Below are 144,179 nucleotides of genomic sequence, written 5' to 3' on the forward strand. Positions count from 1 at the left end.
AATTTTCTTTGTTAAGAAGTACTACAAAGTTTGCTCTGCTCTGCGTCTTTCATTTTCGTCCTCCATGATTATTGAGGTTGAGAGATGTTGTGGTTTTCACTGTGCATTAAGGTTAAACATGCACGTGTTGCTGGGGACTACTGGGCACCTTGACCCTCAGTTGCCCAAAAGCTGCCCACGAAGGCCTCTGAAGAAGATGGGAGAATCCATTGAAACGCGTCAGTCCAAAGGACACTAATACGGGAGGGGAAGCTGCCTGTTTTAGTTAATAAAGATGTCTCTTACCTCCAATGGAGTGCGGCCTAAATTGCTGGAGTGATTTTTGGAAGAAATATGTATATATATATATATATATATATATATATTACCTACTGGCGGTCGCCAGTAGGTAGTTATAGTTAGGACCCTGTTTCCATAGGAAATCCGCAACATTCTATTTTGAATAACTTTGGCGCCGGTCAACGAATCCTCGCGAATTTCTCAAAATAGGTGGGGCGCTACGCTCCGCTCCTACCCTGAAAGTCTCGGGGGGATTCGTCAAGCGGGGGCTGAGATAAAAGGGGGGTCCCAAAACGCGTTTTTCCCATGCATTTTTCCATAGGACCTTTAGACAGGGCTACAGCCCAAACGGCTGAACAGAATTACTAGAAATTTGGCAGAGAGGTAGTCCTCAGGTCAAGGAAGTGCCTTTTGTAGGTTTGGTGTAAATCTGTTCAGTAGATTCTGAGAAAATAGCCTTTAAATCAATATATATATCTGAGCCAGCTTACGGTACGCTTACCGTAAGCTTACCGTACGTGTACGGTGGCGTGCGCGAGCGCGATTCTGATTGGCTGTTACATCTAAGTAAACATTCGAATCGGTCGAAACCAGGAAGCGGCGGCCGCCATTTTCTCTCTCGCACTCTGAGGGGGGGGGCTGTAAACAAAGGCAAAAAACATATAAAGGGGCTGTTTAGACAGCGCCCATGCACATAGCCATGTTAGTTGAGTCCTCAAAGATCCCCCAAGGCCAAAAACGGTAAATTTTTATTTTTTGAAAATTTCGCCGATTACGCTTACCGTACGCGTACGGTGCGCTTACGCTAAAAATTTTAATAAAAAAAAAAAACACTCTCTGTGCATGGCATATTATTGTCATGACTTACAAATTAAATTTAACAGATTACCTATCACAAGGAAGCGCATAATATGTCCTCCATGTGCGCACGGTGCGTAACGTGGGAACGCGGTGCACGTAGCGCACTGCGTGCCCACCTTGCGTGTACGGCACTAACTGCGTAAAGTGGGCGCGCGGTGCGCACCCACGGAACGAACTGCGTTAAGTGGGCGTGCACGCCACGAATGGCGTAAAGTAACTTAGCATTTAAAAAACCGTACAAATTCACTGAAAAAACCATAGGTTTCACACACGTTATAGTTAGGAATTAGCATTTAAAAAACCTTGCAAATTCACTGAAAAAACCATAGGTTTCAGACATGTTATAGTTAGCGGAAATTTTACTGATAAAAAACCAATGAAATTCCCCCGTTATAGTTAGTGCAGGCAACTATAACTCACGCGACCGCAATCTTCTGCTGATGACATATGTGTCTTTATGAAAAAAAAATATTTGTAATATATGTATAGCTAAAAATTTATGGAAGAAGACATGGGCAAATAAGTGTCTAAATACAGTATTAGCATCAGCAGAGGATTGCGGTCGCGTGAGTTATAGTTGCCTGCACTAACTATAACGGGGGAATTTCATTGGTTTTTTATCAGTAAAATTTCTGCTAACTATAACATGTCTGAAACCTATGGTTTTTTCAGTGAATATATATATATATATATTCACTGAAAAAAACATAGGTTTCAGGGACATTATAGTTAGAAATTAGCATTTAAAAAACCTTAGAAATTCACTGAAAAAAAACATAGGTTTCAGAGACGTTATAGTTAGTTGGACATTTGACTCATATAAAACCAGAGAAATTCGCCTGTTGTAGTTAGTTGAGCTAACTATAACTCGCGAGCTTGCATTGCACTGCTGATGACGTCACATATTACGTCACTCAAGACATGGTCAGTGACATCACTCATGACATCACTGATGACATCTCAAATGACATCACTCATGACATCACTCATGACATCATCCATGTGCTAGTCTGACACACCTCTTCACACTCTAATATTACCTTTAATACACCCACTCTGGTTTTATATGAGTCAAATGTCCAACTAACTATAACGTCTCTCAAACCTATGGTTTTTTCAGTGAATTTCTAAGGTTTTTTTAAATGCTAATTTCTAACTATAACGTCCCTGAAACCTCTGTTTTTTTCAGCGAATTTCTAAGGTTTTTTTAAATGCAAATTGCTAACTATAACGTCTGTAAAACCTATGTTTTTTTCAGTGAATTTCAAAGGTTTTTTTATATATTGAACTACTATTGTGCTACATGTCATTACTACAGTATTTTCTAACTTTTCAACTACATAAAATAAACTGCAAAACTACTATGTAATGTAATATATTTCACAAACTAAAGTGAGTTTTTAAAATAATTTAACATTCAGAAAACAATTTTTCTCCCTTTTTTTGCTGTCATCAGCTACTACTTAACTTCACTATTCACAGTGATGCCACAGTAGTTTCATCATAAACAGCAGGGGAGAAAAACAATCAAATAGATTGTTAAAAAAAAAACAAATCCCTAATTCTCACAAATAAAATACAAAATCAACACAATTAACACATCCAATACTATTTCCATTCTTCAAATCTTACCTTTACTTCGTAGTTTTTGTGAACATTTTCCCAATACACCAAATAATGTATCAAAAATTTTGCTTTGAAAGCATCCAGTATGAATTCCTTAAAGTATCTTTACACCTTTACACCTTCCAACAAAGCTGAATGGTGTATCTAAAATCTTTGTTTCCGAAATATCAAGTATGAGTTGGGTAATTCATAAGGCAATCTCGATTTCATTTCCAAGTGTGTATCATTGAAGTGACTCCAACCATTATTACACTTTAAATAAACTGTATAATGTCCACATGTGGTACAAAATGGCGGCGGCCAACACTTCCTCCTTCCATGACACTCTAGAGAATACCTCACATATTTTCCATACCAAGGACTTTCACACCACTACGGGTCAGTAGTTCATCCTAGTAGGTATAAACACATGCTGACACTACTTCCACAACCGTACTGCAGCGGCCAGGGCACATGACTTCACAGCATACGACACACAGTGTGGGCTTACGCTTTAATCCTCGAGTCGCACACAAGCTCACCTTAGAAACATCACACACTAGCCAATACCTCACTTAATTTTCGTAGCCTAGAACTTTCACACTGGTAGGTATGATTAGTTCACTTCCCACCCCCTCTATAGCACACCCTAAACACCCCACAAAGGTTACAGTGCTCCTACCCTCCTCTTTCCCACATTTGTCACCCTTTTTCCCCCTTACTCGCTTCAACGGAATCACAAAATCGTGGCAAACACTCACAGCACTCACAGCGCTCGCAGCCAATCAGCAGCAAGCTTGTGCTCGTAACGCCTCAGCCAATCAGATGACAGAATTCCCAAATATCGATATCTGTAAATATCGATATTTCTCAAAAACTAATGAAAGGATTTCCACCAAATAAACAAAAGCCAAATTTGGGGTAATTCCGTTCACCCGTTCGACCTATAGCCTTGTCTAAAGTTTCCCATGGAAATTAACATTGAAAAAACATGTTTTGGGACCCCCCTTTTTTTCAGCCCTCCCTTGATGAATCACCCCCAAACTTTCAACATAAGAGCTGATCTCAACGAAGAATTAGTTTTGAAATTTTCACAAAGATTCATCATTCAGCGCCAAATTTATTGCAAATAGAATGTTGCCATTTTCCTGTAGTAACTAGGTCCTAACTATAACTACCTACTGGCACTGATTCAGATGTTTATACATTTCCCCCCATTGTGTTAGAATGAAAGGTTTAATCATAAAGTACCACACTGTAAAAAATAATAGAGATGTTTACATATATATTTTGCGTTACTCATTTGAGTGTTTTTTGGAAATAAAAGGCCTAATTTCATTATTAGATGTGCCTTGCTTTTTAGAGGCAAAGCTCTACTGATGCCTCCTGCGGTTGTCACATTCCTTTGTTCCTGATATTTCACCCAACAAAACTAGATATACCTGACATACAATATCAGAAGCAAAACTACTAGCCTCAAAAGCAGCATCAGCACCAAGAAGACACAATCTCCTTTGTCTCCACCAGCTCGGCAACAACATAATCCTTGGATAGTCAATCGCCTCTATCATAATTTTACAAAGACTTTGAACTAGGGGTGGGCGGAATTTGCAAAATCAACTTTTGCAAACTATCGCGAAAATGCTAAAAATCTCGGCGAACACGGCGGAAATATCACGAAGACGCGGACGTTTTTTTCCCGCCTGTTCGCGGTATTTTTTGCGTGATCGCGGGTCACCAACTTACCCATGCGGTTGCTCACGGTCGCGGCCATCTTGTTTTCACTTGTCCCGCCCTCTCGCGATGCTTATTTCCTGTTCCGGGTCGCGCAATGCATGTTCGCGCCCGTTCGCGGTAGATATTTCCTGTTCGCGACCGCTTTTACTTGATCGCGTTGCTTTTTGCATGCTCGGGGAGAAAATATCGCGCGAACTTGCACACGTGGTCGCAATGGGCGTGGCCATCTTGTTTTTCAGTCTATTGCATGGTTCGGGGGCCTGATTTTGAATCCTCCCTACATCTTTTCAATCCTTTGTTTAAAGCTACTTTTTTTTTTATCTTTCTTATTTAATATTTCTCTAACTATTTTCCTGCCTCTATATTTTTGGTTTTTGTCTACTTTTTTTTTGTCTTTTAGCTACTTTTTCTCTCTTTCTATTGCCTGCTATTTATTTCCTTAACTTCTTTAATTTTATTACCTTTTCTTTCCCGCCCCGTCCCAGAACCATGTCTAAGGGTAGGGCTGGTCGTCGCTGCAGAAGGCGGCGCCCACAAGGGGTGCAGGCACAGGCCTTGTTTGGCGAGGTGGAGTTGGCCGCACTCATTTTCTTTGTGCAGCGCCACCTCCCCTCAACCCTGGCAGCAGGTGGCAGGCCTGGGTCCGGGTACGGCCTCTGGGAGCATTGGCAGTGGTGGGGGAAGGTGCGCCGGGCAGTGTCGCGCTTCTCTGTGGTCCGGCGCACCCAGGCACAGCTGACGCACCGGTGGTCCGACATCCTGGACCGTGAGCAGGACCTGCTGGACCTGCTAGGAGTGGAGGTCCCGGGGCTTGGTGAGTAACTATTTAATTATTACTACTTTTTGTCTGTTCTTCTGCTCTGTTTATATATTGCGAATATCTTTTTTTCTTCCAACCAGCTAGAATGTTGCTGCTTACATTCCAAGTTAATTACGTTTAAAAGTCTTCTGTGATTATGACACAGGTGCTCTTCTGCGCTACTACTAATCTTACTTGTTTGCAACTTTGCACTTGCGCTCGCTTAGCGTTATTCTGTAAGAGTTTATTTTAGAGAAATTAAGTTACATAATGCTACAGTGACTCTAGTCCACTCCTTACTTTGTCCTGTCACTAATAGATAGGGGGGGATTGATACTTAGGTTTAGGTACTTTGTATGAGTTTCTAATTTGTTAGTAGTATGTGTGATGCGCCCTCAGTTACGTGACGTGCTGCTAGTATGGCAGTCTTTATTAGAACCTTTTCTAGTTTGTTCAATGAGTGGTGGTAATTGGCTTAGCACTAGCATCAGCATCAGCATCAATCAATCAACCCAAAATTTGGTGTATACAAAAAATGTAGTCATGTGTCCTCCATTTGACCATATGCATTGTTGAGGAATAAAAGAAGTGGAAATGCATACTTAATGTACAATTGGCATGCCTGGAATAGGTGGGCTAGGTCGGGTGGAACGTCGTACTTAGGCTTAGTTGTAACTTAGTATTCTGGAATCAGAATGGAAGACTGGATTACTATTGATAAATAGTAACTTAAGTAGTCGATCCACAAATCCCCTGATACTACTTGTTGACCAGATGAGATCGATCAATTTAGTTATTGCAATTGTTGTTTACATAAGTGTTTTATGACAGTTATTGAAAAATATTGTATTTGTTTGACACCATCCATCAATGTTTGTCTCTTTTTTATTTCTTTCCTGTTCATCAGCACCCAGGGGCAGAGAGACAGGGAGTGGGCAGTCGGCGGGAGAACAGTCAGAACACCACCACCAGGAGGACACCAATGAGGGCTCCTCTGCTGGCCCCAGTAAGTCTTCTTGTTTTTAATAATATTTCTTATTCCATAACTTTTACTGCACCATATTTTTCACGAACTATTGTTTCAGTTTCAAAATGATATTTTTTTACCAACAATTATCCTTCGATCTGTACGGTTGCAAAAATCTTGTTATCCCTGCCTCTGCTATGATGACTCTCAGTACTACTATTGCTATCAGTCTGTCTGTACTGTAGTAGCTAAGCTTGCCCAGTTGGCCAGTGCCACTCTTTATGTGAAAGGTTGTAATAAAAACTCAGATTCACCAGTAGCTCTAGCCATTGAGTCCAATCCTTTGGGTCGTCCTCTTGTACTACTTCTAGTCTTATTGATCTTGAGTCTTTGTTAATCTTGAGGCTTTGAAAATTCACAGCAACAAATGCCCAACCAGATTTATTACTATTTTGATAGGATAGCCTATAGGACATACTACTACTGTTGTAGTGATCTTGCACATACAGACCTTTGTACAAGAAAATAGGATGTTGGTGATGGTAGGTTGGACCTTCCTCACACACCTCAATCAGAAATTCAGAACCCACCACAATCCCCTGCTCGGCTATAGTACTGTCTTGTCATAACTATTAGGTCTCCGAACCCTCCCCCCAAGATACCCAACAAGTAGACAACCCAGAACATAACACACCCAACCTCTCAGTCGTGGAGCAATGCACATGCACACCCTTACTTTAATTTGCTCACTCGTGTAAGTTAGTCCACACCAAATAGCACCAAGTCTATGTAAGTTCAAAATGTTTATTTTGAATTGAGAAGCTCTGTACATTGTTCTATTATAAAATGCAGCACCAAACGGAAAATCAATAACATTAAAACAATAAACATTGTTACACTTACTTACAGTTGGGAATTAAATCATGATAACTGAACAGTGGTGGAAGGCAGCAGCACCATCCCCTAGGAATTTAGTTTATATAAATTTATAAATGAAGATGTGAGTGAAGGGACCCCTCACCTTAGAGGAACCTTGTACTGGTAGTTGTTGCATCATTCAGAAGCTCTGCAAAGTTCTGGTTCGTAGAAGGGAATCTTCCGTCTGTAATGCGAAAAATGGAATGGTGCGCGTTAGTATATTGCAACTTGCAAGCATTTCTCATATGTATGTATGCTTTTATGATTTTACTCTGAAAATCGAATAAAGCTTTCATGACTGACTGACTGGCTATATTGGCCCTCAGATATTCGGTCATGAGGGCCCCAAGTAAGGTAATCCTGACCCATTCTCTTTTCATAGATGTGAGGGACTGCCAGTCCTCCGACTGGCTCCCTGTTGCTGCACCTCCTTCTGCTCCCAGGATGGATGGTGCCCTCAGCATCATTGCTGCTACATCATCTCCATAGCTCAAACCTTGTCCTTCCATGATGTAAGGATCAAGCGTGCTGGAGGAATAGTTGGAAGTATGGTTGCTCAGAAAAAACACTGACTCAAGTTTAGCCGTGTAAAGATGGTCTATTGAGGGACAACAAAAGTTTCACCCACCTAAAAAGGTCCCATGGGGGTCGCCTGTGCCAAAATCAGTACTCAAATAGGGGACACAGGGCTTTTGGATAGGTCCAGCATAAAGTCCCAAGGAAAGTATTTAAACAAAAGAATCATGCTGTTCCTCTGAAATGAGAGTCAAAAACAGGGAATATAGACCAACCTGACCCGAGTGGTTCAAAGTTGGGAATCCATTGTATTGGATTGTAATGTCCTCACACACCCTGTCGGGTGTCATGCTTCATCATCGGGCTGCTCCTCGTCGGATCGGCGGTGCGGCCCCTATAGTAGGGGCACTTTAACAGAGATCTTTTTCCAACAGCCGTTAGGTGAAGTGGGGGTGAGGGGGCCTTGTGTATGTAGATGAATGTGTATTTGTGTATTTGGAGTGAATGTAAAATAGGGTTGGGAGTACCTGCGACAACTTTAATCAAGGGGTCTCCTACCCTAAGTAAAAACAAAAGATATAAGGCGCTAGGCGATACATCTGTATCTGAGTCACTGGTGATTATCGTACGTGGTGGATCTTCTTTCGCGGTAGTTGAGGCTGCTTGTTCCTCCTGTGGAGCTTTTTGATTATACAGATGATCATATTTATGGCTATACGTTAACATTTGCCCATTCTCACAGTCAAAACAGTCTCTATGTAGTTTTCATTGTTTACGAAGTTTAATGACCTCCTCGTGTTTTGTTAGTCTTCCTTTTAGATCTTCTTTGAATTTTATAATATTCTCTTGATCGCTACTTTCATTGAGTTCATTTTCAATTTCAGCTATTTCTTTGATGATTCTGTCTCTATCTTCCCAAGCATATTAAATCAGTATGCATAGCGTGTTTTTTGAACTTATGGCCGAATTCTCTGCCCATTCTTTTAACATACACGGATTGGGGGATTCATGTGATGGAGTAATGTATATTCTAAGTCCACGCGGTACCATTTGTTTGTCCACATAAACCTGAAGGGAGATTGCTTCCCACCATTTGGATGTTTACTGTTTTTTCAATTTTTTATATCTCTTCAATTTGGTATTCAGTGAATTTTCTTTGTTAAGAAGTACTACAAAGTTTGCTCTGCTCTGCGTCTTTCATTTTCGTCCTCCATGATTATTGAGGTTGAGAGATGTTGTGGTTTTCACTGTGCATTAAGGTTAAACATGCACGTGTTGCTGGGGACTACTGGGCACCTTGACCCTCAGTTGCCCAAAAGCTGCCCACGAAGGCCTCTGAAGAAGATGGGAGAATCCATTGAAACGCGTCAGTCCAAAGGACACTAATACGGGAGGGGAAGCTGCCTGTTTTAGTTAATAAAGATGTCTCTTACCTCCAATGGAGTGCGGCCTAAATTGCTGGAGTGATTTTTGGAAGAAATATGTATATATATATATATATATATATATATATTACCTACTGGCGGTCGCCAGTAGGTAGTTATAGTTAGGACCCTGTTTCCATAGGAAATCCGCAACATTCTATTTTGAATAACTTTGGCGCCGATCAACGAATCCTCGCGAATTTCTCAAAATAGGTGGGGCGCTACGCTCCGCTCCTACCCTGAAAGTCTCGGGGGGATTCGTCAAGCGGGGGCTGAGATAAAAGGGGGGTCCCAAAACGCGTTTTTCCCATGCATTTTTCCATAGGACCTTTAGACAGGGCTACAGCCCGAACGGCTGAACAGAATTACTAGAAATTTGGCAGAGAGGTAGTCCTCAGGTCAAGGAAGTGCCTTTTGTAGGTTTGGTGTAAATCTGTTCAGTAGATTCTGAGAAAATAGCCTTTAAATCAATATATATATCTGAGCCAGCTTGCGGTACGCTTACCATAAGCTTACCGTACGTGTACGGTGGCGTGCGCGAGCGCGATTCTGATTGGCTGTTACATCTAAGTAAACATTCGAATCGGTCGAAACCAGGAAGCGGCGGCCGCCATTTTCTCTCTCGCACTCTGAGGGGGGGGCTGTAAACAAAGGCAAAAAACATATAAAGGGGCTGTTTAGACAGCGCCCATGCACATAGCCATGTTAGTTGAGTCCTCAAAGATCCCCCAAGGCCAAAAACGGTAAATTTTTATTTTTTGAAAATTTCGCCGATTACGCTTACCGTACGCGTACGGAGCGCTTACGCTAAAAATTTTAATAAAAAAAAAAAACACTCTCTGTGCATGGCATATTATTGTCATGACTTACAAATTAAATTTAACAGATTACCTATCACAAGGAAGCGCATAATATGTCCTCCATGTGCGCACGGTGCGTAACGTGGGAACGCGGTGCGCGTAGCGCACTGCGTGCCCACCTTGCGTGTACGGCACTAACTGCGTAAAGTGGGCGCGCGGTGCGCACCCACGGAACGAACTGCGTTAAGTGGGCGTGCACGCCACGAATGGCGTAAAGTAACTTAGCATTTAAAAAAACGTACAAATTCACTGAAAAAACCATAGGTTTCACACACGTTATAGTTAGGAATTAGCATTTAAAAAACCTTGCAAATTCACTGAAAAAACCATAGGTTTCAGACATGTTATAGTTAGCGGAAATTTTACTGATAAAAAACCAATGAAATTCCCCCGTTATAGTTAGTGCAGGCAACTATAACTCACGCGACCGCAATCTTCTGCTGATGACATATGTGTCTTTATGAAAAAAAAATATTTGTAATATATGTATAGCTAAAAATTTATGGAAGAAGACATGGGCAAATAAGTGTCTAAATACAGTATTAGCATCAGCAGAGGATTGCGGTCGCGTGAGTTATAGTTGCCTGCACTAACTATAACGGGGGAATTTCATTGGTTTTTTATCAGTAAAATTTCTGCTAACTATAACATGTCTGAAACCTATGGTTTTTTCAGTGAATATATATATATATATATTCACTGAAAAAAACATAGGTTTCAGGGACATTATAGTTAGAAATTAGCATTTAAAAAACCTTAGAAATTCACTGAAAAAAAACATAGGTTTCAGAGACGTTATAGTTAGTTGGACATTTGACTCATATAAAACCAGAGAAATTCGCCTGTTGTAGTTAGTTGAGCTAACTATAACTCGCGAGCTTGCATTGCACTGCTGATGACGTCACATATTACGTCACTCAAGACATGGTCAGTGACATCACTCATGACATCACTGATGACATCTCAAATGACATCACTCATGACATCACTCATGACATCATCCATGTGCTAGTCTGACACACCTCTTCACACTCTAATATTACCTTTAATACACCCACTCTGGTTTTATATGAGTCAAATGTCCAACTAACTATAACGTCTCTCAAACCTATGGTTTTTTCAGTGAATTTCTAAGGTTTTTTTAAATGCTAATTTCTAACTATAACGTCCCTGAAACCTCTGTTTTTTTCAGCGAATTTCTAAGGTTTTTTTAAATGCAAATTGCTAACTATAACGTCTGTAAAACCTATGTTTTTTTCAGTGAATTTCAAAGGTTTTTTTATATATTGAACTACTATTGTGCTACTTGTCATTACTACAGTATTTTCTAACTTTTCAACTACATAAAATAAACTGCAAAACTACTATGTAATGTAATATATTTCACAAACTAAAGTGAGTTTTTAAAATAATTTAACATTCAGAAAACAATTTTTCTCCCTTTTTTTGCTGTCATCAGCTACTACTTAACTTCACTATTCACAGTGATGCCACAGTAGTTTCATCATAAACAGCAGGGGAGAAAAACAATCAAATAGATTGTTAAAAAAAAAACAAATCCCTAATTCTCACAAATAAAATACAAAATCAACACAATTAACACATCCAATACTATTTCCATTCTTCAAATCTTACCTTTACTTCGTAGTTTTTGTGAACATTTTCCCAATACACCAAATAATGTATCAAAAATTTTGCTTTGAAAGCATCCAGTATGAATTCCTTAAAGTATCTTTACACCTTTACACCTTCCAACAAAGCTGAAGGGTGTATCTAAAATCTTTGTTTCCGAAATATCAAGTATGAGTTGGGTAATTCATAAGGCAATCTCGATTTCATTTCCAAGTGTGTATCATTGAAGTGACTCCAACCATTATTACACTTTAAATAAACTGTATAATGTCCACATGTGGTACAAAATGGCGGCGGCCAACACTTCCTCCTTCCATGACACTCTAGAGAATACCTCACATATTTTCCATACCAAGGACTTTCACACCACTACGGGTCAGTAGTTCATCCTAGTAGGTATAAACACATGCTGACACTACTTCCACAACCGTACTGCAGCGGCCAGGGCACATGACTTCACAGCATACGACACACAGTGTGGGCTTACGCTTTAATCCTCGAGTCGCACACAAGCTCACCTTAGAAACATCACACACTAGCCAATACCTCACTTAATTTTCGTAGCCTAGAACTTTCACACTGGTAGGTATGATTAGTTCACTTCCCACCCCCTCTATAGCACACCCTAAACACCCCACAAAGGTTACAGTGCTCCTACCCTCCTCTTTCCCACATTTGTCACCCTTTTTCCCCCTTACTCGCTTCAACGGAATCACAAAATCGTGGCAAACACTCACAGCACTCACAGCGCTCGCAGCCAATCAGCAGCAAGCTTGTGCTCGTAACGCCTCAGCCAATCAGATGACAGAATTCCCAAATATCGATATCTGTAAATATCGATATTTCTCAAAAACTAATGAAAGGATTTCCACCAAATAAACAAAAGCCAAATTTGGGGTAATTCCGTTCACCCGTTCGACCTATAGCCTTGTCTAAAGTTTCCCATGGAAATTAACATTGAAAAAACATGTTTTGGGACCCCCCTTTTTTTCAGCCCTCCCTTGATGAATCACCCCCAAACTTTCAACATAAGAGCTGATCTCAACGAAGAATTAGTTTTGAAATTTTCACAAAGATTCATCATTCGGCGCCAAATTTATTGCAAATAGAATGTTGCCATTTTCCTGTAGTAACTAGGTCCTAACTATAACTACCTACTGGCACTGATTCAGATGTTTATACATTTCCCCCCATTGTGTTAGAATGAAAGGTTTAATCATAAAGTACCACACTGTAAAAAATAATAGAGATGTTTACATATATATTTTGCGTTACTCATTTGAGTGTTTTTTGGAAATAAAAGGCCTAATTTCATTATTAGATGTGCCTTGCTTTTTAGAGGCAAAGCTCTACTGATGCCTCCTGCGGTTGTCACATTCCTTTGTTCCTGATATTTCACCCAACAAAACTAGATATACCTGACATACAATATCAGAAGCAAAACTACTAGCCTCAAAAGCAGCATCAGCACCAAGAAGACACAATCTCCTTTGTCTCCACCAGCTCGGCAACAACATAATCCTTGGATAGTCAATCGCCTCTATCATAATTTTACAAAGACTTTGAACTAGGGGTGGGCGGAATTTGCAAAATCAACTTTTGCAAACTATCGCGAAAATGCTAAAAATCTCGGCGAACACGGCGGAAATATCACGAAGACGCGGACGTTTTTTTCCCGCCTGTTCGCGGTATTTTTTGCGTGATCGCGGGTCACCAACTTACCCATGCGGTTGCTCACGGTCGCGGCCATCTTGTTTTCACTTGTCCCGCCCTCTCGCGATGCTTATTTCCTGTTCCGGGTCGCGCAATGCATGTTCGCGCCCGTTCGCGGTAGATATTTCCTGTTCGCGACCGCTTTTACTTGATCGCGTTGCTTTTTGCATGCTCGGGGAGAAAATATCGCGCAAACTTGCACACGTGGTCGCAATGGGCGTGGCCATCTTGTTTTTCAGTCTATTGCATGGTTCGGGGGCCTGATTTTGAATCCTCCCTACATCTTTTCAATCCTTTGTTTAAAGCTACTTTTTTTTTTATCTTTCTTATTTATTATTTCTCTAACTATTTTCCTGCCTCTATATTTTTGGTTTTTGTCTACTTTTTTTTTGTCTTTTAGCTACTTTTTCTCTCTTTCTATTGCCTGCTATTTATTTCCTTAACTTCTTTAATTTTATTACCTTTTCTTTCCCGCCCCGTCCCAGAACCATGTCTAAGGGTAGGGCTGGTCGTCGCTGCAGAAGGCGGCGCCCACAAGGGGTGCAGGCACAGGCCTTGTTTGGCGAGGTGGAGTTGGCCGCACTCATTTTCTTTGTGCAGCGCCACCTCCCCTCAACCCTGGCAGCAGGTGGCAGGCCTGGGTCCGGGTACGGCCTCTGGGAGCATTGGCAGTGGTGGGGGAAGGTGCGCCGGGCAGTGTCGCGCTTCTCTGTGGTCCGGCGCACCCAGGCACAGCTGACGCACCGGTGGTCCGACATCCTGGACCGTGAGCAGGACCTGCTGGACCTGCTAGGAGTGGAGGTCCCGGGGCTTGGTGAGTAACTATTTAATTATTACTACTTTTTGTCTGTTCTTCTGCTCTGTTTATATATTGCGAATATCTTTTTTTCTTCCAACCAGCTAGAATGTTGCTGCTTACATTCCAAGTTAATTACGTTTAAAAGTCTTCTGTGATTATGACACAGGTGCTCTTCTGCGCTACTACTAATCTTACTTGTTTGCAACTTTGCACTTGCGCTCGCTTAGCGTTATTCTGTAAGAGTTTATTTTAGAGAAATTAAGTTACATAATGCTACAGTGACTCTAGTCCACTCCTTACTTTGTCCTGTCACTAATAGATAGGGGGGGATTGATACTTAGGTTTAGGTACTTTGTATGAGTTTCTAATTTGTTAGTAGTATGTGTGATGCGCCCTCAGTTACGTGACGTGCTGCTAGTATGGCAGTCTTTATTAGAACCTTTTCTAGTTTGTTCAATGAGTGGTGGTAATTGGCTTAGCACTAGCATCAGCATCAGCATCAATCAATCAACCCAAAATTTGGTGTATACAAAAAATGTAGTCATGTGTCCTCCATTTGACCATATGCATTGTTGAGGAATAAAAGAAGTGGAAATGCATACTTAATGTACAATTGGCATGCCTGGAATAGGTGGGCTAGGTCGGGTGGAACGTCGTACTTAGGCTTAGTTGTAACTTAGTATTCTGGAATCAGAATGGAAGACTGGATTACTATTGATAAATAGTAACTTAAGTAGTCGATCCACAAATCCCCTGATACTACTTGTTGACCAGATGAGATCGATCAATTTAGTTATTGCAATTGTTGTTTACATAAGTGTTTTATGACAGTTATTGAAAAATATTGTATTTGTTTGACACCATCCATCAATGTTTGTCTCTTTTTTATTTCTTTCCTGTTCATCAGCACCCAGGGGCAGAGAGACAGGGAGTGGGCAGTCGGCGGGAGAACAGTCAGAACACCACCACCAGGAGGACACCAATGAGGGCTCCTCTGCTGGCCCCAGTAAGTCTTCTTGTTTTTAATAATATTTCTTATTCCATAACTTTTACTGCACCATATTTTTCACGAACTATTGTTTCAGTTTCCAAATGATATTTTTTTACCAACAATTATCCTTCGATCTGTACGGTTGCAAAAATCTTGTTATCCCTGCCTCTGCTATGATGACTCTCAGTACTACTATTGCTATCAGTCTGTCTGTACTGTAGTAGCTAAGCTTGCCCAGTTGGCCAGTGCCACTCTTTATGTGAAAGGTTGTAATAAAAACTCAGATTCACCAGTAGCTCTAGCCATTGAGTCCAATCCTTTGGGTCGTCCTCTTGTACTACTTCTAGTCTTATTGATCTTGAGTCTTTGTTAATCTTGAGGCTTTGAAAATTCACAGCAACAAATGCCCAACCAGATTTATTACTATTTTGATAGGATAGCCTATAGGACATACTACTACTGTTGTAGTGATCTTGCACATACAGACCTTTGTACAAGAAAATAGGATGTTGGTGATGGTAGGTTGGACCTTCCTCACACACCTCAATCAGAAATTCAGAACCCACCACAATCCCCTGCTCGGCTATAGTACTGTCTTGTCATAACTATTAGGTCTCCGAACCCTCCCCCCAAGATACCCAACAAGTAGACAACCCAGAACATAACACACCCAACCTCTCAGTCGTGGAGCAATGCACATGCACACCCTTACTTTAATTTGCTCACTCGTGTAAGTTAGTCCACACCAAATAGCACCAAGTCTATGTAAGTTCAAAATGTTTATTTTGAATTGAGAAGCTCTGTACATTGTTCTATTATAAAATGCAGCACCAAACGGAAAATCAATAACATTAAAACAATAAACATTGTTACACTTACTTACAGTTGGGAATTAAATCATGATAACTGAACAGTGGTGGAAGGCAGCAGCACCATCCCCTAGGAATTTAGTTTATATAAATTTATAAATGAAGATGTGAGTGAAGGGACCCCTCACCTTAGAGGAACCTTGTACTGGTAGTTGTTGCATCATTCAGAAGCTCTGCAAAGTTCTGGTTCGTAGAAGGGAATCTTCCGTCTGTAATGCGAAAAATGGAATGGTGCGCGTTAGTATATTGCAACTTGCAAGCATTTCTCAGCCGTGCCAAAAAGTGTAGCATTTATGGATAAGCAATATGGACTAACAGTACACCAGTACTTCCTAAAAAAGTGGCTTGTTAATGTTTTTGTTGACCGCTTGTACGCAGCGCGTAGACAGTAGCAGTGTGAGGCAGGTCATGTGGGTTCAAAGTTGTCTTATACAAAAAGCTGCCAGGTAACGTCACATGTGCAAAAATAAAAGACACAAAGGTAAAATGGTTGCATGGCTCGGGCTAACTAAGCAAAGGCTAGAATGACCATATATAACTATTAGTGTCTACTCTACTACTACCTGATTTGTACTAGTGATGTATGTTAGTATTAACTCATTTTTTTCAACCTTGCTACTGATCAATAGGGGGGAGGTGTATATGGCGCCTAATAAATGTGTAATGTTTTCTAGGCGCACTACCGACCACCATTGCCAGCGAAGGCGACGCGGAGGGAGAGGATGCGGCAGTTGCTGCAGATACTGACGGAGCGGTAGGGGGAGTGGCAGCACCAGTGGCGGGCGGTGGTAAGTTAGATTCATAATCCTTCACTATTGTTGAACTTGACAGTACACTCACTGCAAGGGTGTACTGTATGTATACTGTACTGTTGAGACTTAGGGCCCCATTAGGATGGCGGGCGTATTGCCCCCGCCGAGCCGGCGGTATTCACCACCGACACCGCAGGGGCAAACCTCCCGCCATCCCTGTAGAAAAGAGTCAGACCCCCCACATGTCGACCAGGCGGAAAAGGGTTCAATATGGCGGTGGTGTCTCTCTGATCACACCGCCAGCCATATCATCTGCATTTTGGAATGCCCGCCATCTGATGTCGTAAGTAAGTATGAGTTGTTGTGAACGTTTGAAGAGTGAACTAGAAGACTAGAATCCCTTTAATTGGCATAGGAGCGGGAGTATTGAGTAACCAATGGCCTCATCTATCTGATTTCAACTCCGCTTTGAAAGTTTTATGGAGAAGAGCACCTGGTGCACTGTTCAACTAAAAATTGAAAGACGGGTGGAAGGAAGAAGGACGGGCGAGATTTAAAATGTTATGTACTACTGTGCTTTATAGTGCTACTCTACCATGCCACTATGTGTATAAATAATTAACCCCTTCTGTGCCACGCCCTTTCCCCCTCCTGTGCCGGGCGTTACATTAGTGGGTGGGGTTCATGACGAGATAGTCTCGTCATGGGCACAGCGCGACCGTGCTCCATGACGAGACTATCTCGTCATGGGCACTGAAGAGGTTAACTTGTCTTACTGTTTTTCTATGAGTATATTTTACAATTGTCTTGTTTTTTCTTTTTGATACACAGCTACTCCTAAACTCAATCGAAAGGAGTTGGCCGCTAAGGCACGGCGCCGGAAGCTGGAGCAATCCAGCGTGAATACCGGCAGCTGGCAGAGGAGGAGACTGCAGCAGCAATTGAAGCCTCCTCCAGTGCCCCGGACCCCAGCCACCGCCCTCCAGCGGTACGGCACCACAGTCTGGCGGCTGCCTGCCGCCACCGTAGTGCCATCTCTGGTGCCCCCCCTGCCGCGCCCTCAGACGCCTTGTCGCCCGTTTAGAGGAGCAGATGCGTGTCCTCCTTGAGTCCCGCCCCGCACCTTAGTCCCTGTCATCAAGTTCTGCCCCTTTTTTAATTCTTGTTTGGGTGGGTGGGAACTGGTTTGGGCGTTGGGTTTTAGCTTTACGGACTTTTTCTCCTGGACTTTCCTACAGACATTGGTTGGGGTTAGGGAGGGGGGTGGGTCAGCTTTTGTGGGTTTAGTTTATTTTTGTTACGGTAAATTAAATATATTTTTCTATGTTACATTGTCAGGAATCACGGGAGGTTTCCTCCTTCTACCTCCACCGTGGCTACTATTTTCTCACTATCAACTCATCAAAGAGTAAGTAATCCCTTTAGGTGGAGTGCTAATTGGCACCGCAGAAACTCCAACATGGCTGCCAACATTCTGACACTGCAACAGCACACCGCTGTTTAGCAGTCTAGTCTTCTAGGTACTGATTTCTGAGGAATGTGCTTCAACATTCTACTGCACACTTCACTGAAGAATTTACTGGAAGAACACCTGTTATCAAAGCGTCGTGGAAGTTAGTCAGGGTAGAAGCGGTTTGGTCGGGGTTAGTTTCGCCGGTCAACATACATTCTCAGTACCAGGTTAGCATTGTTAATTAGCTGAAAGATTCGCTTATTCTGAGAGAAATTATTCAGAAGGTTAAATAATAAACTAAAGATTGACATGCGATAAAAAGCTAAGAGCAAACATTATAGTAATTCCTGAATTAACTTAGTGACAGCTATTCGAAGGCTGCCTCAGATTTTAGTCAGGCGCGGGCGTGAACTTTTCCACACACCGCGTCTGTCAGGAGAAATTTCCGGGTACAGTGTTAGTAGACACTACAACAAATGAAAGCAAACTGAATCGCAGGCACTTTAATGACTCGTGCCGCGTTAAAGGAAAAGATTGAAGGCAAGTAACTTCGAGCGCGTCTGTCGGAGTCTTCCGAGGACAGCGTTCGAAGCAATTCGAGCAGCAATTGAGTTAAACGGAAACGCGTGCACTTCGCCTTATGTGCCGCGTTATTTAAGAAGCTAAAATTCATAATCTTACGCGCCGTATGAAGGTTTCCGAGCTCCGCCTTAAGATTAAGTTGAGTGGAAATAAAACACTAGCACTCCTCAAATGCATGCCGAATATAAATAGGATAATTGGGAGAACATTAAACGCGTGCTCAATTCATTCTTTAGCCGTGTCGTAAATAGTTTTCCCCTAGAGTCTCGGGTATGAAGCTAAATGCACCACAACAGGAATAGTGTGCAGCTAAAAAATATTAGTAGAATCATATGCACCCGCATCTACATGCAACGCCTCCTGCAGACCTTAACTAGTCACATCAACAGCTCTTACTAGTTGACTGAAGAGATAACATTGCTGAAGACACAGGGCCTGCAGAATAATCGGAAGATCAGACACATTATCATTCACCAACTTCAGTACAAGGCTTCACTTTAGTTAATTTCTGTGAGTAGGCAAGGAAGAACGGAGAGCAGAACCACGCACACTTAATAGATAAGGAGTAACATTTACTCTCCTTGTTTTTCTTGCCTCACTACAGTGCAGAATCAGGAGCAGAGGAAAATCTGTAAAAAGAAAAGAAAGCAAGAGAACAGAGTGAAGACTTCTCTAAACAGTTAGTAAATAAACACATGAGAAGTAAGAAGAGAAGCAAGCCCAAAACACCTTCCTGGTAAGATAAGTAATCCATTGCTTAAAATAAAGTAAGTTTAAGGTGATAAAACAGTTATTGACTAATGTAAATGTTTTAGCCACAAGACGGAGAGTAAACTCAGATGAAGCAGAACTGGCAGAGTTTTGGAGCTGTCTCTTTCCTGTCCAAACCCCTTTTCCCCCCTTGGGACTTACCTGCGATGGAATCTTGAATGCCTGGCGGGGAGGTCCTGAGAGGGGCATTGGTGCTTAGCATCGTTCTGCTCCTGTGCGGTTTCACACTAGTAGAAGGTACAGACCTGACATACATGCAATGTTGTTAATGTTTTGTAGGTGGGGTAACTGTTTTACATCACACTGTTTCCTTGCTGGTGCAGGGCCGCCCATAGCCTGTGTTTGATTTAAATAATTGGCTGACTGTGTAAGACACAAACAGATAGATGCGACACACCTCACTGATTGACTTCTCCTTCTAGTACTTTCAGTCTGTCCTCTAGTCTATGCATTCTTTATCTGGACTGGTGTGTGAAATTGAAATCATTGAAAACATGTCCATTATTAATTCTGCCTCCCTCAAACTTCTCTCTTACTTGTGCTTGATGTTTATGTTTAACTTAGGCACAGCAATGGCTGCATGGTGAAGATGGTTTCCTTTCTATAACATGCCATGATTGGGGTGGTGGTGGTGCTAGTATAGTAGTAGTAGTAGACACTGGCAGGGCGGCAGCATTTGCAAAAAAAGAAAAGGAGACAGTCAATCGCCTTTGGAGACTGTTAGAGGAGTTGTAGAATGAAGTACAGTACAGAACTTACCGAGCAGCAATATAATGCTAAAATATTTTACAACAAAACATAATGGTGGTTGGGAAGGGATAGCCTACTAGACAGAGTTACAAACTATAGTTGTGTCGAGTCACTTGACTAGGCTTACAGCCTAACAGTTAGTGCTGTGTATGAGGAATGACAACAAACAAATCCAATCAATGCCGGCAATTAATGCTGAGGTATATGTTCTTTGTTAAATAAAAGAACCTCTAAAATATCCTACTCATGGGTGGGCAAGCAGAAGAAGATCATCGCTCTGCCTTGAAATTGAAGAACTGTTGTTTTCGCCACATCCGCCCCAGCAAGTGTGTGATTAAGTATTGGTGTACATTTAATTTAGTCACACCTCGACAATAAGTCACACAGCCCGGGGGAAGAGGGTTAGGGTTTGTTGAATGGATGGGAAGGGGTTTTTTAGGAAAGGTTTGACATTGAAAAACAGTATGCATGGACAAACAAATAACAATCTTTGAAGACTAACATATCCATATTTTGAGGGAGAAAAAGGAAATGCATGCATGGTGATGAGAGACCCGGATTACATACACTTCTTGTTCTGTTGATCTGGCCTTAATACTTTTACAGATAGCAAATAGAAATTTTAAATATTGGTAGGGAAGAATCGTAAACAGAGAGCAAACCTAATGATGATAATATCAACAACAAGAACACACTGTTGTAAAGATTGTATACAAAAAAATTATTCAAATTATTTAAAAGAAGATAAAAGTTGATACTGTTACTGTGTTATTCTGGTAAAAAATGTGGACTGGATTTGCATCTCGGCATTCCTCTTGGTCCTCTCATCCATCAATCTTGGGTGTGTCGCCTCGCCACTCGCCACTGCCCGGCTGTAAAACAAATGTCGATTTATTGGTAAGGTAAGTGTGCATTGTAATGTTTTCCAAAGTATAGGGCAAGGCCGGCCTGTAATTGTAGATGGAAAACCAAAAGGGATATTGAGAAACAAAGTTGAAACAAATGCACAAGTTATGGTGTAGTGCAACAAGAACACTTTCCGAGGTGGCATGTATGCATCATCTCTAGTCTCTACTCTAGTCTGTTTCCAGCATTGACCTTCAACAATAACAGGAGAGAGCAGGCCCACAGTGACAGGCCTGACGGCACGTTGCTTAGCAGTAGCACATCCTACGTTTAGACTTTAGAGCACTTTTTTTTTTGTAAAGAGTTGGACAAAGGCAAAGCATATTATCCATTCCAAACATGGCATTTTACAGTTTAAGTTAGTAAATCAATGCACTGCAGTCAACCCACCGCTACACTCTATTCCACTTCTACACAGACATTTGGGTCTGCTGTGGTTGTTGTTGACGTGTTTACCTTTAAGTTTTATGCCACTCATGAAATGTCCTCCTGACTTCATGATGATCTCCGATACTTTTACTGACTGACTGTGAAGATCGGCCTGCAGTAGAAGTAAAATTGTTATTACACAACAAGAGTAGAAATATTATTGACTTGAGTCAGTCTTTAGTGTGTACAGAAAGATAGATTACTAGTACTTCACTTTGTGCACAACAAACAAACAATGAAAACACAAACACCAATCGCTCAGAGTCAGGTGTCCAATGAATGCCATTAATTGTCATTACCTGTTCCTTCTCATCTTAAGTTAACGGGCCGTCTATTTCGCCATCATCATGGACGGTGCTGTTGTGTCAATGATACTCATTGCGCAGATCGAGTGAGTCCCCTTCCTGTATTGAATTAAAAGCAATGTATCACCAAGCTGCAGGAGAAGTACAAATTTCTTATTTGCAAGAAGGGGAAAATTGAATTCACCTTGAGTTAAGTTTAGTGTGTTCTGTAGAAAGATGATTAGTGGCAGTGCACAATTACATTACTTCATGCACAACAAACACAACAAAATCATTCAGTCTGCGACTCTGCGTCTAATACTTGGCATCAATCATTACCTGTTTCATCTAATTTTCAGTTAATGGGCAGTCTCTCTCAGCTCTGAAAGGAGGATAGCTATAGTAGTCATCTGATTCATGCTCCACTTCTTTTGGCAGGGCTAGGAAAGTTTGAATTTGTTTTTCTAGTATTTTTACCATCATCCAATCATCATTCATGAGGGCAATGGATTTGGGCGGGAGATTCAGTATGATGGAGCGGAGGAGCTGGATTCGGAGGACTGTACTGTCAAATTGCAAACACCTGAAACTTGTATATTAAATAAGAAGAGTAGAAGACCGTGGTAATGGATTTGTTGTGATTCACAAGTTTGTAACCGGAACGACAGACACACAAATAAAGGGGGGAAAAAAGGGAGGAAGACAGTAAGTGCAAGACTAATTGTCAGGGAAGTATAGCTCGTCCTCAAACTCTGGGGGGTCAGCCAGTAGTAGGTAATCATCATGTGACACACTACTTCCGTCACCTGAGCCGCTGTCCTCCATTGCTTCATGTATTGTGTAATTCGGTGGTATGAAGTGCTGATTCATTTTGATCATTGTTAACCTCTCCACGAGAGACTGGTCCTTCTCAATGTTACAATGGAACCAGCAGCACTGAAAACACGTTCAGAAGAGACACTAGCGACAGGGCAAGCCAGATAGCTTATCGCCAGCCTGCTGAGCAGTGGCCATTCTGACCTTTTCCCATATCAATACTGCAATGGGTTTTGATCAATGTACACCTCTGTTGGGTCGTCCAGATAGGTCTGTACCATCCGCTCAATGTTCAGGGGTGCTGCTGGTAAGCTTTCGTGCTCTTTTCTCTGTGCATCAGCACTGTGCTTATTAATGCCTAACAGTATATACCAATCATCTAATGATTGTACTGGGCCTAATGATCCAGTTATTGTTGCTGTTGTCGATAGTGATGGTGAGTGTTGTGATCCAAACGCACTGCCCTCAGCCGACGAAGTTGCACTTGATCCTGCATGGCCTGCTGCAGTACTTCTTGTGGGTTGATCTTGCGGGCTTTTAATTAGCAGCCGTTCGTTTTCCAACTTACTGGCTGCTTCAGCTATGCAAGTTTTGTAGCAGGCAACATCAATCTCGGAAAAAGCAAAGAATGTCTTCAGTCCAAATTTTGCACGCGGATCCAGAATTGTGGCACAAATGTAATGTTCTTGTGACAAAATTTTATTTTGTATCCTTACATTTTCAGCTAAGCGACGGGCTAAGCTCTCCACCAAGTGATAGGCTTCCCTTTTGTCCTCTACACCTTTGTATGATTCAGACACATTCTTCAGCTGATGCTCTAGCATTTGCAATAATGGGATAGCTTGGCCCATTGTACAGTCCTCCTTGCTGACTTCACGTGTGAAGACCTCAAAAGGACAAAGCATCTCAGTCAGGCATTTAATTAAGCTCCATTGCTCCATCTCAAGATTCATGCCTTTAACAGTAGCATCCCCTCTTCTTTTCCAGACATATTCATGGAGTGATCTGTACTGCTCATACAGACGATCAAGCATGTAATACGTTGAGTTCCAACGTGTTGCCACCTCCTGGATGAGTGCCTTGACTGGCATCCTATGTTCACGTTAGAGGATCCTCAGCTGCTTCCAAGCTTTAAAAGAATGGCTGAAATGAGTGCATATTCTTCGGCAGATGGCCAGTAAATTGCTGACTATGGTTTATTTTTTCAGAAAGTCTTGAACTATAATGTTTATGCAGTGCGCCAAACACGGAACCCTGAAATAGGAACCAAGATCCATGGCCTTAAGTACATTACTGCCATTGTCTGTGGCAACAAAACCAATACTAAGCCCTCTTGGTCGCAGCCATTCCAAAACCTTGCTGCGAAACTCGTGTAAAATGTTTTCAGCCGTATGAGATTTCTCCATGGCGAACATGGCTACAGTTGCATGTTTCCGAGTACCTTTAAAAATAGCAGCTGTGTCAACAGCACCTCGTGCAGATAGCTTATCTCTAACCCCCTCAAAAGAGACCCAGTGTGCAGTGATGCACATGTAATCTGTGGCTTGGCAAGTGGTCCACATGTCTGTTGTCAGGTGGATATTGTGAACAGCACTCTGCTGCAAAGCTTGTCCAACCAATTCCAGAACATCAAGATATAGTGCCGGAACAGCAATTCTTGCGAAATAGGACCGGCTGGGAACCTTCCATTTAGGGCAGATGGCTGACACAAATTCAAGGAAACCCACTCCTTCCACAAATGAAAAAGGAAGAAGGTCCAGCGCTAACATTTTAGCCTGCTTCGCATTGTACAATCGTGCCGTTGGGTGGTTGCGTTGGAACTGCCCCTCCAACCTAAACATGTTCTCAATGGTAGGCTAGATTACTTTCCTTTGTGGTGCTGTTTTCATTAACACACTTAGACTCAACGACACAGTTTGTCTCATTGCGGTACTCGGTCGCCTTGGTGTCTCAGCCTGACTCTGAGTATGGCTCTTACTGCGGTGCCACTCAGATGTTACTTAGGAGGATGTGGGCGGTACCACTGCACTACTGGGGACAGGGCTAGAAATGCCACCCTCTTCTTCACCTTCCACCGCAATAATATCGCTCCCTGATTGTTCCTAACCAACTTCAATGGGTTGAGTTTTTCTACTTTCTTTTAACTGAAGTAGGTGATTCTCCCACACGATAGTGTGGTGTATTCTGAGATGACTTTTTTGGCCTCCGGTACCATAGTTTGTACCAAGCTTACCCCGCCGAACACTTTGCCGACAAATTGAGCATATAGCAACGTTCTGCTCCTTGGTGCTAACAGAAAAGAAGTCACAAACTGGGGAGGAGAACTTTCTGGCACTGCTGGATGTGCCACTTTCAATACCAGATGAACTGGAGGGGGTGCTTGAAATGTGACCCTGTGCACCTAGACTGTGACTTTTACTACCACTACCTACTGAGATGGTTGAGCTGGATGTAGGTCCCTGCCGGGCCTTGGAAAATATGGCAGCTGGAGGTAGTGGTGGTGTAACCTGTGTTGGTGATATCCGTGCTACATCCCGCTCAGTAGCAGCCTTTCTGGATAGGGTGAGAATGTTGGTCTCCAATCCCTTTGGGGCGGGAGTAATGTGCGTGATGACTGGCTCGTCTTCATCAACATCAGCATCACCCCCCTCTTCTACATCTACCTCCATAACTCTAAGTTTTTCTGGGACCTTCCTTTTCAGAAGCATTGTCTTGTGGCATATATCACTCTCAGACTGAGCTGGTGGCTGCCAAGTGGCATCACGATCATCAGAAGAGGGGCCTGAAGAAGAGGATGATGGACTAAGCCTCCATTTTCTTGCTGGTGTTCTGGAAGACAATAGATCTTCTGAAACAGTGGTTTGACTTTGCTCCACTTTGTCTGCAGGAAGCTCGATTTCCTGAAATGCCCCTACATCAGGAGCAACAACTACTATGGTGGGCTGTTGCAGCTGCTGCTGTTCTTGTTGCGGCTGCTGCTGTTCTTGTTGCGGCTGCTGCTGTTCTTGTTGCGGCTGCACACTTATCTGCTGAGTTTGCACCTGTGTTGATTGTGTACTACTTTGCGATAATGACATTTCTTCAACATCGCTGCTCGCTAGTAGACTGGCTACCTCTGCGACACTAAAGCCCTTGGGCCTAGTTTGGTGGGGTTGGACCGCTGTGCTGCTCCCAGCTTGGTTCCCGGACAACGCTGCTGCAGGTGTAACTTTTTTGGTGCCAAAAAAAACATTGGCCGGCACACCACCAATTGTGGTTAATGGCACTTCCTTTTTCTGTTCCTTCTTCTCACCGGCAACTTTCTTGGTACTGGACCTGGTACCTTTCTTTGGGGCCATCTTCTTCAGATGTCAGGCAGGATGCAGATGCACAACAAGTTCTGGTCACACGTGGACGTGATGCGCAGCAGGACTTCTGTCTGGCAGGCAGTACAACGGGCAGCCAGGTGATGCTGATGACACCTCCTCCTCTGTCTTTTGTGCACCTAAAAGCAAATAAGCCATGATAAGAACATCAGTTGAAATGTTGCATTTGTTGTTGTGGTTCAGTTACTTAGTACTGTACTAGTGCAAACAAAAGATATAGTTTAGCCATTTATGACTTTTTTTGAACAAGGGCTATGTTATACTACTGTGTACAGTCAGTCACACACTACACTCTCAGGAAGGATAGGAAAGTTAATAATAACCACCAAAATAAAAATGTAATGGAAGTGGGGTGGACCCTATTTGCCATTAAATTATTTGAACATCTCAGCATCCATGGAGCTGCTGCTGACAAAGGGGGTGGATGGATGGAAGCAGTAAGCCAAATAGCCAATAGGAAAACCATGCAGGCCTATGGCAAAAGCAGGACACTAATAACTCCCAGTCCAAACACAAAAAAATGCCACCAGCCACATGGACACTCACAAATCACAAACATGCAGGGGGCCTGGGAAACACCAGAAGCTGACAAAAGACCTATAAATGCCAGGTAAAGGATGCATGCTAAAGCACACTGCTCTGCCTTTTGAATGCAACAAAATGCAAATACGAACATTCACAGGCCCCAAAAAGGTGTGCAGGGTGCATGCATTGCACACCAACACACCAGACACATACAACAAAAGCATGTCTTTAAGAAAACCAACATCAGAAAGCCCACCCAAAAAAACACACTTCCCCAACTCAATCTAATGCCATCCATGCCCTAAATGATGTCTAAATTCAACATACCACACAGAAAACACATGATTAATAAAGCTGTGGCTACCTGCTCTGATCCTAGTGGATGAAAGCAGGCCTGTTGGCAGACAAGGCCAGGCAAGCTTGCAGGTCTAGGCTTCAAAATGGCCACCAGCCACATGGCCAGGCCCAACAACATCAGAAAGCCCACCCCAAAAAAACACACTTCCCCAACTCAATCTAATGCCATCCATGCCCTAAATGATGTCTAAATTCAACAGACCACACAGAAAACCCTTGATTAATAAAGCTGTGGCTACCTGCTCTGATCCTAGTGGATGAAAGCAGGCCTGTTGGCAGACAAGGCCAGGCAAGCGTGCAGGCCTAGGCTTCAAAATGGCCACCAGCCACATGGCCAGGCCCAACAACATCAGAAAGCCCACCCCAAAAAAACACACTTCCCCAACTCAATCCAATGCCATCCATGCCCTAAATTATGCTTCAAAATGAAATACATTCAAAAAACACCAAAGGAACAGTTTCTTCATCATGCACACACCCATGAGGCCATGCCCATGACTAGCTCGGGCCTACTACTGACTACTACTACCCACAACATTTAAAAAAAAAGAATGATGATAGTTACCAAAAATAAATTGTAGTTACAACAACTGCAATGCCCCCAATCAAACAGACACAACAACCACTTACTTGTAAAATATCCAAATCCAAAAATCCTCAAATCCAATTGCAATGATGCAGCACACAAAAAGAGTGATCTTTCCAGCTCAAAGTCCAAAGGCAGAATGAGCAGGAGATGGACAAAGCACTGGGAGGAACCTGCTGGACAGGAACAGGAAGTTGGAGATTCTGTGTCACTTCCTCCCTCTCCCCACCTTTTTAAAAAAGGACTCCTTGCACAAAAAAGGACAGCCAAATGTCAATCTGAGGAGTTGTTTTCATCCAAAATCATCATTTGCAGAAGGTGTCATGCTGCTAGAGCTGATATTCTTCTCTAAATAGAAAATTTTACATGTTCGAGTTCTCGAGCTTCACATTACTTCCGCCGGATGTCGATGGCGTGTCGAAAAATGACTTGATCGCATTCTCTCACTCCCTGTCGCGTTGGATATGATGTGTTCGGGGTCTCTTTCTCCTTTTCGTGTTCAATTAGACGTGCCTGCGTCCTCACTCTCTCCCTTGCGGTGGAGAATGACGTGTTCGAGATCTCAATCTTCTCATACTCGCGTGGTGCATGATCGCGAGAAGAATGACGTGATCGCGCAACAAGTGACGTTAATGCAGGCGCGAATTGTTGCGAGACAGCGCAAAATGGCTACCAACAATCCAATATCTCGTGGAGAACGCGACCGGGTCGGGAAAACTTGTCAGCGAACACGGGGATTCAGGTAAGGCGATCGCGTGCACGCGAGAATGTATTTTTTTACAGCGCGAGCAAGAAACAAATTACCGCTAAGATGCGGATTGCGGAAATTTTGACATTTTCGCGCTTTCTGCAGAACGCGAAAATGTCAAATTTCCGCAAACGGAACGGAATTTTGGCCCATGCTTACTTTGAACATGGTATTTCTGTAATTGCTCACATCAGTCAATAACATGCAGCTCATTATGTAGTCAACTTAAAGAATGTGATTCACCTTTGAACTTGTTTACACTGTGACCAGTGTCCTTGCAAACGTATTTTTTTATTTTACAGAGTTTTATATAGCACAAACTTGACCGGAATCAGGTATCAAAGCGCTTTACATAGCACCAGTTACATTACATGAGGGCACATTCATTTTTGTTAGGCAAGGGGAGATTAAGTGATTTTCCCAGAATCACAGGGTGTTTCACGTCATTGCCGAGACTCAAACCCAGTTACCCAGATTCCAGGTCGACCGCCCTAGCCGTTAGGCCATCTCCTCTCCCTGACTTACAATGTAGCTCAACAGCACTGACACGTGATTTCAACTTCAGCTTGACATCCACTCGCTAATTCATCAAAGCCAACAAAAGAAACCAAAAATAATAAGTAGATCATTCTGGTTTTTCTGCATAAAGACTTTATAACTGCAATACCTGTATCCAGATACTGCTGATTAGGGATTTCCATGGAACTTAACTGCAATCTTCATAAACTAGCACATACCCCTCAATTAGATGAAACTTTATTCCAAGAAAACCATACTTTCTGGACCGTGGCATCCAGAAGTTCATTAACAGCCAGCATTCTTTAATTCACTTCTGTGTTAATTTCAGGAAACTTCCGGTATCAGCATGAAGCTTTTAATGAAATAGCAATGATCATTGGGAGCATCTGATAACGAAGTTCTAAAACGTTCTCTTGAATACAAACATGATTACATTCCTACACACTCTCAAGAGAGTACATTAGATCATTACACAGCCAATAAGCGGCGTTCCTTCTGTAATATTTTGCAACACTTTTGTTACTGTGACATCCACTTTTCATGCACTAATCAATAATCTTTGTATTGCTTGTAATTTGCACACTGAGAATGAGGTGGTTTACATCAGCATTGTAAAACACATCATTCCATGCTTGGGTATTAATTTGATGCTATGAACAAATCATCCTACTGAGAAACATCCAGTAGTGTCTATCTGACCCTGTGTCCTAGATCACAGGCTTGCTTCTTGTACACTTTAGAACAACAAGCCCACTTTTTCCCTATTTCTCACAAGACTGTTGTTCTAACATCAACCTCAACTTCTGCTCAGGCTTGCATAACCCCATCTTACAAGCATATATATATATATATCTTTTTAGATTTTTTTATTGAGCAGAGCATCCAGAATTTTAAAATAACATATGAGCAAACATTAGCGCGAATAAAACTATAACTTCATCTTTAATAATTGAGACCGATGGCCAAGATAGACGTAGGGAAACTGGTTTAAAACTCAGCTATTGAAAGCAAAATGATAAAAGATTATACAACAACAAAGTGCAAAAGTGCAAAAAAGTGCAAGTGTTGGTGCAAAGATGCTAAATTACAAAGTTAAAGTGCTAAAGAACTTAACAGAGCATATTTCTAGTTCCTCCAAACATTTTAAGAATGATAGAACCGCAGCTAGACACTAAATTCCAGGTAGTGCTATCCCTCTATGGGGTTTTCCAAGTTACTTACAATCTTCCAATTCTTGTTAAATTTCCTGGAAGCTCCCACCCGTCTCGCGTTGGCTTCTTTAAAAGCCTGCGTCCTTTTCATTTTGTTTAACCATTTATCATAAGTGGGAACATCCCTAAACCTCCAATTTAGGAAATTAAGGAGCGGGTTACCAAGGAAGTAATAGAGAGAAAAATTGCTTCAGCTTCTCTTAGAATTGTTCTATCTTTACAAATTCCTGACAGGGCAACCTCGGCCTCTGGCACTATCCTCTTTTCAAATGCCCTATTAAGGGCCGAGAAGATTGCATCCCAAAAAGTCTCCAACCTAGGATATGTAAAATAAAGTTTGGAGCCATCCCCCTTCTCCTTCCACCTGGCATCGAAAGCAACTATTTTCTGCTTCTGATACCTTTTATTGAGTGCTTTCGGTGTGAGGTAGGCCAGCCACCAGGATAGGAAAGCCATTCTTTTAAAATTGACTGCTCTCAGAGACTTACTCCCTTGTCAACATATAGCTTCTCATTCATTATTAGAAAAAGTACACTGTGCTTCACGGATCACCCTTTCCAAATGGTTCTCTATCAATGGGAGTTGGCCCTTATTTCATAACAGACGATACCAATTCCCTACTCCACTTAATTTTGCCAGAAAAGGGCTGTCACAAGTTTATTTGGGTGTATCAAAAACACCATTCAAATCTTTTAAGACATGAGCAATTTGTAAATATTAAAAAAAGGCTGGCTTCCTCTGATTCCCATTCCTCAACAACACCTCCTGCCACAAGATTACCCTATTATGAATTAGAAAATATCTTAGCTCTCCTAGCCCACAGCCTTCCCAATTTTTACAAGCATATTTGATATTAATTAGTTAAAATATATAAATTATGTAACGTGTTTAATTGTTTTTCAAATATATATATGAATATATATTATTTTTACATTATTAGTTGTATATGTTTTGTTCAATTAATGCATGTATTAAGATATGTCATGAGTTTGAAGTGGCGTACTGAACCTGCTGCTTCACACACTAAAGTGGGAATATTACTTTTTAGCCCTCCTTAGTTCAACGCTTTCTCTACTGATGCACTGACTGGAGTGGGAATACTAAATTTGACCTCTCCCAGGTCTAATACTTTCCGTACTGTTGAACCTACTGTAGTGGTAATAGTACATTTTACCTCTCCTGAATCTACAATTTCCCTACTGTTGCACCGATTGGAGAGGGAATAGTACATTTTACCCCAACTGAGTCCAACAATTTGTCTGCTGTTGCACAGCCTGGTGTGGGAATAGTATATTTAATATTACTAGAATTTAATATTTTTGTAAACGTTGTCTAAATGTATCTAAATAATTATTATGTGTTTGTGCATTTAATTTGATATTTTATACATATATAAATGTATGTCATTTGCAAGATTTTCTTTAGTACAATGTATTTTAGTCTATTGTTTACCCTTTATGTATAACTGCATTGTCAATGTTTTTAATTTTTTTCCAGTTTGTTCCTTTTTTTATTTTATTGGTGAATGTATATATATATATATATATATATATATATATATATATATATTCACTGAAAAAACCATAGGTTTCACACATGTTATAGTTAGCGGAAATTTTACTGATAAAAAACCAGTGAAATTGCCCCGTTATAGTTAGTGCTGGCAACTATAACTCACGCGACCGCAATCTTCTGCTGATGCTAATACTGTATTTAGACACTTATTTGCCCATGTCTTCTTCCATACATTTTTAGCTATACATATATTACAAATATTTTTTTTTCATAAAGACACATATGTCATCAGCAGAAGATTGCGGTCGCGTGAGTTATAGTTGCCAGCACTAACTATAACGGGGCAATTTCACTGGTTTTTTATCAGTAAAATTTCCGCTAACTATAACATGTGTGAAACCTATGGTTTTTTCAGTGAATTTGCAAGGTTTTTTAAATGCTAATTCCTAACTATAACGTGTGTGAAACCTATGGTTTTTTCAGTGAATTTGTACGGTTTTTTAAATGCTAAGTTACTTTACGCCATTCGAGGCGTGCGCGCCCACTTAACGCAGTTCGTTCCGTGCACGGTTTTTATCAACTTTAATAAGCCCTGTACATTTGGTGGCCTTCGGCCACCAAAAGCACAGGGGGTGGGGTCAATGTGGATAGTGTTTTTTTTATTTCGATTTTATAATTTCATGTTGCAAAAATTTAGTTTTTTTTACCTATTAATAAGCCCTGTACATTTGGTGGCCTACGGCCACCAAAAGCACAGGGGGTGGGGTAAGTGTGGATAGGGTTTTTTTTTTTTTTTTTTTTTTACCGTACGCTTACGGTAAGCGTACGGTAAGCGTACGGTAAGCGTACTCGGCGAAATTGCCGAAAAAAAAATAAAACCGTTTTTGCTCTTGGGGGATGTTTGGGGACTCCCTCAACATGACTATGTGGGAGGGAGTTGTCAAAACAGCCCCGTAACATGTTTTTGGCCATCTTGTTTGATAAACAACACTCAGTGCGAGAGACAAAATGGCGGCCGCCGCTTCCTGGTTTCGGCCGATTCGAATGTTTACTAAGATCTAAGAGCCAATCAGAATCCCGCTCGCGCACGCCACCGTACGCTTACGGTAAGCGTACGGTAAGCGTACCGTAAGCGGGCTCAGATATATATATTGATTTAAAGGCTATTTTCTCAGAATCTACTGAACAGATTTACACCAAACCTACAAAAGGCACTTCCTTGACCTAGGGACTACCTCTCTGCCAAATTTCTAGTAATTCTGTTCAGCCGTTCGGGCTGTAGCTCGTTCTAAAGGTCCTATGGAAAAATGCATGGGAAAAACGCGTTTTGGGACCCCCCTTTTATCTCAGCCCCCGCTTGACGAATCCCCCCGAGACTTTCAGGGTAGGAGCGGAGCGTAGCGCCCCACCTATTTTGAGAAATTCGCGAGGATTCATCGACCGGCGCCAAAGTTATTCAAAATAGAATGTTGAGGTTTTCCTATGGAAAAGGGGTCCTAACTATAACTACCTACTGGCGACAGCCAGTAGGTAATATATATATATATATATATATATTGTTGTGAACTGCATCTGAGGAAGGCACACCCTGCCGAAACGCGTCATGGCGTATCTTCCAATAAAGTGGAATTCCCGAAATTCCCCGCTGTGCCCTCTGATTACTTTCCAATGAAGTGGTCTTTGTGTGGTATATATATATATATATATATTCCTTCACCTGCGAGCTTGTTGCTTGCCACCACACTCCTGAATAAAGGGCGTATCATCTCTTCATTCCAACAAGAAAGGTCTGTGCAATTATTCCAGTAATCCTTTACAACAAAGGGTCACGATGCTCTCTGTGGTAGTTTAAAGATTTATTGATGTCAGTCAACCATCAAATGTGTTTTGGCTGCCACCAGCCTTGTTCACCGATATCGAGGCACCATCACAACTACTCTTTTGTCAGTTTCAATTGTGATGTAGAAAACATAAACAATGTAAACAGACTGGTAGTTCTAGTTTAGTGTCTACAATCGTGCCAATCTTTCATTCCTCAAAAGGGAGCGCAATAGGCACTTGTCAAAATGGAACAGAATGAATCAATGAATTTGAGCATGCATTTTGCAAAAAATCTTTTCCTAACATTGCATGAATGAAGTGTTTCTGATTGCAATATATTTTCTAAATTCAAAAAAAGTCTTTGTGTACACTCTTAAGAAAAGAAAAAATGGCAAGATTGTAGATATTAAACTAGAACTACCAGTCTGTGTAATCTGTTTATGTTTCCAACGTCACAACTGAAACTGACAAACTACCACACAGATTATCATCACCCGTTATGTGAAGAATTACTGGAAAATATATATACCTAAGAGGAGGAATATTTCCAAAGAACAATGGGAAGCTATCATTGAACTACAGAAAGATGATGGCATTGTAATAAAGCCATCAGATAAAGGGGGAAACATAGTCATCATGAGCAGGAAAAACTACATCGAAGAAGCAAACAGACAGCTAAGTAACGCAACTTGTTATGAGTAGGTAGATACATCTTATCTAATCAAACTACAAGAGAGATACCATGACATGCTTGAAAACTGGGCAGAAGAACAACTCATCAATTGAAATGGGAAAAAATTCTTACTGAACAACACACCCACCACTCCAACTTTTTACCTTCTACAGAAGGTTCATAAAAATAACACGAATCCCCCAGGACGCCCGATTGTGTCTTCTAAGAATAGCTTGTTGGAAAACACTTCTATCTATGTAGACCACTTCCTCTTCCCTTACGTCAATGACCTTAACCCTTATGGAAGGGACACAAAAGATTTTTTACTGAAAATCCAGAACTTGTACTGGGGAGAGAAACACTAGACAGCTTATACACCAGCATTCACCACATTGATGGTTTCAAAGCATGCCAAGATTTCCTTAAAACCAGAAACATATACCTGTTGAGCCACACATGCATGATCTTACAGATGATTGAATTTTACCTCACCGAAAATCTTTTTATGTTTAATGGACAATGGTTCAAATACAAGGGACTTCTATGGGCACCTGCTTTGCCCCTAGCTATGCCAATCAAACGGTGGGCTGGTGGGAGCTCTGGAGTGACGACCTGGAACCTTGGACCAAAAATGTTAATATCTGGCTGCGTTACATAGATGACATTTTCTTTGTGTGGGAGGGTGACAAATATGATCTCATGTTGTTTTTGATCAAACTTAACAGTAACAGTATGAATTTGAATTTCACTATGCAACACAGAAAGCAACCCGTTGAATTCCTCTATTTAAAGTTGACAGTAGATGGAGGGAACCTTTCAACTGAGCTCTGTAGGAAAAAGACAGCTGGCAACTCCATACAACACGCTGGGAGCTGCCATCCACCTAACTTTAGATGTGGATCCCCTACGGGGAGTTACTCAGAGAGAAACGTAATTGTAGCTCTGAGGAATCCTACACAAGAACTAAAACAGACATGATGAAAAGATTCAAAGAGAGAGGGTACTCTACAAGAATGCTTTGCAAGGGGGTGAGCAAGGCAGACAAGGTTGAGAGAACTCAGGCCCTTTACAGAGCAGAGAGTAGGAGGAAGGGTAATGACCCCAATCCGGCACCAATAAGGTTCATCAGTACTTTCAATACTCAGGTGGATAAACTGAAACAGATCCTTAAAAAGAGATGGGATATCCTTACACTGGATACACTTCTCAAATCCAAAGTGAGCACCACCGCATCACTCTCTGACAGAAAGAATCTCTCTATCAAAGATCTCCTAGTCAACAGCCATCTTTAACAACGAAGAAGGACCTGGCTAGACAACAGCAAGGGGTTTTTCAGATGCAAAAAGTGCAAAGCATGCAATCATAGCAAAGATACCAAGGAAGTTAGACTAGAGAAAATAGGCAAGACATGGAAAATCCCCAGGATTATCACTTGTAACACTGACTATGTGGTATATGCGATCTCATGTCCATGGCACGTAGGATCCACAACTTTTCCTGTCAAGAAATGCATTCTTGAACATTGGAGAGCAATCACCAATCTAGACCTGAGCTACAGTACAGCTCGACATTTTCGGGAAGCCCATATTAGTGATTGGACACTTGGGAAATTCTTTGCATTAGACACAGTTCCCAAACATCTGAGGGGTGGAAATGGGATACAGACTCTGAGGAGACTAGAATCCCGCTTCATCCTACAAGCAGGCAGTATGTTCCCAACAGGGATGAATAATGATGAGGAAATGGACTCACATTTATAATTGATTGTTTGCCTTTTTTAGCCGGGCCCGGTAGAACTTGAATCCAGTTATATCTGCAGATATACTGTTTTTAATAACACCCCCCCCTTCCTCATTATAGACTGTGTTACTTTATTTATTTACATTTCACAACCTTTTCCTACACATCACAATTTAGATACATTGAGTGCAACAATTATAAGAATAAACTATTGTGGGTGAGAATGATAAGTCAATATGTCCTACCATCTAACATACCAGGGGTAGGGTGCCAACAATGCCGAGGCGATCACCATGAATCTTGCATCATGTGATTATTTTAATGTGTGTTAATTATATCCAATATGAATGCTAATGTCCTGTTCTGTGTTCATGTTTCTATGCAGCTTTACAGAACTTCGAGGACACTACTAAAGTGAAGAATAGACACGAGTATCATTAAGAGTACAACCAACGCAATCCATTGACTTAGTTGAGTCCTTACTCTATGAGCACAGGGCACTAAACCATTATGTTTTAGTCCATGGACAATGGGTACTATACCCTGATCCATTGAACCTCTTCACATCACTATTACCATTAATCCTCGCGTCCTAACCTCATCACTCTATTACAACAAGATCACATCAGGCAACCTACCGGTAGCGTGATGGCAGCAGTCATGGACCAATGCACAGTGGGGACATACACGTAACACACAGGTACTATACCTTTACTGCACTAAGACACAATCGATGCATTACAAGCAAGAACAAATCTACTAAAAGTCTCTCCACTACTCCATATAGACATCTACCTTACTGGAGACCTCTTACCTATACTCAATTTAAACAGGCTCATTTGAAACCAACAATGATGCACACAAATTATTACCTGAATTGTATTTTTATTTTGTATGTATCACCATGTTAATACAATGATTAAATTGTATACAACTATCAAGTTGAATGAATTCATGTTTTATAGAATTTTGTATGTTTGACATGCATGTAATGTCGAGATACACAGTCTGTTTTCTCTTTTCACACAGCACACTTTGACGTGCCAATTCTGAAATGCATATCACTTCCTGGATTCAGGAATAGGTCATGTGAACAAGGCCGCTTGATTTTTGAAATGCGTCTTTTTGTTTCCATCTGACGAATAAACCAACTTACCTGAGCAAATTAGAGTGGTTCGTCTTTCCCCGCCGGAGTGTGAGTTTGGGGGATTTTGGTGCAATATATCTATGCATATATATATACGTACACACACATACAAATATATGTGTGCGTGTTTGTTTAAATAAGTATTTGAATATATTTTAGATATGATTTAATTTACATTATATTAATGTTACATGTTAAAATATTTAACATTCAATTTTTTATATATATATGTATATATAAATATATACTTTTTTTTCCTTTTTGGAACAAAATCCGAGAATTTCCAGGAAAAAATCCAGCGGCACACCAAAGGACAACACAATGAAGATTTTATTGTGTTAAACAAACAGAACTACGCGTTTCGGCGAAGCCTTTGTCAAATTGTAATTGTAATTTCGTAACCACTGCGCAGTGTCGTGCATGCATGCATGAAAATCCTCCAGGGCATTATGTTGGGTTCCATCAAGAGATAGAATGATCTGGGTGTCATCAGCATAATTTACCAATTTCACATTGTGGGCCCGAATGGTATTAATCAATGGGCTCAGATAAATGTTGAATAAAATTAAGCTGATGGCAGATCCTTGTGGAACCCCATGACAGATATTTGTGAAGGCTGACTGGAACGGTGGAAGAGCCACTGCCTGACACCTGCCAGTTAAATAGGACCGAAACCAATCCAGGGCAGTGCCCACTACTACTACCTCCTCTAGACGTGTCAGCAAAATATCGTGGTTGACCGTGTCGAAAGCAGCATACAGGTCAAGCAAAATAAGTATTGCTGATTGTCCCCTGTCTGCCAACTGACGCAGATAGTCCATCACGGTCCCCAAGGCCGACTCAGTTCCGTGTTCTGGACGGAAACCAAATTGTACATCTGCCAGGCAACTAGTGTGTTCTAAAAATGCTGACAGAGATTTGCTGACAAGACGTTCGAGAATTTTCACTGGATAGGGGAGGAGAGAGATGGGCCGATAGTTACTCGGGCAGATCGGATCAAGAGTGGCCTTCTTCAAGAGTGTCGTAACTACGGCCTGCTTCCAGCTAGATGGTACCACTCCACTGGAAAGTGTTAATGCTGTAAATGTTAAGGTTAATGCTGTAATATGCCTACTGGAGTTATGGATACGCTAACAATTTGAATTGATTAAGAGTTTCATACAAATTGGGGCGAATGAATGGAAAAATATGTGTGGTCAAGCATCTGGAGACATGTTAAATATAATATCAACTAGAGTAGTCAAAAATGTCTCTAGGATATAATATATTGCAATTGTAAGTGGTGACTCCCCACAAAGATAGATCTGTACAATATTGCAATAAATTGTGAGTCCGTAGTTATAATCAATGCTAATGGATCCTTATTCAATCACCGTTATAATGATGAACAACTTTCTGAATAGGAGTAAGAACTGCATGTAAGCTTAAGTTTCTTTCCAAACCTCAAGGTGGAAGTATTGGGAGAGTTCAACCTCAGTTTAATTCTGTAGTGGCATGATAGGATGCTGAATGACATTCTAGATTCCTAAGGAAAACCTGTGACCATCTTCCCCAAGGTGGAATTAGCAAACTTGCACGTAAGTCTCGAAATGGCATGGCCAACCTAAATGGGTGCTTTCCCTCTGATAAACCAGCTGTACAAACTTTCATTGTGGTAATCAATCTTCTCCTATATTGTACATGTTTACACAAGCATGGAACTTCAAGAAATTCATTCAATTTAAGGTCCTCTCATTGGAAAACAATGTTCATCATCTGTTAGTTTGTTCAATTTAATTTGTTTGAATGTCATTAAGGACTGTGATATGGTATCATCAATTTAAGTGATCTTCCCAACAGTCCTTACAACTCTTATAAACAAAGAACATCTGCTACAGCATAACATACTTCTCAAAACCATCTTGGAATCTTGGAATATTAACATCTGGTGTAGGGAGTAGGGGTGGGTGGTGAACTCCTCTATGCCGGATGAATTTTACCCACTCAGTGCTCCCCGTAGTGCGTGGAATTCCCCAAAACTCCAGAAAGTGGCACAGTGTTTTTCCTCTCATGCGGCTCACCAACATTAAGGTGGTGAGCGCGAGCAAAGAAAATCATATGCTTGACCACCTGCCAGTGACATTTCTCAACACGGGCGGTTGCCGCTGGTCGCTACCGCTCCTGTTGAGAAACCTGCAGCTCACATTGAGGATGCTCCCACTAGAGTAGAACTTGTGTGCTGTATGTGGTGCAGTTCATGCTGATTTTACAGAGCGGATAAACTCCAGGAGCAAAAAATCAGTGCAAGCAGCGCGCCAAGCTGTTAAATTTTTTTAAAGTTCGATTTAACATCACACTTTACATTTAAACTCAAATTCAAAAACCTTAGGAAATACTGTTCCTTGCTTTGAGACAGCATGCCAGGTAGCAAAAAAAACCGTAGGAAATTGACAACTAAGGTTGAGAAAGAGTCTCAATAAAAAACAAATGCTGATGCTCAAGCATGTAAGGGCAGAATATAAAAGTCTTATAAATAGGAAACAGTAATTCTCCTGCAGTTGGATATTGATGATAAATGTTATTGTCTCAAGTGAGATTAAGGGGTTTTGGAAATTGGTAAAAGATGCCTTTAATGAAAGCACTACCAGATACATTTGTGTAGTCTGTGAGGAGTCCTGCACAAGGTTTTTGGATGTAGGTTATGGTAGTCAAAGTGGTATTTGAAAGCATTTAAATGATCACCTTGACCCCAAATTGCTACAGTTATTCTCTGTGTCAGCAGCACGAACGGTGATCATGTATCTTCTGTGAACTAAAGCTCAGGTCTGCATAATGTTCCCGTAATTATTAAAGTTAGAACTACAAGAAATTAAGTGATTGGTTCAGGGGTGGAAGCCCTACTAAGGCAACAACAACAATCCTTGTCAAGCTGAACCACGAAAGTCACTAAATTCACGAATGCTTAACCCTCCGGGAGTTTGCAATAAAGTAGTTAGGCATAACTTAGAGGCAATGTGTAAAGTATTTATGCAGCACTCAAACAGTAAACAAATGAAAACAGAACATATAAAAAATCCCAAACTAATTTAGAAACATAGAGTAGATTTTAGTAACTAAAGTGACACCTGAACTACCAAAATCCAAACAGTAGAAATGGAAATAGTCAATTTTAAAGTTTAGAGTAGATATAGGGCCATATGTATGACCCTTATATTTTGTGACTCGCAAATTGTGTGACTTTGTGACTCGCAAAATGCAATTTACAACATTGTCTCAGACACTGTTAGCAATTCCTAATGGGGTCACAAATTGCCTGCCTCATTAATATTCATGAGGCAGGTGCTATTTGCTACCCCATAAGGTATGGCCAGCACTCTCAGGGGTGTGACTGCTTTTTTAAGAAAGCATTTTTTTTTTTAAATGCAGCCTGTTTTCCTTAAAGGAAAATGGGCTGCACATAAAAAAGAAAAATGAAACTTTTCTGTTTCATTTTCTAAGAGCAGGCAGCGGTCCATAGGTGACTGCCTGCTCTTAAAAGGTATTTTTGCACACACTTACAAAGGGGAAGAGTCTACTGCAAGTAGGTGGTACCCTGAGAGAGTTTTGCAACCGCAAATGCGGTCGCAAAACAATGGTACATTCCATTGTGACTCACTATTAGGAAGGGGTGCCCCTTCCTAATATCGAGAGTCACAAACGCTATTTTGCAAGTCACAGACTCGCAAAATAGCGTTTGTACATGCAAGAACCTTTTTTTGCAGTTGCAAACGGGCGGATTTTCCATTTGCAACTGAAAAAAACGGTGGTACATCTTTCCCATAGTGACTTAAAACACAAAGGGGCATATTTACAAGCCGTGGGCACCACCAAAACGTCACTTTTTGGGATTTTCTGGTGGTGCACCGGGATTAGACATATCTACAAAGCCCTTTAAAGCCACCATGCATGGTTTTTCATGGACATGTATATATGGAGTAAGGCAAAGCAGAGCAAGTCGCTGCCTTGCCTTACTCTGTGGTAAAGAGGCGTTCCATGGGTATTGCTGTGGGTGTTCCCATGCAACATCCATGGAATTTGATGCTTCCCCAGATTTACAATGTCTCATAACCCTGGGACAGCACCAAAAATGTGTGCCTTCCTAGAGCAGACATAACCTTCTCTTTTTACCTCTTTCCACAAGTGCTGCATTCTGCATCACATATGGAATGAGGAAAAAACCTTCAAATATTGTGTTTTGAAGGTGTCTCTTCCTGCACAAAAACAATCCTGTCAACAAAACAGACACCCTGGCACCATGGTGCCAGGGTGCCTGCGTTGGTGCATGGCTGTTAATTGTGTAACAGTGCTGGCTCAAAGGAATGCACCGTATTTTGTAAATATGGTGCATTCATGTCCATTTGAATTGGCGTAAGTCAGTGCAGCAAAACGATTTGTGGTGCTTCCTTAGGCCAATTCATTGTACATATGCCCTAAACTAGACTGTGCTAGACCGGGGGAAAGTCACAAGTTCAGGCGGAGCACAGGCAAGGTAGAGGGAGCAGGTTAGTCCGGATGAAAAAGCTATCTTCTCAAACTCTGGCACAAAAAGTTCAGTTCACGGTGGAGGAGGCTGCTAGGAGCAGGGAGAGCATTGCAGATGGTTGCAGCTGTAGTCTGAAGAACATGCCTGGGGTCTGGAGTGGTCATTGCTCTAGTGTGAAGATTCGGTCAGGTGTCGTTGATTGTCATTAATGGAGCTTCGCATTGGAGGTCACCACGAGCTGTTGTTGCAGTAGCGCAAAGTGCAGATCTTACATTGTAATGCAAAAAGTCAGGTTCACAGAAGCTTTGCATTGGCGGTCATTGAGGATGGCACTAGCAGAGGGCAGAGGAGCTCAGGCAGGTCCAGTTGCTGGTCCATTTGCAGCAAGTCAGCTGGACAGTTGCAGGTATTCCTCTGGCGCTTGTTGTGTTTCTGTAGCTCAGAACAGTCAGTCAGTCAACTAACTCCTGGAGTCATTTAGGATAGCCTGGGATGAAGGGAGCAGGTTGAGGCTTCATTCTCAGAGAGCAGGACCGGCCTCAAGCATCAGGACAGTCAACTGAGGAAAAAGACAGGCCTCAAGCAGCAGGGTAGTCAACTGGGGAAAAAGGCAGATCTCAAGCATCAGGACAGTCCTCTATAAAAACAAGGCAGTCTCTCTAGAAAACAAGGCAGTCTTTCTTCAGTAGTGTCCACAGGTCCAGGAAGAAGTGTTCTGGATAGTAGCTTGGGTGTCCAGTATGTATACCTAATGCCAGTCTTTGAAGTGATAGGATTCCCTATAGTAACCCTACATCTCGTTCTGAAAAGTTCGTCCCTGTCAGGAACACTATAGCTTGTCTGCTTAATTGTTCCCCCAAAAAGAAAAAGACTTTCTTTGCCCTTTACCCTCATTGGTATCAGCAACGCTTACATTCTAAGATGTTTATTTCTAATTTGTTGTCAAAACTCGCCAGCATTGGTTTTCCCAGAATTCCAAGATGGCGGCCGCCTTCAAGATCAAGTGTTGCAGTCTAGTCTTTTGCTCTCGCGCTGAAGTGTTCTTCCAGTGCACGAGCCCGCCAACTGGTGCACTTCAACTGTGGATTCAGAGCTGAGGAGTAGTGTCTTATCTACGCGCCGAATTCTGTGGTGATTTTCTTGTAGTCGTCGCTTTGAACTCCGCCCTCAAATAGCAGTGCAGGAAGCAGTGTTTCGTGAGGACTCCGTGTTACCAGCCCAAAAAAACAATCATTCTTTGATCTTCTGTGCAATTCATTTCACAGTTGACATCCTGTTAAAATAACCATACCCCTCCAATCAATTTGCCTTGACCGCCCTTGAAATCCTAGGGCATCCTCCTCCACAGTCCTGATGAAGACCCGCTTGTGACACTCCACCAAGCGCCCATAGGGTTGAAACGTCGACGATCTATTGTGGCACAGATTGCAGGACATAGTTGTTACCAACTATTTAATTTGTTTAACTTACTTGTTACTGCATTTTGAATCTGGCCTTTCCAAAACAAACCACATCCTCCCACCCTCACCTCACTGCACTATGTATTTATATCACCACTGAGCACCACTATCTCACTATTTTGTATCACTGTAAGAATTTGGAAGTATAAAATTCTGCAATGTGTTTCTGTTTATCGAATGTTATCAATTCTGATACATAAATCAATGAAAATCCTTTCTCTGTGTTCTTGTTCCTCTTTCCCCTTTTGTTCAAGAAATGTTTTTGCTTTCAGAAATGTATTATATGTTATGCTGAAGTAACTACGGCTAACTACAATACGCATTGTTTCTACCCAAGGGAACCATTGTTCTTTATACGTTAAATACTCATGTTCCTAGGGACACAGGGTCACCCCATTGTGTTAATATATATTTGTAAGATTCAAGGCAGAATTTCTCCGAATTTTTGATCGCAGAGCAATATCCCAGGCTACCGACAACGAGTTACTTGACCTTAAACAAGGAAATCGGTATTTGGTAGCTTATCTCGCACAATTCAATAAATTGATTGTGCAAACAGAATGGCCAGAAAGCAAGAGGTCAGCTATATTCTATCGTGGGCTGCGCGATGAGTTAAAAGATGCCTTAGCCCAAATTCCTGATCGTCCTACAGAGGTGTCAAAATTGATTGACCTAGTATTGCAGATTGATCAACGACTATTCGAAAGAAAATCAGAACGTAAAAGAGAATTTCGTCCCTTACCTCCATCATTTGACAGAAGTAGAGCTGAGACCTCAAAAACTACCGATTCCCATCTCTCTGAAGAACCTATGCAAATCGGTAGTGTGAGAGGACCTTTAACAAAGGAAGAAAAAGAAAAAAGAAGATCGGGAAATTTATGTATGTATTGTGGTCTTTCCGGGCATTTGGTTAAAGAATGCCCAAAGAAACCTAAAGGAAGCAATTCGGTAAAACAGAAGTCCCATCAGTGAACAGGGTTGCCCTGATTGAAGACCGACCTAAGTCAACCCCTGACCTTCAACAAGTGGCAAACACTTTACAGTCTGCTTCCCCACACCTCACAGTATCGTTTGAAATTACTTTTGGAACCAAGAAATTATCCGAAGTCTCAGTCATGATAGACTCTGGGGCTACCGGAAATTTTTGTGATATTCAATATGCCAAAAGAATCGGAATTTCCTTTGTCAGAAAAAAGATTGCTGAACCAGTGAGAGCAGTTGATGGTACAAATTTGTCTTCCGGTCCTATCACCGACGATACGGAACCAATAGAATTAAAGGATTCTCATGGACATCAAGAGAATATATCATTCAATTTGATCGACGCTCCTCAATTCCAGTTGATCCTGGGATTACCTTGGTTGACAGAACGCAACCCAGAGATAAATTGGGAAAAAAGAACAGTCCAATTAAACTCCAGTTACTGTCTTCATCACTGTTATAAATCTACTGAAGACAATCACGATTCTTCTCCAGCGAAAATTTTGGCCTCTAGATCCAACCAAATCTGTGCTCTTGAGACGAAAATCATACCACCTGAATATGAGGATCTAGCAGCAGTATTCGATAAAACTGAAGCCGAGAAATTGCCCCCCCACAGACCATATGACTGTAAGATTGATTTAGAACCTGGGGCCAATTTACCATGCAGTAGAATCTACGCCCTTACTGAAAAAGAAAATGCATTCTTAAAAGAATACCTTGAGAAATATTTGGCCAATGGTTTCATCCGTCCCTCCCAATCTCCAGTTTCTTCACCTCTTTTTTTTGTCCCTAAGAAGAATGGAGAATTAAGAACTTGCATAGACTTTCGCGCAATCAATCAAGTAACAGTCAAAAACCGATACCCATTACCCTTGATTTCGGTTCTGTTGGATCAGATAAAGGAGGCGAGAGTGTTTATCAAACTTGACCTTCGTGGAGCCTACCATTTGATCCGGGTGGCAGAGGGCCATGAGTGGAAGACAGCCTTTCGTACCAGATTCAGATTGTATGAGTATCAAGTCATGCTCTACAGGCTGTGTAATGCCCCGGCAGCTCTTCAAAACTTCGTTAATGATGTGTTGAGAGAAGTTTTAGATCTCTCTGCGGTGGTTTACATTGATGACATCTTAATTTTCTCCAAAAATCAACAGGAACTCATGTGAGAGCTGTTCTGAAAAAGCTTTTAGAAAACAATCCCTATGTAAAGCTGGAAAAATGTGCTTTCCATGTGAATAAGGTGGAATTCTTGGGATTCATCTTGTCAGAGAATGGAATTTCAATGGATCCAGCTAAAATCGAGACTATACTTACCTGGCCCTCCCCTAAGAATGTGAAGGAGGTGCAAAGTTTTTTAGGATTTGCAAATTTTTATCGTCGTTTTATCAAGGAATTCTCTAGAAGGATAATTCCTATCACCAGACTACTGAAAAAAGGAATCTCATTTCTTTGGTCAAATGAGGCAGAAGAAGCCTTTCGTTTTCTTAAGAAATCATTCACTTCTGCACCTATCTTACTTCACCCTGATCCAGAAGAGCCTTTCTACGTTGAGACAGATGCCTCGGATTTAGCCATCGGAGGAGTCTTGTCTCAACGACACAAAGAAACTGGACAATTGCACCCAATTGCCTTCCGCTCATGAAAGTTGACTCCTCCTGAGATAAACTACTCCATTGCAGACAAAGAATTGTTGGCAGTTAAGGACGCCTTTCAGGAATGGTGGCACTATTTATTGGGAGCCCACCATGTTGTCACCGTTTTCACAGACCACAAGAATCTCCAGTTTTTAAAATCTGCCAAAACCTTAACCCCCAGACAGTTGAGGTGGTCCCTGTACTTTGCGGATTTTAACTTTACTATCACTTATTGACCAGGTTCAGCTAATGGCAAGGCGGATGCTCTTTCAAGACTTGGAATAGAATCTGGGGGTGGAGAAACTGCTAAGATTCCAATCATTCCTGCGGACAAATTCGCCTGTGTCCTTCAGTTTTCAGAAATCAAAGAGAAGATCCTGGAGCATATGTCAGAAGATGAAATGATTAAATGGGCAAGTGAAGGTGATGACAGGAGGATAAAAGAAAAACTTCCTTATGTAAACGACGCTTTGTACTTACCCACTCATGAGCTTCAAGAAGTCGTTCTACAAGCTTGCCATGATGACCTTTTGGCAGGTCACAAGGGTATTACCAAAACCATTGAACTCATTAAAAGACAGTTTTGGTGGCCAGCTATGATCCCTCAAATACGACAATATGTTCTGACTTGTGACAAATGCATTAGAGGAAAGACCAATCGACAGGCCCCTGAGGGGAAACTTATACCTCTATCTACAGCTCCTCACCCTTGGCACACCATAACCATGGATCTCATTGTAGATTTGCCTCAGAGTCTAGGGTATAACACCATCTTAGTGTTTGTAGACACTTTCTCTAAAATGAGTCATTTTATTCCATTAAAAAGAATACCAGGATCTACACAACTAGCTTTATTATTTTCACAGCACATTGTAAAAGCACATGGCATTCCTGTAGTTGTGATTTCTGACCGTGGAGCTCAGTTTGTTTCTAAATTTTGGAGATCCTTTATGACTCAAATAGGTATCGATTCCCGATATTCCACAAGTTATCACCCTGAAACGGATGGTCAAACTGAGAGAGTTAACCAGGAGATTGAACAGTATTTGCGTTTATATCTTTTGGAACAAGAAGGAGAGTGGTCCGAGTTAATTTGGATGGCAGAATTTGCTTACAATAATGCTGTGCACTCTTCCACTGGTTACTCTCCCTTCTACCTAAATTCAGGTAGACATCCCAATGTAATTTTGGGAAAATCTGATGATTCAGCCCCTGCAGTGGAAGAATATAGTAAGAAAGTTCAGGAAAGTTATCAACTTGCAATAGAACATTTGGAAAGGGCCAAGATCTCTTATAAGAAGCAGTCAGACAAGAAAAGGAGATGTAACCCAGACTATTCTGTGGGAGATTTGGTCTGGTTGTCTACACGACACCTTCATCTAAAAGGAAACAAAAAGTTCCAACGACGATTTTTGGGACCTTTTAGAGTTTTAAAGATTGTGAATCCTGTGACCATTAAACTAGCTTTGCCTCCTCAAATGAAAGTCCATCCAGTTTTCCACATTTCTCTTTTAAAGAAAAGTCCTCCTGGCATAAGGGTTTCCACCCCTCCAGGTCCAGCTATCATAGACTCGCATCTAGAGTATGAAGTGAGCAGAATCTTAGATTCAAGGTTAAGTAATGGGAAACTGTTCTACCTTATAGAATGGAAGGGGTTCGGCCCTGAGGAAAGATCTTGGGAACCATCTCATAACGTACATGCTCCTAGATTAGTCAAACAATTTCAAACTGCTTATCCCAACAAACCCCATTTGGCAGGGCCTTCTTTGAGAGGGGGTACTGTCAGGAACACTATAGCTTGTCTGCTTAATTGTTCCCCCAAAAAGAAAAATACTTTCTTTGCCCTTTACCCTCATTGGTATCAGCAACGCTTACATTCTAAGATGTTTATTTCTAATTTGTTGTCAAAACTCGCCAGCATTGGTTTTCCTGGAATTCCAAGATGGCGGCCAACTTCAAGATCAAGTGTTGCAGTCTAGTCTTTTGCTCTCGCGCTGAAGTGTTCTTCCAGCGCGCGAGCCCGCCAACCGGCGCACTTCAATTGTGGATTCAGAGCTGAGGAGAAGTGTCTTATCTACGCGCCGAATTCTGTGGTGATTTTCTTGTAGTCGTCGCTTTGAACTCCGCCCTCAAATAGCGGTGTGCACACCAAGGACAATATTTCTAAGGAGACTAGTGTCTCAATTCTTCAGTCACGAAGAACTTCAGTTTTGGTTCTTAGAACTCTGGGTGAAGACTCGTTTTTTCTCAGTGTTTAAGTAAACAAGTCAGAAGGTTCTGAAGCATTGAAAACTTCTCAGAAGTAGGAATGTTCTAATTCGTCTATAAGATTTCAAAGACCTTGTACATATTTAAATGATTTGCCAAGAACTATTGAGTTTAAACACTAACTAGAGGTTGAACTCATCTATTCAGAAAGTGGCTAGCCTTCTATAGTGTCCAGTATAGTGTACCTACACATTTGTTGAAAGGTTTTCCTGACTAGAGATATTAATGAGATTCTCATTTAAAAAATGCTGTACTAATTTATACACATTAATATTGTACAGGTTCTGCTCTCCCCTTTTTCTGATGCGAGTTTTCACGAGTGTTCAGTGAAAGAAGTAGCAGAAGATACTGGATCAGGAGGCGGTCTCTCTTTGTCTTCCCATTCCCCTTTCCCCCGTGTAGGTGAGTTGCCCAGATTGTTTCCTCAGTCTGGTCACTTACCTGCCTGCGGGAGTTGGGATTATAGCATCCGCATCAGTGGAAGGAAAATTTGTTCATTTGTCGAAGCACTTTGACAGTCCCTTCCCCTGTCAAGGCACCAAGCTGTCTGGGGTGACAAAAGACTAGTGGCAGGTTGATTTATGTGTGTGCTGGAAGTAGCCCTTTGAAATGTAAGTGGGGCAGGGAGCAGCTCTGCCCCAACCATCCTGGCATGATGGCCTGTCTTGCTAACACGCAGCCTCCTTTTTCCCACTGTCTGTGAGGAATACAAAAAGGTAAACAGCTGAGCAATTCACAGTTATGTGACCCAGGACACAGGCAGAAGGTGCCAAATGGTTAGGACAAGAAATTGCCTTCTTTCTTAAGTGAAATTCTCAGAATTGTGACCTAAAATCCGACTTACTATTGAATATGAGTTTAAATTACAACTAATTTGTTCCAAACGTGACATCCCTAGCTGTTGTCAATCAAAGGTTAGTGCTTCCTAGTTTTTTAAGTCCTGGTGTCCAAGCTCTATACGTTCTTTATCCAATGGGATAGATAGCCCTCACAGTAGTGAAAAACAAACTTAGTAGTTTTTCACTACCAGGACTTGTAAAAATTAAAGGAAATGTGTCCTACATTTTATATACAATGCATCCTGCCTACCAGGCTTTTTAGGGGCGACTTTTAGAAACATTTAGGCCTGGAAAAAGGTTTATTTTGACAGTTTAAATTGGCAGTTTTAAAACTGCTCAACAGGCTGCAATGGCTGGCTTGAGACGTGGTTTAAAGTGCTACTTAAGTCGGTGACACAATGAGTGCTGAATACCCACTAGTAGTATTTGATTTACAGGTCCTGGGTACCTGCAGTACCATATACTAGGGACTTATAAGTAATTTAAATATGCCAATCAGCTGTACCATGTTTTAAGGAGGGAGCACAAACACTTCAGCACCGGTTAGCGGTGATAAACTGCACAGGGTCCTAATGCCAACAAAAAAAACAAGCATTTGCAATGCAATAGGTCTCGCATTTACGTGAGTTTGAGCTATTGACATTGCAAATGACAATGTCTTTTATTTTTGTTTCCGTTTAAAAAAAATAAATAAAAGGCATTGTTATTTACAATGCCAATAACTTAAACTCACGTAAATGCGAGACCTATTGCATTGTAAATGCTTGTTCTTCATAATGTAATAGCACAGCATCCTTTAAGCAATTTCTTCTTTGCTTTTTCTTTAAATAGGCAGAGAAAATGAGTACTTGTGCTTTGGTAGTAAAGTTGGACGCTGCAAGGAATCCTGATTTGTTTAATCTACTAGGAAATATTCTGAAAGCTCAACAAACCCCCTCACCTGCTCAAGATTGCTAGGACCAGAAAGGCACAGCCATACCAGTTGGACGAGTTTATTCAGGTGACCTGGATTCATGAGAAAATTGTGCAGAAATCTTATTACCGCATGCTTGTGGCGGTAATATAAGCAGGAGTAAAACTACATCACAGCGACCTTATGTGATCAACAGTGAATGAACTGTGCTACAGACCCATTCTCTTGTGTGCTTCCACTGAAAAAAAGAGTGCTCTTGTTGCACTTTCTGCCATTGTGGCGTAACTATAATTGAGGGGGCCCCCCTGCAAGGTACGTAGAGGGGCCCCCGCCGGACTCTATTAGGACAGGCTGCATTAGTCCCTGGTGCGGGGGTGGTGTGTTAGTGATAGGTGTGCAGGGTCCCTGTCCCTGAGACGTGCAGTCATGCTGCATTAAACCCTTGTGCAGGGGATGGTTTGTTAGTGATAAGTGTGTAGGTTCCCTGCCCCTGAGACGTGCAGACACACTGCATTAATCTCTGGTGCAGGGGATGGTTTGTTAGTGACAGATGTGCATGCTTCTGCCCGTGAGATGATTTTAAAAACAAATATGGCATCAGGAAATGACATTCGGGGAGCATTCACCATTGCCTGTGGCCACCATGTGTCCCCCGGCGACAGGTTTCGCTGAATGCATATCACCTGCTGCTAACTCCGTGAGCCTGGTGAGTGGCAGACGTGCACCACAGATCTGAGGTGTGATCTTGTGCACCCCAGGCTTTGCGACTGCTAGTTCCGTGCACGAGCCTCAGACCGGTGAATGCTGGACGTGCCTCGCGTCTCTGGGTCGTGCACGCACACAGCTTCTGGGAAAGTGCTTGTTTTTGTTGTGAGCTTGTCTTGTGTTCCTAAGTTAGTTATCTCACTCAAGTCTCTTAGATTTGGTCCCTAGCCAGGAAAGGTTCGTGTGCAGGAAGTGAGATAGGGAGGGAGGAAAGCAGAGTGTGAGAACTGGAAGGAGGAAGGAGACGTGAGGGAGGGGAGGGGCGACGAGAGATCGGACACATCGGGCTGAAGAGACCTAGGGCTTCCCAGGGTTTGCCCCGGAGTCTCACACCATCGCGGGTTCATTCACAACCCACGTGAACACTGTTTGTACCTGGGCCGGCTGCACACAAGCGAGACTGTAATTCATAACTACGTGTAGGGGTGTCACCTTGCCCAACACTGCGTGATTTGCGCTGTAAAATAACATTGTGAATCTCTGCTTACTTGATTTCAAGCGCTAGACCAGTTCAGGCTTCGAAGCGCTGTAGAAAAGTAATGTTGCCAGTTGTGGGTGTGCCGGCAGAGGAGGCTGGGTCTGCGCAGCAAAGCGGCCGTGCGGCCACGAAAGTGAAAGTGATCGCGATCGCGATCAAAGCGGCCGTGCGAAAGTGAAAGTAAGCGCGGCGCGCGCGCCCGCGCACATGCACTGTAGCTCTAGGCTGGCCTGGTAGCACTTTTTGGAGCCCACATACAAAATGTCTCCAGATACTGAAGTCCTCAAGTGCCCAGTCCCCAATCAAAGACAGAAGAGGAAAGTCTCAGTCCCCTCGCAGACGGCAAGTGAGTCCACAAAGGCGAGTTTGCAGAAGAGACAAATCGTAAGTATTCATGCAGCTGTTTGTGTACTCCAGCACGGTATCCGCAAAGACACTTGTTTCCTGTTCTAGCCTCTTTCATTCACTGCAATGATGCACTGACTATCTGGTAATCCCTGTGTAGTTAAATTGAACCCACTGGCTTTGACAACTCTAAACAGTGATCATTAAAGGGAAAGGTCTCGGCTGGATCAGATGTGCTCACAGCATGATGGCCCGTTTTCAAATTAACGGCATCCGGTGGTTTCAGCAGATTTCTGCAAACTGTACCAGTGTATGCTGTTTTGATCATAATCTGTTTTTTGGTTGACATTTTCTATAATATAATTATTGTGAAGTGACACTTTGAGATTGATTCCAGCAGGCATGCTTGCTCTTTCACTTCATGAGTGTGTGTTCTCGGGTACAGCTTTTCATTCCCTTAGGGATATTAAAGTTCAAGCGCTTTTGGAACGTTTAGAGCTTTCATCTTTCTCTCCCAAAGTCTCATTTAATTTACGAAACTTCATAGCTGTATGTATGTACATGTGTTTACCTTTATTAAGTATGTAATGGAAGGGGCACCCCCAGCTGGGCTCGGGTGACGTCATACCATCTCTGCTGTGCCACCAGGGCATCACATTTGCTGTGAGTGCACAAGATTACAAGTGAATACGAAACTTGATGGAGGCGGCACTCTATATGGGATAGGAGTAACTTAAATTGAGTAAAGATGGATTTTATCCCTAGTAATTATTGAAATATGTTTATCTAAAATGAAATCCTTAAAGTTTACCAATGGTGCTTAATAGGTGTAGTTGAAGAGTCAAACTAAAGGCAAATTGGTCAGGAAATTAAAAAGGGAGAAGGAGCAGCTAGTAAAATTAACTGAAGTAACGTGGCACGTACTCCCTCGTAATGTTGCCAGTTGTGGGTGTGCCGGCAGAGGAGGCTGGGTCTGCGTAGCAAAGTGGCCGTGCGGCCGCGAAAGTGAAAGTAAGCGCGCGCGCCCGCGCACATGCACTGTAGCTCTAGGCTGGTCTGGTAGCACTTTTTGAAGCCCACATATAAAATGTCTCTTCGAGCCAGCGCATGCGCTGGGCTCAGCGAGACCTAAAAAGGAATGAGGAGGAGTGAAGATGAATTGTTAGGGGGACGTCCACACCAAGGATGACAGGCCTAACACTCCTGGTATGCAACTTCCTACAGTGGCCCCTGTTCTGCTATCTGGGTAGCAGAGGACATTTTCCTCTCATATCTCCTACTATTTCTCAGCATTGCTTTCTGCTGTACTACTTTTGCCTGACACATCTCTCATTTCGACTAGCTACATATTCTTATGTTTTTCCCATCCAATGAGCCTTTGGGTCTCCCCATGCGTTGTTTGAAGGAGCTCTAGCCTTCCAGTACTGATACCATGAATAACTATTTTCTCTATTTCTTTCCTTACCTCTCCTTGTTCATTCTGTTCTTCCACTGACTTCCTGAACACTTTCTTTTTGTTGAAAAATGTGGCCCGCACCTTGCACTGTCCACTGCACACCACTGATACCGTGGAAGGAGGTAATCTTTGAATACTTTTTTAACCATTTCAAAATGTCCACCAATGCGTTCATTCATGCACAGTGGCCATCTAGGAACAGTGTTTCACAAAATCTTAAGAGAAAGCATTCCAAGATGACTACCACGCTTACACATGCAAGGAGGCCATCTAGAAACAAGCATTGGAAAAATCAAAAGGTCTGCACTCTGCCATCAAAAGCAAGTCCTGTTAGCTCTGCAAGCACTTGTTATGTAAAATGGCAAGCAACTGGAAACACGTTTGTTGCATTGGTTACTTTAAATACATATAATAAATAAATTAAACACGTAATTTGGCAGTCAAACTTGCTGTGATCACTGCTAAAACCACTTGTTGACCTTTAAGAACAGTTCTATCTCTATTAGTTTTAACTAATCCTAATACAGGAAATGTAGCTTTAAATTCTACGTAATATTTTGTGCTGTTAAAAAAATTGCAACGCTACATCTGACATTCTTTGGCTAGGTTTCAGTTTCATCAAGTGTTTAGAATTAAATAAGTTACGTTAACGCCTAAAATATTCTCCCTCTAACGCATTCGTTTTTCACAAGTACATTAAAAAAGGAAACAAATATGTTAATTTTCAGGAAATTCCTCCTTTTCTTTGATAATCTCAATTGCAAGCCCGCTAGCACGTGTGTTATTAAACACATGTTATTATGAAACGATCAAAGAGCCCAAGTGTGATGTTTTAATAGCAATTACATATTATCACAGTCCTAAATCCCTGCAAAGTGCATTCTGTTTCTCTGGATGATAAATTGTGTCTAGACACAAGGAGTGCCAAAACAACAGTGATTGTAGAGTCTTTTATTTCTGAGTAGGTAGTTAATGGATTTCATCACAGTTTGCACTCTAGCATCCAAGTATGTAAGTAAAAAAAGGATAGATGATTAATTATTGAGCTCAATAATGTCCCATTTTCAAATCCCTGGGTACAACTCTTCTATTTACTTAGTGGCCATTTCAAAAGGTTTTGTCACAGAGTGCAAATCAGTCAGTAAATTAAACTGACTATCTTTTCTTTTCCATCACTGGCGAGGTTCTGGAAAAGGAAGGGGTTAGTGTTATAAAAGGGTCTACGTTTCGTCGGAATAGGGCACTTTCGCATTCACTATCCCATTTAATTTGTATTTTTCTATCCGATGAAACTCAGATGACATGAACTTTGGGTTTCTTTTCCCAGTGTGTGACACAACAGTGTCCAAGGTGCATAAAATAATAAAAAGGACGACTTGTCTCCTATTGCTCAAGGTAGTTTTAAAGCCTTTGCAAATGATAAACTACTCATTTCTAAAGAACTCTGAATACATGCTTCTGTAAGTAACTGAGCCGTTCCCAAGGGCATCTGTTTTCGCTTTTTATAGTTTCTGACAAGACTTCATTGTGAATCTAAGCATTCATTGCAATACAGCTAACTTCATGTTGAAGTAATATAGATGGAGTAGTGTGGCAGTTTAGTAAAGTGAAGCACTAAACAAACCAAGATCCAAAATCAGGTCTAAATTAGTGTGTGTACAGAAACAATCTTCACAATTCAAAGGTAAGAGATTAAATGACAACCTTGATGAATCAATGACTCTTTGGCCTGTGTTCACTCTCCTGCACTCAACAGAGAAAAAGCTGCGTGAACAATTGCAGGGCTGCATTGTGCGAAGGACAGAAAATAATGAAGTACCAGATTTACCATGAGGTCACAGCCAATGAAGTCTTGTCCTAAAGTTGGCTGTACTAGGGAAAGTTCAGCTTCGTACTTTTGTGTCAAGGCCAGCCAGCTGTGTCTAGCCTGGGATTTGTTCTCGAGATACACCTGTTCGTCTGAAAATCCCCTAGCTGTGTTATTCTTGCACTGTGCTATATTAGGTTAGCATTATAAGGCTCAGATAGTAGCCGCTAACACATTTGTAGGTAACCCACTGAGCTGTCCTAATAGAATGCAGGCCTGTGGCTCCATTTTGTATTTCGCAATCCATATTAGACTGTGACTGAACTAAGTTTCATTATATGTACCGCTTGCTTCAGCAGAAAGCTGATCGGGTGCATTTTCTCCTAAGGTTGGGCCTCGCTGTACCAATGAATATATTGTTTGTACTTCTGCATACCTTTCCCATAAGACGAAGCCTGCTCAGCTGCAGGCACAAACAGAATGACTTTGCCAGAGAGAGATAGTGTGTGCTCGGTCTCAGACTCTTAGCTCATCCTTGTGTGCCCCCTTTGTCTCTTGCTGCCTTCTGTGGAAAGTTACTGGGTGGGTGTGTCTTGTGCTCCTGCTGAAATCTATAATTGTTACTTCTATGCCTGGGAAAGCCAGTCCCTCTACATACATCTTAGGGTGCAGGTCATGATGGACTCCTCTGCATAGTATTGCCACTAAACTAACTATTTGTATTCTCTTCTGTCTGACCGACTTCATTCTTGGAAAGGCATAGCAGGTGGTTGTAAGTAACCCGTGTGGCCCCTAAGGGTCACGTCCTTCACACCCTCCACTATAAATTCCAACATACTCGCTCAAGCACAGAAGTTCAATGTGTAAGATGTGTGCTTTAGTGTCAAGCACACAAATTACACATTGGTACATCAGGCAAGATGCCAATTGAGCCCCTCCTTGCACCTAGTTACACTAGGCACTGGACTAGGATATGGAACAGGATCAAATAATGTTATTTTAATAGCTCTGGCTTTGCACCAAAACCTTTGATTTTTGCACTGTCCTGCCCTCCTTGCATACATAACAATGCGGTTGGCGCAAAGACATTTGGGTGGTGCACAAGGGTCAATGTTTGGGACAAAATTGCTTTTGCTTTTGAATTTTGCTCTGTTACTGCTGCTTGTGCTGATTTTCATTTACATGAGCAATCTTCAGTAAATTTTGGCCTGTGTCTAATTAGATGAATTTCTTAATGGAGTTGGACATCTGTGATTATGATGTTATGTAATCTTGTCAGGTTGCTAGACTATTTCTTTTGTGCTATGTAAAATTCAGAAATATGTGATTTGGCAAGCCCTGTGACCTAGGCCTGAAGCAACTGTCTGACAGATCACAGGTTGGGGACACATAACCCTTAGACAAGCTCACCAACAGGAAAACTCAGATCCATCCCACAGATAGACAACAATACCACAATGGTCTGACCTGAGCAGCCTGCCACTAACAAAAATTCGACATATTGCCTATTTTATGTGTGTGAGGTTAGTAGTCGCAGGTCAGCCTCTGAGGTGATCCTTTGAAGGTCACCATTCTTCGATAGTCAGCATGCTAGGGAAGTTAGGGTTGTTTAGTCGCTGGGACCTCTGGGTATGAAACAGAGGGTACGCTTGTCTCTGGGTGTTATACAGGGACTTCTTGGACCACTGGTGGTGACACAGAGGGTACGCTTGTCTCTGGGTGTTTTACAGGGACCTCTTGCATCACTGGGTGAGACACAGAGGGTACGCTTGATTCCCGGGTGTGATACAGGGGTGGAGCCTCACCACTTGGACGACTGGGCATGCCACAGAAGGCCTGCTTAGGATCTGGTTGTGATACAGAGCCAGCACCTCGGTCTTAGTTTTTGGTCTAAAGGAGTTTTCTCAGCATTGCCGGTCAATTAAACGCTGGTGGTGTCTGAAAGTAGTGGGAGGTGTTATTTGCTTGGACCATTGGGCATGACACAGAAGTATGCTTAGCCCCTGGGTGTGAAACAGGGTGCAATTCTGATGTTAGGGAAAAATGTGGACCTTGAAGAGTAAGGTGCGGCTTGTGCTTGGCCAAGAAGGACCTGCAGTTGTCAAGTTGCTCCTTCTTCTCCAAGTAATTTGTTGCTATCTTTGTCCTGGAGCTGATACTGAGATACTATCGGGCTCACTTAGTTCCATGTACGTGCAGAGTCTCCACTCATCATCGAGCAGCATGGAATAGGAGTAAGCAGGCTTTTGTTGGACAAAATCATCATTTTTTCCTCTGTCCTTTTTTTCTCTTCGATTTTCATTGTGGTGTTCAATTGATAAATTTTTCCTAGTGTTGTGGTGCTGATAGACTATCGCAACTGTATTCTATGTTGAATGCAACGCCCAGTTTATGATTCTCTGTGCGTATGAAAAAGTCATAGATTGTTTACATTTTTCTATTTCACTGCTAAATGGACAATTCATAGTAGTTTAAGCTAATAAATGCACCCTTTTACAAGTTGTTTTTTTCACGTGTCATTTTATGTATTAAGTCTGTTTGATGCATCTTTGTCCTAAGCTGAGCTCATAGTAAAAGTAGTTATTGCTGGCATAATCCTTTGTACATATTTCCCCCCACAATCAGAGTAGCATTTAGGATCACCTATTAGATTTGAGAAGTTAGAAGTGTACTAGTCCCATAAAAGGTTCCCAAACCATCATAGAGTTGCCTTTAAACCACATGCAAACTAGTTTTCCCATGCAGGCTAAAAAGCTAGAAACATTTTGCAGTGAATGGCATGCACACACTAAGACACATGCATTCCCATGGCAAGAGGGGGAGCCTATGGCCTTCAACACCACCATCATAGAACACACATTTGAACCAAGTATGTAGGGCAGAAGAAGGCTAGAAGAGAGGCACTGTTCGAACTATGGGTCATTTTCAAAGTAACCCAATCTACATATCATACGGTCGCGCACTCAATCCTGCTGGAAAGACTAAACCAGCTTGATGTGCAGGGGTGGCACTTACCTGGTTTCAGTCGTACATGGAAGACCGTTCTCAGCGGGTCTTTCTCTGCCTGTTCTCCTCCTCACCTAAACAAATATTACGTGGAGTGCCTTAGGGTTCTGCCTTGAGTCCGCTGCTTTTTAATATTGACCTGGCCCCTCTGGCAGATCTTATTGCCGCATGGGGGTGAAGCTAGTTTCCTATGCGGATGACACTCAGCTTGTGTTCTCATTGAAAGATCATTCTATGGCAGCCTTCCAGAAATTTAGAGAATGCCTAAAAGACATCTCAACATGGATGAACAGAAATTGTCTGAAACTAAATGCAGATAAGATGGAAATCCTGTTCTTTAGACAAGCATCTCCCCCACCTCTTTACCTCTGGTGGCCTGAAGAGCTGGGTCTTCCACCTGTGCCTTCGGTCTCAGCTAGAAATCTTGGAATCAGGCGGGAGACGGATCTCTCCTTCACAGCACAAGTCTGGCAAAGTTCTTTTGCTTGCTTCGGGAAAATGAGAACCATCAGGAAATTCTCATGCTTCCTACTAGAGAAGAGCCGTAGGATTAAGGTCCACGCGCTAATGACCTCTTAACTGGATTATGACAAGAGCCTCTACCCGGGGTTGCCTACCTATCTGATCTGCAGCCTGCAGATGGTCCAGAACGTGGCAGCGAGGTTAATACTATGGGTCCCTTTCCATCACCAAATCTCTCCTCACCTGAGACAGCTACACTGGTTTCCAGTGTACAGGAGGATAGAGTTCAAAGCTCTGACCTTCGCCTACCGTGCGGCAAGTGGTAGGGGCCCGGGGTACCTCAGGCAGAAGCTTTGCCCTTATCACCTTGATTGAACCCTGAGATCTTACCACCTGCGGCTCCTCTGTGTCCCACAATATGTTAATTATCGACAAGGGGGCAGGTCCTTCACGGTCAGGACTGCCAAACTCTGCCATGCATTGCCTTGCCGCTTGCAGATGATAGAAACAGAACCTGAATTTGGGAAGGACTTCAAAAACCTGACTATTCAAGCAGGGGTAGTACCGCGTGCTAATCTTTCTCCTTAGTCTGTTGCCAGTGCCGGGACACCTCCTCATGAGGTACCACGTGCTTTCTAAATATACATTGGTTGATTGAAACAAAGCATCCTCACCTCCTACACCAAACACAGGTAGAGAGGTGCTCTCTCTAATGCCTATCATCCCTGCCATTTCTCCACTAGGTTACATCAATTAGCCGGTGTTGGGGACAAAGGGCACCATATGGGCAGCGAACCACTAGATTTAGGACAGGGAGGTTGCCGGATCGGTTCTCTAAAGTTTTTTAAATTCTTTTTCCTAACTAGAACGTCCCTGTAACCCATGCTTTTTTCAATGAATTTCTAAGGTTTTTTAAACTCTATTTCCTAACTATAATGTTTGTGTAACCTTTGGTATTTTAAGTGAATATATATACATATATCCATTGGTCTACGATATGGCAGTGGCCAGTTGACCAGATAGCAACCATAACACCTTGATCCTTTCTCTAATAAATCAGGGCAAAATTGAACTGGATATCAGAGGTCAGACAGACTTGGGTGAATTGTCCATTACGAACAACTTCAGAATGATTAGATGGGACAGGGTAGAGGAACAGCCAGATGTCTTGGAAGTAGTTAAACCTAAATCACGATTGGTGGTGGAAGAGATGTCCAAACTCCCCAAAGATAAAGTAGGGGAAACACTGATCACCCAACATGAAAACCTATTTAATGAGATCAGGGATTTTCTGGGCGAACCACGTAGGAGGCTGAAATCCAAGCAAGTTAAGACACAAATAAAGCAAGATTCCTAGGCAGCTTGGTATAACCAGGACTGTAGGACAGCTAAGGCTGATCTTGTATGGGCCTCAACATCTAATGTCCATTCTGATCTTGTGGCCTGTAGAAAAAGATATCGGAAAGCAATTGAGCATGCTAAAAAAAAATTGGGAAAGCTCTCTCTGGTCATCCTTACAAAGGTCACTAACAATAAAGGACTCAAAGTCTTTTTGGCTGAACGGTAGAAAGACTAAATTGGAGTTCCCAGTTCTACTCGAAGAGTGGGAGACCCACTTTGGGGGGCTCTACACGCTAGGTAGTGATGAGGCCAAGAGCAAAACTGATTCATGGGGGGAACTTTGTGTGATGCCAAAGAGGACTTGGAGTTCTCTCTGGAAGAAACTCAGGTGGCGATTTGATCTAGCATCCCCACTATAGCCCCTGACCGAATTCCAAGTGATTTGTATAGAGAGGACCCAATTGTCTGGGCTTTATACATAAATATGTTAACAAATGCTATCTTATCGGGTATGAACATTACCTCCTCATGGAATATAGTGGAAATAATCCCTATTTATAAGAACGACAATAGAGCAAACCCCGCCAGCTATAGACCTATAAGTCTAATTGATTCACTGCAGAAAATGTTCTGCAAGCAGGTGTTGTCTAGGGTCCACGACTGGATTTTAGAGCATCTTGTCCTGAGTGACCTCCAAGCAGGATGAATGAATGATGTAAATGATGTTATATTATACGAGTGTATTTATATTTAAACATATTTTACCTGTGCCAAATAGCATTCAATTATAACGCCGTCAGTGATTTGCTAGGACAAAAAGATAATCTTTTCCAGAAAAAAGTCATCCAGGCCGATCAATAAAAGCAACAGCACAAACACCACATTGCTACCACTGCAGACACAGAACACACAAATGCTGATACTATGACCAGTATAGGTGCACACTACTAGTACTATAGCCAGTGTATGTGTTCACACAAAAAGGCAATACTGCCACTAGCACTGTAGTTAGTGTGCACACACAGCACTACAAGACACCACAAAACAATATCGAACCCAGGTTATACTGACACAGTGTTTGTATAGTAGCCAGAATAAACACACACTGGCATCTCGACCACAACCAACCCCTCCCCTACTGCAGCCATGGTCACTACTATTAGCATGCTGACAACCAAAGGCACTGCTAGCATTAAGTTAAGAGAGGGCAAACGCACACAATAACAGGCACATTCTTATAAAATACAGTGCACTCTAGCTGAGGGTCATATCTCCGGCTCTAGATTGCATGTGTCTGTAGTGCCTGCACTGTAATTCCAAAGCAAATCACATGGGGTGCTGGGGATGAGGGCCACTGCTTTAATGTAGGCTCCTGAACACAACATTCTCTGTGCACCTAACCAGCTTGATGTCTGTGGCATGAATAAAGAGCTATTGCTGGGCACAGAACACCCAGGCAGTCACGTCTATTGCTGCCCACTGGCTCAAATCAAATCAAATCACATCAGGTGTTTGTTAAGCGTGACTACTCACCCGTAAGTGTCTCAAGGCGCTGGGGGGTGGGGAGTCACAGGTTCCAGTCAAGGAGGGGGTCTGTCGAAGAGCCAGGGTTTGAGGTTTCTTGCGAAGATGGGGAGCGATGTCTGTCTGAGGTGGAGTGGAAGGTCGTTCCAGGCTGTGGCCGCACGGAAGGAGAAGAAGGGCCTCCCGATCTGGTCTTTCTGGTGCGGGGGACCACATGTAGGAGAGCTGGGCTGATTGTAGGGTTCTTTGGGGTGCGTGGAATTTGAGTCGGCTGTTCAGGTATGCTGGTCCGGTGTCGTGGAGGGCCTTGTGAGCTTAGGTTAGCATCTTGAAGGTGACTCTAGCTTCGATGGGGAGCCAGTGGAGGGTGCGCAGGTCCTGGGAGATGTGGCAGTGTCTTGGCAGGTTGAGGACCATTCTTGCGGTGGCGTTTTGGATGTTCTGTAGCTTGCGGGTGAGGTTTTTGTTTATTCTGGCATAGAGTGTGTTGCTGTAGTCGAGCCTGCTGGTGACCAGGGCGTGAGTGATGGTCTTTCTGTGTTCAAGTGGGATCCATTTGAATGTCTTACGTAGGAGGCAAAGGGTGTGGAAGCAGGAGTTGATCTGGCGGTTCATGTTGAGCTCTGAGTCCAGGATGATTGCCAGGTTGCGTGCGTGGTCCGTGGGGGTGGGTGGGCTTCCGAGGGCGGGGGGCCACCAGGTGTCATTCCAGGCGTCGGGGTTTGGGCCCATGATGAGTATTCCCGTTTTGTTGGTGTTTAGTTGTAGGCAGCTGATTTTCATCCATTTGGCGATGGCTTCCATGCCTTCTCGAAAGTTGTGTCTGGCGGTGTTGGGTTCGTTGGCTAGGGAGAGGATGAGTTGGGTGTCGTCTGCGTATGACACAATGTTAAGTCTGTAGGTTCTGACGATGGGGGCGAGCAGAGCCATGTAGATGTTGAAGAGCGTAGGGCTGAGGGAGGACCCCTGGGGGACTCCGCAGGTGGTACGTGTAGGGTCCGAGAGGGAAGGGGGGAGTCTGACCTGCTGCGTTCTGCCAGAGAGGAAGGAGCGGATCCAGAAGAGGGCCTTGTCTTGGATCCCTGCGTCGTGGAATCTGCGTATTAGAGTACGGTGAGAGACTGTGTTGAACACCGCTGAGAGGTCGAGGAGGATGAGAGCTGCTGTTTCTCCTTTGTCCAGTAAGGCGCGGATGTCGTCTGTTGCGGCGAAGAGGGCAGTTTCCGTACTGTGTTTTTTTCTGAAGCCAGATTGGGAGGAGTTGAGGATGTTGTGCTCTTCGATGAATGTGGCAAGTTGGCTGTTGATGGCTTTCTTGGTGACTTTCGCTGGGTCTGTAGTTTTTTAGGTCGGTGGGGTTCGCCGAGGGTTTCTTCAGGATGGGGTTGATCTCAGCGGGTTTCCAGTCATGGGGGAACGAGGTGGTTGCCAGGGAGCGGTTGATGGTGTGGCAGAGCATGGGTGCGATGGTGACGGCGGCTCTGTTGAAAATGTGGTGGGGTCAGGGGTTCGCGAGGGCCCCGTAGTGGATTGACTTCATCGTCTTCAGTGTGTCTTCGGTGGTGAGGGCTGTCCAGTTCTCAATCGCTGGCTTCAGGGTGTCGGGGTGGTTGGTAAGGGTTCAGTGTGTTGGTTGTCTTCGTCGAATTTGTCATAGATGCTCTTGATATTGTGGTGGAAAAAGGTGCTGAGTTTGTCGCAGAGGTCTTGAGAGGGAGGGATGTCGGTGGACTCGCTTGCGGGTTGGGCGAACTCCTTGATGATATTGAAGAGTTCTTTGCTGTTGTGTTCATGAGAGGAGATTCTGTCTTCAGTCGGTTTTTTCCTCGTTTTTCTGATGAGTTGGTGGTGGGCGTTGGTGGCAGCTCTGAAGTTGTTGTGGGCTTCTGTGGATTTGGTGTTCCTCCAGGACTTTTTGAGGTGGCGGCAAGTGTGTCTGAACTCTCGAAGTTCGGTGGTGAACCATCTAGCTTTTCTTGGTGTGGGTGTTGTTGTTTTTCTTGAGGGGGTCTATGGTGTTGGCGCTGTCGTAGATCCATCTGTGCATCAGTGATGAGGTTAGCTGGTCGTCGGTGATTCTGGTCCAGTTTCTTCGCGGGAGCAGGTGGTTGGCGGCCTTATGAACCCAATAAAAGAGCTACATGAGTAGCAAACAAACACCAGAAGTTAAAAAAACTGACCTAACCAAGGGGGAGCAAAAATCCCTTACAGATGCGCAATGTGGAACACCTCAAAGAAGCGCATTTGACAACAGAATGCAAAATGACGCACAGACCAGAAATGTGATAAAGTGCGAATAACATGACCTCTAAATTATGCACACGTGCCCTCAAACCTCTCCCTGCTAGCGGCCTCAGTGATGATTGTGCACCACCCGGGCAGTGATGGAGGTCACGTGATGCTGGACATGTTATTATTGACATCAGTGACGTGCATGTTGATTTTTCAGGTGGTAGAGCGGGGGTGGCACCCAAGTCCTGCACCTGAACATCAAACTCATAGGTCTCCTTGGTTTGAAAATCTACCCGTTCCTCCAGAGTCAGCAGCCCTGTCCTGGAGTCCAGTTTAAAGAGCACCCGGAGCTCGGGAGACACTTTAGAGCTGAAGCCATAGACCATCTGTCCATTCACCCCTTACATTAGGGTCAACTGCACTCAGGGCAAGCAGCAGAGACCCCACAAGAACGTCTTCCAGCAGCTGCATGGTGACCAGGGGGTGTTCAAACACTGGGCTGTAGTCACTTCAGTCCAGCACACAGACGGTGATGGAGGCAGTGTCAGAGGGAGCCGGGCCCCCCATCCATGGTGATGTCCAGGGGAAATCGGCTGCCTAGGGCAGCACTTTCTGACACCTCCAGTGGGATCTTGGTTCTGGGAAACTGTAACGCCCTGAACGTCTCAGGATCGTTTAACAGACACGATAATGAGAACGCAACCACTTGTGAAGGTTTAGTTATTTTAATGAAGGCAAAAATAATACAAGGAATAAACAAAGGTTATAGTCACTGGAATCCTCCAGGCTAAGTACGTTACCAGCCCACAGCACGGATGGTCCTAACCGTCCTCTGCATATACGCCGATCCCGGCGTATGCCAACAGAGGGCAGAAATGAAATGGCCGACAATGCCAATCGGTAGGCTGTGAGGGGCACGAACAGTGTTGGGGAGAATCGAGGAGTCAGGGAAACACCCAGCCAGGGTCTCTACCTGAAGGGAGCAGCCGCTCAACCTCTTCCTCAGACTGCACCGGGACGCGGAGTCACCTCCTGGTGATGCGTCACCGATACCCCAATCACAAGCAAAGAAGACTGAACCGAGAGCAGCCGCTCGATCGATCCTGTGGACTTCCGAGTCTGTAACGCGGCAAACACCTCCTGGTGTGCGTTACAGCTGGCAGTCCCTGTATCTCTGGTCGGGCTGGGAGTTACGACTCCAACCAGCAAAAGCGCCACTGCGCTTTGACTCAGCCGAGTCAAAAAGCGAAGCTCAATGGTTATCCGGTAGAGCTTCCGGGTCCTTCACAGGTGACGATGGGGCAAGACACGGCCCAGGGAGTAACGACTCGACCTACCTCCGTTCTTGCCTTACTGGAGCACCACTCCGGAACACTGCTCTTCACTAAGCAGGTACGTCGGTGTAAACACAATATCCGACAGCGTTGTACCTCCCGGTTCCTCCCTTTATAGGGCGTGTTTTCCTTGAGTTATGTAACAGCTCTCCTGTTTACATAAGGGCGTGTTTTCCTTGAGTTATGTAACAGCTCTCCTGTTTACATAAGGGCGTGTTTCCTTGAGGTATGTAACAGCTCTCCTGTTTACATAAGGGCGTGTTTTCCTTGAGTTATGTAACAGCTCTCCTGTTTACATAAGGGCGTGTTTTCCTTGAGTTATGTAACAGCTCTCCTGTTTACATAACCTCTCAACCGCCAAGCATCCTGGGAGATGTAGTCCGTTTTCGCTGGTTACCGTTTTCCTCCCCTCGCATGACAGGAATTCTTGACAGTACATCCTCCCTCTCAGCGGCTCCCCACGGGTCCAGCGCTGGCAGGAAAACGCCGATGGAACAAGGAGACCAAGCGCGGAGCATGAACCCCTTCAGCCGGTTCCCATGACTGCTCCTCCGGGCCATAGCCTTTCCACGCAACCAGGTACCACAGCTTCCCCCTGCGCCATTTGGACGCCCGTATGCCCGACACTTCATACTCCACCTCCGACTCCACGCATACCGGCCTAGGTGTCCCAGACGGCTTGGAGGGTGCTGGTTTGAGCAATGATACATGAAAGACAGGGTGTATCCGCAATGACTGGGGCAAGCACACCTTCACGTTCACGGGACCCATACACTTGGTAATTCGATAGGGGCCCATGTACTTGGGATGGAACATACTGTTCTTTCGAAACCTCATGTTTCTTGTGGATATCCAGACGTAGTCTCCAGTGCGGTACAGTGGCCCGGGCCTTCTCTTCCTGTCTGCCGCAGCCTTGTATCTTCTCTTGGCCTCTATTAGGACAGCCCTTGAGCGCATCAACGTGTCTTTTATGTGTGCCACCCTGTCCGCTGTGGCGGGAATCCTGTCCTCTCTGAACGGATGTAGAAATGGCAAGAACCTGGGATGTTGGCCATAGTTGCTATAGAACGGAGATGACTGTGTGGAGCTGTGAGTGGCGTTGTTATAGGCTATCTCTGCAACCCATAGCAAGTCGACCCATTCTTCCCTGCCCTGGTCCACAAAACATCGCAGATACTGTTTGAGCGTTTGGTTCAGGCGCTCGGTTTGGCCGTCCGTTTGAGGGTGGTATCTGGTGGACAGGGCGGTCTTAACATGCAGCGCAGTGCACCAAGTCTTCCAGAATTTCGCAGTAAACTGCGACCCCCGGTCCGACACGATCACCCCAGGTAATCCATGCAGTCGTACCACATTCTTTAGGAGTAGTGACGCCAATTCCCCGGCCGTAGGGACTCTCTTGCAGGGGATGAAGTGCCCCATTTTCGTCAAGTAATCCACCACCACCAGTATTGCCGTCATCCCCTGGTCTACCGGTAGGCCCACCACGAAGTCCAGTGATATGCTATCCCATGGTCTATCCGGGGTCGGAAGTGGATGTAAGAGCCCTTGGGTTCGGCCATGGTCGGCCTTCATGGTAGCACACGTAGGACACTCCTGTCCCCACCTCCTGACATCCACTCTCATGGTTGGCCACCAGAAATGCCGTCCCATGCTAGCCACCGTTTTTTCAAAGCCCAAATGACCTGCGCATGGAGAGTCATGGCACCAGATGAATGCTTGTTTCCTTAGCCTAGGCGTGGGTATCAATAGGCACCTGCCCTTCAGGGGTATCCCGTCCTTCAGCTGCCATTCTCTGTGACTGAGGAGCCACCTCCGCCATGCGAATGACCTGATCCCTCTCTTTATTCCCCTCAGGAAAGTATCCGGTTGGATAACCCCCAATACCATCCTCGGGGAAATGATGGAATGCTCGGTCGCAGGCAATGGTTCCTTAACTGCAGATTGACGGGACAGGGCGTCTGCCTTCCGGTTTTCCGTCCCCGGCCGATATGTGATGCGGAAGTTGAACCCCGCAAAGAAGATCATCCACCGCAGCTGTCTGGGAGAAAGGTGTCTTGTGGCCGTCATGAACTGTAGGTTCTGATGGTCCGTGTACACCGATACCACATGTCTTGCCCCCATCAACCAATGCCTCCATTCGGTGAAGGCGTCCTTGATTGCGAGAAGCTCCTTCTCCGCAATATGGTAGTTGCGTTCGGCGTCGTTGAGTTTGCGGGACATGTACGCAACGGGATGAAGCACCCCTGTGTCGTGGTTGCGTTGGGACAAGATAGCCCCCAGCGCCACATCCGATGCGTCCGCTTCCACCACGTAGGGGAGATCCGGATCGGGGTGAGCCAACACCGGCGCCTTACCAAAGGCGCTTTTCAGGGCCTCAAAGGCTTTGTTCGCTTCAGGGGACCAGACAAACTCCTTGGACTTCCTCAGTAGCTGTGTGATTGGGGCCACCAATCCTGAAAATCCATCTATAAACCGCCTGTAAAAGTTGGCGAAGCCAATGAAACTTTGGACGTCCTTCACGCTTTGGGGCACCGGCCATTCTTTCACCGCCTTGATCTTTCGTTCTGCCATCTCCTGTCCCTCTGGACTCAGCATCACTCCGAGGAATTCCACGGATGTGACGTGGAAGTCACACTTGCTGAGTTTACAAAACAGCATGTTTTCCCTCAGCTTTTGGAGCACAGCCTTGACGTGGTGTACGTGCTCCTCCACACTGGACGAATAGATGAGGATGTCGTCGATATATACGACCACGTAGATATCCAACTCCTCTCTGAATACCTCATTCAAAAAGTACTGAAAGGCTGCCGGGGCGTTGCACAGACCGAACGGCATGACGAGGTACTCAAAAAGGCCGAACCTGGTCTTAAAGGCGGTCTTCCACTCGTCTCCGTCCCTCATGCGCACCAGATGGTATGCCCCTTTCAAATCCAACTTGGTGTAGATACGAGCTTTCTTGACCTGTTCCAGAAGTACACTGATGAGAGGCAAGGGGTACCGATTCTTTACGGTTATCGCATTCAATGCCCTAAAGTCCACACAGGCTCTCAGCTCCCCATTAGCCTTCGGGATGAAGAAGAGTGGCGAGGCGGCCGGAGACTTGGACGGGCGGATGAATCCTAGCTTGAGGAGTTTATCCAGGTACCCCCGGAGATGCACGTTTTCAGGCTCCGTCAGGGCATACAGCCTGCCGCTGGGAACGCTGGCCCCTGGCACCAGGTCGATCTGGCAGTCAAACTGTCTATGTGGTGGTAGCACTTCCGCCTTCACCTCATCAAATACATCCTCAAAACTGTGATAAGCCTGGGGGAGAGCCACATCTTTTTCTGCCGCTGTAGCCACCGTCTGACTCCCGCTCTCATCTGCGTCAGGGGATTCCGTTCTTATTCCACAATGCAGGATGCAATACGGTGACGTCAGTTCGATGCGATGTGTTGGCCAATCCACAGAGGGGTTGTGTTTCTGTAGCCACGGCAATCCCAATATGACGCCATATTGGGGCGCTCGGATGATGTTAAAATCGATTTGTTCCAAATGGTTCCTCCCACATCTCATCGGAAGGACCCCCGTGTGCTGCCCGATGGGCCCCGTCACCAATCGCCTTCCGTCTACAGCATAGACGTCTTCGGGTATAGCTTTGGGAAGAAGCACTAGCCCTAGCCTGCATGCCTCGTTGTGGTCCATAAACATGCCAGTGGCCCCTGAATCCACCATGGCCACAACGGGTATCCACTGGTCATGCACTCCCACGTGCACTGTGAGAAACAGGTGTCGTTGTCCCTTAGTGACCGAGTTGGAAAGTGAAGGGATGGATGAGTGACTCCGAGATGCCCCTTCTTTGGTCTGGAAGTCCTCTAGTTTTCCGCCGGTACGTCCACCACGGCTGTTACCGACCGGTTGGCCCGATAACGTGACGTCTTCGGTTTGGCACGTACGTAGTGGCCTTTTTTGCCACAATATAGGCACAATCCTTGTTTACGGCGTGACTCTTTCTCCGTGGCTGTGAGGCTCGCTCGTATTGCGCCGATGTCCATGGGTTCTCCCTTGGATGCGGTGGAAGTTTCAGGACTTCCCACTGTCACATAGGATGGAAGGGAGTTTCCTTTTCTCCCATGATCCCCCTTTCTTTCACTTAGCCTATGTTCCAGCCGTAATACAAGGTTGATAAGGCCCTCACATGTCTTGGGTTGTGGGTCAATATGAGCCACGGCGTCCTTGAGCTCATCGCACAGCCCGTGATGGAAGAGCGCCGTCTGTTTAGCAACAGGCCACTTGGTTTCCGCAACCAGCCTTCGGAACGCGTTGAGATACTGCACCAGGTCGTTGGATCCCTGTCTCAACTCAAGCATTTCACGGTCCGCCGTGTACGAGTCAGCCCTTCTGTCGAAGACTTTCAGGAATTCCTCGCGAAAAGCACCCCAATCACATAAGATGGGGTCGTCCCTGCTCACCAGAGGTACGGCCCATTGTGCCGCGTTTCCAGCCAAATAGGATATAAGGAAAGCCACACGAGCCTGACTCGTGGGGAACGCCCTTGGTTTGCACGATAAATGTAGCGCCACTTTTGTGAGGAATACCTGCACTGTGTTAGGATCCCCACTGTACCTCTCTGGTGTTGCCAAGGGGACGGCTACCGGCATTTCCACTACTACCGCAGGGGTCTGGTTCGTGAGGGAGGTGCTGGGCGTGAGCGGGTCCAATTGGATAGCATCCAGTCTGGCTTTTACATCGGCTGTTTCTTGCCTGGAGGCAGCCAATTCAATTTGCACGGTCGCTAAAGCAGCCAGCACATCATCAAGTGTTGCCATGTCTGTTATCGACCGGGAGACAGTTAGTGTTATTAAGGTCGGATATTTTGTAACGCCCTGAACGTCTCAGGATCGTTTAACAGACACGATAATGAGAACGCAACCACTTGTGAAGGTTTAGTTATTTTAATGAAGGCAAAAATAATACAAGGAATAAACAAAGGTTATAGTCACTGGAATCCTCCAGGCTAAGTACGTTACCAGCCCACAGCACGGATGGTCCTAACCGTCCTCTGCATATACGCCGATCCCGGCGTATGCCAACAGAGGGCAGAAATGAAATGGCCGACAATGCCAATCGGTAGGCTGTGAGGGGCACGAACAGTGTTGGGGAGAATCGAGGAGTCAGGGAAACACCCAGCCGGGGTCTCTACCTGAAGGGAGCAGCCGCTCAACCTCTTCCTCAGACTGCACCAGGACGCGGAGTCACCTCCTGGTGATGCGTCACCGATACCCCAATCACAAGCAAAGAAGACTGAACCGAGAGCAGCCGCTCGATCGATCCTGTGGACTTCCGAGTCTGTAACGCGGCAAACACCTCCTGGTGTGCGTTACAGCTGGCAGTCCCTGTATCTCTGGTCGGGCTGGGAGTTACGACTCCAACCAGCAAAAGCGCCACTGCGCTTTGACTCAGCCGAGTCAAAAAGCGAAGCTCAATGGTTATCCGGTAGAGCTTCCGGGTCCTTCACAGGTGACGATGAGGCAAGACACGGCCCAGGGAGTAACGACTCGACCTACCTCCGTTCTTGCCTTACTGGAGCACCACTCCGGAACACTGCTCTTCACTAAGCAGGTACGTCGGTGTAAACACAATATCCGACAGCGTTGTACCTCCCGGTTCCTCCCTTTATAGGGCGTGTTTTCCTTGAGTTATGTAACAGCTCTCCTGTTTACATAAGGGCGTGTTTTCCTTGAGTTATGTAACAGCTCTCCTGTTTACATAAGGGCGTGTTTCCTTGAGTTATGTAACAGCTCTCCTGTTTACATAAGGGCGTGTTTTCCTTGAGTTATGTAACAGCTCTCCTGTTTACATAAGGGCGTGTTTTCCTTGAGTTATGTAACAGCTCTCCTGTTTACATAACCTCTCAACCGCCAAGCATCCTGGGAGATGTAGTCCGTTTTCGCTGGTTACCGTTTTCCTCCCCTCGCATGACAGGAATTCTTGACAGAAACCGCGGGCATTGTCATTGAAGTCCCTGACCTCCAACTCCACAAGTATGAGCCGGAACTGCTCCTTGGAGAAGCTGAGCATGTCCAGATATCTTTCCAAAACCTCCAGTCACATAAATAAACTACAGCAATGTATAATTACATATCGCCTACATTAGCAACAAGGTTAGTGGCCGCTGCACTTTCAGCTCTGCAGCAGTATCCCTTTCCTGCACATGAAAGCTGAATGGGATTTACTCACTGGGTCTGTGTGTCAGGTGACCTACAGCTCTGAAGGGATGAGATATTTCCAGTAGGGAGGCACACCACATGATGTGTGGAAAAAGGGAACTTAAAAGGACAAGTTGAACGAGCTACAACCTGACATGGGTACAGGCCCACCTGCTCCACACACTAGAGCGACCGTTCTGTGCAGCACCTCTCTAAAGCTGTAAACCTCAGGATCTCTTTGACCAGGTTCATAAAATGCACAAGGCACCAGAAAGGAAAGACTGGGGAGGAGGCTGGGCAAACCAACTATGCATAGCCTAAATGCATCGTTTATTTGCTCACCATGCCATTCCAGTTTGAACCCAGCCATATGGAAATCAGTCTTGACCCTGTGTCCAATGTGAACAGTCCATCCTGGACTGCCAGGCCAAGTTTTCCCTGGACTGGAACCAAGCATCGTAGGACCGGTTTCGGGGTTTCTCCCCTCATCAGCCAGGATAGCTTGACTCTAGCGGGAACAGGGCCAGACTGATTTGCATATGGCTGGGTCCAAACTGGGGTGGTGTGGTGAGCAAAAGAATGATGGATTTAACTCAGATCCTTGCAACTGGGGGGAAATGATTGCATTGTCCAGCATTCCGTCCATCAATTGTTTCTTTTGCATATGTTGCCCTAAGTGGGAAGGGTATGCCCAAAGGTGGGTCCCGTGCTCACTACAACACTGGATTCAAGCTAGCCTGGCCGATGAAGGGTGATGCCCTGAAACTGCTCCCAAGATGCTTGTTTCCGGTCCAGAGAGGACCTGGATTGGCAGTTCGGGCTGGACTGTTCCCATAAGAAGCAGGGTCAAGACTGATTTGCATATGGCTGGGTCCAAACTGGGGTGGTGTGGTGAGCAACAGAATGATGGATTTAACCCAAATCCTTGTGACTGGGGGTGTATGTTTGCATTGTCCAGCATTCCATCCATCAATTGTTTCTTTTGCATATTTCTCCCTAAGTGGGAAGGATGTGCCCAGACGTGGGTCCCATGCTCACTACACCACTGGATTCAAGCTAGCCTGGCTGATGAAGGGTGATGCCCTGAAACCGGTCCCAGAATGCTTCTTTCCGGTCCAGGGAGGACCTGGCTTGGCAGTTCTGGCTGGACTGTTCCCACAAGGAACAGGATCAAGACTGATGTGCATATTGCTGGATCGAAACTGGGGTGATGTGGTGAGCAAAAGAATGATGGATTTAACCCAAATACTTGTGACTGGGGGTGAATGTTTGCATTGTTCAGCATTACGTCCATCAATTGTTTCTTTTGGAAACAGGAGATAGTCATGCACCAGTGTCCCCCACCCCCATGTAGGAGGAGCAGGGCCTTAACCAGCCAAGAGCAGACAGCTGAAGTTCAGAGCCCATCACAGGAAGCGGGCCAGCCACAGCAAGTCACGTGTCCATGGATGTAATCAACAGACTTGCCGTGTGCAACTTCTAAGATTGACCCAGCTCCTCATGTGGAAGTTGCCATCAGATTGGAATAGGGTCCCAGTCAAGGCTGGATGTCCATGGCTCGATTTGGTAGAAGCAACAATTGGCATGACTAAAGACACAAATACAGCGCTAAAAAACTCCACCCGTGGAGCAGCTGAATTCATTAGTAACTACACTTTAACATGAGTGACGTGTAATTACAAAAAAAATGGTGGTACCTGCAAACAAGATTTTGCAAAGTGCTGCATTCAGCTCACTTGATTTTCCCCAAAATGTTAATATGCTATGGCTGGATGTGGCAGCAGCGTGTACAGCCAAAGAATGAGTGATGCTTTCTCACCAAGACTCAACCCTAAAATGGCTGTGGGATGAACATAGAGCAGGGAGGAGTCTTTAGGATGAGAAGACGGGGAGCATACTTTATTTACAGCAGTCTCACCCTTTATGACATGTCCTGTATAAACAAAAAAATAATAATAAAAGATGCATTTTGTACTTAAATATTAAATGAAGGGTCCGCTTGAAAATAAAATCAACTCAAAATTAATTTGATTTAATTTTATTGATTGGTGCCTGCATTAAAGAGCTGGCACACATTTTTGGGTTATTCACATTGTTCCCATGCTCCTGCAACAGGATTTTTCACTTTAATGTACATGTTCATGTAACACGGCATAATGGCAAAATGTTGGGGATAACAAATCAATTACAAACTGCAAAATTCTGGAGATTACGTGAGTTAATGCCCCATAATGAAAATTATGAGCATGTCTAGTTCACTGAAGCACTGAGGCACATAGAAGATTTTTGTCAAACTTCAATGAGGAACATTACATTTATTCAGTATATGCCATTCAATCATTCACTCATTCAACTCGGATTTGTAGAATGTGGCTTATCACCCGCTAGATCACCCTCAAGAGACTCTAGACACTAGGTTCTTACAGGGATCAGTCAAAAGCCCATGTCTTCTATTCCGTGAGAGAGGATGATGTCTAGAATTGAAAAGGAAGGTTGTGGAGGCGAGGTACGAGAAGGATCTTTCTCCACTGTAGCTTCAGCGGATGCCGGGAGTGTGTGCGAAGGTGAGGGAGGTGGAGCACAGGTGTCTGGAGGGTTGGTGGAAGTTCAGACGGTGGATAATGTATGCTGGTTCTTGGTCATGGAGGGCTTTGTAGGCATGTGCCAGCATTTTGAGTTTGCATCTTTTCTGGATGGGGAGCCAGTGGAGGTACCTGAGGTGGGGGTGGTGATATGGGTCCGTTTGGGGAGGTAGAGGATGAATCTGAAAGATGAATTATGTATCATCTGGAGTCTGTTTATGGGTTGGGTGATGATTCCTTCATAGAGTGTGTTGTAGTAGTCCAGCCTGCAGGTGACTAGGGCTTGAATGACAGTTTTCCTGGTGCTGACGGGGAGACGTCTGAAGAACTTGCAGAGCATGCAGAGAGTGTGGAAATTGGTGGAGGAGACTGCTTTGATCTGGCATTTCATGGTGAGTTTGTTGGCGAGGATGATGCCAATGTTCACAATGTGTTTACTCTCTTCAGTGAAATTAGATAGTTATGTGGGCCAGATTTGCTGAGTTTTTCAATTACTGATAATTGAATTTAGGAATTGCCCCAAAAAACATTTGAGTACTTATCTTAAACTAATGTGTGGCCATCCACCTGTTGTTGCCACAAGTAACATTAATGATGTCCTTTGAGTGCCATCAGTGATTAATGATTGCCACAGTATAATTTAAAAGCCTTTCAATGTTCAGGAAAAAAAACTGTCACTTTGCTTGCACTAAATCTCTAACAGTTAGGCCCAGGTGGACATTTTGATCTGCCAACATAATCTGTAATCGCCAGCATTGCATGTTCCAATTTTTACTCAAATATCAGAGACTACTCCATTAAGCAATTTTACATAATTGTCTTTTCATTTTGGGTAAATTATATTGCATAAGCAGAGTAACAACTCAAACGAACAGTGAAAGCAGCTGCTATTCCTACAATATATGATTTGTTTTAGCTCAAAATGCCTTCTCACGGCCAAAATGGAGGCAAGGATACATTTTTTTCTAAAATATAGTCCTAAATGTAGGTATTTTTGTTTGCATAATTTCTAGTAATTTCTGTTGTTTTAAATAACACACATTTTTACATGCACTTAGTAATAATCACAAACAGTAGACATTCTTTGAGAATGTAGGTTGATGAAGTCATCTGAGGTTTTGAGATCTATTGAGACATCTATCACAGGATAGCTCTAATAACCTCTTAGGTCCTTTTTTATGTTTAGGACAGTTCAAGCTTATTCATTCATTATTTTTCATCCACAAAATATATCCAAGGCAAGTTTGTGTATTTTCGTCTATAGTGTTTTGAAAGAACCTAAAATTTGGCAATATTTTGGGGTGAGAAATCGTTTTAAAATATTGCTCTGGAAGCAAGTTTATGTTTTTTTCTAAAAATAGCACCAACAAATGATTTGCTCTGCTGAGATCACCATCTTAACAGCTTTTAAATAGAGGCAGTGTTGTAAAAACTATTTTTATTAACACAGTTTTTGCAATTTTGTAAATGGTAAACAATGTATCATATTTTTGTGGGTTCTATCTATTGGCATCTTACTGGTAGAAACAGGAGTGACACACATGATGGAACTCAGAAAGTAATCGACGACATCAGGACCCTGCTGAACAATGGTGAGACCGCAGCACTCATCCTCCTAGACCTCTCCGCCACCTTCGACGCCGTCTGCCACTGCACACTACGCGCATGCCTCCATGCCACAGGGATCTGAGACAAGGTTCTGGAATGGACCACCTCCTTCCTCTCCGGCAGAACCCAGTGCATCCGCCTCCCCCCACTCCATTCCAAAGCCTCCGAGATCATCTGCGGCGTGCCCCAGGGATCCTCCCTCAGCCCGACACTGTTCAACATTTACATGGCCCGGCTCACACACATCGCCCGACAGCACGACCTCAACATAATCTCCTACGCAGACAACACTCAACTGATCCTCTCCCTCACCAAGGACCCCATCACCACCAAAGCCAACCTCCACGAAGGAATGAAGGCCATCGCCGACTGGATGAAGATCAGCCACCTGAAGCTGAACTCGGACAAGACGGAGGTCCTCATCCTCGGCTCCAACCCCTCAGTCTGGGACGATTCCTGGTGGCTGACGGCACTGGGGGCAGCCCTGACACCCACCGGCCACGCATGCAACCTGGGAATCATCCTCGACTCAACGTTCTCAATGACCAAGCAAGTCAACGCCGTCTCCTCCTCCTGCTTCAACACCCTCCGCATGCTCTGCAAGATCTACAGATGGATTCCAACATATACAAGAAAGACAGTCACCCAGGCCCTCGTCAGCAGAAGACTCGACTACGGAAACACCCTCTATGCGGGAGCCCCGACCAAGCTCATCAAACGACTACAACGCATCCAAAACGCCTCGGCGCGACTGATCCTCGACGTACCACGACACGGCCACATCACCCACCACTTGAGAAACCTGCACTGGCTCCCCGTCAACAAGAGGATATCCTTCAAGCTCCTCATCCACGCACACAAAGCACTCCACAAGACTGGCACAGCCTACCTCAACAGACGGCTCTCCTTCTACATCCCCAACCGCCAGCTACGCTCCACCGACCTCTCACTCGCCACCGTCCCGCGCATCCGAAGAACAACCACTGGCGGGAGATCCTTCTCCCACCTTGCCACCAAGACATGGAACACCCTCCCACTTAGCCTACGACAGACCCAAGACCTGCTGACCTTCAGAAGGATACTCAAGACCTGGCTGTTCGATCAGTAGCGCCCCCCCCAGCGCCTAGGGACCCTTGTGGGTTTGTAGTGCGCTTTACAAATGATTGATTGATTGATTGATCTCTATTTTTTTTTACTCTTGTAGCCAATTTATGAAAGTGATACTGTTATATCCGTGAGAGTCTTCTGGTCGCAGGGATATATTGTCTTTGGATATTGGGCAAAACAAAGAAAAACAAACAATATCTAGAGCCAACATCTGAGCTGTGGCTGTTTATGAATTTTCACTGTTTACTGACCATGCATCAATTCAAATAGCAAAACTCTAATGAATGGAAAAAGTGTATGAAAGAGACCTGTGCACTTATGAAATGTACCCAGGATAATACGTTTTGAAGTAGTGTTTATTTGTACAACTTCAATCGTGGGGTTACTCAGAATATGATGTGATTGAGAGGGCATTTTGCTGATATTTGAAAGCTGAACTGGAGGTAAATTCCATTGATAATAATAAATGTTACAAACTTCTCTGTTGCCACACTTCTCTTTGTGTGACTGGGCATATTGCCTTTGATAGGAAATGCCCTACAAAGCAAAAACCAAACGTTAAGAGTTTGCTTTTCAAAACGACTCATTTTGGCATGTGGGTAGCAGCAGTATTTTCTGGGCCTGGATGACATCCAGGGAAACCTACCAGCTCCAGACATTTCTGAATATTAAACATCTAGGGAGTGCAGTGAGGTGTTACTTGTGTGAATCTCAAGACGTGTTCTTACCCAGAATGAATCACAAACATCAAACTTTGGCTAAAATCTCAGATTTGTCATCACTTCTCTTTTGATCCGGGAACTGCAGGGATCCACAAAACTCATAACATCCAGCATCTTCATGTTTCTCCTGATACAATATGGTATGCCAGTAGTTTTGCAGGGTCTATCACCAGCACAGGGATCAACTAAATGTTCGAGTTGGGAGGTCAAAGTGATATCAATGAGATTTTCACATGATTACAGTTTTAGTGCATTCCTGTTAGATCCAACCACACATTTGAGTCAGCATTTCAAATCAGGGATGGGTGGGAACTGGGAATGCAGGATGGTATGATTTTGGCCATAAATATAGGAAAAATAAAGACATGAAATATAGCCTTTTTTTACTCATACTTTAACGCTCACAGGGCATTCTTGGTAAGACAATCCGTTGGGGTCCATTAAAGCCACACCAACCTGGATTCCTTAAGGTGCGTATGTTTCAGAAATGCACAGGTTTGGTAATGTTCCTGGGTTGCCTGCTGGCCCAGAATCTGAAGGTGCAGCCATTTACCTTGGCAAGAAAGTGGAAAATTTGATTTTTTGGGCTGTAGTTCTGACATATAGGCTGGTGGAGAGGTGTGCCGGGGTGCGGCCTGATGTCAAGATGATCCAACACCACACTCAAAAATGTTTATTACATTTTCCCCTTGCTGTCTAAAGGACTTTCACCATCCTTGGGTGGCCAGATTGAGGTATTTGACACTTACCTGTCTATCTGAGGGGTGTAAGAAAGTGGACCAGGCCACCAGGTAAACAACTGAGAAACAGAATGGGGTGCATGATTAACCCATGTTGGTATGTACTGTATCCTACATCCCAGACAGCAGAACCTGTCTGCCACCTGAGGAGGCAGTAAATGGGGTTTAGCCCTCTCTGCCACCCCACATTTTAAAAATAGGACAAACAAAATGCAATTTCCATTTGCTTGCTATCGGAATGCAGATTACCTGTTGGGGATTTAGTGGGGGGTGCGGGTAAATGCAGAGGTATGCCACCTCTCGCCCTTTTCTTAAAATGTGGCTCTGTTGGTTACTTTGGGGACGGGAGGTGGAAAGATAGTTGGTGCCTTTTTGGGTGGAGCTATGACTCAATTCTAGAATGACCCATCCCCACCACATTATTTTTATATCTAAATAATACCTGGGGTAGCAGGCTTTCTTCTCTTCAAGGGAAAGGCAGATTAGGGTAAATCCCGAATCTGTCCCCCAGAGGGCAGAAATACTGTTGGTGTCCTGAGTGTTGGGGATATACCTGATGACTTGGTGGGCCCCCACCACTAAATTCCTAGTCCCTAGTGGGCTTTTTCCCCCTGGCAAGTTCAGATTGGGTTAACCTCTAATATACCCCGGAGGCGGAAATAATGTTGTACCTTTGGTGGTGTGGCACTGCCCTCAGCATATTTATTTTTATTTTTATACATGCATAATCGCTGGTACCTAGTGGACATACTGAAGATAGGGAGTAAACCCCCAAAGTCCCCCTGGGAGCACAGAAAACATTTACTGCATTTCGCAGTGGGGGTATGGCCCGATGCCAGGGCGGGCCACTTTCCTCAAATTATTTTTTATTATTCAAAACTTAGTTTAATTACTGTTTCCCAGCCCCTCCCCCCCCCACACGTTGGGATGACAGATGAAGGAATCCCCCAATCACCCTCTTCAGGAAGGTAGCAAGAATGTTTAGTACCAGAGGGAGCACTTGCCCATGCTTTGGGGCCATTCCCCAAAGAACCAACCTTGGTGGCTAGTCGGTGGATCCTTGTTTGGGGGTCCTCCTCCTATGACAAAAACCAAGCACGTATTCACTGGTAGATACGACTGGAAAGGGAATATTGTCCACTTTCCAAAGATACCTCTACAGTCCTAATTGTTACTCAAAGACTGTGATATTACCCCCCTCCAAACCCTCAAACACCAACCACAGTCAAAAAAATAGAGCAGAATTACTTCTTTTGCTGTTTATTTGTTGCTGATGAAATCCGTGTGCAATGCGTGCTTATTGTCATTCTGAGAAAATAAGTCTTGGACTGTTGGGGAAGCTCTTCGCCAGCAGCCCACACTGATGTGAGCACTAGAGGGATTTCCTCCCTGCAGTAGGAGGACAAGACATTCACTTCTACCGCATTGCATAGGTAGTGTGGATTATATGAATTTCTCATTCTCTGCCTTGTAGGGGTTAAGGTTTGCCTGCCTTTGAATCTCAAGGTTTATTGGTAAACATAAACAAGCTCTGGACAAGGGACTCACTTATGATGTCACTGCTGACACCTCAGATGATGTAATTGATGACATAACTGATGATATCTCAAGCTACGCCATTGGAGACATCAGGGATATTACAAATCACATCACCAATGGTATTATCACTTATTTCACTGCTGTGGACACTTATTGGAACTATCAATTATATATTACAGACACTGGGGATACAAAATTGTGAGTATGCCCTTCAACGCAGAGCAGGAAGTACTAGTTACACGTAATATAGAAGTGCTCTATACTAATATCCCCCAACAGAAAGCCATTGAGTCAGTGGAAGCTCTTCTCACTAGAACATCAGAAGATCGACCAGAACATTTCATTTTGGAATGTTTAGAAATAGCGTTTCAGAACAAATATTTTATATTCAATCGCAATACCTATCAACAAATCAAAAGTACTAGCAGCATGCTCCCCAAGCATAGCGAATATCTATATGGGGTAGTGTGAATGAAAACATATCTTTAATGAGATTGCGCTATTTTTCGAAAATGTGAAGCATTGGCATTGTTTCATCGATTATATTTTTTTGTGTGGACAGGGGATTAGGAAGCCTTACAAGATTTTATTTCATGGCTTAATCTTAGTGATAAGAATTAAAAATTTACAGCCAAACACAGTAAGAAGAAAGTCTAATTTTTAGACATCTGTGTCTCTGGCACAAAGAAAGTATTAAAAGTCAAATTGTATTGAAACCCGACAGCCATGAACATAATATGACAATGTAATAGCTTCCACCCTCATTGCTAAAAAGATTCCATTCCCTATGGGGAATTCCTTAGAATTAGGCAGAATTGCTCTAACATGCAAGAGTATGACATGCATGGTGAACAACTTAAAATAGAGTGGATATCCGAGACGTCTTATTAAGTAAGCATTCAAAAGAGTAAAATACTATAACTGTGATGCCCTAATACAGGGACAGAAGTGGAGGAGAGAAGAGAAGTTGGTTTGTGTTATCAATCATTCCAATCTTAATTTTCAAATCAAAAGGATTTTTTATAAAAATTGGAAGAGCTTCAACACAAGTGAAAAGGTGGAAAAACTACAAAAACCCATGCTTATATTTTGGAGGAATGCCAAATTAAGAGACAAATTGGTCCATGCCAGGAAAAAACTAGAGAAGGACCCTTCACAAAGATCTATTATTTGTTTATCCCCTATCACAGGTAATCACAGGTGCGGTACATGCCATGCATGTGAATCAGCTCTAACTAACGGCGATAAAACAGAGGTCTTGGTTTTGGGAAACAACCCTGATCTCTGGGGAGCAATCCACTGGCCGGACTCCCTCGAGCCTCTACCAACTCCGTCGACTAGGGTGAAGAATCTCAGCTTTATTATTGATGACACGCTTGCCCTGAAGCCACAGGTGTTCAAGGTCACTAAAGTAGTTGAAGAAGATCCTTTGGTTAATTTCTCCAGCAGCCCAGAGAACAGTTATTCAAGCTCTGGTGATATCTAGACTGGACTACGGCAATTTGCAGTACCTGGGTGCAGACAAACCCTTGATTTGTCGTTTACAGAACTTTCAGAATGCCGCAGCCCAGTTACTCTTCTGGCTACCAAGTCACGCCTCGGCTGCTCCACGAATTGCACTGCCTCAAGTTTGCTAAGGGCATTGAATTCAAGGCCCTGTGCTATATGTTCAGGGACAGACATGGCTTAGCTCCCTATACATTTAAGGTCTGGTGATGCCCTATGTGCCTACGCGTCAGCTGAGATCATCCAGCATCTTACTGTTTGCCATGCTCAGGTTTGTCTTGCCTGCATGAAGGGATGCTCGTTCGCTTACCTGGGTCCAAAACTGTGGAACTCTCTCCCGGCCTCCCTTAGAAATTGTCACTCCTTGCTTAGCTTCTGTAAAAATCTGAAGACATGGCTTTTTTAGCTGCCCACTATGGTCTCCAACAGCTCAATAAATTAATCATGGTATTGTAGTGTGTGAGGTGAGAATGGTCATGTGTGATTAGCTATAGGGAGCAGACTTCATGTAGCAATTGATATATGTGTCACTACATATGTACAATTGTCAAGTTGTTTTATTTGCAAAAGACAAACACTTGATGTATTACCACGTGAAAGAACTGTTTACGTGTATCTATGGTTTATTTGTGGGTTCATAAATATGTTTTTAACTTTGTACAATTAAATGAAAACAGACATTTCTATTGAAAAAAATATAAATGTTACACACATCTAATAAAATGATAAATATTAGTATGCAAATAAATAAAACGAATAATATTGCGCGTGCTGCAACGCCATTTGCGTTGTAGCACGCGCAATGTAATCCGTTTTATTTATTTATTTATGTACTTACCTCCGGTCAGCCGTATGCCGGAGTTTACTAGCCCCAACCCTGCCCCTCCCCTGCCCCGCCTCACCGCCCTGCAGCACTCCAACTACGAGGTGCTACTGCCTTAAAATCATGTTGTTCAGAGAGCATTTTTCAAAATGTCTTCTTTTTTCCACATTGGCTTTTGTTTGCTCTGTACGTATGTTGTGTACACATGAGAACAATGCAAATAATCAGAACACGAGTGGCTGCTGTACAATCCAGTAAATCTGTTATTTATTATTCACTGAAGAGAATCGGAGAGTGCACGAAGGCAGGATACAATAAAGCAGAGCTAAAGTGCAAAATACTGTATTGTGATATTTGCAATCACTGCTACAACTATCAATGTTTCTGGCACCTGCGTACAACTGTCATAGTAGGTTGAAGAGTTTACTTGGCATAGCACGTCAGGATTACTCAACATCATTTTTTATAAAGGGCGCTCCCCTCCCTTAAAAGGAAGCCCGTTTAGTGTTGATCATTGGAATTGCCATGTACAGAGAAGGAGTCTGCTTGTCCTTCTGCTGTTCATTCTTACCAAGTGCTAGGTTTGATATAAGCAGGCCATAGTTTTCGCGTCACGCGCCCCCTCCCATCTTCCTTTCTCCCTCGCTCCCCTTAGGGCATTCTGATTGTACAATATCCTGACTGCATCTGACTGTGCTTAGCAGCCATCTCACAATATTTATGGCCCTCCATTGTGCTTTAGTGAGAGCTGCTGCTGCAGATTACTTGTTAGCTTTGTTTGCAGAAGGGAAAGCCCTTGGGGGCCTCAGCATTTAGCTGTGGTTTAAAAATTGCTGAAGTGTGCCGTTCCACCAGAGTGGGTGGCCTACAAAGCAACTCTCAGAAAAAGCTTTGTGTTTAGGGAGAGAAAGAAAAAATACACCGTTTTTTGCTATCTATTATTAGACAGTGCTTTTAAGAGATGCAAGTAAGAAGGGTTTTTATATTTCCTTTTCAATTCCTAGTGTGGCATGTCTGCCCTGGAATGATCCATTCGTTCTGATATAATTTATTGTTTTTTGACCTCTCAGTCAATTTTTTGCCACTACAATTAATCATGCGGACTTCAGTTGTCCAAAAGGCCGTTTGAAAAAAGCTCTTACCGGGAAGAAAAAGAAAGTGACTGAAACAAAGCATTAGTAAAACCAAAGGGGTTAATCCCTGACAAGATAATTTATCCTGGCTCCAAAAATCCTGAGGAAACATTGTTGTAGATTGAGAGGGTGATTAATGGGCTGTTCTAAGTCCATCTTTGACAAATGATTATCAAACTCCATTTGAAAACATAAATAATGGTTTCTCTCTTTCGAAGTAGATAGATGTTGTTATACCACTCGATCCTCGATTGTGATTTTATTACCAAGACAGCTTATCTGTGGCATTGTAAATCAGATTTTAAGACAAACAGGCTTGCTTCGCACAGCCAGGGAGGATTGGTGTGTACGATTTCAAAGCTCGTTCTACGCAAATAAGTGGCTAAAATAATTCAAGTTTAACAGATATTATGCTCAAATACAATTACCACAAGAATGGAAAAATATGTTTCAATTGCAAGTGGATTACCAAAATAATATTTTGCACCGTTGTGTGAAATTAATAAATTATTATGATCTTCTAAAAGTGATCGTCTGAGAGCATCTTTTTTCAACCTTTAATGCCCTCGTGTAAGTTCTCATGCTGGAAATTTTATTGATTGTGGTAAGTCGTTAATATTTCAAAATGCATGCTGTTTTGCAGGAAAATGCTTCTATAATTGCTGAAAAAAAAAAACAGGTCCAGAATTTCAGAGTTGACATTTTCACAATATTGCAAATGAAAACATGGTATTTGCTCTTACTGACAATTAAAAAAAAAACGACATTTTAAATTAGTAATGTGACCTAAATGCCAGTGTGAGACATGTATCTCTGAAAGGAGGGTTATAATTGGAGCTGATCAAGTGCAATCTAAATAAACCCTACATGGGTGTGCTGCATCTCAACGATTAAAAGAAAAGTACATTGATTTGGCCTTGGACGACGAACACAGTAAAGCCAAGAGATGTAATTGATCAGGTAAGACAGGTTTTTTGGCAGTTTTATATAGCGCTAACTCGACCCGAAGGTGTTCAGCGCTTTACATAAGCAGTAGCTACATTGCACAAGGTCAGATTCCATTTTTAAGGCAATTGAATTGCCCAGAATCACAGGATGTTGAGCTGATGGTGAGACTCAAACCTGGTTCCCCACTTCCGAAGCCGCCATATCTGGCTGTACTACCACTTGAAATAAGCAAGATTGCCTCATCACATCTACTCATTTATAATTCTTGTCCTTAATTGGGTTTATATGTAGTTGCAAAAAGCAACAGATGCTAAAGAAAGAGGCCTTTGGAATAGGCCTCCACATAGTCCTAGCTGCCATAAGGTGTGAGGTCTCACATTTGTCTGTCTTTCTACAGTCAGTAAAACGGGGTCTTGGATGATGCAGGGTAATACTGATAATTTAATGGTAAAATGAACGAAGCTAAGCGACTAAGCGTTACTGGGCTCGATGGTCTACCTCACAGTGATGTTGGAAATCTCCAGACTGTACTGGACTCAATCAAAGGCATAGAAGCATGGAAGGAAATTTTTGATGGAGGTGACATCCCTTTACATCTGATAGTGGTTGACATTGTCAGGACCACAAAAGCCAGTGAACCCATAAAAACAAAGGTAGAATTAATTGAAGATGAGAGTAACATAAATAAGGGGATGACCAAATTCTTTGGAGATGGACATACGTTAGGGTTAACCAATCAATCAATCAATCACATTTATAGAGCGCGCTACTCACCCGTGAGGGTCTCAAGGCGCTGAAGGGAGGGGGGGGGGGGGTGCTGCTACTGCTCGAAAAGCCAGGTCTTGAGGTGTTTCCTGAAAGTGAGATGGTCCTGGGTCAGTCGTAGGTGTGCGGGCAGGGAGTTCCATGTCTTGGCTGCCAGGTAGGAGAAGGATATTCCTCCGGTGGTGGTTCTCTGAATCCGTGGGACGGCGGCGAGGGCGAGGCTGGCGGAGCGGAGCTGGCGGGTGGGGGTGTAGAACGAGAGGCGGTTGTTGAGTTATTCTGGGCCCATGTTGTGGAGTGCTTTGTGTGCGTGGGTGAGCAGCCTGAACGTGATCTCTTGTTGACGGGGAGCCAGTGCAGGTTCCTCAGGTGGGCAGATATGTGGCTGTGGCGAGGGATGTCGAGGATGAGCCATGCGGAGGCGTTCTGTATGCGCTGGAGACATTTCTGGAGTTTGGCTGTGGTTCCTACGTATAGGGTGTTCCCGTAGTCCAGACGGCTGGTGACGAGGGCTTGGGTGACAGTCTTTCTGGTTTCGGTGGGGATCCACGAAGATCTTTCAGAGCATTCGCAGGGTGTTGAAGCATGCGGACAAGACGGCGTTGACTTGCTTGGTCATCGTGAGGGAGGAGTCCAGGATGAATCCCAGGTTGCGTGTATGGTCCGTGGGTGTAGGTGTGGTGCCCAGTGCTGTGGGCCACCAGGAGTCGTCCCAGGCGGATGGGGATTGTCCGAGGATTAAGACCTCCATTTTGTCCGAGTTGAGCTTCAGACGGCTGTGCTTCATCCATTCAGCGACATCTTTCATTCCTTCCTGGAGGTTGGTTTTGGCGGTGGCTGGATCTTTGGTGAGGGAGAGTATCAGCTGGGTGTCGTCGGCGTAAGAGATGATGTTGATGTTGTGTTTGCGTGCGATGGCAGCGAGGGGGCTCATGTAGATATTGAAGAGGGTTGGGCTGAGCGAGGAGCCTTGGGGTACGCCGCAGATGATCTCGGTGGCCGCGGAGCTGAAGGGGGGGAGGCGTACTCTCTGGGTTCTGCCGGAGAGGAACGAGGTGATCCAGTCCAGGGCCTTTCCTTGGATCCCGGTATTGTAGAGGCGAGTTATTAGGGTGCGGTGGCAGACGGTATCAAAGGCTGCCGAGGGGTCCAAGAGGATGAGAGCGGTTGTTTGTCCATTGTCCATCAGGGTCCTGATGTCATCGGTGGCTGCGATGAGGGCGGTCTCGGTGCTGTGGTCGGCTCGAAAACCGGACTGGGATGGGTCGAGCGAGTTGTTTGCTTCGATAAATGTAGTCAGCTGTTTATTGACGGTCTTCTCGATTACTTTAGCCGGGAAGGGGAGGAGGGAAATGGGGCGGAAGTTCTTGAGGTCTTTGGGGTCTGCTGTGGGTTTTTTCAGGAGGGCGTTGATCTCTGCGTGTTTCCAGCTCTCAGGGAAGGTGGCTGACGTGAAGGAGCTGTTTATGACGTTCCGGAGGTGGGGTGCGATGGTGGTGTCGGCTTTGTTGAAGATATGATGAGGGCATGGGTTGGAGGGGGATCCAGAGTGGATAGTGTTCATTACGTGGGTGGTGTCTTTAGTGCTGATGGGGGTCCATGCGCTGAGGGTGGTGGTGGTGGTCGTAGGTTTGGCGGCTGGAAGCGGAGTCTGGGGTCCGAAGCTGTCGTGTATATCTATGATCTTGCAGTGAAAAAACGTGGCGAGGGAGTTGCAGAGGTCTTGCGATGGTGTGATGTCATTGTTGCTCGGGCTGGGGTTGGAGAGCTCTTTGACGATGCTGAAGAGTTCCTTGCTGTTGTTGGTGTTGTTGTCCAGACGCTCTTTGAATGACGTCCTTTTGGTGGTGCGGATCATCTGGTGGTAGTCGCGGGTGGCGCTCTTGAGGGCTGTCATGTTTTCTGCTGTCCGTTCGTGGCGCCAGGTATTTTCGAGGGTTCTGCAGGTTTTCTTTGCGACTTTGAGGGCGTCTGTGAACCACGATGTCTTTCTGTTTCCGGTCTTGACTGGGGGTATCTTGAGTGGAGCGAGGTCGTCGGTGCAGTTGGTGATCCACTGTGCGAGATTATGTGCTGCTTTGTTGGTGTCAGGGGGTTTGACAGGTGGGTTCTTGCTCAGTGATGTGGTTAGTTGGTCTGTGGTGACTTTGCTCCAGCATCTGCGGGGGATCTGATGCGTGTGGTGGTGGGATGTGGTCTTCGTGAAGGTGAAGTGAATGCAGCTGTGGTCGGTCCAGTGTAGTCTGGTGGAGTGGCTGAAGTAGACGTGGTTGCTGGCGGAGAAGATGGGGTCGAGCGTGTGGCCAGCGCGGTGGGTGGGCGTGTCCACCAGTTGCTTGAGTCCGAGGTTGGCGAAGTTGTCGAGCAGGGTGGTGGTGTTGCTGTCGTTTTTTTCCAGGTGGAAGTTTAGGTCCCCTAGGAGGATGTATTCTGGTGAGGCCAGGGCGTGCGGGCTGATAAAGTCGGCGATGGTTTCGCTGAATTGTGTGCGCGGGCCCGGGGGTCTGTAGATGAGCGGTCCTCTGAGGGTGGTCTGGGGGTTGGTGTGGATCTGGAAGTGTAGGTGTTCGGCGGTGGGGAGAGTATCTTCGGTGTTGGTCGTGATGCTGATGGTGTTCCTGTAGATGATGGCGATTCCTCCTCCAGTTTTGTTGGCGCGGTCCTTCCGGGTGATCTTGTAGCCGTCCGGGATGGCTATGGCGATGTCGGGGGCTGAGGAGGCGTTCATCCAGGTTTCCATGAGGAAGGCGACGTCTGGTGCTGTCATATCAAGGAGGTCCCAGAGTTGGACAGCGTGCTTGTTGACGGAGCGGGTGTTGAGAAGGACGCACTTGAGGTGGTTGTTGTTTGGTTCGGCGGGCGGGGGGCAGGTTCGGAGGCAGATGAATTTGCAGGCTTGACAGGTGAAGGGTCCGTGGGTGCACTTCGGGGCGGCTTGGTAGCAGGCTGGTGGTCGTCCGGTGTTGAGTGCGCTGAGGGCGGCGGAGTCGTATCTCAGTCGAGTTCTCTGGTTTTGGCGGGGGCCAGGGGTTCTGGTGTTGGGCGCGGTCCAGGCGCGGGCGGGCGCAGATGGGCTTGCCCTACGCGCGCCTTCCGCACTCCAGCTGCGCGGCCGCTGCACGGCCTCCATATGAGGTGCAGAGGGAGGGAGGAGCAGATGGGAGGTGGGAGTGGGGCGGCCAATGGGAGTGAAGGGGGCAGGGCCGCAGGGGCTCAGCGGCGGGAGAAAGCGGCGGGAAAAATGGCGAGAGAAAACGGCGAGGGTCACGGAGGGAGGGGGATAACAGAAGAAAAGGGGCACAATGGGAAAAAGAAGGGTAAGAGCACAGGGGTACAGAAAGTAAGAAGGGATTAGGGGTACAACAACAATACAATCAGGTAGAAGCAAACGCGGCAAAAACGGAGGTAACCAGGCAACACAGCACACAGCCTGGATGCAGGCGGCTGACACGGGTGTAGGCAGCGGATCCGATCACACAAGGGGCTGGGTGGCGGTGAGGGGAGCGACCTGCTGGTGACAGGGTCAAAGGTCGCTCCACAATCTATGGAGGAGCCCTGGTGGTTATGCAGAGATATGGGACCAAATGCAAGGTTCCACTGTAAATTAAAAGTGAGGGCTGCATGGCAATGCGGCTATAGCTTCATGCTTCTGGAAGACACAGCGAGCAGAGTCAAACGTGAGGGTCAGTCACGGAAAAAGTAGCGACAGAATGAGTTTACCTCATTCATCTGTTGATTATATAGCCAAGGTGAAATTTCATGGTGATGACATTTGCATTACTTTTTATTTTTTTATTTTACTAGTTTGCTTAATGCTGGCACCTGACAGGCTTGTTGGAGTAGAAAATGTCTTGTGGAAAATTGTGAAACTGTGGCCGTTAGATATTTTCTACTCAGCCAGTTCATTGTGTGATGTTATTGCAGCAAAACTTTAACTTATTGCATGGACTGCCTTGTATGTACAAAGCTGTATATCAGTTCCACCTGGGGTGGTAATATTCCCTACCTGGTTTAGCTTTCATTCAATGATGCCAGAGACCCTCACTGTTGAACGTGAATAAGTTGTGGCTCATGGAGTGGGATTAAAGTAACAAACAAACAGATTTTTCGATCTACCTTTATTTACTACAAATTAGCTTTTGAATATTTGTATTTTATCATTTGAATAGCCTCACTGGAACATTTTAAACCATTGAGGAAACACTGGCATTTACCCTACAGCTTTTTCTGTTATCCAGCAAGTTGTATAGTTCTTGTGGATGGTTATTCTGGTCGCCCATATACTGTAACAGATAACATGGGGTGCTGAAAGGAGGTTTTGCATATCAACTGGAAAGCATCCCAAACAAGTACATTTTACTGTCGGAAACATGTCTAGAAACCTGACGAGTGTACATGTCATTTTCAGCAATAATCCCAGGATTCTTACAGTTTACAAAATAATGACCTAAGGTGGACACACTAGTAAAAAGATGTCTTCCAACTGGACTAATTAAATCATTCATCCCTAGTTGCAAAATACAGTCTATTTTTAGAAATTGGTGTGAAGGTTACTTTTGAGTCATGTCACTTACTTATTGTCAATCCTGGGACTGTGAAATGCTTAACACATGTTCCTCTGAGTACGCCTGGCTGCTTTGTGCCACATTACCAGGACCGAGCTAAGGCTACTAAGGGTGAATCCTATGTCCACCTTTGTGCATTGTGTTAGTATTACATGATAAGGCCCACCAGCTATATCACATAATACTTCCACCTTTCTACCTTGGTGTTTCAGCAGTGGGATCTAGAACCTGTGTTTCATTTGTACCACCTGACATTTAGTAGTTTTTTTCAGTGCACGAAGAAATCCTTAAATTGTCGTTAGAATTAAGGTAAAGATTTTTTTAGATTTCTCTAAAAGCTAGTTTTGATAGTGATTGCACTGGCCCTGTGTTACAAACCTATTCCAATTGCATTACAAGATTAAAATATGTTTTTCTTTAAGTTAGGAAAGAAGTTTTAAATAGCTGTTTAGGTTTTTAATACATTTTCATTTTTTTTAAAGTAGTGCATAAGGAGAATTTTCTGAGCCTCTATCAGCCCATTCTATCCTAAAATTAAATGATCAGAGAGCATTATGCAAATTTAGAGGCATTAGCTTTAGAGCAACCTCTAGGAAAAAGGACCTGGAACAGGCCCTCAAAGATTATGAGATAGAAAACCTAGATAGGGGTGAGAACTCATCTGTTGGCCACACAGCAGAAGAAGATGATAAGTTGGTCACAGCCCAAGTTGTAGAAGGGGAAGTTTCTGATGACCCCGAGTCACAGATCTTTCCCAGACCCCCTACACGAGTTTAAAGTCACAGAGGTCTCTCTAGAATCTCCTCCACTGGTAGGGTGGTAGGAAACTTCCATGACCAGCATGATGAACTCTCCTTGGAGGAAGGGAGACTGGACCTGGAGAAGAGGAGACTAGCCCTAGAGGAGAAGAGGGTTAGGTGGGGCCTAGTCCCTAAGGTTGGTGGCAGCAACAAAGGTAAAGAGGGGTCTTTATACCTTAAGATTCCTAAAGGGATTGTCCCAAAGGTTAGTGATGGAGATAACATAACCAAGTGGTTTGCAGCTTTCAAGAGAGCTTGCAGCATGAGGACGGGAGGTCACCAACACTGGGGTTCTCTATTTTGGGAGTTATTCTCAGTGAGGGGTGGAGATATTTGTCTGACCCTTATTGAGAGTGTGGCTGAGTCCTATTCACACATGAAGAAGACACTGATTGAGGGGTTTGAACTCACCACAGAGGAGTACAGAGTAAAGTTCAGAGTTACCCAACAGAGGCAGGACAATACTTGGGCGGACTTTGTTGATTCCTCAGTCAAAGCACTAGACGGCTCAGAATTAGGTTATAAAGTAGACCTTTATGATGGGCTGTATAATTTGATTATGAAGGAACACATTTGAGTAACTGTGCCACAGAGTTATTGAAACAGCATCTGGTAGATTCTGATTTGAATTCCCCTACCGAGTTGCTCAAGGAAACTGACAAGTGGGTATGATCCAGAGTACCCAAGAAGTTACAGGGGGGTGACTCCGAACAGGGGGGTGTTAGGCCCACAGAAATCAAAGGAGAGAGGTGGTAAGCCCACCAAAGAGAATCCCTCAGGATCCCAGAACCCTAAAAAGGAGGAGAGCAAATAACACCCAAACTCTGACAAGCAGAGGCAGGGGGCCCAGGACTTAAAGCCTTTCTGCAAAACAGGTTGTGTTTTGATGGCCACAAGTTAGGTCACTACAGAGGTGACCCAGTCTGTTCCAAAAAGAAGGTGGCTAGCACTGGGCTGTCCAGTTTAGCCATAGGGGAGGACTCCTCAGAAAATTGGAAATAGGACCAGAGGGTAAGCAAGTTATCTCTCATGGGGGGAGTAGGCACTTTGTGGGGCTGATAATATAATTCATGCCTAGAACGCTATGGTAGAACTTAGAATTTAATGTGGGGGAATGTTGTGGAAACCAGTACTGGTGAGCCAGCGAGGGGTGCACAGCTGTAACTGCTGAGGACATTTACCATTGAATATGTGCACTCAAAGAAGGAATTGGATGCTGCATTTTTATTACATAAAATGGCGATGAACTGTGGACTGTGCAAGGGGCAGATTGAATGATGTCCTCACCCCTGGTCTGAAAAGTCAAGCGATAATGTAAATCTCCTGATGGGGTAAGATTACACTTTTACAACTCCTACTGGCTTTGCTTGGTAATCCACTAAAAGACCATAATTAGTTGGCTCCTCATTAAATAAGGCAAAAAAAAATGTTTTGTGCCTAATTCACAATCGAAATTGATCATTACTGCAACATTATGCGAGGCCAACTTGTGCTGCTTTAGAAGACGCACAACTATTCCACGATCAATTATTCCTCCGTTTGGATGTGGCTCTTGTTCATTGTTACGCGTGCAATGGAAATATGTTGGGTGCCAGTATTGACGTCATTAGGTCTCGTGAGCCAAAGGCTCGAAGAGACATTTTATATCTGGGCTTTTCAAAGTGCTGCCGTAGCGATCGTAATCACGATCACTTTCACTTTCGCGGGCTCCTCTGTTGCTGGCATTCCCCCCTCCCTTCTCGCCCAGCCCTTCTTGTTTCATGTGCCCTGACAAATGCCGTCGGGAAGACTTATACGCCACATACCCTTCTATATTCTTAGTATTACTGGCCCTAGGGGCCGCTCGCATCCCGTCCCGGCTGCACTCTTATTATGCAGATTAACCGCGGCTTTAATGCGCCCCCACCCGGTCCATTACTGTTATGGAAATCCCGGCCCGTGCTCATCTTGTGATAACGCCATCGTCCTCGGGGACACCGTCGACCGCTCCGACCCATCCTGCGGCGCGTTATCTGGCCACCCTCCCATGAGACCGGGACACAATCTTTTGCTTCCTGGCGATCTCTTCCGATCCACCGCGTTGACTCGAGGTGCCTCTGTTGCAAGCCTGCTGCCTGCAGCCTCGTCGGCCCTTACAGCCCCGGGACATGGCTTGATAGCGCCAAACACCACCGTTCTGGCTCCAGGTGCTAGTGCCGTCCTGCCTATGTTCGTCGCCTCCTTGCCAGCGTCCCTGCTTCTTTTCCAGCGCGTCAACTTCTTTCACGTTCATTCTCCTCCCCCGTGGATGTTGGATTTACAGTGCTATGAAGTGGCCACAAAACTGGTAGCAAGTGGGCTATAAAAATCAGGTTATTGCAAACTTCAATTCTGTTGTAAGAATAGGATTTACACACGGGCTCCAGTGTACATTGTGGTAGTTTTGTTAGGTAAAATATGGTATTCAAGGAAAACGAAAGCCCTTTGAAGTATTTTAAACAACCAGGCATAAGTGTGCCGCGCTTTATGTACGAGTTGCAGCTTCAGAGCTGCATCTCACTGTGCTTTTCCATCACCAGCGGCACATCACAGCAGTCTGCGAGCCCCCACAGTAACAATGTTGTTCCTGCTTACAATTCACATGCTTTACTTGATCTTGCATTCCCTATAAGTGTTTGCTTCTTCCAGGATGTTACTTTTTTTTCCAAGCAGTATATTACACTTATCTCCCCTCCTCATAACCTAATTTCCATTGACTCGTTCTCCAGCACCGAGAGGTCATACCAATGGCAACAGGCTATGCAAATATGATCACTCCACTTCAAATAAAAAAGTACAAAAACATTTTAAACGCCAACAGCTCTAACTTTAAGAAATGCGAGACCTATTTCATTGCAAATGCTTGTATACATAAGCGGTCAGTCAGGAAAGTGGGGCGGGGTGGGCTGCAGCCTCGTGCATTCTGTGGAAGGCAAGGGATGTAGTGCATTGTACTGCAGCATTTGTATAGTGCCCCTATGTGGCTTGCCTACATCTCGCGCTCAGCTGCCTCCAGGAATGCAAATATTGAGATATTAATCTCAGACAATAATGCCGCATTATCCTTTCCGAAACGTTTGTGTTGAGGCTCAGTTAATTAAGTCTGCAATTTAAACAGGTATTGCCTGATTGATTTTAAAACATCAGCAGTTTTTAAAATTCGCTGTACCCCATATATGCGACCTAAAAGCCTCCCATGGAGTACCACAGTGTTCCACAGACCCTACATTCAACTCAAAATAATCCACAATTGTCATTCGAATTTCTTTAGTGAAAACCACATACTATAGTGCCTGATGGAGAAAGAGAGGCACTATGACAACAGTTCCGTAAGAGAGTGGGCAGCTCCAGCACCACTGGGGAGTAACTTAATAGTGAGTTATTATAAGAGTCTTGTATAGCGCTCAGCTACCCGCACAGGGTTTCTTGGCGCTTTGGCAACAGGTCGGGTCTGGCAATTACAACGGAATCAGACCATCCACACTGCTACACGAAACACTGCTGCACGCCGCACACTACTGCACGCCGCACACTGCTGCATGCCGCACACTGCTGCACGCCTCACACTGCTGCACGTCTCACACTGCTGCATGCCTCACACTGCGGCATGCCGCTGCACGCCACACACTGCTGCACGCCTCACACTGCTGCATGCCACACACTGCCACACACTGCTGCACGCCGCACACTGCTGCACGCCGCACACTGCTGCACGCCGCACACTGCTGCACGCCACACACTGCTACACAAAACATTGCTGCACGCCACACACTGCTGCACAGCACACACTGATGCAACCGGCACACTGCTGCACGCCACACACTGCTGCACACTGCTGCATTACTCATTGCTGCATGCTGCACGAAACTGCTGCACGCAGCACACTGCTGCATGCCGCACACTGCTGCACGCCGCACACTGCTGCACGCCGCTGCATGCCACAGTGCTGCATGCCTCACACTGCTACACGAAACACTGCTGCACGCAGCACACTGCTGCACGCAGCACACTGCTGCACGTCACAGTGCTGCATGCCACACACTGCTACACGAAACACTGCTGCATGCCGCACACTGCTGCACGCCGCACACTGCTGCACGCCGCACACTGCTGCACGCTGCACACTGCTTTTATGCGAGTTTATGCTACTGACATTGTAAATGACAATGCCTTTTATTTGTTTTAAAACCAAAACATAAATAAAAGGCATTGTAATTTTACAATGCCAATAGCTCAAACTCTTATAAATGCGAGACCTATTGCATTGCAAATGCTTGTTTTTATTGCTGTGAGGACTGTACCAGCAATTAGAGGAATATAGGGCACACTGATTGAGTGCCAGTGTTGCTGGTGTTGCCAACATTTTTTTAATTGCCACAAGGACTTTATCAGCAATTAAAAAAGTAGCAGGAAGTTTAGCTCACCTTGTGTATTGCTTCTTCGTATGCCTGGATTTAGCTCTGCATGTGTGTCCGTCTTTGCATCAACATCAACAGCGATAGGCAGGAAGGAAGGACAAAGAGTTCATTTTTTAGCTCTAGACTGTCAACCTTACATTTCAATAACATTACTCCGCAGCTTGCAAGCAGTTCTTTCATTTTCACACTCTTTCAAAAGAAAAAAAAAGAAAAAGAGAAGACAACACAAAAGATTTACAAAGAGGACAAGGAAGAATTACAAGACTGTTGTGTTAGCTTGTTTTTTTGAATATTTATTTTATCTTCTTATTTCAATTAGTTATTTTAGTTATTTGTTTTATATGATTCTTTCAGTAGCTAGAATGGTTGATCAGGCTATGGCATCACCTCCAACTTTTCTTGCTACCCACGATAAGCCACCGATTCCTTGGGCACATGGAAATGTTGGCTATAGGTGGTGACAGATATGGTCCTGTCAGGCATCAAACTATATTACTACATCATATGGGAGTAGAAGGTAGAAGACTATATGAGAATCTTCCTGAAATTTCTCAAGGAATGGGGGATGGTCATCCAACTAATGTTTATGAGATGCAAATACAAATGTTGGATGCACGTTTCATTACAAAGATTAATGTGGTGATGGAATGTCACAAATTCTTTTCAAGAGTACAATTGGGAGAAGAAGATATAAATACTTATGTTGTAACTTTACGAGGTTTATCTTTGATTTGCAAATTTGAAAATGTATGTGACTCACTCATCAGGGACCAGATTGTGAGATGTACTAACTATAAGAGAGTAAGGGAAAAGTTGTTGACAAAAGATCTTAATTTGATGGAAGCTATCCAGGTAGTAAAAGGGATGGAACAAGCTGTGAAATGGTTGAAAGAGATGGATACTTCATTAAAAGTAATTCATGATCTGTGTTCATTGGGGTGCTGGTATGTCAAATGATATGTGCGCAAGGTCTATTTAAGTGTCTTACTGTTTTAATTGTCATGAAAACAATAAAAATTCTTTAAAAAAAAAAAAAAAAGTAATTCATGATCTGAAAGTGCTCCAGTTCTGGATGTACGAACCTACAATGGGATCATAGGAAAGAATACATCAGGTGGTGTGAAAAAGGACATAGCCAGTATTAGTGTGAAAAAAGAAATTGGAAGAAGGGAAATAAAGTGTTTTCGATGTGGCACTCCAGGCCACATAGCCGCTAGTTTTAAATGTGTGGCATGAGGCATAGTGTTTCGTAATTGTGGTAAAAAATGACATTTTGCTAAAATGTGCAGAGTAAGGTCTGCTCGGGTAAGTGTCAGGGAATTTGAAGATATACGTGAAAACATCACTGAAGTAGTGTTGACTATTGATGATTAGGAACCTGAACGCTGGTTCAGAAAATACCTGAGAATAACGCACATGATCCTACTAAGGGAGTGGACAGAGTGAAGAAGGAGAGCAGTGGGAAGCTGCAAAAACCACATTGCATTGTGTGCTTAGATGAGTTACAGGTAAAGATGCTGATAAATTCAGGAAGTATGTACAATTTGGTGTCCAAAGACACCCTATCTAAGGATTTATATAAAGATTTGTCTGAACCTGACATAAAGGCAGTAGGCTATGGAGGAAGACAAACTGAGATCCTGGTGTTGAGATTGATGATGAAAGCGTTTGAAGGTCAAGAAGAGGTGTATGGTTGAGTGTATTTAGCTGAATTTGATTCTAATTTATTAGGGTGGCACCATCAGAAGGATCTGGGCATAGTTTTAAACCCAAATGCAGAAAATCCTGCGTTTGATGACCGGATGGTGAAATGGTATCTTCACCTGTTTAAGAATGACTTGGGGTTACTTTAAGGGTTTCCACATAAGATTGTCCTGAAAAAGGGAGTACCCCTCTTAAAGATGGAGCCTTTGCAATAAGAATTGGATAAGTTGGTGAGTCAAGGGATAATTGAACCCATAGATTCTTCAAAATGGCTAGCTCCAATTGTAGTCGCTCTCAAAAAAGGTGGCAAGATCAGATTGTGTATAGATTTAAGGGATCTCAATAAGAATACCTGGGTTGACAGGCAACCACTTCTTAATATCTCAGAAATGTTGATGACAATACAAGGAGGGAAGGTGTTCAGTGTGGTTGACACGTCTGCGATGTTTCATTAGGTCAAATTGCATAAGGACTCTCTGCACCTTACATCCTTTGTTATCTCATTAGGTGTGTTCCGTTATTTAAGGATGCTATTTGGATGAGCATCGGCATCAGCAGTATTTCAGAGAGTGATGAAACAGATTTTTGAAGGTATGGAAAACGTGTGGTACTTCCAGGATGATCAGATGATTACCGGAAAGGATGAATTGCATCATGATGAGCTGCTTGAACAGGTGATGAAACGTCTTGATGAATATGGTTTGACTGTTAAGAGAGAAAAATGTAAATACAGGAAGAAACGTGTTACTTATCTTGGACATTAAATATGGAGTGAGGGAATGCAACCGAAGAAGAGAATTGTTCGCGGGATAAGTGATGCACCATGTCTTGAAAATAAGGACCAATTGAAATAATTTATTGGATTGACAGAGTACTGCTCAAAATTTGTAAGGAATTTTACTGAAGTAGTTGAGCCTTTGAGGATGTTGATGAAGAAAAATGTTGTGTTTGAATGGACAGATACATGCAAGAATTATTTTAGGCAATTAAGGAAAACAATATGCACGCTCATTCCCTTGGTCATTTTGGGGTTACGGCCAAAAGTCCTATTCTGTAATTGAGAAGAAAGCTCCAGCATGTTGTTGAGGTATCAGGCATTTTAAATACTGCCTGGGGACTTACCTTTTAAAGTCAGTACTGACCATACGCTACTTGTGCAATTGTTTAAAGGTGGCAGGGGTCTGGAAGGAGGAGTGACACCATGGATTTCCAGGTGGATGTTATCTGTCCTAGAATTCAATTTTGAGATGGAGTACTTGAAGGGGTTGAGAAATGTTGTGACATATTGCCTATTCAGGCTACCTATTAATGAGACTGTGGAGGATGAAGAAGTTGATGTGAGTGACACCTGTGATAATCAGGAGGGTATAGCATTGAAAACCAGTAAGCCCAGGCAGAGAACTCTGCTTGCCTACTTCATACTCTGTTGAGAACGCGGAGTTCAGGCAAAACTCTGACAACGCAGCAAAGTGGAGTTAGTGGTCACTCCACCGTCCCTAAATTAATTGTATCAAAAAAAGGCACTTACCTGCGGTGGCATCTCTGGGCTGCCCTCCTCCTCGCCGTGGTCTCCCTCTCCTATTCATCCTCGCCGTCCTTGTCCATGTAAGGGGAGGGTGGAGGAAAGTTTTTTTCCAACTCCGTGGAACTCCGCATAGTGGCACTCCACCAACTCCGCCCGCGGTTATAAAAAAGAAGAATGGACTATTGCTACGAATGAAGATTTGGTGTTGAAGAAAGTGAAAGAGAACGTAAAGCATGGGTGGACTCAAGAACTGCATAAGGATGTCCAGGTAGAGGAATATTGAGGCATCAAGGAGGAATTAAGCATCCTCAATGATAAAGTGATGAGAAGGAATCGCACTATTCCTCTTGTAGGTCTCCTTGATCATATTATTCAATTGGCACACGAGTGGCATCCTGGTAGGAACATGACCAAGAGGTGGATAGGACAGACTTATTGGTGGCCAAAACTGGTAGAAGATGTGGTGAGACATTGTTGTGCTTGCTCTAACAGTGATAAGGTGAAATCAGTGAGGCAACCCCCGTTGAAGTGTGTTGAGATACCTGGAAGACCTTTGGAGAGGTTGGCTATAGATTTTCTTGGTCCTTTAAATAAACTGGGAAGAGAGTGTAAGTTCATAAGGGTATTTGTTGATTATAACACAAAGTGGTTTGTGATCAAAACAATGAGTAGTATCAATACCGAAAGTGTGATAGATTATCTGGAGGAGGTTTTCTTGGTAGAAGGTGTACCGAAAACTATTGTTTCTGATAATGGAGTACAATTTGTAATCCAGTGAGATGACAAATTTCATGGAAAACCTGGGAATCATTCAAGAGAGGGTAGCCTTATTTAGGCCACAAGCGAGTGGGATGGTAAAAAGATTGAACCTCTTCATTATGGACAATTTGCAATTGTCATTGGTAAATGGATTGTCTTGGAAGAAGGCATTGAGGAAATTGGTGTGGGCTCACAGTACTCCCACTCATACTGTGACTGGAGTTTCTTCCTTTGTTTCCTTGAAGGAAAGGGAGCCTTGTAGGAAGGAGAACCCAGTTTGGTTGGGTGCCATGGACCGTGTGTGGATGGATCACATAGCAATGAAAACTGAAGTTCCTGTAAAAGAAAAGTGTGCAGAGAAGTACTATAATATGAAGAAAGGTGTGACAGAACCAGATATTGAGGTGGGTGATTCAGTTGTAACAAAGAAAAGTGGAATAGTAAGAAAAGGAGATAGTCAATTTTCCAGCGCACTTAAGGTTATCGAAGTGAAGCGGAATGGGATTGTCTTGGGAAATGGAACTGTGTGGAGTGTAGGCAATGTCTGCAAGTTTGCCATCTATCAGAAGTAAAAGAACACTATTTTTCATTCACTCTATTGTTCATTATCATGTTCTGCTCTTGTTTTTTGCAATGCCATGTTGACATCATTAATGTAAGCATATGAGTATTTTGTCAATTTGTTGTAAAATAAATGTAGGTTTTGTGTTTACTTTTATTATCATTGTTTTTTGTAGGGGGAAAGATGTGTATGAATGATGATGTAATTCATGCCTAGAACGCTTAAAGAACTTAGAATGTAATGTAGGAGAATCTTGGGGAAACCAGTACTGGTGAGACAGCGAGAGGAGCACAGCTGTAACTGCTGAGGACATTAACCAGTGAATAAACACACTCAAAGAAGGAATTGGATGCTGTGGGTTTACTATACACTTCCACTCCATTCAGGTGAATGGGATCCCTGACATTGGCCGGAGAGACACATGTACCAGTCACTCCACAGTAGTGGACAGGTTGGTGACCCCAGATCAGCATGTGAAGGGAGAAACCAAGAAGGCAAGGGTAGCCTCTGGGAAGGTTACACTTAGGTCTGTAGCCATAGTGTACCTGGAGAGGAAGGGTACCCTTAGTTGGCAAAAGGTGGTGGTCGGTGCTGACCTCCCCTTGGATTGTTTCTTTGATAACCACCTACCAGAGGTTGATCAGATCCCAAGTGGGGTAGTTGCCCAAAGCACCCACCAACCCAAAGTTTCTGGGGAGCTAGTCCCTGCAGTTGAGAGACAGGTATCCCAAAAGAAAGCAAAAAAGAGGAGGGAAAGGAAGTCACTTGTAAAAAAAGGAACCAGGGAGCCAATGGCCTTCTGACCCAGTAGGGGAAGAGGCCAAAGTTTACAGTGGCGAAGAAGACCTGAACAGACAGACAGCTGTGCAGAAAAAGGGTGTTTTCCCTGCTTGGACAGAAAGGAGAGTGGAAGAAAGGTATCTGCCAACAGAGTGCTGCCCCACTCAGAACCAAATTAGTGGTTCCAAGAGCCCACAGTTACCCCTAAGGCAGCTCAGCCATTTGTCAGTGAAGAGCTCAGGGTGTGGTTTTGGATACTGACAACTGTCAGTAGCCTTTACATGCTGCTGGTCTTCATGGCTGCACTGTCCTTGGCATGGGAGGCAGACCCCATGACCAAAAGCAAGTTTGGTCCACTGACCTTTCTGGTCATGATGGTGTTGCTCAAGTGTTGGTGGTGTAACCTCCATGGGTAAGCTAGGTGTCGCCTTAGCTAAGATAGCGATAAGTGAGGTGGACACCTCTCTATCCAAGGTAAAAGGGGAGAATAAAGATAATGCACCTTTAGCAAAGGTTAGTTTGAAAATGGGTCCTAACACTGTTGAGCTGGGTCAGCCTCCCAGAGGGAACCACCTTACAGAGAGGATGTGAGGCAAGAGTAAGACCTGCAATAAAACAGCCAGTTTCTCTCCTGCTTACTCACCGAACAAGCCACCTATACTCTCCCACGGTTGGGTTGAGTCACCTGGGTGTGTTGGCTGGGAGGAGGTCATGTCATAAACTGGGATTCTTTGCAGATGTCCCCTCTAAACATTTTACCCCATTTTAGACTGCTAAATGCTGTTTTTCACTCTGATAGTGCACTTGGACCTGCTAACCAGGCCCCAGAGTGAGTGTGTGCTCTTTCCCCTAAAAGTAACTTGAATTGGTACACCCAAATGGCAAGGTACTTTACCGTCTGATAGGTCCCTAGTATATGGTACCAGTGCTACCCAGGGCAAAGTTGGTAAAGGGGTCCAAAGGTCTGCAGCACTGTATTGTGCCACCCTGGGAGACCCAGGTTAAAGTGTGTCTGCAGGTCTGCCATGGCAGCCCTGCAAGAACAGCCCTGCACGAGCAGTCAGTCTGCTTGAGAGTGACTTCATGTGCTGAAGAGCGACACCACTACCTTAGCATAAGTAAGTCACTCTTAAGGTTGTCCTCCTAGGCCCAGAAGGTAGAGTGCATTATATTAAAGGTGTGGATGTATATGTTTATACATATATACCCCTACAGTAACCGGCGGTCCATAGAATATTATGGGCAGGCTACCGAGAAAACTCAAGGTAGTCAGCGCCGTTATGGAACGTCTGAATTAGGTAATGTTTGAAGTGAAACACCGTGTTTTTTCACTTCCAACATGATTCTCGTGTCAAGGGTGAGCTGGCATGCACAAAGGTGCCATCCTGAGTGAGTGCCCCCCTAAGATACAGTGACCCAGTGCCGTGGTTGACTCCCCGAGCCGGTCGCCGCCAAGACAAAACTCTGCCATCCTGCTGATAATTGTAGCACGTCCACAGGATGGGAGATAAAGGACCTGGGCAGGACAGAGGTCACACCTCCACCCTCCAAAGGATAGCCAGTGAAAAAGTAATCAATGTGGTGAGCCTCAAAGACTTCACCACGCTTGAGATTTTTTTGTTTGAATTTCTTTATTGATTTTAATGTTTTGACACAAGGCATCGCACATGCACATACATCAGCTTGAAATCAGGTTGCATAACATGAATGTTTCAGCTCATAACTGGTCGTGCAACATTACATCATACAGCATGTGGTGTTTCCTAGAGTGAGCACCACATAAGCTCCTATTGCTAGGTAATGTGTGGTAGGTAGGAAATGGTTGCCATACTCAACGCTGTTAGCTCCTATGACTACATATAGCATGCCAGGAGGGGGGAGAGGATGGGTGGGAGAGGAGAGGGGTTGGACGGCAGGGTCAGGGTATGAACAGTGTAAACATTTGCCCAACTCAAGTCTCTGTCGCTCCCCAGTACTTCCACTCCACCCATGGCTTCACTCGATGGTGATATCTACCTTTCCTAATAAGTAATGTGTTTCCTGGTTATGTGTGAGGGGTTTGAGGATGGAGGGCAGTTCAGTGACCTATCTGCTAGGTCAACTAAGTGTCCCTGCTACGTTTCATAACATGCCACTACGGGCGTTGCGTCGGGGTCTGTGCGGGTACCTGGGGTTCGTCATCTGATTGCCAGGTGTTGCGGAGGTCCTTGAGGATTGCATCCCAAGCGGCCGCCATTGAGAATGTGCGGAGTCCCCGGGTGTCCTTCTGGGGCAAGACAATGCTCTCTACTTGTGCCCAATTTGTTATCAAGAGGAGCCACACTGTCACAGGTGGGGGCTCTGATCGCTTCCTGCGCCTGGTAATCAAGCGCTTAGCCTCAAGCAAACCAAGATCTATGAACTTGGATGTTACTTTGTGCCTTTTGGATCTGCCATAGAGACCCAGGAGAAAAACCTCCTAAGTACACTCCACTGTGTGTCTGGTGAAGTCAGTTAGGTGAGTGATGACACTCCGCCAATGAGTAGCAAGATTAGTGCAGCTCCACAGCATATGAATAAGGTCCGTGTCCACCAAATGACATCTAGGGAAGTGGGCATCAATGCGCCTACAGTATTTGTTTATTTTTGGCCGGTGTCAGGTAAGCGTTATGCACTATATAGTACTATATGAGGGTGAATCTGGCATTCCTGGGGATAAATGTGGGTCCCTCAATATAGTCACCCATTCACGGTCTGTACATTTTGCATCCCAGGGGTTTAGTGAGCCGGTGAACCATTTCGTGGGATATTTTCCTGTACCAATCACGTGTATGTATTGGATGGTGAGGGGCATTATGGGCTCCTGTGATTTGTCACCCCACATAGTGCCGCAATCAGTGAGATGTGAAGAAGAAACTGGCCCACGGTAAACCATCTTCATCTGCTAGAGTATCAAAGGATGCCAGTGCCAATCTCGGTAGAGGTCTCCGAACATCTGTAAGAGGCATAGAGTTCTGTCCTGGTGGTGATACACTGGCCTTTTGGTGTGCCTTGCAGAGGCAATACAGGTGTATACGGGACTCTAGAACCCATGGGTCACAGGCACCAAAAAAAGCACATGTGGGCCACCTCCAGCATCAGTTGGGTGGGCACCGCACCTCGCCTCCCGGGTGAAAAAGCCTATGGATTGATGAGTGCATCAATGCCGGTAATTGCGTTGCAGTGTCTCCTAGGTTCAGTCCCCTGGCCCATGTGGCCACCCACTGCTGTTACGCCACCAGATAGTAGTGCTCCATAATGGGTACAGTGACTCCCCCCCGGCAGCCAGTTGGTAAGTACAGTTTAGATAGCGCAGCCGGCATCGCAACCCATGTCAGATAAACTCCAGCAAGGTACATTCAAAGGAATGACAGATGGGGGGGTCGAATGTATCCTGGCAGATTACTGAAGAAGTACAAAAATCAGGGCAGTACCACCATTTTAGGTAGTGCTATGCGGCCCATGGTGGATAGGAGCAGGCTTCACCAGAAGAGCATACTATATTCCGCAGTAGGTTCCCCTCCAACAGTTCCATCGGTTGATGGTAGATCCGGATCCCCAAGTATCAAAAGACAGAAGGTTGCCACTGCACGCGTGTACCATTAACAAGCTTAACCGCCCTTAATATTTAATTAACTTGTCCCCCAGTGGAGGATAAAGCTCTTCCCACACTGTCCAGCCCGACAGGGGGCAATATTAGGTAAATCTCACACAACAGAGAAAGACTCCACAGTACAAATAGAAATCCTATACAGTAGAGACGGGAAAATCAAAAAAAATATTAATACTGCCCTCACACACTTGGTAGTTTCATGCTTCATCATTGGGCCGCATCATACACCCAGGTGCAGACCAACACACTGGGTGGAGCGCGATTTTTTTCAAAGAAAGAAGATGAAGAGCAGTGGTGAAGGTAGAGTGTGATAAAGAAAGACAAAAACACAAAAAGTGTCACTCAAATTATAAAGGAAAATAAGTTTTCTCCTAAAACGAAAGGGGACCAAGAGAGGTGCAGATATACTTCTAAAACTACCTAGGGGTTAACCCGTACCTATTTATTCTGTGTCAACCTCTGGCAGAGTTAAAATTATCAATATGGGGTAATCGGGGAAGGTAACGACCCTTCTATCCCCACTGCCATTACCAACCAGTTTCTGCCAGCTTTTTATGCGCCAAACAAGGTCGCTCTGACATTCGTCAGGGTGTTGGTCCCTATTTTTGTGGTCTGAACTAGGGGTGGGCAAAATTTGCGTAATCGCGTTACGCAAATCTCCGCGAAACGGTAAAAAATCTCCGCGAACATGCAGAAATTCCGCGAACACGCGGAAATGCTTGTTCGCAATGCTTTTTTCCTGTTCACAGTTGCTGTTTGCGTGTTCGGGGAGAAATATCTCGTGAACACGCATTTTGAGAACGCGAACAAGAAAAAATTTCGCGCAGTCGCGGAAAGCAGAATTTTGGGCAATTTTGCGTTCTCCGTGGAACGCGAAATTACCGAAATTCCGCAAATTCCGCGAGCGGAACGGAATTTACCGCCCAGGCCTAGTCTGAACCCCTATTTGGGTATTTTTTACCTTATTACTCTGTAAACGTGGGCTTTTTCCCAACGTCTATTTTCTCTGGAAAATACCAAGAGGAATCTCTATTCTAGAATGAAAGAGAGACAAAAAAAGACAAAAACCAACCTTGATTTTCATACTCATCATTAATTTTCATTGCCTTTCCTCACACCAAAATTCCCATGCATTATTTAGAAAGATTTTATCTCAGCCAATATATTTAAGCACACACCTGAACCCCTCACCGTGGGCACACCACACAATACGAGAGCTTAATAGCTCCAACACACCGTGGATCAAATGGTCGGCTTCAAGCCTGTATGTAGATTCTTTGCATCTATACTTAATGGCTTAGAAAACCCCGAACCACCAATCCCAGTGGGTTAGAAACGTGCACCACATCGTAATCCAAATACATAGTTACTTACAAGAGTTTACGGATTTATATTCTAAACCCGGGACGGTAGGGGAGGTGCTCTTGTCGTCACACTCTGTAAATGTATGATTCATCGGATTTATCAAGAGACATACAAAAGATAAAAAAGGGGGGGAGAGACCAGGACAATAGCGTTACTAAAATGCTAAGCAAAGCAAACATAGGTCCTTATGTGCCCCCACCTATTCTACTTCTAAAGGATCTTTTATCTAGGTTGAAATTCAACCTTCGTATCCTTCATCCTCCACCTAATCTTTGATTTTCAAACACATTAGGGTCCCTCTGTGGTGCGAGGTCGGAATACTCTTAAAACACACCCAAACACTGCTTGGTTCAAAAATACACTCAGATGCGATACTACTCACTACTCCAAAGAAGCACTGCCTCTGGTAGCCCCTCACGCGTCCTCCGTCGACGCTGGTCATGGTGTCTCAAGCCTCCCTATAACGGGGCAGGAAGGCTAAGTCCTACCTTCCTTTACTGGGGCATTACGTCAGTTCCCATGTTTCCTAGCAACTCGCCAACATAGGAAGAGGATACTCCGTCTAGAGCCTCTCCAAAAAGTAACTAATGTGGCGGCCATTTCTCACAGATCTTTTTCTTATAAGGCACAGGTCTTATATCGTCTTACCAACAGAGAAATGATATTCATGTGTGTATTTCTCTTCAGACATACTCGCAAGGTTGTTTATGTGTATATTTATCTTCGGTTACAATTGCAAAAATTTCAATCCCCAGTTGTATAAATATGCTTAAAAAGCAAATGTTTTTTAAAAAAAAGGGATCAATCTTGATCTATCAGAGCAGACCCACGGGAACACTTCAGCTTTTAGAAGGGTAAACCCGCAATCTGTCCTGGTCAGTATATGTTTATGCTAGATCGTCCTTAAGGCACATCCTTTTTCATCTTGTATACCTCCTGGGCGTCCTATTGTCTCTGGAGTGAACTCAATTCTGGAACCTCTCTCGAAATTTTGTGATTTCTTCCTGCGGCCCATTGTACAAAAAATGCCAGCGTACTTGAAAGACACCTGTGAAGTACTAAACCTTATCAAAGACCTGGAGTTCGACAGAGACAGAGATCTTTTGATTGGTCTGGATATAGAGTCCCTATATACCAATATCCCCCAACGAGAAACCCTGAGGGTTATTGAGAATATCCTTTTCTCAGAAGATTGGGAATTCCAGACCCCGAGGACATTCATTCTCTGCTTGCTGGAATTGGCACTTACAAAAAATGTCTTTCAATTTGGCGATCAATTCTATTTGCAAACCCATGGTACGTCTATGGGGAGCTCTTATGCCCCTAGCTTGGCTTGACTGTACGTCTCCAAGTTTGAAGAAGAAACTATCTTCCCTTCTACGAATCCCTTCCAGAACAACATCAGGGAGTGGCACAGGTATATTGACGATGTGCTCATAGTCTGGAGGGGTAGCAGAATCTCTGCGGAGGCCTTCCTAACCTGGTTGAATCAAAGGAATGAGTTTCTTTTCTTCACGGGTTCAATAACGAATGACACTCTCCCCTTTCTGGATTTAAACATCAAAGCGGAGGGGGGGACCTTAGTCAGCAGTGTCTACCATAAAGAAACGGATAGGAACAACTTATTATCCTTCTCTGGCTTTCACCCTCGCTCACTTAGGGAAAACCTGCCCTACGGGCAGTTCCTGCGTCTTCGCAGAAACTGCTCGAATGTCTCTGATTACAAAAAGGAAGCAGAAAATCTCAGTGTTAAGCTTAGGAACAGAGACTACCCCGAGAAGGTTATTAAGCAAGCACAGAATAGAGCCAGAAATTGTGACAGAGAGTCTCTATTGGAAACCAACATTGGAGAGACCCAAGAAAGGAGCATATGTGTGACCACATATAACACAATTTCTAACCATTTGAAAAGAATTGTAGAGAAGAAATGGCGTATCCTGAATTCTAATGGATTGAATCAACCCACCCCTCTTTTCTCTTTTAAGAAGAGTGCGAGCATAAAAGATATGATTGTGAATACACGCCCGAGGTCACTAAGGGACCCAGGTAATCCACTTAATCGTAACCAGTTCCTGCCACCAGTTGTAGGACATTATTCATGTGGATACTGTAGAGCGTGCCCAGGGTCTGTGAACTGAAGAAGCATAGACTTAGGACTAAGTCGACCATGGGAGCTGCGACAACACTCCACGTGTAATACTGAAAATGTTATCTATCTGCTCATGTGCCCCTGTGAGTTGCAATATGTGGGCATGACGACTCGAAAAATAAAAACCCGCATATTGGAGCACATGAGTACGATACGATGTGGAAAAACTAATACAAAACTGACTGCTCACTTTTATGAACATAAACATAAGGAAAACGAGTTAAACTACCTTTTGGTGAGAGAACAAAGATGGGTTGAAAGACTTAGAATCAATATAAAGGGGTTGAATGATGGTATACCCTGGTTCCAATTACATGGTATAATGAAAAGATGAACCATACATGCAAGTACAAATGAAGCTGGTCAACAAAAAAGATTTTTCCTTGTAAGATCGATTATATCAGGCTTTTGAATATGATTGCTATGATCGTCACATATACAAGATGAAAAAGGATGTGCCTTAAGGACGATCTAGCATAAACATATACTGACCAGGACAGATTGAGGGTTTGCCCTTCTAAAAGGAGAAGTGTTCCCGTGGGTCTGCTCTGATAGATCAAGATTGATCCCTTTTTTTAAAAAAACGTTTGCTTTTTAAGCATATTTATACAACTGGGGATTGAAATTTTTGCAATTGTAACCGAAGATAAATATACACATAAACAACCTTGCGAGTATGTCTGAAGAGAAATACACACATGAATATCATTTCTCTGTTGGTAAGACGATATAAGACCTGTGCCTTATAAGAAAAAGATCTGTGAGAAATGGCCGCCACATTAGTTACTTTTTGGAGAGGCTCTAGACGGAGTATCCTCTTCCTATGTTGGCGAGTTGCTAGGAAACATGGGAACTGACGTAATGCCCCAGGAAAGGAAGGTAGGACTTAGCCTTCCTGCCCCGTTATAGGGAGATTTGAGACACCATGACCGGCGTCGACGGAGGACGCGTGAGGGGCTACCAGAGGCAGTGCTTCTTTGGAGTAGTGAGTAGTATCGCATCTGAGTGTATTTTTGAACCAAGCAGTGTTTGGGTGTTTTTTAAGAGTATTCCGACCTCGCACCACAGAGGGACCCTAATGTGTTTGAAAATCGAAGATTAGGTGGAGGATGAAGGATACGAAGGTTGAATTTCAACCTAGATAAAAGATCCTTTAGAGGTAGAATAGGTGGGGGCACATAAGGACCTATGTTTGCTTTGCTTAGCATTTTTGTAACGCTATTGTCCTGGTCTCTCCCCCCCTTTTTTATCTTTTGTATGTCTCTTGATAAATCCGATGAATCATACATTTACAGAGTGTGACGACAAGAGCACCTCCCCTACCGTCCCGGGTTTAAGAATATAAATCCGTAAACTCTTGTAAGTAACTATGTATTTGGATTACGATGTGGTGCACGTTTCTAACCAACTGGGATTGGTGGTTCGGGGTTTTCTAAGCAATTAAGTATAGATGCAAAGAATCTACATACAGGCTTGAAGCAGACCATTTGATCCACGGTGTGTTGGAGCTATTAAGCTCACGTATTGTGTGGTGTGCCCACGGTGAGGGGTTCAGGTGTGTGCTTAAATATATTGGCTGAGATAAAATCTTTTTAAATAATGCATGGCAATTTTGGTGTGAGGAAAGGCAATGAAAATTAATGATGAGTATGAAAATCAAGGTTGGTTTTTGTCTTTTTTTGTCTCTCTTTCATTCTAGAATAGAGATTCCAGAGAAAATAGACGTTGGGAAAAGCCCACATTTACAGAGTAATAAGGTAAAAAATACCCAAATAGGGGTTCAGACCACAAAAATAGGGACCAACACCCTGACGAATGCCAGAGCGACCTTGTTTGGCGCATAAAAATCTGGCAGAAACATGTTGGTAATTGCAGTGGGGATAGAAGGGTCGTTACCTTCCCCGATTACCCCATATTGATAATTTTAACTCTGCCAGAGGTTGACACAGAATAAATAGGTACGGGTTAACCCCTAGGTAGTTTTAGAAATATATCTGCACCTCTCTTGGTCCCCTTTCGTTTTAGGAGAAAACTTATTTTCCTTTATAATTTGAGTGACACTTTTTGTGTTTTTGTCTTTCTTTATTACACTCTACCTTCACCACTGCTCTTCATCTTCTTTCTTTGAAAAAAATCGCGCTCCACCCAGTGTGTTGGTGTGCACCTGGGTGTATGATGCGGCCCAATGATGAAGCATGACACTACCAAGTGTGTGAGGGCAGTATTAATAATTTTTTTGATTTTCCCGTCTCTACTGTATAGGATTTCTATTTGTACTGTGGAGTCTTTCTCTGTTGTGTGAGATTTACGTATTGCTAAGGGAGTCAGAGAAGACTCAATCCCTCGTCTCTTCTTTGTTGTGATATTTGGCAATATTAGGTAGTCAGGAGGCGTACACACCCAAAATGCTAGTCACACCTTTAGAGTGGGCTAGGAGGTCTGTACAGCCAAGGAAGTGTTCTGCCATGTTGGCAGACCCTGAAGTAGAGGACTCTGCGTACAAAGGTGATGTACAACCACATGATGTTGTAATCTCAGGGGCGGGTTAGCCGCAGGGACCAGTAGCCCATTGGCCACTGGCCCTCACGCCTTTACCACCCCCAAAACAAGGATTTATGGGGCTCTCCTGGCACCAGAACCTCAATTCTGACTTTGAATCTGAGAAGAGGCACATAGAAGATGCTGACCCCGACAAAAGGACCATGGACTCTGCCGCTGCGTGAAGATAGAACACTTAAGTGCCCTGAAGAGACCATATACTGGAATTTTGTGTTCAATGTTTGTCCGTAGTGATTCTGTGTTGCTTCCAGTAAAAGGGAATTTATATATCTAAGAATAAGTATATTTTAGTTTTAGGTAATTAATAATAAATACATGAAAAAGATTTATTCACTTGTTATATATATTTGTGCTGATTCATTCCAGGGTTTAGTTGCTCTATGGGATAATACATTTCAAATGTGCAAAACGTGTTCACACATGGATTACTAATGACCACCAATACAACACAAACAGCAAGCTTTAAGCTCCGTACTTTTAATATTTTCTTTTTTTCTCTTTTCTCCATATGGCATGAATGATGATGCACGTTAGCTCCTGCTATGTTAATGTCTTAAATAATCCAGAAAAAAAAAAATTCGACTTGGAAAAGATCGTCATCAAAAAGAAAAAGTGTTAGTACTTAGTTTAATAAAAGTCTGAAAAGGAAAATAACAGAAGAAAAAAACTATCCAGAAGGAAAATGGCAAAAAAGGTTTTGATTGTCAACATCTGTCTGCCGAATCAGAACTCAGAACCAAGGCGTATGAAAATCTAAAAGGTGAACATTAAACTTCAATAGATGGATATGATACTATGAGAATTAATTCTAATCACAGACCATGTATTAAATGGAAGTGGTGCAATTGTGATAAAAGATCAGATGGAATGAGCTGCTGTAAACACATGTAAATTGGACATTGGCCTTACAGACATATGAAGTCTTTTAAATCCAAAATCCAGTAAATACCCCCTGTTGCTCTGCCCTGAATTAAATCTTTTCTAGAATTGACTACTTCCTTTCAGGCAATGTGATAGTGTGGCTGTCATGTCCAGGACTTCAAAGATGGCCGCTAAGAAGTCTCTCACTGGTGACTACTGCAGCATTCCAGCCATAAACGTCGGGATGCCACTGCAGGTAATGGAGGAGGCGTGTGAGTCCTGAGAGAGAACGTCAGGACAGAGCACCGCGAGAGAGGAGGAGCCCCGGTTTGAATAGTCCAGAATGAGGAGGTAGCATTGTCGGCTGGAACCATGTCCGAAGAAGAGGGGAGCAGTGCATCTGAGGACCGCATTCCGTCCAATCATCCCAGCGGTCCCATGATACAAGAGGACGCTGAGGACCCCGATGCCATGACCAGGAGGATCGTGGCCAATGGTCCATTAGACTCCTATTCCGGGACACCTATGCGGGGATAGACCAGACCCAGATGAGGTGGCTGGATAGCAGAAAGCACAGACTGCACCCTGAAGGAAGAAGCGACTGAGGAAACACATCTCTGTAGACTCTTGACTCTAGATTTTTTCCACTGAGTGTCATAATAAATATCCTTTATACCGGGATTTGTGTCTCAGGTCCCTCCATATCAACGTCCCTAGGGGCAGAACAAAGAGGTGACCCCCCTAAATACTAGAGCCAATCTGTCTCAAACATTATTTTACACAGTTATATTAGCTCTCCTTTTATAGCAGAGCACGCCCTAGTTCAAATTAGCTTTTCACTTCAAATTGAAAGAATACAAACGTCAAGCTGGAGATTTAATTCATTTTATTTAAAAGGTAAAGCCTTTGTACAAAATATGAATGATAATTTTAAAGAGTTTATAACACTGAATCTGGATAGTGTTTCAGACATTAACAAGATCTGAGAGGCCAAAAAATTAACCAATACGAATAGTACAGTATTTTATTCTAGCCATAAACAGCTAACACAATCTAACAGAATAATAACTGAAACTTATCACATCAGCTCATTTAGGTTGCCTGTGCAGTAATTAGGAGAAACTGATATATGGCATTAATTAAATAATTCTTATTACAGCAATAATTCAGTAAAAGGGGGTAAGAAAGAGGAAAACTACTAGTTTACCAATCAAAGCAACTCTCCAACAATATAAATTTTTATGGAACCACAAACAACAATGGTATTGCAGTGTATCAGGGCAAGGAAGTTGCAGAACAATTTAATTAATATTACTTCAATTTATTTAAACTCCCGACCTCTTCCACCCCAAATAGTTAATTATTTTTTGAGAAATTATGAACACTAAAATTATCAGGACAAGATCAAGAACAGCTAAAAAACATACATTAGCAGAGGTAGAGGAAGGCATTAATTTGTTTAGCTTCAACAATGAGTAAGGCCAAGACAGACGCAATGGTTAGGAGATGCCATCTTATTTGTGTCAGGTCTGTAAGACCAATAGTCTGAATGAATAAGTTCCGATAGAAAAGAAAACATCAGATCTTATTTTAATCAACAGAGAAAATAAATATCCCAAAAATTGTGCTACAGGCAAACCTATCTCCATGCTAAATAAAGATTACAAAATCCTCACAAAAATATGGACTGACAATTTTTATTTTGACGATTCTTCACAATGACCAGACAACACTCTTGAGGGGATTTTATTGCCAATTTAATATCAGTCAACCAATTAGCTTCTAGCAAATGGATAAATGTAAATTATCATATGAGCCAATAGCTTAGAATCTCAGAAGGAATTTGACAGTATTGCTCAGGTCTGTCAAGTCCGAGTCTACTAAATTTTATAGCTACTTTTCCGTTGTTTGCAGGATCTACCATCAATTGGTGTACATCTGTGGACTTGCCAATGCCAACAAAAGCCAAATAAAACTATTTTAAAACATGACATAACATTTGATCAGAATATGAAAGTGAATACTTAGGAATTCGCTTTTGAGTTGCAAAATAACTATATTTGTAGGCCTGCAATTAACCTTGGAGTTTGATATTGCAAGGCCATCTCAGGATCCAATTAACAGCTTTTAGAAACTTGATGTGTTGGCCTCCCATAATGTTTTGCAAGGTATGTCTTGATGAATTATGTAAACAGCAATAATTGAAGGAGCACTGAAACATCTTGGTTAATCATAGCTTTTTTATCAATTAGCTAATTATATGTCCCACAATCAGTTAAAGAAAATAACAGCAATGATGAAGCCCTGGCAAATAATCGATCTTACCGAATATTTTGTAGAGATGCAATGGCAAAAGTTGCCTGAGTGAAGAATTCAAACATTCTAATTTTGTTTTCATTAGGGGTGGGCGGAATTTGCGAAATTAACTTTCGCAAATTATCGCGAAAATGTTTAAAATTATCGCAAACAAGCGGAAATATCGCGAAGATGCAGAAGTTTTTTTCTGGCATGTTCGCGAGATTTTCTGCATCGTTGCGGGTCGCCAACTTACCCATGTGGTTGCTTGAGGCCGCGGCCATCTTGTTTTGAGTTGTCTCGCGGTGCATGATCGCGAGAAGAAAGACGCGATCGCGCGACGCATGACGTCACTGCGGGCGCTAACTGTCGCGAGACAGCGCAAATGGCTAAAAACAATACAACATCTCATGGAGAACGCGACCGGATCAAGAAAACTTGTCGGCGAACGCAGGGATTCAGGTAAGGCGATCGTGCGCGCGCGAGAATGTATTATTTTACAGCACGAGCAAGAAACAAATTATCGCCAAGCTGCGGAAACCGGAATTTTTGACATTTTCGCGCTCTCCGCGGAACGCGAAAATGTCAAATTATCGCAATTTCCGCGAACGGAATGAAATTTTCGCCCAGGCCTAGTTTTCATTAGATTTTGTCATCTATGCAGTGCAAACAGCTACTTCCTAAGAAGAGTTCCGATATGCAAGAAAATAGGCAGATCCTAATCCTAGTGCTGCCATCTTGCAGCCAGATGAAAGTTGGCTGAGCTCACCTAACTATTGATTTTATATAAAAAAAAGAAAGGTTTTCATCCATTTCCTAAATGTGAGCAGGTTGGGTTGCATTCAGATAGCCAAAGGTAGTGTATTCCAGAACTTGGCCATGGTGACCGCCAGCTAGGAATTGCCTTGTCAGACTTTCCTTAATCTTGGTGTAACAATTAAGCCACTATGCCTAGATGTGAGTTGTTTGGAAGGAGAGTATTGTGACAAAATGGAATTCTTCTTGGTTCTTTGTTTATTGTTATAAATTGTTTTTTGACATAGGGAGAGAGCTTTGAGCAATAATCTTTTGTATATGGGAAGCCAATGTATATTGTCCAGATAATTAGTAATGAGAGTATCTCTTCTGAGACTGAAGATCAACCTGGGGCGACATTCTGCAGCAGTTGGAGGCAGTGTATAAGATAATTGGGAGCGCTCATCAAAAGGGTGTTATAATAGTCCATACATGAGGTGAATAGTGCCTGGACATATCTTTCCTTGAAGTCTTCGGAGAGAAAGGAAGAGCCTTTTGATTACATAGAGTAGTAAAAAGCCTGTAGAACATAAAGACTTGGCGTGTTTAAAACTTCAAGCCTTTGTCAACAATTTTCCTCAGATTCCAGGCATGGGGTACTGGCACAGGCATGACTCCTAATTCTTTTGCCCATCACTTTTTCAACCGTTATGTATTAGTGCCAAAGATGACTACTTCTGTTTTGCCTTCATTGACAGTAAGCGAGCTTGCTTCCATCCAACCTGCTACTTCATGAAAACAGTTGCTGATATTGGAGGCAGACTTTTCTGAATCCCCTCTAGGGTAACAATGAACTATATGTCATCGCCATGTGAAAAAATATTGGAACACGAAGGATTCTATCTGCTTGGCTAAAGGGGCCACATGGAAACTGAAGAGACTAGGACTCAGAGCTGAACTTTGTGAGACCCCTAAGGAAATCAGTTTTAGAGCAGTATAGTACTCAAATATACTCTCCATCTAGAAGTTATCTTGTAAAAATAATTCAATTTTTAATTTGTATAGTGCTCGATTACCCAAAGACGTATAGGCACTGCTTCTAAAAAGGTGATATGCAAAAGGCGAAAAAGATATGGTTTTAGTTGTTAAAAAGCCAGGTTTTTATGCTTTTCTTTAAGACCATGGATTGGGAATATCGTATAGTGTTAGGGGAAGCAAGTTCCCCAATTTCGCTGTACCTACAATGAAGCATCTCCCGCCCCAGTGGTCTCTTGTGGTTCTAGGGACCACTAAGAGCTTAGCAGTGACTAATCTTAAACGCCTTGATTGGGTGTACCAGATGAAGTGTCTCAGTTACTCTGGACCAACATTATGAAGCGCTTTAAAGGCTTTTCATAATAACTTTAATTTAATTATTTTGTCAATTGTAAGCCAGTGTAATTTAACAAGACCTGGGACACAGATTGAGGCTTAGGGATGTGCTTGGGCAAATGTGCAGCTGCATTTTGGAGCATCTGTAGTTTCTGCAGAAATCTTTTTTGAATATTAATAAATCATGCATTTCCATAATTAAGTCACAACTGTCTTCCAAAGGTCCGATGGAATAAAGGAACTGATCTTTCTAATAATCTTTAGGATAAAAAGACTGATGCAACCAGGGCATTAATCTAATCTTTAAAAGTCAGTCTGTTATCAAAAATAATCCCTAGATTCCTCACCTTACTCACTGGTGAAGGTAGGTGTCCCATGTCTCTGGGCCACCAACTAGATTACCAAAAAAAAGTATAATTGTTCAGGAGGTGAAACTCAGTTTTCACAGAGTTAAGTTTGAGCCTTATAATCTTCCTCCAGATGTTGATTTGAGTCATACAAATGTTAAAGCCTTCTGCCATTTCCTCTAGATTGCTGGAAACTGATGTGATTATGTGGATGTCATCAGCGTAAGAGATGACTGAAAAGCTAAAAGATCTGATGAGCCTTGCCGATGGGATCACGTAAAGATTGAAATGGTACCCCACATGGCAGCCTGAAGCTATCTGAAGTATAGCTTCCCAGCGCCATGTGTTGTTCCCTATCTGAAAGGAAGGATTTGAGACCGGTGAAAGCAGTAGCTTTGATTCCAAGTTCAAAGAGCTGGTCAATTAGAATGTTATGGTTGACCGTGTCAAAAGCTGTCAAGAGATCAAATAGGATCAAGGCTGCCTTCCCCCCTTCGTCAAGGAAAGATCTCAAAACTTCAGATGTTCAATCAGAAGAGTCTCTGTGCTGTGAGCATCTCTGAAGCCAAATTGTGTTGGGCCCAGGTGTTTATTAGCATTTATAAAGGATGTGAGTTCGATTTTTAGGGCCTTTTTGAAAGACTTTAGATGGAAATAGTAGTCTGGAGATTGGCCTATAATTACTGGTTTCCAATGGGTCCAGGTTAGTTTTATTTATTAGTGATAGAATGGATGCAATATTCCATTTGGTCGGAAAGAGTCCTCTTCTCGTGATTTCATTAAATACCTTAGTCAGTTGGTCACTCACTATTTCTGGTGCAAGATGTATTATCCTTGCGGAGCAAGAATCTAATGGTGAGCCTGATTTAGTTGTTTTCACTCATTTTAGAACCTGTTTCCTGTCAAAAGGAGACAACCTGTCCAGTAGTTTGGTGGTAGGGAGTGGTCCAGTCACTGATTGAGGCTCTGTAGTGTTTTGTTCGTTAATAGAGAAGGTGTTGAAGACTTCCTCCACTTTGGTCTGAAAATCTTTTGCTAGAGAGTTACAAAAATCAAGACTAAAGTAATTGTGAGTAGAACCCAGTACTTTAGCTAGATGGTTTGCTATATAATATAGTTCTTTAGCAAAGTTCTTAGACTGTAAGAGTTTGTTGGAGAAGTATTTACTTTTCTCTTCCCAAGTTAGAATTTTGTAATCTGCGATGGACAGGAAATTGGTATTTATTTGTCTTTTGGATCGGATTTGAATCTCCACTTCCTTTCTTTTTTCCTACAAAGCTGTTTTTGCATCCTGAGTTTTTTAGTGAGCAATGCCTCAGAAGGTATTTTTCTCCGATTGACAAAGGAACTTTCAAGTGACTCCACTGCTGCCTAAACCAGGAGGAATAGGTAAAGGCTGCTGAATTTAATCTGATTTGGTATTTGGCTTGTGTTGGATAACAATGTCTGAAATTCAGTGGGATCTATACTTTGCCAGGCACGACCTCTACTAGCAGAGGAAGAATTGTTATGTCTGCTTTGCGGATATGGTGTACTAATATTGAACATTACCGCTTTATGGTCTGACCATAATAGGGGTATCTCATCTGAGACCTTCAGCAAGGAATAGTTTGTGAAGATTCCATCTATTATGTGCCCTGCAGCATGGGTGGGGTGCACTACCAACCGACGTAAATCAAAATTGGAAAAACCTGTTTACCAAAGAGAAAGTGTCACAATCATCTAATTTGTCCAAGTGAAAGTTAAAATCTCCCAGTAACAAAATAACTGATGATTCGATACTGAATTCTAGGAATGAGCTTAAGTTATTTACAAAAGAGGTTTTAATGCCTGGAGGTCAGTAAACCAGAATGTCTCTGACACTGTAGGTTTTACGGATTTCAATTTGTCAAGAAAAAAATTGTCGGTTCAGGCCAGTTCCTACTGAAGAGCCTAATATTGCCAGATAGTCACTAAAGACAATAGCCAATGGCCTACCTAACCTTTCGGCCCCCAGAATGGTGTATCCTGCCAGAACCGCTTGGGGCCAAATCCACGTTGGAGGTTGGGTCCACCCAGGTTTCCGTAATGAATATTATATCCAGATTCTGTGTACCTAAAAACTCAGAAAATTCAAAATTATGCTTCACTAAGGTTTGTGTGTTGAGTAGACTAGAGCTGAATGATTCCAATGGGATTATGTGTTAGGCTCCCTGGGAGCTTACAGTATGGCTGGTTTGAATGGTGTTATAGAAGAGAGTGAGTTTACAGAGAGTGCCTTGAGTGGGACCAAGATGCAGCTCTAGAGTAGCACAGCTTGTATTCTTACCAGCTGCGTTCAGTGGAAACAGATGCTTCCTTGGGTATCTCACTGAGGACGGTAGCCCTGCTGCAAAAAGAACAGGGGTTTTGGCACTGTGCATGATCCAAGCATGGACGGGTGAGGTTGGCTTACCTTTGGTGCGCCTTCGGCATGCCAGTGGAGCGGACACGCTTCCATATGTTTTACAATAGCCCTGGTCGGAAAGGGGATGTGTCCCAGGGGCATGGCTGCAATTGACACTTTCCTCGTGCTGCAGCATCATGTCACAAACTGGTGGGGAAATTAAAAACCGAAACTAGAGTCCAGCAACCTCTTTAGTGCTGAGGGAGGCTCCCCTGCATAGGACTGATACTGGTAAATTGAGTAAAATTAAATAAAAGATGCAAAATTCCAAACACAGAAAATTATTAAAAAGATGGTGCCTGCACCAAACAGAGCCAGGCAAATCCAAACAATGGCACTGTAGTTCCTACAAGGAACAAAAATAATGTGAGTCAGTATCTCTGATTTAGAAACTGTGCAGACATGCTTCCATATGTTTTTAAATAGCCCTTGTCAGACAGGGGGTGTGTCCTATGGGCGTGGCTGCAATTGGCGCTTCCCACATCTTGCAGTGGTGAACCATTTCCCTTCCCTGCCAATCGCTTTTAGACATTTCAGCAGAATGGAGTGTGAAATGGTGTCAAATGGCATTTACAAGTCTATTAAAGTTAAGGAGCAGACACCATTATGGTCTTTGCTTTGTCTGATCTTATCTATCACTTTGACCATGATTGATTCAGTTGTGGTGAGCTAAGCCGCCTGTGTTGGAATGTGCTTGGTTTCAATAGTACCCACATAGCATATTTGGCGGATTATATATGAAATTATGATATCTTATTACTTCAGGAGACCTGGCTTCAGAAAAGCCAGTAATTCCAAGCTACACAGAGGAGGATAGTTTAACCTCTCTTAACTCTCAAGGACCACCTCAGGCTTCTTGGTGACATTCATTTTGACTATAAGTGAGAATCTGTCATCTCCCTGCCTGTAACCTGAACTTCGTTTTTAGCAACCATGGTTTAACTCTATACAAAAGTCAATATAATTCTGTCATCACAATTATTACTGTTATTTATATCTCCATATGGCATAAGCTCTGACTTGCTTTAATTGAATCTGTTAGAATCTGTTCTTATGACTTTCATTTCATCTTATCCTCAGGAGCATTTGGTGGTAGAAAATTACTTTAACAGCCATTTATATCTGTCAGAGTTTGATTGCTGTGTAGACAGACTCCTGGTAGCCCATTCTATATCAGCTGTTATTATCCCAAGCCAAAGAGGTTTAGTTCATAATATGTATTCGAAAATGTTGTTTAGTTTGGATTTGGCAAATCACCTTACTTACAATGACTTAACTACACAAAGGACTGTCCACTCAGGCCTCCACGGATTTTACATTTGTATTGTTCAACAATTCAATCTTTTGCTGGTTTTGAAGATGAAAACACATGAGTAGTGATCATTGGTCTCTGAATGTCTCCCTTGAGCCCCATCACCCTGACAGCAATGTGTTACCTTGGCAAATGTTATTCCCTAGATGATCAAAACGAGAATTGATTATCTGTATCTAGTGAATCGTCTCAATTTTCAAATAGGCTAAGATCCTAAGCAGCATTATGAATCCTCAAAAGAACTATTTAATTGGTATGCCACTTAAATTTCAGGTTTAATTGAATTTTTAACTTCTCTACAGTATACTGCTTTGGACTACATACAAAGGGGCTAAGATCACATGCGCTGGTTTGATAAGGATCATTCCATTTTGCGCTTAGAAGTACATAAGTCAAAACATCACTGGAAGCATACTGGTATGCCTGTAGATAGGGAGACATAGTCAAATCTGAAACTATTTTATATGAACTTTCCAAAACAGAAGAAATTAAACTTTGTGTTTATAACTTAGAGAAACATATGTGGGATAGTTAATGTGCAATCCTCAAACCTTCTGGAGAGAGGTAAATGCTGCGACATTAAGCATTCTACAGTGCGTGTTCCCCAATAGTGAGTGACTCTTACAGTATGTGATTTATACAGCCATTTAAATTACTTCTTAACCTCTTTCACGTATGTTGTCAATAATACCGTCTTGAAAGGCTAAAAAGAGGAACACATAAATAAGGCCATATTCTTAATGAAACTGTCCTTCACTGTTAGGTCTGGAAAAATCCCAATTGTTAAAAATATTAGTGATTGATGGACTGTTCAGCATTCATTGATTACATTATATGGGTCATTCCAGAATCCTAGAAAGGGTCTGCAATCAAACTACTTTCGAAAATATATGATCTGTGCGAAGCTCGTCTTGTCCCACCTTACATTATGGATACACAGAGATAACTAATCCCAAGGGATCAAGGGATATTTTGAGATGGCCTCTCAAAAATACACCATTGCTTCTCCTTATGGTTTAAAGTGCAGAAGTCAGTTGAGGTTAAGGACTTATTATACTCCTGCTTTCTCATAATTCTGTGCTGGCTTTGATGTGGTGGACAGTGAGAGGCTTCGGTGTAAACTGTCCCAATTCGATACCACAGTCAAAATGCTTTCTATCTTAAAATGATGGCACTCAATCAGTCTGGGCCTTTGTTGACGTCCACTTGCATGGTTGCTTTTCGAGTATGTAGAAGTGCATAATAGTATTAAACATCGGCTGACGTTTGGGCCTTATTTAGCCGACCTTCCCAATGCCCTGTGATAAACTTTTAATCAAAGAGTAAGGATCCACCTTGCCTTGCCTGTACTATGCAGATGAGTTAGTGCCTTACTTGGAGCTAGGCAGACAAGGAACTTCGTCACTAGCGTGATGGAGAGGCCTGTCTGCTAAACCCTCAGTCTGCCCTCTCTTTGAAAGAGTTGGCCAGACCATCGGTTTTTAGAGCCTCCAGGGACAACACCATCCAATATTTTACTCCGATAGTTTGACGGAGTAGAGGCCAGTAGAGTCAGAGTATCAGAACAGCTGCTCTCTTTAGCAGGGGATGGCTTGATGTTAATCTTTTTCTGTACATCATTGCCAGGGAAGGACACACACACCCTGGGAGAAAACTCTAACGGTGTTGGACTATTCGTTTAATTTTGTTCTTCAAAAACAAACTCGCAGCAACAAACTCCCGCTTTGTGAGATTGTTTCTGGAATAACAAAAAAACATTTTCTGCGCTGCTGCCTAAGAGACAGAAGACCAAGTATTCAGTGCCTTCAGAGGAATTCACAATATGGCTGACATCATGGTGGCAGAACCAATAAATATCCTCTTCCACGCTGATAGACAAAGTAAAGGCCGCTAAGGGCAAAATCAGGATCTTAGTTCTCTTTATTCTGATGCCTGTTCAGTTACTACAAAAAATGGTTGAATTGGGAAAGTACTGTGCCCGAAATCATCTTAATGCAGGTGTTGAAAAAATATATATTACGCTTTAAGAAACAGAACTTAGAGAAAGATAAGTTGTTTGGATTCTGAGTGCTACTATATTAGTGTATGTTTTGATGTGTATATCTTTGGGTCTTATATTTACACTTAACTTAAGGTGGAAATACTATTTTCTTTCTCTTAAGATGTGAGCTATGTCCTCAACCATAAGCTTAATGAGGCTTGTACGTAGTAAATTCTCGGTTTTCTCTTTTTAAAGCTTTTGGTGAGAAATATTAGTATTTTATGACACTTAACTTCATAACCTGGAAGGAAGAGCATTATAGGATGCATTTGGGGACTGCTGTTTAAAGCACTTCTTCTGTGCGCCTGCAGGGTCTATGGTCCAAGTAATTCACAGGGAATCGAACAACATCCTATGGGTGAAAAGTGGAGGTAGACCGGCCCTGAAGTTTTCCTCTCCGTTTGAAAGCCCCACTCCGAGAAGATAGCAAAATATGTTGGGAACATATGTTATTGACAGGATTAATTTCTTAAAACAGCTTAAAAATGAATATGAATCTATTAAACATCGTGATTCTCTTCAAGCACTGCATCTCTAAAAATAAACACGTTGTAACTCCTAAATCAACAATGGATATCTTTAAACTTGGAATCTTTACGGGTTCAGGTACCCTTCCATAACCAGACAAATTGCCATCTAGGAAACTAAGAGGCATTTTATTTTTATATACGATTTGTGTTTTGTCTCGGAGAAATATTTTGTAGCTGTAAATGGTAATTGCCTCTGTGATATGCACATGAAATGAGATTTCCTGCATCAACTGATTGATTGTTTATTATTTTTTAAACCAAAGGCGTTTGCATTTCAGGCCGATTCTTTTATAATATGGTGCTGTATCTGTCCTCCCGCATTAGATATGTTTGTTGTGGCAATGTCATTTCTGGACGTTACTGTGGGCCTGGGAAAGTATAGTGTACATCCAGTTCCGTGAGTTTAAATGCTTGAGATGCAGACCTGTCTAAACACAGCATTTTGAATGAAAGAAAGAAAGAAATGTGGAAATTGATAGACGGGACCAACTGGGCCTGTTGCACTGGGTTAAGTTTGGAGTAATTGAAATGTGTCTACTTCCCAGGTACCCTTATATATTCTCAAATATACTTTTTAACAGTATCAGATGGATCTAATCTGAATTTCAGAATTGTGTGAATCCATAATTTGGGGACAAGGATAAAAAATATTTTTTAAATCATGGAAAGACCACTGGCATCTCTACATAGATGACGTGTTAGCTTTCTTGATATTAAAAGATATCATGATAGCTGTTTTGTATATCACGCCAGATACTTTCCCCATAGAATAACTGATTGAACTTCAAAATGGCTTTATATTGCGAAAACTTTATTCCTGACAATAGAATGTAAATGTCATCGTACCTCCGCAACAATTTAGAAATGGAGATGTGTAATTGCTGCTAATTCAACAAGTCCGGACTTTCACGGGCTAGTCCAGCAATGAAATTACAGCCCTTTCCAGCACACACCAGCATTTCTGTGGCTCGTGAAAAAGAGTCTAGGGGCATATTATCAAGGGGCATATTATCAAGACAGGCTAAAACGGCGATAATGGGCTTGATAATATGCCCTGGAGAATTCCAATTGAAGCCCATGTTAGACGTCCTTTACATCTAACATGGGCTTCAATTGGAATTACATAGCGCATATTATCAAGCCCATTATCGCCGTTCTAGCGGCAGTTTTCTGCCGCTAAAGCTGCGATCATTTTATCTCCTGGCTTGATAATATGCACCCAAATTCTTCAGGGGGAACATTAGTGCACCTCTGGGTTTTATCACATCAATCAAATGTGGGAAAATGGCAAAATAATACATTTTAACAAGCTGTGTAAACTACAGCCTTGACAAAACTGACATCTTTAAGTACCTTCACATAAGTAACATAAAACTGAATATACAAGAGTGTAATGGCTCCATGATGAAACACTAGATCTTGTACATTTGCTTCAGAGTGAAAATTGTAAGAAAACTAAAGCATAACTAACCCTGGGCGTAGTTCACGAAGTAGCACTTCGCGAAGCTACGCAAAGTGCACTTCGCACTACGCGAGCTACGCGTAGCACTTCGCGAACTGCGTAGTACCCTGTTCGCACTGTGCAAGATGTCATTTTCAATGATTGCACAGTGCGGACAAGCAACCGGCACTGTGCAATCATTGAAAACGGCATCTTGAACAGTGTGAGCTGTAGTTTTCTGCTGCTCGAGTAGATTTTTACTCGAGCAGCAGCTTTCTCAACGCGGACTGGTAGTTTCTCATCGCGAGCGGTCGCGATCATACGTGACCACTCGCAATGAGAAACATGACCTCCTCGCGTTGAGAATCTCGCCAGGAAGTTTATTTTCCACGCTCGCGATCGCCAACTTGATGTTGCTGATCGCGAACGAGGAAAAAGTCTCGCCGGGATGTCATTTTGCTTGCTCGCGGTCGCCAACTTGACGTTGAGGACCGCGAGCAAGCAAAAAATGACCGCTGCACTACGCAACACTACGCTACGCGTGTTTGCACTGTGCTACGTACAATTCGCGTAGTGCGAAGTAGCGCAAACTTCGCAAACTACGCGAGCGTAGCGTAGTGCTTTGCCCAGGCTTAAGCATTATGCATACATTATCTTTTTTATCAAGAAGGCATCGGATGTCGTGAAAAACGTTTTGAAGTTTTGAACAGTGAATTAAATCTATCAAATGAAATGGAATAATGATTAGAAGCCTGTCTCTTACAAGCAACTCAGGCCTAACCTGTAACTTCAATTGGACACCAAAAGATATTCCTTTTAGTCTGCTGGCTACCTCTAAAAACGAAAAAAGCTCTATCAATCAGAAAACTCACAACGTTAGGAATGCAAGAAAGAAGAATCTGGATATCTCCACATGTTTCTGAAATATCTCACTGTTCAGGTCATGTGGAAAGAAATTCTGAAGATACTTATAATAGTCCAACAATCAATCAAGCGACCAATCAATAATTCAGGGTCTTGAATAGCGTGGCTATTCATCCGTGCTGGTCGGACTGGAAGGAGGGTAATTCGAAGAGCCAGATCTTGAGGTCCTTCCTAAATTGTGTCAGCGACGCAGATTGCCTGAGGTGGAGGGGCATAGTGTTCCAGGTCTTGGCAGCGAGGTAGGAGACAAACCTTCCTCCAGTTCTGGTCTTGTGGATCCTGGGGACGGAGGCAAGATCGAGTTGGCAGTATCGGAGTTGTCTAGCGGGTACTTGGAATGTGAGGCTGTGGTTCAGGAATGCTAGTCCTTCGTCGTGTAGAGCTTTGTGGGCATGAGTGATGACCTTGAGTGTGATTCTGTTGTTGACTGGGAGCCAGTGGAGTTGTCTGAGGTATTGTGTGATGTGGCTGTGGGGGGGTAATGTCGAGTACCAGTTTGACTGTGGTGTTTTGGATGTTCTGAAGTTACTTGAACTGTTTCTGGGTGATGTTGGCATAGAGTGCTTGCCATAGTCAAGTCTGCTGGTTATGAGTGCGTGGGTGACCGTCTTTCTGGATTCTGTGGGGATCCATCTAAATGTCTGTCAAAGCAGGAAGAGCTTGTGGAAGAAGTCTTAGGAAACTTCGTTGATATGGTGGTTCATAGTAAGCTATGAGTCCAGCAGAGGTTGCGTGCGTGGTCTGTCGGGGTAAGGTTAGATTCCAGAGTGGCTGGCTACCAGGAGTCGTCCCAAGCTAAAGGGGTGAGTCCCATGATGAATGCTTTGGTCTTGTTTGAGTTGAGCTTGAGGCAGCTTTCTTTCATCCAGGTAGCTACGGCCTTTATTCCACTGTGGAATTTGGTTCTGATGGTTGTGGGTTTGTTGGTGAGGTAGAGGATCATCTGGGTGTTGTCTGCGTATGGGCCTCAGGGACGAACCCTGGGGCACTCCCCAGCTGATCTCTGTGGGTTCTGAGAGGAACAGTGGTAATCTGACTCACTGGGTCTGGCCAGTGAGGAATGAGTGGATCAAGTCCAGATCCCGGTCACAGATGCCGGCATCATAGAGTCTCGCGATTACGGTGCGGTGGGAGACGGTGTCGAAGGCGGCTGAGAGGTCTAGTAGGATGAAGGCTGCGGTCCCCCCTGGTCGATGAGTGAGCAGATGTCATCCATGGTGGTGAGTAGTGCGGTCTCTGTGCTGTGGTTGCTTTGGATGCCAGATTGGGAAGTGTCGAGGACGTGGTTCACTTCGATGAATTTGGAGAGTTGGGCATTGATGGCCTTCTCAATGACCTTTGCTGGGAAGGATAGAAGAGAGATGGGTCTGAAGTTCCTGAGGTCTGTCGGGTCTGAGGACAGCTTCTTCAGGAGGGGGTTGATTTCAGTGTGTTTCCAGTCATCGGGGAAGGTGTCAGTTTTGATGGAGCAGTTGATGATGCGGCAAAGCTGGGGGCGAAGGTAGTGGCTGATCTGTGGAAGATGTGGTATAGGAAAGGATCCATCAGGACTCCTGAGTGGATGCTCTTCATGGTCTTGTGCATGTCCTCTGTTGTGATCAGGGAGAAGCAGAGAATGGTCCGTTGGGGTGAAGCTTGGTTGTGCACAATGGTAGCAAGCATAGTGGCCGGGTCTAGGGGTCAAAGCCGTCGTAGATCTTCCTGATCTTGTGGTGGAAGATGGTGCCGAGTTTGTTGCAGAGGTCTTGGGAGGGGGGAACATCTGTGGTCTCGCTGTTGGGCCTGGCGAACTCTTTGACGATGGCGAAGAGTTCTTTGCTGTTGTGTGTTTTGGCGTTGAGTCGGTCTTGGAGAGCCATTTTCTTTTTGGTTTTCAGGCGGAGGTGGTGTGCGTTCATGGCAGATTTGAAGGTTGCTTAAGTTTCTGCAGTTTTGTTGTTCCTCCATCTCTTCTTGAGTCGTCTGCAGGTGTGTCTGGACTTGTGGGGGATGGGAGTGAACCTACGGGCATTCTTGGAGTTTTGCTTCCCTGGTCTTTCCTTGATGGGTGCCAGGGTGTCGGCGCAATTGGAGATCCATCGGTCCGTTAGCATTGGCGGAGTGGTTGTGCTGAGGGATTTGATGAGAAGTTGTTTGGTGGTCTTCATCCAGCTGCAACGGGGGGCGTTGATGTTGGTGGTGTATGGTGGGGGTGGCAAAGGTGAAATGCATGCAGTGATGGTCAGTTCAGGAGAGTTTGGTGGTGTGGCTGTAGCTGATGTTCCCGCTGGTGGAGAAGAAGGGCCTGAGCGTGTGTCCGGCTGTGTGGGTCGGTCCTGTGACTAGCTGCTTGAGTCCGATGTTGTTGAGGTTCTCTAGACGGGAGGCAGTGTTCGGGTCACTGGGGTTGTCCATGTGGAAGTTGAGATCTACACATAGGATGTAGTCAGTGGATGCACGAGCCTGGGGTGCAATGAGGTCTACGATGGTGTCAGTAAAGGGGGGTCGGGGTTTGTAGATGAGGGTGCCATGGAGGGTTGTGGGGGTTGGTCCGGACCTGGAAGTGGAGGTGTTCAATGGTTGTTGTTCGAGTGCATGATCATTCGCAGTGTGAATTTGTGGACAGTGGCAATGGCTCCTCCTGGGCGGGCCTTGAGGGTGATTTTGTAGCCATCACGGATGGCAATGGCAATGTTTGGTCCGGAGCAGGGTTTGGTCCAGGATTCCGTGAAGAAAGCAGTGTCCAGAGAGGTGGCATCGAGGAGGTCCCAGATTTCTGTGGTGTGTTTGTGGAGGGACTGCACATTGAGGAGGATGCAGTTGAGCAGGAAGGGTGCACTGTTGGTCAGCTGGGTGAGAGTAGCTGGCATGTTGGCATGGCTGAAGATGCGGTTGCAGCTTCAGAAGGCAAAGGGACCAAGGTTCTTCTTTGGTGATGCTAGATGGCAGGCGACATGGCGTCTTGGGCTGAGGGCGAGGAGTGTGCTGGCATCATAGTGGTGGAATGTCAGAAGAGCAGGGTCCCTGGTGCTGGGTGCAGTCTAGGCATGGAGGGGCCAGACGGGCTAAGACTTTGGTGTACCTTTGGCACGCCAGCAGCACGGTCACCATTAAGTAGTGCTGCAGGGGGCTGGACAGCTGGGAGGTGGGAAACGTGTGTCTTTAGGGTCAGTATAGGTGAGAGGCTGACTCCCTCCACTGACCCATCCTGCTCCTTGTGAGATCAGAGGTTGGGGAGAAGTTCACTCTCTGCTTCCACCCCATCATCAGTAACCAGGAGCATGGTAATCTTAGACCTCTTTAAGTGGGGCTTGAGGCAGTTCACACGCAGGACCCTCAAAGGGGTCCTAGGAGTCTTGACGCCCACCAAGTAGGTATCATCACTCTTGCACTCCTTCACCTCATAAGGCCCAGACCAATGGTCTTGAAGGGCCCAGAGCTCCTCTGGCTCTGTTACCCACACTTTTGGCTGAAACTCAACCGGAGTGGTATTCTGGCTGTACCAACAGTTCATTTTCTCCAGCCTAGCTTCCAAGCTCTCCTGTGTGAGTTTTCTGAGGTGGGCTTTCTGGTTGTGGAATGCCAGCGTGTGTCTAACTACATCCTTGGGGGGTTTCTGGGGAACTTGCTCCCAGCCTTCCTTATCCAGACTGAGAGGTCCTCTCACACGATGAACATATAGAAGCTCAAAAATGCTGAAGCCAACCACCTTCTGTGCTACCTCCAACAAAAGACATGGCAGTAGGTCATCCCACTTACTCCTCATGGGTTTGGGTAGACCCATATTCATGCCTTTAAGGGTACAGGTAAACCTTTCAACCAACCCATTGGTTTGGGGGTGGTAAGGAGTGGTGAACTTATAGGTCACCCCACACTCCTTCCACGTGGCTTCCATGTAATTGTAGATGAAGCTGTTACCCCGGTCAGATACTACCTCCTTGGTGAAACCCACAAAGTTAAAGATCCCCAACACTGCCCTGGCCACGACGGGCTCAGTCACTGTCCTTAGAGGGATAGCTTCCGGTAGCCGGGTGGCATGGTCCACCAACACCAGAACAGATCTGTTGCCAATGGGTGTCTTGGGATGCAGAGGCCCCACAATGTTGATGCCAACCAGCTCAAAAGGGTTTTTATATGACAGGAAAAGGTTTCAGGGGAGATTTGCACTTCCCCTCTGACTTGCCACTTGCCTGGCAGGTAGGACAGGACCTAGAGAATGGATCTGAGGCCTTCCATATTTGATGCCAGTAAAAGTGGATGGCAAGCCTGTCAAAGGTCTTTTCTTTCCCCAAACGTCCTGCCAGTAACACATCATGACCCAGACCCAGTAGGAAGGTCCTGAAGCACTCAGGTACCACCAACGTACCTGTTGCGCCAGGCTCAGCAGCCTTAGGCTCCCTATACATGGGATCATTCCCCAATAAATCAGGTGCTTGCCAGAGACGTCACTGGCTGCTTGGGCCTCGGCCTGCTGCCGAAAACCCACAAGAGTAGGGCACTCCTTCTGTACCTTGCAGTACTCTTTCCTGGAGGGACCTTCTTATGCTGACAGTTTGTCATCCCAGGCAGGTTCCCAAGTTCAGCTACATCGTACACTATAGGTGCCATGGCATCCCCTTCAGGGTTAGCCTCCTACCGGGCCGTAGGAATCTCAGCAGCGGGTTTCCCATGGCCCTTGCCCTTTCTCTTTTTGGCAGGTTCCTGGGCCATTCTTCCAGGCTCCAGGTCCTCCTCACCACACTGTTGGGCTGCCATGGACCGTGTGATCAGGCACACTCACTCAGGTAACCTCAATATGTCCAAGTGTGACATGAGCTCCACCTCCTTTCAGATGGTTGCTCCAGGTTGTTGCCCAGCAGACAATCTACAGGCATGGATGAACTCACAGCTACCTTAAGCATACCTGAGACTCCCTTCCCCACTCAAAGGGACCCTGAGCCACTACCTCTTGGTTGTTAACAGCAACAACTTTGTGAACTGTATTTGGAACTACTTGCTCTGAAGACACTAGTTGACACTTGACAGTGGTCATGCTGGCTCCATTTACTCTCAGAGCCTTCACCCTCAGTCCCATTGATAGACACCCACTGACTGTACTTCTTAGCATTTTCAGGAATGTGGGTACCATCTCTCCATCACCCAGGGCACTAAGGTCAATTCTACACTCCCCTCAAACCTATATGAGGCAATTTCCCCTAAGCGCTACATTAGCCAACCCCAGTGACTGCCCACTGGTAGGGGGCTGTGCCCACTTGGGACACTCTGCATCTTCTTAGGAGTGTCCTTCTTGATGACACTCATAACACTTCATGGGAACCTTCCCTGCAGATGTATTCTCTGGAAAACATTTATTTTCTTTTCAGCAGGGGGAAGGAAACCCTGACCCACAGACCTAGTTTTTGGCTTTTTAGAGAACTCCTTGCTCCATTTGTCACCCCTCCTTCTTCTGGTGAGGACTCTGCCCACCCGTGTAGTGCTACCACCCAGACATCTTGGTGCTGACCCAAAGCCACCACCTCTTGCCTCCATAGCAAACTCTCAAGGGTCAGTGAGCTTACTATCAACAAGGGGTTGACGCAGATCTGGAAAACAAAGACTGAACATACGCACTGTTGCAAACAAATTATACAGCACCTGGTAACCTTTTACCTCACTGCCCTTCACCCAACCATCCAATGCATTGCAAAAGAAATCAACACAATCCACCCACGCCTGGTGGGATAGCTTCTGAGTGTTCCTGAACCTTTGTATATACATTTTTAGAGTCAAATCAATCTTCCTTATCGGGGTCTCCTTCATGGGGGATACCTCATCTTGTTACTCCCTTCTAGGGCCTGTAGAGTGTCCCCCCTCACTAGGGATATGCCTCTACAGTTCAGCTGTCCAATCTCCCTCAGAGACCTTGTATATCTCCAAGGCAATACCATAGGCCTCAAACCATCTATCTGTGTCATATCCCAACATAAAGTCAGACACCAGACTCTTGGGAATGTGGACGATCCTGTCAGAAGGCACAGGAGACTTCCTGCCACCATCACTGCTGGACTCCATCTCTCTGACCATAATTTGCAGCTCTCTCAGACCCAACTCCTGAGCCAACATCATTTTCTTTCCTCTATGGCCATTTTGTTTGCCTCCAAGATCTGTTTCTTTTCTAAGACCTCCCATTTGAGCCTAGCCAGCTCCAATTTTAATTTCCTCCCCTCCCTCCTGTCCACCAGCACCTTTGTGGACAGGCCTTTAGTGACGCACTGCTCCCTGCCTGGGATGGGGAATCTCTCCTTGCAAGCAGGTTGCCCCCTGTCCCACAGTCAGTCCCAGATTCACCACTGAATTCTGGTCCATCTCGTCATCCTCCTCTATCTTTTCATCATCCTCCTTAGGTATCTAATGTGCTGCATCCCTAGCTTCTACCCAGGACCTCAGCACCTTTTGCAGTTCGACCTTCTTGGTGAAACCTTTGGTATAAACCCCAAATGCCTTGCAAAAATCCTTCATTTGTTGCACTGTGTACTTCTCCAATTTGGACAGCTCAAAATCCCACTTTTGATTCTTTGCCGTATGTAAAGTGTGAGTGTAGGTGCTTTAAGTGTAGATTGGTATAGGTGAGTTCAAATAAACTGAGAGGTACCCTGGCAATTTTAATATGTGGGTCCTCTTGTCCAAGTTAAAAGCAGTGGGTGCAGATTGCAGAAATAATGTTCTGTTTCAGCTCATAAAGTTGTGCATAAAAAGGGCGACATGTTTCTTGCCATACAAAGTCATTATTGGCCAAGGGCAATTCATCAGGACCGGAGAACTAATCTCCTAAGTCATTGGGTTAGTGTTAGTGTGTTAGTAAAACTACCCATCACAATCTGATCAAGATAATCCTACATGTATAATATACCTTGGTCTTAATGAAAACCGACCCAATTATGGTAGGTATATGGCCACATCGGGTGAAGGCAGAGGCACCGCAAATTTTGCGGGCTAAAAGTTTACCAGTACAAGATACCACCTTAGGTTTATCTTGATCAGACTGTGATTGGGTATTTTTACAGACACACCAACACTAACCCTATCACTTAGGATATTAGGTCTCTGGAAAACCCGCAACCCTTGGAGAACCTTGGGTTCAAGGATGTAGAAAGCAGGTCCAGTCCTTCTCAGTTCGAGGCAAGAAGCAGCAGGCAGCAGGCCAAAACAGCAAAGCAGGTAGCGAAGTGACAGTCCCTCCTACAGCACAGCAATCAGCAGGCAGCAGGCAAATACAGCAAAGCAGTTAGCAGAGTTACAGTCTCTCCTACAGCACAGTAGCTCTTCTTCCAGGCAGAATGTCTTTCGTTCCATCAAAGTTCTGATTTGGTGGTGTCAGGGGTCTAGTACTTATACCCAGTTGACCATTTGAAGAAGGAGACTTCAAAAGAGGCCTTCAAAGACCCCAAGGTCCCTTCCTTTCCTGCCCTGTCTCCAGAATCACTACGGTGGTATGCATCTCTTTGATTAGGGACAGGCACAGCCCTATTCAGGTGCAAATGTCAGCTTCTCCTTCCCGAATTACCTCAGGAAGGCCCATCAGCCAGGTGATATACTATCACAATGCAAAAGTAACACTCCGGCTCCCTTGTGTGACTGTCTAGAGAGAATGCATAAAGCCCAGCAAGTCACTCAAGGTTGTATAATAAGGGCATGTATGGTTAAAACATACTTGCCTCTACCACGCAGTCCAAACCACGAATGTGCCTTAACCACACATTCCTTTACCATGCATGCCTTTACCATGCAATGCTGTGGTAAAGGCAGGAATGGTAAAGGGGTATGCATGGCTAAAGTCACCACTTTTCCTACCCTCCTCCCTAAGCTACAAACCCCCCTACCTGCCCCCCAGCCCTGAGGCCCAAAAACCTGTAATGAAAATGCCCTGCCACCCATGCTAACCCTTAATATACACTAACCTAACCCCCTCCCACCCTCACACTGTCCCTAAAACTACACCAACCCCTTCCACTGCGTTTGAGCCTAAAACCCTCACCACTAATTTAAAAAAGGACCCAAACCCTAAAAATGACCCCACCTTGCCATTAGCGCTAAAAACAACCCCAACTACCCATTGCCCACCCCTTGCCCTGAGGCCCAAAACCCTGTCCCTTAACATGCACTACCCTGACCCCCTCACAACCTGGGCTGTCCCTAAAGCCCTGAAAACTACAACCGACCCACCACCCCTCAAAACTACCTCCCCATGTAAACTACCCCCAGCCCAGCCCCACTTACCTAACCGCATCCTCTGGCTCTCTTCCTGGTGAGATCTTCCTGCTTCCGCCCAGCAGCAGCCAGTAGGTAGACCGCGCACTGGCATATGCGTGGTTAAGGCAAGCGTGGTTACACTTGCAATGTCGGAACACACGTGGCTGAGGCCAACAAACCCATCACCCAACCCAGACATGTATTCGGAGACAGGAAGATGCACAGAATGGTTAAAGTAAGAAAATGACCACTTTCTAAAAGTGGCATTTTCAGACTTACAACTTAAAATCCAACTTCACCATAATGTTGGGATTTTAAATTGTGAGTCCAGAGATACCAAACTCCAAATTTCTTTCTATTCCCAATTTGAAATTACACTTAAAAGATGTTTTAAGGCAATCCCAATGTTAACCTATGTGAGAGACAGGCCTAGCAGTAGTGAAAAACAAAGTTAGTAGTTTTTCACTACAAGGCCATGTAAAACTCAAAAGTACATGTCCTACCTACCTTTTAAATAGTGCCCCCTGCCCATAGAGCTACCTATGGCCTAACTTAGGGGTAACATATATGTAATAAAAGGGAAGATGTGGGCCTGGCAAGTAGGTTAACTTCCCCGGCCCGAACGGCAGTTTATACTGCACACACAGGCTCAGGAGTGACAGGCATGAAACATGTTTAAAAGGTTAGTGTGGTGGGTGGTGCAATCAGTGCTGCAGGCCCACTAGTAGCATTAAATTTACAGGCCCTGGGCACATATAGTGCACTTTACTATGGATGTATAGGTAAATTAAATATGCCAATTGGGGATAAGCCAATTTTACCATGTGTTGAGTACAGAGCATATGCACTTTAGCATTGGTTAGCAGTGGTAAAGTGCCCAGAATCTTAAAACTAGCAAAAATGATGATAGCAAAACAGGAGGTCAGAAGGCTAAAAGTCAGAGGAAACCACGCCGAGGATGCAGGTCTAACAACTTCTATTATATCCTGTTCTCACCACCTTTCTGCCTACCGTATACGTTCCCAAACCAAAAATATGACCCACTTATTTCCACCATGGACTAGAGCGGTGCACAGACAATGAAAGTGTGGACGAGTCACACAGAGGAAGGCTGATAGCCCTATCCAATGCATATCCAGAAATCTATGAGTTATCACTCGGCTGCCCACTATTCCATGCTTGAACTGACTTTTCTTTGTCTGAAAGACCAGCCACATATACTGAGATATTTTCAATATCTGAATCAACAGTCTTGCCTCATTTCTGTCACTTGTGTATGTAGTTATGCCCAACCCTCCATCCCTGTGCTCTGAAAGATGGCTTTTTATCCCATAGCTGGCCTGACACCCAACATTTCACGCATGACATCTTTGCACCCCTTGCCTGTCTGATGTCACTAGATCTTTAGACGTGGTTCTTCTTCAGAATGCTTTTGCCTACCTCTACTCTCAGTCATGCTGGCATGGCATCCCTTCCTTTGAAACACTCCTTTGTACATGTGTCACTTGTCTCCTCTCTGTCACATGCTTGGTCCTCAATCACTTTTTAATGTCTGAATTTCCTCCTGAAGGGGCCTGAAAAGGTACCAAATCTTTTCAATGTTGACCCTCTCTGCCCATACTTGGTCTAGTAATTCTCATGGAATTAGCCATGTCTCTTCTCCCTGGCTATTAGATGGGCTGAGTATTTGTGAATATTCATGTTCTTAATCCTGGCTAACAAGTTTCTCTTGGCCAATGTGAGCTTCATACTGCAAATATCACACAACCCACCATGTCTTTCAGTAGTACTGATGATGTATTAGATCAGGAAAGTTTCTAAGTTCAATACTCGGCACTAGCAATAATATTCTCTGTCTCTCTTTAAAGGATATTTCCTCCTTATTTAGGGCCTTATTATGAGTCTGGCGGTCCTCCTGCAGCCTGCCACGGCAGTGCTCCACAGGAGGATCGCCAATCCCATAGTGCATTTGCCCTCTGGATTAAAGTAATCCTTGGCTGGCAGTGCTGCTGTAGTGTCACGGAAGTGCCTGTCTAAGGCTCATAAGCGAGCCTTACACAGGCACCACTGTGACACCGCCACTGCATGATACTGCATGGTATGGAATGCACCATGTCACACATTCCATACTGTGCAGGACCTGGGAATGCACACCCCTGCCCATGGAGTGGCAGGGGGTCCAGTTAGGGCCCCCTTAGTTGTCTCACTGCCACCCTTTTCATGGCGGGATCAAAAGTCATGGAAAGGTTGGTGGTAAGGCAACTACTAATATGCTTGTTGGTGCAGCAGCAGCACCGCCAGCATATTACTCAGACTGACCACCACGCTGTGGGATCCTGGATCCACAGCAGTCTCATTGGTCCTGTAGTTGTCCAACTGCCGCACATGTAATACTATTGGCGGGCTCACAGTTTGACGGTGGTCAGACCACCACCACAGGTTCGGCAGTTCTATGGACTGCCAAACTTGTAATAAGCCCCTGAGTCTCAATCATGTTCCTCTTATTGGAAAATATAGGATTCATCAGATAGTCCTTTGCACAGTGCAGATTCTAGTGGTCCTCCACAGGGACCTCGGAGAGTTGTTTCCAACCTTACTGAAAAGCCAAGAAAAGCGGGTAAGAAAACAATGAGTTGATTCTTCTGCATCTTACACCCTTTTGCTGCCTCACCCTCCCCTTTTGACTTCACAGGCCTGTAAAGAAGAGCAGGGCTGGTAAGAAATCTCCCTGTCAATTCCTCTGCATTTTGTGGAATAACAGGAGGTACTCTTTGTATAGTGTTTTGGGGCTTTGAAGGGCAAACCCCATATACATCTACTATAGTACTAGTGAATAGCCTCCTATTAACTTCATGCTGACTTGCCCTTTCTTCATGATTGGGATGAAAATTGTTGACCAGTCCTCCATTTTAAGGTTCCCTTGCCCTCACTAACCCATTGATATGTGACAAAGGTGATGGACCTGGCCTACGATTTTTCTAACACTGTGCCACAGAAAGCTATCACTAAATGTGACCTTGTCTGTTAGAAACAGACTGTTGTCTTGGCCTCCCAAGCACCTATATCACACCAGTGAAGTTGCAGTCAGCCAGTTCCATGGCTAACTAGGACCCTATCCCAAGGCCCAATCAAAGACCTCACTATTTTTCCCGTGTCAGATTGTTGTCCACAAGAATAATGGTTGGGTAAGCTTTAAGCAACCACTATCATTAAACATTTTCTTTGACATAGCCAAACTCAGAAGGGAAACTCCCACCTAGATAGCGTCAGGCTTTCAGAATTGACTAACATACTTCTTTAATTATTAGGCAGACACTGCCAGGTTCTCAGACTAATTTTTCTCAGTATCACTTTCAGGAATCCAGTTATTAATCTGGGTGGTAGATACCCATAAAACCTAATAAATCCACTCAGGTTAAGTCATAACACAGTTATGAGAGACTATGCTCAACCACTATTGCATGAGCTGCAGAGATAGAGACAAATGTATTGATCAGAAAAATGTCAGGACCATGAAACTAGGTTAAGGAAAACTGAGATATTAATTGTAGAATATGTAAGGCAAGAAGTGATAAGAAATAAAAAGTAACCAACCAAAAGTCATTGTTTGAAGTTGACTAGGCATGTTTACAGGCCTTCCGCAAAGCAGCGGAAGCCGGATACATCAAGTAGGTTATCCAGGTGGAAGCTATTACCTTCAGACTTAAGTCTCAGAAATGGAAAATTACCAGTGGGGCAAGGACCAAGGCAAACTCACATAGATCTGTGTTGGGCTCCCACTGAAAATGTTGATTTTAGTGCCAAAAGTTATGAGGAGGATAAAGCTGGATTTCATAGCTGCCAAGATTTCTTTGTGGATCAGATAGATTTGCTGGTTCATCCCAGTCCAATGATTTACCTTCTTAGTTAGTCTTTCTTTCAGAGTAAAACTCCTCTAGCAGGGCAAGGTTAGAAGCTGTAGTTGGTCAAGGCTCTGCAAGGTCAGATACCTTTGCTTTGAGGTCCTGCTGAAACAGTTTTCAGCTAAGCAAAAAGCTTGAAGCAGACAAAACCTGATATTCTTGGCTGCCTGAGAGTGACCTTCCTGTCAAGTCCTCCAGAGGTGAGAAAATGACATTTTATAACTGCTGGGAAAGAAGTTTCTAATCAATTTTCAATTTCGTATATCCTTGAGGATGGGTTGCAAGGCTTAAGATGTCTCTCAAGCCTGGTGTTCTCCAGGGTCAAGTCCTCTATGGTCTTCTGTGACGTCTTGCAATCAGGGTTACGTCTGTTTTTTGTGTCCCTGAAGCAGACAAACAGGAGTCTAACCAACTGACCTTGGAGAGCAATTAGCCCATGGCTGCCAGAAGGAGTTAGGAATTCTTTCATCCTTGACTAGACAGTAACTGGAGAAACTCTACCACCCAGTTCTACATATTTTCTGAGTCCCCCATCTCCTTTGGAGATTTTCCTCTATGCTTGCTTGAAAATTACATCAGAGCCATTGTTTCAAGTAAGAGAACACACCTGCCACCAAACAGGTCTTTTTTTAGCTCCCTAACTATTCCCATATTTTGATGAGCTCTTCTCTGATCTGACAGGATACTGTCTTGAACCAAACCCTTCTCTGAACATTCTTGTTTTGCCTCTGTATCCAAATACTGCCAAAAGCCATATTCATTATTTGATTTGAAGTTTAAGCAATGTTAGATTTTAGATGTCGCTTCAAAGAAATTTAGCAAATAACGAATTATGAAATAAATATGATCGAAGGTATTTGGAAAGGTGTAAAACTTTGGACCATTATTCTGAACTATGTCCTAACATTTCTTCAGTGAGTCAATGCTTGGGTCATCTCTACCTTTCTTAATTCTAGACCATTCTGCAAATGATATGTTTATTTCCGTCTATTGAAATCTGAAAACAAGTTACAAATCACCTAGGTGTAGATTCAGGGGTTTTGAAAGGGGGATTTCTCAAGCACAACATGGAGAATCCAATCAAAATGATGGTATGTTTACCGGTATTGGAGGTCTAGGTGTCTGATATATGTACGCATTTTACAGGGCCGGGAAAAGTATGGGATGCCAGGGATAGAAAGGTGAAAAGTAAACATATTTCTTGAGGCCTTTCAAATCTATTGAAAATTGATGTAGGTTATGCTTTGTAATTATAATTTATAAGTGCACTGATGCTGAAGATTCCTCATGCTAAACGAAATTAACCATGATCCAGAGTCAGAAACCATGGTAAACGTTTTTCTTATAAAATGGTAGGGAGCATTTCTCTGTGTGCAGTTTAAGGAGGTGTAATGTAACCCATAGCTTAGATGCAGCACTAGGGAAAGATCTACCCTCGATTCCGAGGTTCCTGTATCCTCTAATGTAAGGATCTCAACAAGTGTGAAGGGGAATGTAATTGAGAACTGCATTTTCTGGCTCTGCAGGGTAAATGCTGTTTCTATTGTCTAATTGAGACCGGATATGTGCGCTCACCAATGCCCCAAGTAAATGGGGCTATGATTAAGGCAACATTCCACATGGTCCTAATGTGGTAGGAAAAGGTGATGATCACTGCTGCAATCTGGTTATCCGGATAGCCTGACTGATGTTAATTTACTTTGTTTATTTCCGCCCTGTTCTGTACGAGACGGACATGTCATGGAGGTGTGTCTCTCTGCTGTGAGGGTTGCTAATACCTGCGGGAAACCAACTCAGAAAGTACCAACCATGGTTGAGGCCCCTGGACCTAACTGCCAATACCAGGCACTATTTTTTTCAGTGGGACATCACACCTCAAACACTCTCTGAAGCTACTATCCTGCAAATCGGAGTATTGGTAGCATAAAATAGGTTTGAGTGACTACAAGGACTCTGAACCTTTTAATGAATATTTGAGAAAGATGCACATAGCACCTGAGATTTGCATGCATGCACGAAGTTAAAGAACACCACATAGGTTCCAAAATGTTTATACTCACAATCTCAAATACAGTAACCCATTATTGTCATAATATTGTGTACTGAATTCCCAGTGTGTGAGTTTAGCTGCATTTAAAATTGAGAATATCTAGGCTGCAGAGCCTCAGCTTCCATAGCAGTGGCTGCAGCAGAGAATGCGCTTTGAGGTCAGGCATTTGATTATTTCCTACCGGAGCCTAGGTAAAGAGGCTAATATTCTTATTTTACTTACCATAATCCTGTATGAAAATGTGATTCCTTTGAACCTGAATATTTTTACATAACTATGAGCACATTTCGTAGCCATTGCTAAATTCAATTTCTGGAGAGCTAGAGTATATAGTAAGTGCAACAATAAAAGTCTGGGATCGGTTGACAATTAAAAAGTAGAAGTGAACCCATAGATGCAGGAGTCAGACTGATAAGAGACTGGCATATTTAAGTTAATATGAAATAATGTGGTTCCTGCAACTCCTCATGTGTGACAGTCACACATATAACCCACAGTGGAAATGTCAGCCCCATTTCAGAAGCCCCCATGACTCATCCAGCAGACAAAATTAGATGACACACTCACACCCTCCAGCATTACTTTCATGTGGTGTCGACAATATGCATTAGATTCATGTACTGGGCAGAAATCAGACTAGTCGTTTGTTCCGCTAATTCAAAGTGTTTTTTTTCGAATTGGTTTCTAATTCCTAGTTTCATTTTCCTTCCCAATTTCCTTTCAAAAACTTCATACAAAGATGTTCAACTAGCAGATATCTCTACAAAGCCTAGTGAGATAGTTCTTTCGTAGGTTGTTTGACATTAATGCTACATCTCCCTGATTTCATTAAATTAGGGAGATATGAGAAATGTACTCGGTGTGTAAATTTCACTTGCTCATTTCAGTAACATACATCCTTTTACTTATGTACTTGAATGATGTATGCACACATTGATCAAGGAAATTAACGTGGTTTATTGAAGCAGAGTTTTTTTCCCCATGGCCTCCGACTCGTGTCACAAAAAGGGACCATCGTCATCACATAGAGCAAATGTTTGAAAATTCTATTTCTCTTCGTGCTTTGTAATATAATTTTTTTCAGTGTAATACCAGTTGCTATTTTAAGCAGTCCTCAAAAAAATTCTCAACTCTTTCCCTCTATTTTCCCCAATAAAATTCCTGTCAAGTCAGTTTGAAGCAGGCGTCATTTACCACTAGAACATCAGCAAATCTTGTGGTGTCACACAAGTCGCAGGCCTAGGTCAGCACAGCGCAGACAATACCTACACACACTCATGATATTGTACAAGCTGGCATTGACCCCGAGTGGTCAGCATCCCCATTGTTCGTGCACCAGACCGCGGGAGTGCATGCTGCAGTCATGTCGCATCTCGTGGCGCCCAGGTGGCTCATTTCATCCCTTTCATGTTAAACTAGGCGTGAGTTCTGAAACATATACAAAGTCAATGAGCCTCTAGTGAGGGGCATGGTTGGGCTGTATATCATACCGTTTGCTCCTTGTGGACCCTTGAGTTCCCTTACCTGCATGGCCTGCACTAGAGCCGGTTGCTCTGCTAGTGCTGGATTGTTCCTGGATGCAGACAGTGGTGTGCCTCCTGTTGTCATGGAGCCTTGTCGAAGCTTCTGCCTCGGCTTTTGGTCCCCCGCTGTCCAGGTCATCAAGACTTACCTGAATGTCTCATCCTCTCACCTTAAAATCAGCTTAGTCAGAGAACTGGTTTATTTGAAGCAGGACACTTTTCTGGTCACCCTGGCTGAGAAAAAGGTACCATGTACATTGGCGACTGTCCACGGCCTCCTTTTGTAGGGTGTGCAAAACTTACACCGTGGATGTTGGTCCTGAATCTTGGGTATTAGCCAGATTGCAGGTTCTTGACAGTCAATCCAGGCTAGTTGGGATAGTGTCACATCCTTGTCGGCCTAGCATCATGGTGAGGGGTGAAAACAGAATGGTTCAATGTGGGGTATTGCGGTAAGCTTGGAGAAACTGTACAGGCTTCCCTCTTAGTCAGAGCCATGATCTATGGCAATGTGCAGGGCCTTGAGGGTGTGCTTGAAATGCTCCACATCTCTATTGGCCTGCAGCCATTGTGGGGTGATATTGAGGTTGTGAACTCAAAGGTATTCAATGTATTATTTGAAATCAGCCCCTTGTAACGAGAGCCTGTTGTCAGGCCGAAATCCTCAGAGAGACCAAGAAAGAGGTGAATATTTTTTCGAGACTGGAATACTGTTGTAATTTAAGGTATTAGCAAGGCTATTTGGTAGGCAACGCATTGAATAGAAACTGTTAAGTATTATAACTTGTGGAATGTTGAGTGTTGGTGAGGGGATGGAACACTGTACTGGATGTTCAGGCTGGCAGTTGCTAGCTGTCTCTTGACAGGGTTGGTCATTCATTTGATCTCTATTTAATAAGTGCATTTGTGCAGTGTGGCTTTTCTTCAGTGGCAACGAAGATGGGATATACCCTTTTCCCTAGACTAAACCTAACCTGTTAAGGGCCGGAAGCTATATTAGGAAGCCAGCAACTTGTGGCACATTGAGAAGCAGTCACGGCCGGCATGACTCGTGAGTGGGGAGTGGGGGGGGGGGGGTCGCGCGCAGTTAATTTAATTAAAAAACATTTTTACCTTACCGTCGCCTCTGGTCCCACGTTGCATCGCCTCTCCTCTCTCCTCGCCACACAGTAAGCAGACAGCATGCCTCCCCTCCCCTAAGCCAATCACAACACTGCAATGGCAGTGTTGTGCTTGGCTGGGACGCCGACCCCACAGGCATCTCTGGCACTGCCGTTGTCTCTTTGTGGGCTGCATGCAGCCTACATAGAGAAAATGCAGAGTGTGCAATGACGGTTTCTCCGGCCCTGGGGCCGACTAAACTGTCAGCACCCACAACAGTGGGATAGCCACTTCTCCCCTGCCTGGAGCCGGACCGCCCACCAGGCTGCCCCCAACCTAACCATGCCTTCTGCTTTCTCGCAGTGCAGAAGCAGAAACATAAAATGGTATTCATAATACCATTTTATGTTTCTGCTTCTCGCACTGCGAGAAAGCAGTCGGATGACGCTCCTCCACCCACGTGGAGGAGCCGTCCCGGTTGAGAAGCGGTTTTAAAGAACGATTGTGTTACCGTGCTCATGAGTGTGACGGCGTCTGGTGGGCAAGTATAGCAGCATTGTGCCAAGACAAGGTAAATAAGTTGTGGAGAAGTGCTTGTTTGTGACATGTTGCAACGGAAAGGTAAGTTCAAGCATTTGCCATGACTTGAATGCATGTGAAAGGCCGGCGGCTTTGAAAGATCACTCATGGCCAAGCTAGCGCGTGAAAAACAGCCAGCGTGTCATTGGTGAGGGAGCATAACGCAGGAGGAAGGGGGTGCAAGGTCCAGAGCACTAGAGGAAGCAGGCTGGAAGGAGAAGGCAATGTGTTAAAGCACGTGTGTGCTCGTGGCTGGAGCAAAAGAGGCAACCATTTTGAAGAGAAGAAACCATTCATGCTGCAACATATTTGTGTGCGAGGTTTTGTGCGACATGTAAAATGGGAGCATGGCACGGTGACACGTACACCTTGTAATTTTGTTGAAGGAAGTGATGCGTGCACTGCATTGTGGCATAACTGGGTGATACAAGCTAAAGTTGTGAAAAACAATTAATAAAGTGAAAGCTTTGCACAGTTAATATAAGCACAGTAACACAAAAAAGAAAAATAAATTAATATAGGAAGAAAAGGTAGAAAGTGTTTACCGTCAGTGTGGTGCGCCTGTAACCTGCAGTTAAGTGCTGTAAAGTGCAAGTAAATTAACGTCACATGACGATATATAATTCAGGAGTCAATCAGAGAGGAGGCTGTTAAATGGTCTATTGGGATGACGTAGATGAACAGTAAACACTAGACTGTCAACTTGCTGGAGAGGAAAGTGAGTTCGGATTCCATATTTGAACTGGCGATGGTGGCTCCATTTGTTGTTTTGATTTATTGTGTTAAGTGAGTTCGGAGTCCATGTTCAAGCCGACGGTGGTGGCTACACATTTTGTTTTGATATAGTGCGTTCCTGTTGACTACATTTGTTTGTGGAAATTTTTATTTGCAAGATTTAAGTCTCAAGAACAACCATACAGTCTATTGCATCTCCACCTGTGGTTTTAGCTTCGCCAGATGATCCAAGTTTGCCATGGGAGGGTTGGAGGGAAGCATTTGAGACTTATTTGGAGGCATTGGGAGGAGCTTTTTTTGTTGCAATAAGGAAATTGGCTTTATTAAAACATAGTCGGTGAGTCGAAGGAAGGAAGGTAGTAAAAACACTTCCATGTAGTAATATTAGGGTAGAAGAAGTAGAAGGTAATGGGGAATCTGATGACAAAGATCTATGGATGAGCTGGAGATGCATTATTGAAGGAAGGTCAGTGTGGTAGAGCGCCACAATTTTTTTTACGAGCGCACGCAAATAGTGAATCAATTCACCAATATGTTAGTGAGTTACAAACCTTAGCTACCACAAGTAATTTTATAGAAGTACACAAAGAAATAAGCTATCAAGTACTAAATCCCACTCAGAATATTGTTGCAAAGTCATCCTGTGTGCCCTGTACACCCCCCTATTTTTCTGACTGGTACTGGTGGTAAATGACTCTGAATGTCCCTGAGCTCTGTCTAACCAGGCCCAGAGCTAGTGCAATGTTGAAAACAAAGTGAAAACACACACATACATGAAGATAAACTATATATTATTGTCCACTTACAATTGGTAGGACCTACCGTATAAGTCCCTAGTAGATAATAGTCCAGGGGTGTTAAAACTACCTATACATTGTTAGTATATAACAGTTTGGAGGCAGCAACCCTTTCTGCACTTGCATGTGTGCGCTGCTGAGAGCCTGGGGTCATTTTAAAAACCGCCCTGTGCTGCAGCACTGCTTTAAAATGTAAATTGTGCCCAAAATTGACTTTAGTGGTAGGGGCACTTAGAAAGTAATAAACTACAATATTATGGCATTTTAGGTACCCCGATAGTCTCTCCTAGGTGCCCCAGGGGCGGGGGGGGGGTCATTCATGTAATTGTAAGGATTCATTATAAGGAGTGCCCTTATAAAAGATGTTTTATATGCCCGAGGGATAAAGGAATTGCACATTTCACTTTCCCCGTTGTAGTAAAGTGCCTCCCAAATCAGCTTTGGTGCTAGGAGTACTGTGGAGTGAGGATCTACACTATATTTGCATATTCAGGTCCCCTAAGGACTCCCCTAGATGTCCCGGGGTGGGGGTTATGTAACTATAAGCAAGGCCCTTATAAAAGATGTTTTATATGCTCTGATGATGGAGAAATTGCACATTGCAGTTTCTCCATTGTAGATGCTGAACCTCATAGAATAATAAGTCAATAGTTTATGAATGCATAATTATCTCTAGGAATAGAATTAAGATATAATTCAAGGACTTATAAGAATGGTATTGATAAATCCAGCAATATGCCATTGTTGAATTTATGCTAAAGTGTACAGAAAAGAAGTTATATGACTTTCTTGTCTGTAAGCCAAAATTCAGACTTCCTGCCCTCTTCCCTGATTGGTCAGAGTTAGCAGGATTAGCCAGGAAGCTTTGATGAACTGATATGTGGCTCACCCAGAGACAGGTTATCTGGTGGAGAGAGCTCTGCTACACAGGAATGCCAGAGCAAGGGGGAGGGATTGCAGAGCAGGAAAGGCAGGAAATGCCATGTTCATCTACCCACCAGCCCCTCTGACCCAGTTAGATGGAAGGCTTAAGGCTTAAGGCAGGAACTTGTAGTTGGTAGGCGGAGGAGAGCTATGGAAATGAGCCATACTGGAGGTTGGTTTAACTAGATTTTGCTCCTCTGCTGAGATTTCAGCTATACTGTATTTTAGAGGAATAGTGCTTTCTGGGAGAAGATTATGCCACACTTTAGAGGAAGTGATTATGCTCTGGGGTGTTGTCCGGTTTTGTTAAATGTTATGTTAAAAGGGTTTTATAAAGCGCTCATACACCGGTTGGTTTCATGGCGCTGATTCTAGGAGATGCCGAACCTGGAGCAGTTTATTCATAGGCTTGGATATACAGCCATGTTTTGAGGGATTTTCTAAATCCCAATAAATCAGTGCTTGACCGGATTTCCAGGGGGATGGAATTCCAAAGTCTGGGAGCAAGAGTTGCAAACCTGCAACCCCCTTGACGCTTCAGCTTGAAGGTAGGGATTGCCAAGAGGTGGACAGGAGTCGAGCGGAGGTTGTGTGAGGGGGTATACCGTGATATAAGGCTGTTTATGAATGTAGGGCTCCGGCCATTCAGAGATTTGAACACCAGACAGCCAATTTTGAATGCACAGTGTTGGGGAATAGGAAGCTAGTGTTGCTTCCTTAGGAGGGGGGAGGCATGTTGCCACCTGGGCTGTAAATCAGTCTGGCCGCTTGATTCTGTACCATCTGTAACCTTTTTGTGAGGCAGAGTGGCATACTGAGATAGACTGCATTGGCGTAGTCTAGATGCGATAGGACTATGGCTATCACGACCTGTATCAAAGTTGCTTGGGTATGTAGCCTGCTTATCTTCCTAATCTTACGCAGCTGAAAAAAGCAGGTGGAGATCACAGAGCCTATATGTTTTTTTAGAGATAGGTCATTGTTTATTGTGACCCCAAGGCTTTTGACTGAGGAGGAGGTGGTTGGTGGGAGTCTTAATTCATTTGGCCAATAATGTGGGCCCCAAAAGTTGTGACTGCCACCCATCAGGACTAGTTCGGTCTTGCCTGGATTTAGTTTTAGGTGATTGCAGTCCATCCAATGACGGATGAACCGCATGGTAGACTGAAAGTCAGATATTGACTGGGGAGAGTTTTTGATTGTGAACAATAGTTGTAGGTAATCAGCATAATTGAAGGTGGCCACTTTCCTTTCCTTCAGAGACCTGAACAACGGAAGAACGTAAAGGTTGAACAAGTGCTGGGAGAGAGAAGAGC

This window comes from Triturus cristatus, chromosome 7, assembly GCF_964204655.1.
Source record: "Triturus cristatus chromosome 7, aTriCri1.1, whole genome shotgun sequence".
Taxonomy (NCBI): domain Eukaryota; kingdom Metazoa; phylum Chordata; class Amphibia; order Caudata; family Salamandridae; genus Triturus; species Triturus cristatus.